The sequence below is a fragment of the Passer montanus genome, unplaced genomic scaffold (assembly GCF_014805655.1).
Source record: "Passer montanus isolate IOZ18808 unplaced genomic scaffold, ASM1480565v1 scaffold39, whole genome shotgun sequence".
NCBI lineage: Eukaryota > Metazoa > Chordata > Aves > Passeriformes > Passeridae > Passer > Passer montanus.
Window position 1 is genome coordinate 6,247,916 of NW_024368707.1, and position 144,179 is coordinate 6,392,094.

The 144,179-nt window shown below is 38.5% G+C and overlaps 1 protein-coding gene and 1 long non-coding RNA gene across 2 annotated transcripts; both read right to left on the reverse strand.

Moving 5' to 3' along the window:
• Window positions 1-2,192: 2,192 nt before the first annotated feature.
• Window positions 2,193-91,991, reverse strand: SPAG17 (sperm associated antigen 17). Its single transcript, XM_039717795.1, has 48 exons — window positions 91,899-91,991; window positions 83,427-83,567; window positions 82,585-82,644; window positions 71,078-71,209; window positions 67,150-67,324; window positions 64,837-65,031; window positions 62,294-62,475; window positions 59,257-59,412; window positions 58,584-58,665; window positions 57,495-57,613; window positions 56,264-56,401; window positions 56,061-56,180; window positions 54,471-54,621; window positions 52,565-52,795; window positions 50,533-50,624; window positions 49,758-49,874; window positions 48,047-48,201; window positions 43,337-43,416; window positions 41,610-41,692; window positions 40,086-40,322; window positions 38,719-38,830; window positions 38,057-38,182; window positions 35,962-36,075; window positions 33,429-33,646; window positions 30,679-30,799; window positions 28,526-28,854; window positions 26,063-26,201; window positions 24,606-24,799; window positions 24,170-24,314; window positions 22,859-23,013; window positions 22,269-22,445; window positions 21,348-21,469; window positions 21,043-21,173; window positions 19,337-19,464; window positions 18,777-18,956; window positions 16,581-16,694; window positions 15,120-15,165; window positions 13,386-13,482; window positions 12,888-12,935; window positions 11,477-11,579; window positions 10,748-10,844; window positions 9,778-9,873; window positions 9,497-9,648; window positions 8,865-9,031; window positions 7,619-7,679; window positions 6,269-6,413; window positions 5,002-5,139; window positions 2,193-2,335 (listed from the first exon to the last, which is right to left on the reverse strand). Exons 1-47 carry the CDS (start codon window positions 91,989-91,991, stop codon window positions 5,009-5,011), a joined length of 6,387 nt encoding a protein of 2,128 aa, XP_039573729.1. The 3' UTR covers window positions 2,193-2,335; window positions 5,002-5,008.
• Window positions 91,992-92,093: 102 nt separating this feature from the next.
• Window positions 92,094-100,598, reverse strand: LOC120506457. Its single transcript, XR_005628513.1, has 3 exons — window positions 100,411-100,598; window positions 98,663-98,703; window positions 92,094-92,804 (listed from the first exon to the last, which is right to left on the reverse strand). It is a non-coding gene; the product is annotated as an uncharacterized LOC120506457 (long non-coding RNA).
• Between the last annotated feature and the right edge of the window lie 43,581 nt (window positions 100,599-144,179).

The following is a 144,179-nucleotide window of genomic DNA, read 5'->3' on the forward strand; positions in this document are numbered from 1 at the left end:
GTTATTAATTTGTAGCACATGCTGTTTTTTTACCAGTGGTCAGTTCACTGGTTTGGGGGATGTGGTGGGGGCTGCTTCCAGATACTTTGCTGACTGTTGGGCTCACATGTCTGACTTAGGTACTCAAAGCTGACCTTCTAACTTGAGTTTCATATGGATTTTTAGGTGCATCCCAGTTGTGGCTGACTGCTGTCTTTGACTCAGGTTGTCTATTACTAGCAGTTATGCAAAAGGCCAGCAGTTCCCTTGGTCATTCTCTAGGCAGCACCTCAGGTGTAACAACCGTACCTCAGTTGTTCGTAAGTAACTTAGTCAGGGGATGATTGTTCACTTGCCTCTTCAGAGTCTGGGTAATCCACAGGAGCACATTGTGCTCCATTTCCTGGTGATTCTCGGACTACAGAAATGGCAACCTTCATACAGCTCTGCCAGTTGTTTCACTTGAATCACAAGTTTCATCCATATCTGGACAAATATAAAATTATAGAGGCACCTGGAAACAGCTGCATTCAAACATGACTGTCCTGACTTATGCTGTTCTATTTAATTTTATTCTGTTCTTTTCCTTTACTACTCACTAAATAGACCCTCCTAAGAGGGATTACTAGGAGGAAGAGGAGGCACTGTAGGATGATACATTTTGTTGGTAAAGTCAGTTGGCATCTGTTATCTACATTATCTGCTGCTGAAATGGGTCAGCCCACTGGAAAAACAAGTGCTAGAGGTGGAGAGCTGGCTTGTGACACCACAGTGCACCCTCAGCTGAGGTGACTGAGGAGAGAGATGCCAAAACCAGGCACCAAAAGTGGAAGGCTGACTGCCTCTGTTTACCTTAATGACAGGGAAATAGATGTTATGGATGCTGCATAATGAACTGCTGTATGATGGTCTCCTGGGAGGCCTGGAAGAAAAGAACATGGCCATGGGCAAATGAACTCAGGGACTGATGGGAAGGATGTAAATGGTGATACAGAAGAGTAGCTTGGGATGCAGAGTCATCTTATAATGACAGATATCCTCTGGTCTAAGTTGGAAGAGGTGGAATTCCCTCACTTTTGTTTCTGCTGTCACTGGTATTAGTGAAGAATCCTTGGAGAAAAGGTCTTTTAGGAGTACAAAAGTTGTCTCTCCCTAGCTGCTGACACAGGCTGCCCTCTTGAAGTTTCCCTCTGGTTCTCCAATTTGTATCACTTGTGACACGTCTGTACTAATGCAGTACTTGGGTGGCTACTGACAGAGCCTAGCATGTGCTTTAAATGGAAGAGGTCTGTCCTGTGCCAACAGTCCTCTGATAGGAATTTTAATATCCCTGGGGCATCAATTTGCCCTTTCTTGGGTGAAATTAGCTGGATTTACAAACCTGAGCAGGAAAGCACTTTCAAGTACAGGGCAAGCTTAAATCTGTATTGTTAGAATATGTATCTCGCCTAACAGTGTGGATGTGAGGGTTCAGAACTGGCATTCATATTTCACACTGGTGAAAGCTGCTGTTAATGGCCAGTCATGGGATTCTCAGTCACTGTGAAGTGTTGTGAGAACAAGTCATCTGCATGGATCAAGGAAAATTCCCCATCTCTCTCTTGGCATGTCACATGTTGGAAAAAGAATGAAGCACAGGAAGGGACCTTGTGAGAAATGAATTAATAAACCAGAAGCAGAGCTGCACTTGCACACACAAATATGGTGGCTCAAAAGTAGCCTGTGATCTTTAGTTATTGCTGTGTAGGTGGGAGCAAGGAGGGGCAAAAGACCATCCCTACGTGGCTCAGTCTTCCACTATGAAGAGAGATGAGCAGGTGAACATTTGAAGGTGCTCATGGTGACTGTGAACTAGAGGGTATAAGGATCCCTCTCTTGCCAAGTGTAACTTTGTGTACTTGCAACCCCCATCTGGTATGTTCAGTTTATTAAAGGTAGGTGAGCACACAGAACATAAAGCCTATGATTGAGAAAGCAAACAGAAACTTAGGAATTAAAAGACAAGAGCAGGTCAGCATTCCTGAAGAATCACAGTTGACTGTGTTGAAACCTGGTGCATTCCCAGTACTTGAAAAAGATTTCAGGTGCCTCAGCACAGGTTATCAGAAACCTAATCCCTTTTAAAAACAAACTGTGTGGAAACCATCTTTCCACTGTTTACATTTCAGACAGCCATGTCAGGAGATTGTGCAACTTTTGGACCACCCTTCCCATTAACGGAAACGGCAAAATATTTATTCTCATTTAATCTGATTAAATGAATGGAAAAACTACACTGAATGTTTCCATAAGGTTGAACTAAAATCTAGGTATTTCAGTGTTGCTGATCCTCATGTTGATCTTCTTGGGCTCTAACCTGTAGTGGAAGAAGACAGAAAATTAATATGAATGGAAGGAAGAAAAAACAAGAAGAAATCCCTGTTCCACCTTTGTACAGTCGTTGAACCAAACCTAATAATTATGTCCAGATTCTCTGCAAGTGCAAGTGTTGTGTGAGCGCTGTGATTGCTACAGACTGGCTTCAGATTTGGCCTTTTGCTGTTGGAAGGGAACAACAACATGAGATGGAGTTCTTACACAGGCTTCAGGTAGATTAGAGGTTTGGTTTTATTGCACAAATTGAATGGTACAAAAATCACAACCACACACTCAGGATGGACAGTCTGCTAAGGAATACTGAAGACTTTCATGGGCAGCTTCCTATGTGGTATTTAATGCTGAGTACGTTAAGAGAACCTTTTTTATATGATTTAAATATTGATGTGAAATAACTAAGGAAGTTAATGAGATAGGACTAAGTTTGGTCAGGTGATGCTTGATCATGATTTTTGCTTGTTGGTCTCTGCTAGGAGGTGTGGCAAATTTGTGATCAAGTTTAATATTGCAGGGAGGTTTCCAGGTCTCAGTAGGGAGAATCACTGGCTCTGGTGATAGCCACCTGGGAGAGGTGACAGAAACTTAGAAATTTCTCAGGGTGCCTCTGTAGCGAATTGACTTTTTCTGTTCTGGATGGCTGAACAAGACTATTTAACCAGTAAGAGGATTTAACCTAGCAGTGTTGGTGTTCCATGTTTTGTGAGACTAAACCAACCAATCCAGAGTTCCTTGGTATGTCTGAGATGGATATGGTTTTGGATATGGACATGAGTCCAGGAGACTTTGAGAGGAGGAATGTTCAAAGAGGCATTGGGTACAGTTGTTTGGGAAGCATGGGACAGCTGCAGCCAGCTTCAGTAGGAATTGTCAATCAATTCACTAAAGACACTGTCAGAAGAGAAGGGAGGTTTGGCTGTGGTGACAGCAGCTCTGATTAGGATTACACACGTGAGAGGAGAATACTGTGTAATTAATTTCTGTCCCTTTGTGCTTGTCATGGAAGATGGCCCTGATCAGAACTTCTCTTGGGACTGGGGGTGTCTCACTAAAATGTGAACTGAGTATTTCTCTTAGGTTTCAACATGGAGTGAGAAGTTTGTCTAAACTTCCTTCATTATGAGCTCCAGGTTGTAAATCTCTAAGGATTAAACCTGGCATTAAACCAGTTGTTTTTCTAGACTATAATTGTGTGTTACTTTGGGGGTAGAATTCCACACTGGAAAAGGTAAGAAGATATTTAAATAGGAAAAAAAAAAAGCTATACTTGATGTATACTGGGCAGTCCTAGAGCAGATGCAGCAGTCAGAGGCACATGTCTGTGAACTTTTTGAGAACTGACTGATGTGGTCACTTCTTTGTCTCCAGAGGAGAGGAAATGAGATACAGCTGGAATTCCTTTGCTGATTGGTTGAATAACATGGCAGGCTTACAGATGTTTAGGTTGAAAGAAAAAGATGATGTCAATGTTGCACATATGAAGCAAACAGGGACTGCTCAGCTGAGGAGAGACATCCACAGGGTTCCCTGTTTATGAACTGTCACCATCAATTGTGCTGTAGAGTGCCTGAGCTCAGGGGGACGAGGTGAACACCAGCCTAATGTTAAACACATTGACTGCTGGTTTGTGAGAAATTCCCAGTAAGCCTTTCTTGTCAGGGAAGACTTAACCATTTTAAGACACTCTTAGAAAGCATCCAAAGGAGAGCTACAAAGATGGTGCAAGGCCTTGAGGGGAAGTGTGAGAAGTGGCTGAGGTCACTTGGTCTGTTCAGCCTGGAAGAGACTGAGGGGAGACCTCACTGCAGTCTCCAACATCCTCACGAGGGGAAGAGGAAGGGCAGACACTGAGCTCCCTGCTGACCAGTGACAGGACCCAAGGCCTGAGGTTGGGTCAGGGAACAGTTAGGATATCAGGAAAAGGTTCTTCCCCCAGAGGGTGGCTGAGCACTGGAACAGGCTCCCCAGGGAAGTGGTCACAGCCCCAAGCCTGACAGAATTCAAGACGTGTTTGGACAATGCTCTCAGACACATGGTGTGATTCTCAGGATGTCCTGTGCAGAGTTGGGCCTGATCTTTGTGAGTCCCTTCCAACTCAGATATTCTGTGATTCTTCATGTAGACTGAATCTGTAAGGCTACAGAAATGTGCTGTATGAAACTGTGTGTGCAGAGGGCTGTGTGTATTTGAACTTGTCACATTGAGGCTGCCCTATCTGTAGGACTCCTGTCCCTTATTAGACTTGCTCTCAGTTGTCAATGGGACACTAGTAAGACTTGGTTTTAGAAAGTGAAAAGTGTTAAAGAGAGACTAATTTATTAGGACTTAACTGTAATAAATCCAGCTGCCAGGTTGTTCAAGGACTTGTTTAATGTGGAGACAGTAAGTGAAGATTTGGGACAGGACTGAGGAGGCTTTGCTGTGAATGCCTCTGATGAGCTGAGCAGTTGTAATAACCTGCAGTACTCTTGCAGTGAGTGCTTTGGTTAAAGTCATCCAGTGTTTCCCTCCTCTTGTCACAGTAACCAGGTCAGTGTGCTAGGTGCATTATTTGCATGAACTTTGTTCAGGATGCAGCTGATAAAGTGAAGAGTAGGTAAAACAAGTGTACTCTAATTTACAGCTGGTGTCACTGCATGCAGTACTTACACTAACTTCAAAGCTTTCGTGGGAGTGTGATCCGTAACCGTGGCTTGGGGCTTGGAGGAAGTTCCTGGACTGCTGCTGCCATCCCTCCCTGGGGGTATCCCTCTGGGCGGCACCTGTAAATGTCACTGGATAGCACAGGTGGAATACCATGTTAAGGATCTAACCATTTTGGTACATTTATTTAAGTAAAATAACCTGTCGAGGTAGGAATGAATTCTGAAAGTAAGGTTGTGAAACATGAATCTGGACTAGTGCCCTCAACTCAAAGATTAAAGGAACAGCTAAAATATGGGGGAAGGGCACATGTTTTGCAGGCTGGTCTGCAACTGTGTCTGAAGACTGGGTGACTGGGAACACAACAGCAGCTGGTTTTGCTGCTATGCAACTGGTTCTGTCTAGCTCAGTTCTGCAATTATAGGCATGAAAGGTTCCTTTGGGTCAAGGCAAGTATATCTGGGGAGTTTCAATGTCACATCCAGAGCATATTAAGCCCCAGAGGAATTGCTGTTACTCTGGTCAGGGTCAGAGTATCCTGAACTTCTCCTTTATTTGGTAAGGGTGGTCCGTACTCTGAATGAAGTTTCTGGCATGTTTGGCTGTAGCTTGCCTTGCTATTTCTTTTATAGGTTTCCAGAGGACCCCTTCTTCCAGACTTCTAAGTGTAAATTTGATTAAAAGTCAAACAGAACTTCACCTGGAGCACAAGGGAAATAGGAAATAATAGCTACTGACTTGGCTCTTTTCTTTTACTGTACTGCTGTCATCAGTTAAACAACTGAAAAGCCCACTGAACCCGTACAGGCTCATTTCTGGCAGCATTCATGCGCTTCTGTGCTTGCATCTTTGCTGCTTCAGGGATTGTCCCATTTGTCTGTTTAGTATCTGGATGATACATAATTTTGTTGCTCATGAGGTTGTACCACCAGATGCTACCACAGATTCAAAACAAAGTATTTTCATGAGAGGTGGTGGGAAAGAGTATCTGTTATTTTCATCTAGTTTTTAAAAGCAACATTTTTCTGAGTTACCATTCTTCTTTTCCCCACTTTTCAAACAAAGTTATTCTGACGTGAACTGCGTTTGGCATCTTAAGTTGTTCATTTGTTGTGCTTTTGAAAACACCAATTTGTGTATTTCTGAAAAGGAGAGTAAAGCTTGCTACTGCAACAGTCTGCACTGGAAACACTGCTTGAGGCTCCCAACAGGAAGGTGATCCCCAGGGTCGATGCTCTAAGGTGTGTGAGAGAAATAAGACAACAAAGGATATTTGCTTTCACAGGCAGGAGAAGAGTTTCAGTTTCTGTTATTATTTCAATATCATGGGAAACTTCTTCAAGGCCACCAGTGTCTTTCCCTTCAAATAGCATGGCAAAAATCTCTATCTCCAGTTCAACCTGCAAGCCTGCTGCCACCTAGGAGAGACAGAGAATGACTCACAGGTAAGGTGCAAGTTTCGTACATGGTCCCCTCCAGCAGCCCTCGGAGCTGGTGGATGATGCCCCAAGCCTGTCAGTGTTAGAGGCATTTGGACAGTGTCTTTAATACTATGCTTTAACTTTTGTCTAGTCCTGAAGTGGTCAGGCAGTTGAACTAGAGGGCCATTGTATGTCCCTTCCAAATGAAATAAAATACTTTATTCTGTTTTAAAAAAGAACATAAAGGTAGGGAGGTACAAAAGGGGCAGATGTGAGCAAAAAGAAAAGAACGGAAATTATTCCAGCCATCTAGATGGATTTCTGTAGAAAAAAGAACAGAAATTATTCCAGCCATCTAGATGGATTTCTGTAAGGCCTTTGACACAGTCCTCCACACCATCCTTCTCTCTCAAATTGGGGCCTTCAAAGATTCCTTCCAACCCACACTATGCTATGATTTCAAGTAGTGTGTTGTGGCTAAGGCTCTGGAGCAGGAGGTTTGACTTGCATTCTGGCACTACCTCTGCACAAGTCATTGCTTCTTGATTCCATGCATTGGCAAGATATTTCTAGGTATTATGTGGACGCTGTGGGGACAGCGGCCAGCACTATTCAGAGATAGCACGAAGGTAAAAAGAGAGACTGAACAAAAGCAGAAAGCATGAAAGCTTCCTACGTAGTGAGATAGTGTGCTATGGTGCTTTGCTAGATAAAAATCTTAAGGTGGAGAACAGCTGGAAGCAGGAGAAGAAAGGATTGAGGCAATAGTTTACTAGGTTTAAATCCTGAAGGTGTCAGGACAGGAAGTTAAGTCTAGGCATAAGACAGAGCAGATATAACAAACACCCTAAGCAGAAGGGAAAACTCAGGTATCTGAGTGGTAGAGTAATCCTGTTTGCTTTGAAAAAGCTCTCTATAACTTCACTGCTTGACCTGATGCTTTCCACTGAACTGAACATTTTTACCCCTCTGCATTCTGGCACAGGCTGAGACTCAAGTGCATGGAGTGCTTAGCTGAAGGTGGCAGAGGGACGGTGGAAAACAGCATCACTTCAAATAACTTTAAACAAAACTCTGTACCCTGGCAGCTCTATTTCCAGACAGCTGCTGTCCCAGAAAGGTGCTCTAGCTAGCCTAGAGCTTGCTAGAGTCTTCTAGCTGAGTCTAGAAAAAAAAACCAAAAGCTCTCCTGTGTAACCTACAGGTTGTGGTGTGTACATCACTCTCAGTCCTGTGCGTGGAGGTGGCTGCTTCACCCGAAACCTGTCAGAAAGAGAAGAGAGTCAGTTTGCCAGAAACTGTTTCAGGCAGGAGAAATCTCATCTAGGCTGCCTGCTCTTCCTCTGCTTCTTTAAATGACAGCAGAATTTCTTAGCTCATCCTTTCCATCATAATGTACAAGTTGGACTACAGCAATTCCTGGGCTTCTTTCCAAGGCTCAGGTTTCTAACAAAAAACCCCCAAAGGAGCAGATGAATGGGCCAAAGTAAGCTTTCAAAGAGCTTGTTAATACTGCCTGGTCCTTGTAACAGAATGTGAAACAGCAGCATTTTAAATCTGCACATTCAAAGGTAAATGAAGTACAAACAGCTTCTTGGCAAACACCCTGTGTGTTGCAGACCCAAAAATCCGTAACAATCTTTATTTAATGTCCTTTGATGTGATTCCATTGCAGAAAGCATGATACTGGTATGAATTTTGTGCAAATAATCTTAAATTAAAGGTACCAACTAAAGCACAAGTCTTGCTTCCTCATTTCTTACTGATTGTTTCACATCTGAGATTCAGTTCTTTTGTGAATGCAACTTCCTACTGTTCAGATTTTTAAAGATCATTAGATCAAATATGACCTTTACTTTTGCATTGCTCTGGAACTGATCCTGTGGATTTCATTCCCCTCTGAAGAACAGTTTGCCAGCGTGCCCTTGCACTAGCAGCTGCTAAAGGAAAGGCAGTAGAAGAGGCATTCCTAGGATATGGCTCCATCTTATGGAAAGCTCTGGCAGACATATGACGTGGCTGTCAGAACTCCTGTGCTTTCTCTGAGTGGTGGGTCCAGAGAAACTGTACTCAATTTTTGTCAGGATCCATTTGGAGAGATAAAAAACAGGGTACTAAGAATTCAAACTTGTGGATGTGACAGCCAGATAAGAGAGCGAGAAAACGGAATTCATTTTCTCACAGTGGACTTATGACACTTTCCAGGGAGTTGCAGAGAAATGATGATAAGTTGTTAGCATAAACAACGTGCAGGTGGTGTTTTCCTACTCTGTTTTTCTGTTCTTCTCAAGGACTGTTTGTGAGAAAGATGTTTTTGTTAATTAGCCAATCAAGCAGAATGTGTCAAACCTACCTATAAAAGAGAATTTTCATATTAAAGGAGTGTTCTGCAAATGAGCCTTCCGGTGAATTTGTGTCATTTCTTGCTCAACAGTGATACAAACTAACCTTGAGAAGTTCACACCAACATTCTTCATGATTACAGTGGTTGTATAGGTGCAGCCTTCCTCTAGCACTCCAAATGTCACCCTGGGTGGGATGAGATGGAAGTTGGTAAGATCCTGTCTTGTTGCAACAGAAGATGTGCTGACCTTTCCTGAGGCAGGATCTTCCATCTTTGCAAACAAAATAGAGGAGACAAAGAGAAAGTTGGTGGCCATTAAGGCAGGTAGAGAATTACTTAACCTATATTTGACCTCTGTCCACTCACCCTGAAGAATTACAAAAAGTAATCCTTATTTAAGTAAAAACCGCAGCAGCACTTTGAATACTGTCTGGAAATTTATACTGGTTTGAGTTTTCAGATGCATGAAGCCACTGAGGTATCTCAGGAAAAATGGGGAAGAGCTCTGCTCTTTTGGAAACAGAGCTTTCATGTAGGTGCCTGACGTGGAATGAGTATTTCCTATCAGTAGAGAGGAAAGGTATTTCTAGAGTTGCCAGTAAACATAAATAAATTTTGACAGCCATGTTACAGTAAATAGATTCAAAATACCTTCCAATATTGCTCCAGCGTGAAGATTTTATGGAAAAGAGATTACTCAGATAATATGAATATTGACAAGAAAGATATTTTTTACCTTTTTATTTGGTATAGTGTTTGGTTTTTTCCCCTGAAAGTATGATGGTAATACCACTTTCTCTTTTCTTCTCTGTCCTGTAACATCTACCATCCGACTTGGAACTTTATGTTGAAAGGCTGTCTCTTCTGCTCTTGCAGCCTTGTTTAGGTCTGGAAGGGAAAGATTTCTAAAAGCATGAAAAAGTAATGGATGGATTGAAATTTGTATTGCAAATATTGTGTCAGAAGTTGTAAAAAGATACCAAGTTGCTCCAACTACATTCTGGAAGGCAGATGTACCTTTTTTGCTTCTGGAACCATCATCTTGTTTGGAACAATCTTGTAGTAGACGGCCACATGAAAATGATGAATAATTTGTGGTATCAAGAAATTCAGCTTCTAAAGGGAAAATAATGGAATATTGAGTCAAGTGTTTTTTATGATCACCATCATTTTTATAAACATGTGAAAAACAACAGTCAGTCTTTGGCACTTTAATTTACACAATCTTGGAAAGCTGCTACATAACCATGAGAGGCTGGGAAAATTCTGCATGCAATGTTTTGCTCTACTGGGCCACAGGGATCTGAAAAATGCCTATTGTGTGATTAGTAATTTCTTGTCCTCTGGCTAACTGAACTATAAGCCATAGAGGACTAAAAGACAATCCAGCAGAGGTCTTATGGTGACTGAAAATGAGGAAATATGGGAATTAGTGGGGGTCTGATAAAGCCCCACAGAGGACTATTTTCCTGATATGAATCTTTGCTGTGTTTGACTTTTAATCTCACTGTATGATTTCAGTAACTTGTCAGGGCTGCTTTTTAAACAGAACTGAAGTATTCCTCTCAGATCTGAAAAGCTGAAGCCTAAGATAATGATTGCTTCTTTCCCTGCTTCCTGTCATGGAGTCACTGCTTTCCTCCTGTGTCCTCCAGTCTGTCTTTAGCCTGCATGTTTCCTATTCCACATTGCTTTTGCACCAGTTCCCTCTTACCACTGAGTTTCAGAAATAAATCTCCAATATTTTTCCTACAGCCATACTAGTTATTTTCAAAACTTGGCCTCCTTGGTTCTTGCTCATCCACCCCTAACTATTATTTATTCCATTCAAGATTTTCTTGAGCACTTTCCATCTATCCAGTTCTCATTCATAGCACAATTCTTCAGCTTAGCATCCAAAACTGATTGTTCTTCCACATTCAATGATGTCTGCAAGGGCTTCATCCTCCTGAAGAAGATACAAAACTGATGCCAGACACTCGATTACCTCTACTGGGTTCTTTTAGCAACCACAGAGGCCAAGTCCCACTTCTTCCTTTTTGAAGTGGAGGAAGTTCCTTAGACATTGTCTCCAAATCAGGAAACTGGAGAAAAGGAAGAAAGAGGCCTTAGGTTTTGCAACTAAATACCTAGGAAAACCAGCCAGCAGACACCCTCCTCCCCTTGCAAAAAAAAAAGAAAGGAAAACATTTTAAAAAAAGGAACACAAAGAAAACAAATAAGCAGAACCAAAGTGGTGACTATAAAAGACATATAAATAGTTACATCAGATGACAACCTAAATTTCTGAGTAGGCTTTATGCACTTACAGCATTTACCAGCAGAAAAGCCCCCAAGATCACCTCTAAATTAGGAGTGTTAGTTTTACTTATTAACTTTCTAATAATGAGGGGTAAGTCAAAAAAAACAACAAGAAACTGAGGTTGAGCTTTGCTCTGAATCAGGCTCTCTCCAGAGTTTATGCAAGGAATTTTCTAGAGTTTGTACTCAGTGAACATATACTATCTCCAGGATATGTTTCCTTTACAAGGGTGTATAATTTCTAGTTAATAAATTAATTTCTAATTAATTAATTTCTATTAATTCTGCCATGGTTGTCTTTTGTAATGGTTTGTTGGGATAAACAGAGGCTGAGATATAAACCCAAAATTGTCTTTGGGAGCATGGGAGATACTAGCTGGCCTAACAGACTTCATCCAGTTTTTAGCTGCCTTACCTTTTCTTGGTAAAAGTCTCTGGCAAATTCAGATTCAAAATATGGATCAAAAACTCTGTTTTTCATTGCTTCAAATAAAGCCTTCCGTTCATCTAGTTCTTTCCTAGGGATGTTTTTCACGTTGTTGGTAAGGAAAAGAAAGAAAAAATCATTATAACTGAGTTCATCCTATTTTTAGTATTGTGTATCAAGAAATGGATTTGGTAAAGACAAGTGGCATTTTCTTCCCATCATCACATGAAGTAATATTCTTGTAATTGGCAATTTTCTTGGAGGTGAATTAAGAGTTGACTGGGCAGAATGCACACAGACAGCGAGTTGCCTGCTCTGCGGAGCTCCTCCTCAGAACATACTCCATTTCTTTAAACCTCATGGAATATGTCTGGGACTGCCACTGGTGTCTTTCCAACCTTCCAACAAACACTTCAAGCTAAGAATTGGTATTCCAGATGCATTGCTGAAATTTTGAACATAAAACTCATCTAATTTCTTTATAACAGAAAGACTTGCTGGCTCTGTGGATACAGAAGAATCTATTCAAACTTCTAAAGGTAAGACTGACCAGAGTAAAGATCAGTCATGTTTTCAGCTTGATATAGCCCAGTTTTACACTATTAGAATTTCACTGACTTGCAGGGTCTCATATTAGCTACTAAATGATCAGTCTTAATCATATTGAGAGTTTTAACACTGGTTTTAGAGCCAGAATTGCACATGATGTTCTTTGGTGCTGACTGCTCAGATTTATATATTTAAATCATTTTTAATAGGATCCAAAACAGTGTGAAATGCTGTATTAAAATGTAACTCTTAAATTCTAAAAGGTTTTTTTATCTCACGCAAATCAGAACATAATTAAGAAGCAATATGGAAAGTCTCACATGGAGTGCTGTATCCACTTTTGACCTGTCTGGTGCACAAAAAGGCCACGAAGACGATTAAGGTTTGGAAGACCTTTCATATGAGTACAGGCTGAGAGAGCTAGGACAATTTTGCCTAGAGAAGCTTTGATGCACCAACATGTGAGACCTGTCTGGTGTTCTATTTGAAAAAATCAGCTTTTATTTACGGAATACCTGAATCTTAACCTAAAGCAGCAGCATTTGAAAATATTAATATACAGTACTTTCTACACTAGTGGCAGAACCAGAAAACACAACACAGGGCTTCTGACTTCAGCCTTGGTTTGCATAGTGTAAGTTAACAGTAATGCTGCTGGGTTTTGGAAAAAAAAAAGACAAAAGAAAGAGACTCAAACCATTTATTCAGCATTTCTGCTGAGCAGAAAATATCCCATTATTTGCAGGCAAGCCATTGCACCATCACCCAAGACCTGGTGAAATCAAGAACATTCTTTACAAAAGCAGATTAAGCTGGCTCATAAAGAACTTGACCCTACTAATATTATTACCTGTTCTGTTCCAGTTTGCTTTTCCACTTGGATGATACACCTTCTGGACTGAATCGCCCGGAAGACAAAAAGACAGAGTAGTAGGAATGAGAAAACTAGTAGTCTTCTATAAATACAAAAATATTTACATGATAACCCTGGAAAGAAAATGCTTTTTAGGACAGTATGTTATGTAAATACTTCAGATGGCTTCTAACTCAGACTTGTATGGTTTGCACAAAAGTGTTTGCTCATATCTGCATTTTTCTTAGATCATTCAATCCAAGAAACATCCAAAATCCTTCCCCAACAACATCTGAATTATCTTTCAGATATGGAAAGAGAGCCATAGAGGACAAAATAATCAGAGGACAAGACAGTAAAACACTGCCATATGTATCTTGGGATCTAGATCCCAGTCCTTAAAGACAGTCAGTAAAGCACAGTGCCTTTCCTGAGCGCTTGGCTTCGCCCTTTGTGTTATTTACATTTGCAGCAGTCCTTGCTGCTCTGTCCTACCTGTGCTGCTGGCTCACTCTTTGTGCAGTGCTTGTCTTCTCTGTGTCATCCTGGGCAGGAGGAGCCAGTGCCTGCTCATACAGCTGGCTCACATGGTCTGCAAGGTGAAGGGCATTGCTGAATGGGTGTGCTCTGCTATGCAGTGCTAGGTGTTACGAAAAAATAATCAAAGGATATGTTTTTTAAATGCATTTTTCTGCCACTTTATGGAAACCCAACAGAGTCTTTGTTACTGTGAGGGAAAAGGCAGAAAGAACTTCAATCCAAAATCAAGATCAGAACATTAACAAATAAGAAATTGAATTCAATATTGAAAGGACTAGAAGCAGACTAAGCTCACACTCCCACCCTGTATTTCCTGACACATCTTTAAGTTCTTTCAAGATAAAAATACCTGTGAATAGGAAAAGTTGCTGACATTCAGCCACTCTCTAACTGGGGTGCTCTGAGGTCTCTATCCACAGCTGAAGAAAATAACGTGGGCTTTCAGGGACCCTTATTACATTTAGCTTGCTTAAGCTTGCTTATGCTTAATTGAGGCTGTGAAGCAGCCATAATCAACATTCTCATGGAAGGAACTGCTAGTTCAATATGTATAATGGAGAAATGCCAGCCTTTCCACATTTAATATTGTGACCAGCTCTGAGGCTTTAGTAAAGAGTTGCCCTGTCCTCTGACATATTTTATAAAGTGTGTTGTTTACTTTATACCTTGAAGCTAAATCATGGGTCCAAAGAAATTTCCTTGGATGAAAACAATTTTCTGTGGCAAAATTTAGGAGATGTGAGTATTTGAGAGATATGATCCTATTAGACTATGACAATATCTCTTAGTGTTCTGGGAATTACCTGAGTTCAAACTTCAAAATGTAGGGTTTTTTGGTCAGCTTTTTCATCATAAATTATGATTTTATTTTTCAGCTTTTTCTATTTTTACCAATTTCAAAGAGCTGTTCTTTCCCACTATCTTCTTCATTAGTAATATTACATTAAAATTGCAGCTCCATTTAAGAGGAAACTGTTCAGCAAGCATTTGCTGCAGCAGTTTCTGTTTACTTTACACAGTATGAGGTTTTTTGACAAGTAGAAATACTCTTGACAAGGAAAATAACACTTTCAAGATGAGCATCACTATGGGATAAAATGTAATGAATTTTTCTACAGAAAAGGCTTATGGGTTTTTATAAAGAAACAGACATCTCAGCTTTTATTTGTACATATTGAAAATATTAATCAATGCTAACAAATATCTTGTGAAAACTTTAACTGAAATCCATAGTACATTGCTCCATCTTTTCCCTTAGGTAGGTGAATGTAACCTCAACACATGATGGTTTGAGATGAGATTTTGCAGTGTAATAAATAACCAGGATTTACTTAGTTGCTTTGAAAAACTTGTCTGAAAAATTGTTGCTTGTATAAAAATAGACAAGTACTGTCATAGTATAAAAGTAGACAAGTACTGTCATAGTTCTTACAACTACATTTCATTACATGTGAAAATGTGAGTAAAAATATCAAATACACATGCCTAAAACCAGAAATTATTTTTCAGTGGTACTGGATCATTGATGCTAAGAAGTTCTAAACACCTGTGAGAGTCACACAGAAGCATGTACATAGTACATAGATAAATTCACCTTTATATTGCCTCTTTAAAAATAACAGCACAATATTTTAAAACTTATTATGATATTTTCAATTTTAAAAATACAGGTATCCAATTTTTTATTACCTTTATCACTGAGTTTTTCAGTGGATTTCTCCCAGTCAGGAAAGGACTGCAATGAAGAAGGAATAACTGTGAGCATATAAGAACTAAAGTTCACAACAACAACATATTATTCAGAGGATTTATATTATAAACAAGTGCTATCTGTTATCCCCATTCTTGCAGTCACATTTTCAGGTATTTCAGGGTGTCAGAAAATATAAGCTGGGAAAAAAGGATATGAAGTACAATTTCCCTGTTCTAAAGAGGTATTTTTTTCCTTCTTGATGACCCACTGCATAGATAGCTTTGTATTTTATATGGTTACTTTTTATTAGATCAACTAAGCTAATTCCTAATCAAATTCAAATCCTTCTGCAAAAAAAATTGGAACTTTACTTACTTATATTGTATTAAGCTTAGATTCCCAACAAGTCAAATGGGAAATGTGTTCAGGAATTTGCAGGCTCTGTTACTGAGGAGATCTCATGTGGCTGGCTTACAGTAAAGTGAATGAGGGTTAAGAGGCTCTAAAGTGTTTCCTTTATTCTCATGCTGTCTCTGAGGCAGTTAACTGGAAACCAGAGCTCCTGACCAGCCAGTTAGGGTTGTAACAGAGCTATTGGAGACTTGGGAGCAATGTGACACTGATTCCTGGGTCACAGCAGGTGCACACTGAGACTGCTGCTCACAAAAGAGTGGTCCAATGTGAAATCTGTAACTGGAAATGAAGGTGCTGAAGGCAGCCAGGACAAGCAACAATAATTAGTCACCAGACAAGTTCACTGGGTCTGAGCAGCATGTGAGGTTCAGCACCTGGGCCTCACTGAAGTAAATAAATGTCTGCCTAGAGGACAGATGCAGATGGAATTACTGACAAATCATTTCTTTGTCCCTCTTTCCAGAAAAGCTGTGATCCTTTTCTATTTACCCACCTTTCCCATTACCTATTCTTCCTCTTTTTCTTTTTGTGCTCTAATTATCCATGAAAATTCACAGATTATATTTAAAAAAACAAAATACTGCTCAGCAGTAATAACAATATTCCTCCAGACTGTTTTTCTATTATCCCAAAAGCAGGGTTTAAATTCTTACTATGGAGGTGGCTGTGGTTGAAATAAAAGTCTCCCATGTGCAATGACAACAGACTGGAAACATTTTCATCCTGATTTGGGGGATATTAAAAAAAGTAAATTACTGGAAAGTAATTTTGGTCTGTGTGTTTGGGAACATATCATTCAGTAGAGCCAGACTCTTGAACTGTTTTGAGCATTGCTTCCCCAAATGGCAGCAGTGCCCAGCTGAATTCAGACCAGCTGAAGGCTGAGTGTGGCTCTGCTTTACCATTAATGCACACCAGAATTGGCACTGTGCTACTCTGACATTTGCTGGTTTATTAATGGATAATGTGTTTCAAGGCTCACACTTGCAATGCAATACAATGGTTTTGTTGAAAGAAATACTTAAAAATTTGATTTTCCTCACTGTAACCTGTTCAAGGAGACTTGCAGCATTCTCCTTTTCCTCTTCGGTTCTTGGTTCTTTCACATTCATCTCTTCCAGCTCATTTTCCTGCTTTAAGACATTGTCTATATATTCCTGGTGGAACAATGAAAAAAAAGAAAGATGCAGATGTAGGCTTAAAATAGATATTTACATTGACATAATCATACCAACTGCTACAGAAAAGAAGCACGGAACATTTCCCACATCTCTTTAAATTAGTTGGACAGAAAAAAATGGGCTTAAACACACCACTCTGCCAGAAAGCTACATGCACCAAACTTTACTAAAAGACAGGTTTGTAGGAACAATGGTTCCAGTGCCAGTACTTTCTCGCTCATTTATATCTCTTTAATCTTATAGGAGATGTAGAAAAGAAGAATATTTTCCTTAAATCTTCATTTTGCTCTGACAAAGGGAAGGTGTGGCTAAAGATTTAAGATACTTCATTCTGGAAAAAAAGAGAATTGATTAAATATTGCTTTATGAGTAACTAGGCTATTTTCATTGCAGATTTATGCAATTATTACAACTGTTTTTTCAGTGCTGATAATTGCAGTTCTTCATTCCCAATGTAATAAACAGCATTGATCTTTCTCTAATAATCAACAATAGATCTGGGCAATGGAGAGACTTTCAGTGCTAATAATTGCAGTTCTTCCTTCCCAATGTAATAAACAGCATTCATCTTTAAAAATCAACAATAGATCTGGGCAATGGAGAGACTTTCCTTGCCACTTTGGTGTGGAACTTTTCTTACAGGGTTGCCTTTGAAAGGTCAGTATGCAAATTAAAGAGTAATTTTCATATATTTATAGTCTGAAAATGGCAATATTTCATTCTGATAGACTTGTATATCCGAAACATATCTGGGCTGGGCAGCTGTCAGTGTTTTTCTATTGCAAGCATATTTTATTTGAAATGTAATGTAGGGGAAAAAATATAAATGGCTACTACCTTCACACATTTCACATGCTGTTAAGTTTCAAATTCGGTCTGCAATCCCATTATCAAAATAGGTTAAATTAATAAATGACAGAACACATACATTTTGTTATTCCCTAATTCTTAAGTAATAATGGGCTTTTGATTCTGAAATCTTTCATAATTGTCATATATTTATAGTCTGAAAATGGTAATATTTCATTCTGATAGACTTGCATATCCCAAACATGTCTGGGCTGGGAAGCTGTCAGTGTTTTTCTATTGCAAGCATGTTTTATTTGAAATGTAATGTGGGGGAAAAATATAAATGGCTACTACCTTCACACATTTCACATGCTGTTAAGTTTCAAATTCGGTCTGCAATCCCATTATCAAAATAGGTTAAATTAATAAATGACAGGACACATACATTTTGTTATTCTCTAATTCTTAAGTAATAATGGGCTTTTGATTCTGAAATCTTTTCTAAGAGCATCTTCACAATGCAAATTAAATAAAGGAGTGTTTTACCCCAACACTGAGAAGAGCAAAGCTGCTCACTTGTGGACACCATCTCAAAACACTGGCGTAGGAGGTCTAGCTTGCACCCTGCTATGAACAAGTCACTAATGAGGGATAACCACAAACCTTGTCAGAAGGCTACACAGCTATTTCCTAGACATGGATAGAGTAACAAACTCAGACTGAAACCTGGACATGTTCTACATTGATTTACAAAAACAAATACATAACCAAGACCAGAGTGCGTCTCAGTGACCAAGTTACTTGTAGAATTATGCTGAGCTAGAAATTCTTGTTCAGCTTTATAGATTTAAATTCTTAAGACTTTTTGAAGGAAAACAAACCCTAAGTAAAATAAAAGCGAAGTAACAGACATCAATATTGACAGCAAGGAAATTATATGTTAGAGTACTGTCTGTGATGTAAACTGGATTGGATCTCATGTATTTGCTCAGAAAACTAGGTTTCGTAAGAGGTAAATGAAACAATGGAACCTTTTCAGAAAAACACAGCACTTGTAGTTGCTCAGAAAACTAGGTTTCGTATGAGGTAAATGAAACAATGGAACCTTTTCAGAAAAACACTTACAGCACTTGTCTATGTATGAAATAATTGTTCTTCAAGCATAGTAGATTTTTCTCAGGCATGTATTACACATTTATCACACCCAATTAATCTACTTGTTTGTTCTCTATTGCTTACTGGAAGAACGAATAACTGTGGTTGAAGTACCTTGAGGGAAAGATGCAGTTTTTCTCTCAGCTCATCACAGAGTGGCTTATACTGGAACAGCTGTCGGATTTGCAGTTTTTTGGGACATTTTTGCACAGGGACTGGCAAGGACAAAGGTACTGCTCCAATGCTGAGACCCTTCCGGGCACTCCTTCTGACTGGGTTCCTTGTGATCTTCGCCTGAACAGAGAGGAGCAAACAAAAGAGCAAGAGGCTTCTTACATTACCCAAAAATGCAGCTGTTGGCAATGTGTCTCACTTTAAAAGTGTGTGCTCTCCTCATAGAATCATAGACCTGGACAATAAAGTCAGTAGATTCCTGGGAACAATTTATCTATCCTAAAGCATCTTCAACAGGTAAGATAAACTACCCTTAAAATTGCTATCTCCCCTCAATAAGTGTAAAAGAATGGGACCATACATTCCCTGACACAGCCTACCCTTTGCTCTGTCTGCTTAATAAACTGAATTTAACATTCACACTGTTTAGAGTTTCATTTCCCCACAGAGACAAACATCTATTGCTTAAACATGAAAAGACAGCTTTGAAACAATTATACCTCAGGAGGAGAAGATTCTGCCTGAATCACTGACTGAAGATATAGAGGAACAATACTCTCTGGTTTTTTCTTCATTACCCAGGGGGAGTCTTCAGCCATAGGGCGGAGGACAGTAATACTTACAACACCTGGTTTAAAGACACATTTTGCTAAGAATCAGTTCAAAGTTTTAAAAAAAAAAGTGTCTCAGATCTACAGAAAAAAACACCTATCTACAAAAAATCTTATTACTAACAGATAAAACTCCATGTATCCATGGCTACAGATAATATCAGATCAATGAGTTGATTATGGAATAGTGGTACAGGTTCAGATTACTCAGCCCATTTTTAACAATAAACTGCTTATGCTACTTGCTTTGATTCTTAGTTAACAGCTGAGTCGTATAGTGTGGGTAGTAGGCCAAACAAGGAAGAGCAGAGCATTGACCCATGTGTACAATACTAATCTCAGAAGTAGTACAACATATTCAGAACATGTATAATTCTTCACTGTATTTCATATTTCATACCCTGATCACTGGATGGATTCCATCAGATATGATTTATTTGTATAGTTTGCATAAATTTTAATGTTCTTCAAAATATTTTTTCCGGCCCAATACAAAAATTACTTAAGCTACTATGATCTATCCCACTGGTGACCTTTAAAATGGCTATCACCACTGAGGTACTTTGTCACAATGATACAAAATTGTGAAGCCCTGCTGTAAAGGCTAATACAGCCAGCATTGTGAAAGGTGGAGCAGGAAGTCTGGAAAATCAGATGCTCTACTATTACAAATGATTGCTGGTTGTAAGTAAATTTTCTTGACTCGGATTTTGACTGGGTATCTGTGCTCTCCATCTTTCTGATCTTTTCATCTTCTCCATTTTTCTGGCTACCTCCATGTCCCTTCATTTTTTTCTTTTTTACCATGGCAGAATGACTTCATTTGGTTTCTAAAATGGAAACCGGTCATTTGTGTGAATAAAAGTACATTAAAAAATATGCCACACTTTGTAAGAGTAGTAAGTGAGAAAACTGTTTTATGTCATATGCTTATGACATACATCTATGAGAAATATGTCCTAGGACTTTATGGCTTGAAGCAAACTTCCCTTATCATCTCCTCATATCCAGGGGAACCATACTTTCTTCTCTTTTAAAGGTATTTTTTTGTTAGCATCTACCTGTTACATCACAGTGTCTTTTATAGAAACACAGCATCTCCAACTACCTTTACAATGACAACCAACAATTCCAGGACATAATTTCTTGCATTCCTACTACAAGATGGTTGGTACCATGTAGCACTGGCTATTTCAGTCATGTTTTTCCAGCTTTTTAATATGTATCCTTTCCAACAGACAGCCTAAAGGTCAACACCAGGGCATCACTCTCCTCATTGCTACATCCTTAATGGATACAGTGATACATTCAAGTTTTAAAATTATAAACACAAGTAATATATTTATTTGGTAATCACTTTTATTTGTGTGACTGAGAGTGGATAATGATATGACATTTGTTAGTTGACTTATGCCTTAACTGTATCCTTCAGTTAATTCTCTGCTTCCCAGAGTTTTTCCCCAAACTCCTTTCTTTCTCTCCTAGAAGTGTGGATTCTTATTTACAAGGGTAAAAACATTTCCTGCCCAAATAAGAGTTTTGAAACTTTTCAATTCTTTCTGTTAGTAGTCTGTCAGAGAAGAAACATTTTCTACCTGGTTGTTCTTGTACAGGATCCTTCAAGACTGCAGTGGCAGGATCACTGCAGACCTCAGCCAGATACTTGTGTACATCCTTTGTTCGCAGGAGCTCCGTTCCAGAACCATCCTCAGAGATGATGAAAAACCTGCACAGCCAAACACACACATGGGGCTCTATCAAGAGAGCAGAACTCCAGTGTGATGGCATCCAATGTGCAAATACAGAGTACTGAACAAAGGGAGCACAAGTCCATGAACCCTGTAAAATACTGTGTAGTGAAGAAAAGAAAGTGTTAACCTATGAATGCAATGCAGTTTACCTGGGGACATGCTCATTATCACTGACAGGTTTGTTAACATCATCTGCTGCTGAGCTCCTGTCCTCCTTGCCATTAGAGCCACTGCTGGGAATGCACACATCTGTGCTGCCATCAGCCAGGACCTATAACAGAAATTATGTGAAATTATTTGAGTTTAAAAATCCTTTTAAAACAGTGACTTGCTGGTGAACTTTAATATAACCTAGCCCAGTGAAAGAGACAGAAAAAAACATTTCATACTGAGTGAATGGAAACTCACAGGAAAAAGAAATAAAGAGGAAAACTTAAAAGACAGTAAAACCCCCAAAACATTTCTCGAAATACATGCTGTATCATAAATACTAATATCACATGCTGATGCTTAATAAATTCCCAAAGACTGTCACACAAAAATACTCACTCACTGGTGAAGCCAGGTAACTGTATACTCAAGATGGACATTGATGTACACCTACTGAGTGAACTTCTACAGTATTTTCCTTCTTGAAAATACTATGTGCTTATTAACTAATGTGACATTAATATATTCAAACAAGATAACCAACAATGACCTAAAAAGGAATAATAATGCATTTTTCAAGATACAATTTAAATAAGGGTGATTCAAAGGACAGTCCATGAATTGAATCTGACACACCTAGTTTTTAATCCTCACTTGCAGAGCCGATTATTTGCTATAGTACAAATCAGGCTAATTAAAGGAACTTTACAGGTGAGCTAAATTGTACACCATGTGCTCTGTTTCAGTCTCTCTAAAGAGGGATAAATATAAAAAAAAAAGTATATCCATCACTTAATCAAGAGGACACCAGAGACCTGATTCTGGATACTTTAAATATTACAAGGTTGCAATTTGACTTTGAGAGAAGTTTATAAGATAAAATTAGAATGCAGAAACTTGTTTTCTTCTATGTATTTTACCTTGAAAATATTTCCTTCAGGATCCATCATCTCACAAATAGTGTTGGAAGTGTGTTTCATAATGTATCTCCCTGCTTGTTTCTCTTCTTCCTTGCTGCTGAAATCATAAACTTCATGGCTATAAACCGCTGAGCAATCTTCATCAAAGAAAAGAAAGCCTCCCTTGCTGGGTAAAACCTATGACAGCAAAAAGGGAAGAGATTCAATCCTCAAAGGTAAAGAAATTAATTTAAAGGTACTATGAAAATGAAGAACAGATACAAATCAAGAGAACAGCTTCCAGACATTCAATACTGAATCATTCACTTTAGAGGAATCAAAGGGGGAGAAAGAAGGAAGATGAGGTCCAAGAGGTAGGTTGATCTGAGTCTCTGAAATATTTAACTTCAGGAAATTTAAGACTATGATTTAAATATACTGTACATTTGTGAGTAAGTATCTAAACATTGGCAGAGTATGAAATAGATGGAATAATAGGAATTAGTGAAGACTATAGAGAAGGGAGGTAATGAAGGTGAGAGCTGCTAATGGCAGGGAACTTGGAACACAAAGATTAAACGTCACTGTCACAAACTAAAAATAATTCCCACCTGATATGTTCCCTGTGGCTTTGCTAGAATAGATGTCCCATCTCCAAAGATAGTACAACAGGTACCATCCTCACAATTTGTTAAAACAGTAGCAAACTCAGGATTCTCTACTCGTGTACCTTTAAGCTTCTTTGTGGTGACTTCTGAGGGTTCATCTAAGAATTAATACAGAACAATTAGACAGGAGCACAAAAATCATGGAAATGTCTTATGATTCAATTTGCTTTTTCTCTCATAGTGCTGGATCTTTATCTTTTCAGTGCAAGACCTTCAAAAACTTCATAGCATCCTTTATCACATATTTTTATGTTATGTAAACAATATGCAACCTTTTAAATTCTGGACTGTGAATTCAATATAGGAAAACCCAACAGCAAAAAATATCTGTAACATCTGGAGCTGGCCAGGAAACTCCACTCTAATGTACCAAGCACACTACTAACCATAATTATCTGGATATTTGTAATATACAAGTTGGATCACTTGAAATTCTTTGCATCTGTAATACAAACTCTAAAATGTGAAGAAATTCATATTCAGTAACACAAATCTTGGAAAACAAATGAAAACAGGCATGTTAATCTGGTTATTACCTTTCCATTGAAGAGATAGGTCAATTCAAGGGATTTTGACTTTTGAAATCCCACAGGGAGATGTCCCTGAACATTTTCAGCTAACTCAATAATGGTCTTTTCCTACACTGAATTTGAACAGTCCAGACACCCAATCAGTAAATGTCCTCTTCATTTTAATTAGGGAGGACAGGACTTGTCTTGCAAATGAAGCAGTCATACAGAATAAAACACCAGCCAGAAGAATCACAGATGACCTTTAGCCCCCCTTATTTCAGGCAAATACAAGTTTCACTTTTCTTGGCAGGACATTTTCCACAGCCATATTCAGATATTTAGTATCTCCAAGGTTGGTGAGTCAGTCCATGGCTTCACTGGGGAATATAAGGATGTCTTGGTCCTTTCATACCTCTTCAGTTCAAACTCAAAGCAGCTTCCTTGTTATTATTAGGGCAGGTGGAGACAGGGCAATGAACACATTAAAACTCTGGCCCTGTGGTCTCATGGTGATGGAGTACCATACAGGTATGAAAGAAAGAAATTTAATTACTTGCAACAGTACAATTTTTGTACTCAATATACTACTGAAAGAAAGCAAACAAACAAAGTCTAGACTGCACTAGTGGATCTGTTCTCTAGGCTACTGGCATAATTCACCTTTAGTATGTATTTTGACAACTTTCTGCTTCACAAAATATGTCAAGTTCAAGAAAAGTAAGTGCTCCCCTTTAGATGTTACCTGTTTCCACACTACCCTCTGGTACAGAAAGGTCTTCACATTTTTCATAAAAAGTTGTGATCCTGGTACCATCAGCATGGTCTACTACTCTGTTACCATCCGGATTCTCAACAATTATCACTTCATCTTCTCGTACAGTCATAATCTGAAAGAATGGTCTACTCATTTATATTGGTACTGTGATACTTGTGACAGCAACAACAACAATATAAAGGATCAGGACTGATGCTCTAAAGAAGCTTAACTACCACATTGTCATCTACTTGAGAGACAGAGGAACCACATTTTCTTCAAAATCTAAAGCTACTGCACTTCTAACAGTACAATAACACAACCTGTAGGATGTTTTTAAGGAATAAATCCTACAACTTATGTGATGGCAGCCCTGTCTCTTAGCTTATAGACAGTGCTAGAGTAACACAAAAGCAGTTAATACCGTTCCATCAGGAGGATTTGTAGCCTGATACATTAAAAGTGGCTTCAGATCCATTCTTGTGGCACCCTCTGTGCCCACTAGGATGCCTAATGGAGTTGTTGTTATCCAGGTTCCTGCCTTAGGTTGTGTAGAATTGGCCTTTTCAAACTCCTCAGACTTTTGTGAGTGTAGTGATGTCTTGTCACTGCCTTTTCCTGCAGAAACAGAAATTTCTGTATCAGACTTGATATTCTCTAAGGCAAAAGACAAAACCAGTAAAGTTCAGAGTTTGTGAACATTGCTTTTGACAGAATTGCAAAATGAACTATTTCACAGGCTAGAAGAAAGTTACAACTCCTGCTACTCAAAGACATTATTTTGAACTAGCCGTATCTAATTTGCTTCCCTACAGAAAAAGTAAATAACATGCTAATGCCATCTGTCCTATGGTGCAGCAGAAGAAAAGGATGAAGATCTCATTATGAATGACAATTGAAGAGAACTTAATAGTAATGTTATAGAGAACTCTTGTCTCCCATATTCAGGAAAAATAGACAAAGTGTATGCAAAAGACAGGAGCTGAAAGACTTAGAACAAATATCTAGCAAAAAAGCACCCCTGAAACAAAAATAAAGAGATTAAACCTTTTAATAAAAATGTGTTGAATAAGCAGAGGAGAAGAAAGGTGGGGACAGTGAAAAAGTGATCATAAATAAAGGACAAGAAATAAAGGACATACACTGGTCACAGATACTGAGAATTCATATTAGAAAATGGTTTGTCAGAGTTCTCATCTTTGCAGGTATCTAAAGGTATATCCTAAGAAAAAGGACTGGATTTGACTCAAAAAGTTTCTTTGGCAGCAATTTTTATTCACCCATTTCTAAAAAAAAATTATGTTAATACAACAGGTCAGAATTATTCTGTGTATTAAGTAATACTGACAGTGATCTTGGACTACATCCTGAGGTATGAAGTAAACATTATTAGGTTCTTTCTCAGTCAAACAAAATACAATAAGAATGGCTTATATTACGACCAAGCACATGTCCATAGAACCAATTGATAATGACCAATAGTAGGTGCCTTGGAATAGATGGAGTGAGAAAGAAAAACATATCCTCTGTGAGAGAAGCATTTCTTAATACAAAGACAAAAAACTGTCAGACAAAAGTAAGGATCTAACACTACTGTAGTTACAAGGATTTCTTTTAAAAGATTTCATGTTCACTCTGATACCAATGAAGTTCTTACACAACTTTTTACTTATTAGAGTCCTACCATGTTAGAAGAAAAATAAATTTGGAGTAGGAAAGAAATTATTTGCTATGAAGGTAACATAGCAGTGTGCAGCAGCTGAGTACAGATAAAATTGCATTTTCACACTGTCAGAATTTTCACACTAAAGAAATATGCTCTTTATTAAGTATCATCATCCCTACTAACTTTATATCTGTCCAAAACACAGGAAATATTACCTTTCTTAGTGCTGGTCTCAGATAAACCGTCTGATTCTGTTAAGGGAATTTTCCTCCATATTTCATCTGGAATTGTAGGTGGTGGTAGGACAGGACCAGAATCAGGGCTATTACTCACTGTGCCATCAGCAAACAGAATCTACAGAAATCAAGGACATACTAGAGGTTAAATAAATTACCACTAGAAAGTCTTAAAAGAATGTGTCACAAATGCAATAGTCACTAGAATACTGTGGGTGATGGAGAGGAAAAAAGTAAAATCTTTCAGAATGAATACAAGAAATAAAGAAGATATCTTGAAGAGAATTAATAGAACAGACTATTTCAGGTGGAAGGTGCCTACAATGGTCACCTGGTCCAACTGCCTGACCACTTCACGGCTGACCAAGTTAAGGCATCTTGTCAATGGCATTGATCAAATGTCTCTCACTGACAACCTTGGGGCATTAACCACCTTTCCAGCAAGACTGTTCCAGTGCCTGACCACTCTCCTGGTAAAGAAATGCTTCCCAATGTCCAGCCTGAACCTCCCTTAGTGCTCCTTTGAGCCATTCCCATGTGTCCTGTCAGTGGATCCCAGCGAGATCAGCACTTCTCTCTGCACTTCCCTGGTCAGGGAGCTGCAGAGAGCCAGGAGGTTGACCCTCAGTACCTGTTTCTCCAAAGCAGACAAGCACAGAGCCCACCTGCCAGCCCTTCCACCAGCTCTGCTCTTCTCTGGACTCACTGCAGGACCTTCCCACCCCTCTGAAGTGGTGGTGCCCAGAGCTGCCCCCAGCACTCCAGGTGAGGCCGCACCAGCGCTGAGCACTGGGGATGATCCCCCTCTGCCCGGCTGTGCTCTGTGTTTGATGCCCCCAGGACACGGTTCCTGCCCACTGGGCTCAGGGCACACCCTGCTGACTCTCACTGAGCTGCTGCTGCCCCCAGCACCCCCAGGGCCCTCCCTGCAGGGCACTCCCCAGACTCCTCTCCCAGTGTGTACTTGTGCCTGACATTACTCTGTCCCACATGTAGGATCCAACAGTTGGTTTTGTTAAATTTCATTCCATTTGTCACTATCAGAAGGAGTGCTATTTGCTGTAGTTTATGGATCTAATTAATGGGGCCTCTTATAATAATAAAAAGGCATTATAAAAATAAACAGTAAAGATTATTCTTTGACTAAATGGTCATAGGTTAATGACTTTTTTTGGTAGCAGTGACAATGAATCTGTATTCACATATTGATCTGTACTGAAATATTCCACATGTCTAGGACTGCTGTGAATTTTTTAGCCATTATGATAGTCAATAAAAAGAAGTCTAATGAATCTGTATTGACATATTGATCTGTACTGAAATATTCCACGTCTACGACTGCTGTGAATTTTTTAGCCATTATGATAGTCAATAAAAAGAAGTCTTGGTTATTTATTGAATTATATCTGGTTTCTGAGCTCCATTACATTCAACTTTTTATATGCATGTTCTCTGTGTGTCAGAATTACTCCAACCACCCCTAAATTAATTTATAAATACAGTACAATGTAGAAAAGAAATGGACAACATATAGAAACACATCTTGAAATTGTTACTGTAAGGAATTAAATATTTCTTCTTTTTTGAATGCTTAGCATATGCAATAAATTTCTGATTACTCATAGACATTAAGTTGATACAAAGAAGGATGCACTTATAATATATTTAAGCAAAGATTACTGTAAGATAATTTTAGGTACATAAGATCTACATTTTTCTATCAGGAAACAGTATGTTGTGAATATATAAACATACAGCAGCTATTTCTGAAATGGATACGTTTCTCAGGAATCCTGGCTAAATGTTTTAGCATCTAGTGTGATGGAAAAATGTAAAGAACTTACACTAAGCACTGTGGTCTACTCAGACAGGAAAAAGAAATTCAGGAAATAAGGAATTATTTTGATAGATTCTGAGTCAAATTAGATGATTCCTCTTTTAATTTGTTTCCTAACTACATGTAGAGAGTTAGAGTTTAAAAACAAAGTTGCTTGTAGATTGATTACAATATTTTCAAAGATAGCCTATATCACCTAAACTGTACCAAAATTCTATACAACAAAAATAAGTGTAAACAAAGTAGGTACTTAGAAATATACAGACATTTTTTCCTGAAAATTTAGGATATGTAAAGGTGTCTGCAGGACTGAAGAACAGTTCAGGTATTTTCTGGATCCCATATGAGTGTTTAAACTCAAAAAAATATAGAAATGCTTTCATATTGCCAAAAATACTTAAATCTCCCTAAGTTCTGACTCTGAACAAAGCCATGAGTACTTTAGTCTTGACATGGCTGCATAATTCAGTATTACTTAACTCCATCATCTACAAACTGGACACTTCTCGATCTCGGTAGACAAAAACAAGTTTAAGAGTAATCACCTTCCATTACAATGAACTGTACTAAATTGTACTGCTTGCAATGAATTCTACCAAATATACCTGGGTAGATCCATCCATCAGGTGCTTTATGACAGTTCCTTGACTAGTGATGACTCTTGACACCTCTTGTTCTCTTTGCCTTGCTGGAGGTGAATAAAGATGAGAGTTCTTTACCTTTTGGGGATAACTCTGTCTAACCAGAATTTCCAGAGTAGTCTGCTTAGCCTGTTCACTTTTGGTGTCTTCCTGCTTCACTGCACCTTCTGTAACCTGATGTTTCTCTTCTCTACTTGGCATAACCTCTTCCTTCTCTTCTTCATCTGCTTTGGCCTTACTTTCCTCTACCATCTTTTTCTTTGCTTCAGTGGCAGTGGCTTCACCCTTCAAATCTGAAAGCAAACCTTGAAATTACTTATTACTGCATAGCACACATTCAAACAGTGCTACACACCCAGCATCACGGTGTCAACAGAAGATGTGCAACTTTAGGTAAGACTAACCCTCTTTGGCTGAATCTGTAATGCACAGAGTAAAAGATCGACCCTGATTTCAGAGCAAAGTTCAAAACAGTCACCTGCTCAGAAACTCTGCATCCTCTTCTGAAGGTGGCTGTCTTTCCAAATGAAAACAAGGGGAATTTGAAGATGGATTTCTTATGGATGCCAAACTTTTGGAAGACTAACATCATGTGAGAGGAATTCCCTAACTGCCCATAAAGGTGAAAAAAAAACCCAACTGAGTTTCACCAAGTTTGAATTTGTATAGAAACCCAAGTAATGTATTCTGTCTGCTTGAGCAAGTAAATTTCTTAGATTAAATGATGGCAGTGTTTTGAGTATGCTAAGATGTATAATTATGATAATTTTATTGAGAAACTCCATGTAAGTGTCTGTAATTGCTCTGTTCACCTCAACTACTCAGCATTTCAATTTATGCTTCTTGCCAAACTATGTATGTTTGAGAACACTCTGCATGTTCTTTACTTCATACCAGATTAATCAGAGCACATTTACTGGGCTGTACAGATTTGTTGTACATAGGTATTAAATGACATCTGTACATGGCTGTTTTTAGAACTAACTAGATGATAACAAAATTCACATTTCTCTGCTTCAAAACCTAACAGCATGACTAAGAAAACCCCAGGATTTACTACATTTTGCAACATGCAAAGATGAACCTAACACTGATTTTCAAAAACACTGCAAAAAATAGTTATTGCAGGATATTTGTCAGACACAGAAGCTTTAAAGTATCCATATACCCTATCAGTCATCTAAAGGAAATGCAATTATAAGGGCAGAAAGGCTTATTCTGAATGTTTTCTCTGTATGTACTGGATGGCATAAACCAAAGGACTTCCATGAAATAATTCCTGTTTGAAACTGATTGCATCTTTTAGAAAAGCAACAAAAAAACCCCCTGATTCTAAAACAACCAGCATCAGAGACTCCATCACAGCCTTGGTTAGTTTTGTTAATAATTGTTACCATTTATGAGTGTAACATTCCTACCAAATGAGTATAACTTAAACCTAGTATAAAGTCCTAGCTTTCAGTTTCAAGGCCCTGAAAATTGTAATAACTTTGTATACTGTGTTTACAAACTATCACCAATATTCTGTTTTATTGTACTTCCAGGTTGGCACCAGTCACTCCCTTGACCTTGTCTTTGGTATTTAATGGAGTTGTCTGGTGAAATGAGCTCATTATATCTTCTGATGCCTTTATCATTCTTGTAATTCTTCCCTGAATCTTTCAAAATATTGATATTTTGTCTTGGGGGCTTAAGTACATATGCTTTCAAAGGAAGTGCAAACATGGTAATGTAACAATCTTCATACTATCACTCAAGGTTCCTCAATATATATGTATTTATTTATTGAATTTGCTTGTTTTTTCTTTAGTATTCCAATCTGTGTGCATATTCAAATGATTATCCAATGTCACTCCCAAGGGCTTTTTAGGGTCGCTACTTCATTCCCCTCAATTTTTTATGTTCAACAACTTGTGATTCTAGATTTCATATTTGTTTGAATAAAATAAGATTATTCATATTGCAAATACTATGAAATAGACATTATGACAGACTTAGCATTCTGACATGTTAAAAACATTAGAGTTACATCTAAACCCATCAATGAAGAAATAATTTTCTTCTGTAGTCTTAGCTTCTCTGAAATTCCTTTCTTTGCAGTGTCTCAGAAAACTAACCTTGAAACCTTTCACCGAGGAAAGTTAATACAAGTCCATTGGGACAGGAGACATTCAAACTTGGAAAAGCAGGAGCATCTGACATCTCTTGTGTTTGGGGAACTGGTTCTTGCATTTCCATCTACAGAATGAAAAATTAATTAAGTTCTAGTCCATATTTTAAAATAATAAAAAAAAATAGAGTACAATTTGATCTGTACAGATTCCATTTTAACAATATATTTTTTTAGCGCTGTCTACCACTCATATTTAACATTTTCAGAGTTTGTGGATTCAGAAGTGGAAACATTAGTTATTTTTTTTTGATTATGCTATCTTCTTTCATTCACCTTGAAGAACCGTCCCCTCAAAAACCTATGTAAAAATGGACTACACTATGCCAGTAGTCATAAGATGAAAAGTTTTGGGTTGCAGACATAGGTAACAGAGAGAACTCGTCCTGGTATTATCCCATATTCTTGCTTTTTAGGAATAGAAATACAGGGGGGAAATGGCAGATATTCTGCCACCTGTTTTTCAACATAAAAGATGCTGTATGTTTTACAGTTAATTTACATAATATTACTGGTAATTAAGGCTACTCTCAATACCCTAAGATTATAGTCACAGCATCATGAGGTAGAAGTCACAGAATAGGGGAGAAGTAACCCTCGGTTGTCATCTACTTCTCCCTGTCTAATGGTAAAAACAATAATTAAGTATAACTATACCACTAGCGAAAAATTCTAATGTAACATATTCCAGAAATTTCCAGGGCTGGAGGTTTCCTGGTAAATGATTCCAGGGTTTTACCTTGCTTAGCCCTACTGACATTTTCCCAAAGTGTGACTTGAATCACTACTGCAGAAAATTAGTTTACTTCTTAATACCTCTGATGATGATACAAGCTCACATAATAGATTATGGGTTTTTTTAGGTTTTTACAGAAGGCTATTCTGTCTCTCAACTGAAGATCAAAGAAACCCAAACTAATATTTTAAGTCTTTCCCACTTGTTAAGTTTTCAAGACCTGTAATCTTTCGTCATGCTTTCCTTAAAACTTTCAGTGTGGCCCATATTTTTCTTGTAGTGCAGTATCCACCACTGGACACAATACTCCAAATGAGACTCTACCAGCCCTAAAAGAAAAATAACTTCACATATTTAGCAGGCTACGCTCCTCTGTATTTACATCTCAGTGGTCTTTGCCCTTCTCACAGGAAGATGGCATTGTTGACTTACAAATAGCTTGTGATCCATGACAACTCTTAGACCTTTCTCTATAGAACTGTCACTGACACAATGTTATCCTTTCTGTAGATGTATACTGATTCTTTATATGTAACTGCAGAACTTACCTCTTATTCTTACTGAATTGCATCCTATTTTAAAGACAATGCCCATGTGAATTTGTCAAGTCCAATTTGGATTCTAATCCCATTCTCCGAAATACTTGCAGACTTACACAGACAGGTGTTGTATGCACTAATATGGATACTCTCTATCGAAAGTAATTCCAAACCAAGTAGTTAAAAGTCTTCGGTTTAGAAGTCGTCCTGACAAAATTTTTAATTATAGGGCTATTTTTCTATAGGGTTTTTTTGTGCCACAAAATTATTGTATGTTATGCTGAGTGCTGTTTGGCAGCTCCCTACACCACTTTTCATGCTGATATTAGGTAAGGAGCCCTTTTTGTGGATATGCACAGAATCTGTTTTGCAACAACAGCCACAGTGTTACTTCAACCACGAGGTACTAAAAACTACTTCAGAACAGAAATTCAGAATCTGCTTTCCAAAGATTCATTCATGCTTTCCAAAGACCTGTACTGTGATGGAAGTACTTCAGTTAAAGGCTAAAGTAACTTCCACAAGTTACTGGTCCCTACTTTATTACCAGCTGGAAAGACCAAATTACAGAGCAAGATACTGCAAAATTGTCTTCACTAGTTTGCTGGTTGGTTAGACTTTTGAATGGGTTTTGGGAAGCCCAAAACAATTCTACTTGGTTAAAGTAAAAATGTAGCAGTTCTTGTACCTGAGATATTAATAACCATTGAATGGTTCAGGTTGGAAGGGACCTTAAAGATTGTTGAGATCCAACCCCTTTCCATGGACAGGGATAGTTTCCACTAGACCAGGGTGCTCAAAGCTCCATTCAACCTGTGCTTGAACAATTCCAAGGATGGGGCATCCACAGCTTCTCTGGGCATCTGTTCCAGTGCCTCAACCACCTCCACAGTAAAGAGTTTCTCCCTAATATTTAATCATAATCTTTCAGTTTAAAGCCATTTCCCCTTGTCCTGTCACTACAAGCTCTGGTAAAAAGTCCCCCTCCAGCTCTCTTGTAGCCTCACTTAGGTACTGGAAGGCACGCTCTAAGGTCTTCCTGCAGTGGTCTCTTCTCCAGGCTGAACAACCCCAATGGTTTCAGTTTGTCTTTGCAGGGAAGGTGCTCCAGCCCCCTGATCACCTGCAGTGTAACACAGCTGTATCTGTAAAGCCAAAATTGACAAAAGAATGTGGGCCAAGGCAGACTCACTGCTCTACATCACGGAATCACAAAGACTAAGTTCATCAACAGCTGCCAACATGTACATAGGAGAACAACTGAAAGAGTAAGACATATCCTTAAAAGCACCACAAATTGTTAGGAGTTTGTAAAGGCACAGCTCAAAGCCCTCTGAGAAGAATATACGTTCCTTTTAAAGAAGTTCATGCATTTGAATTTTTGGTTTGTTTCTCTGGATTGGATATTATCTCTTCTCTCACCTTTTCTTCTTTCTGTACCAGGCTACTAGGTGATGAAGGGGCTAATTTGGCAACACCTTTGTTTCCTTTGGCAGAAGGTTTTCCTGATTTTCTTCTGTCAAACTTATCTTTTTTTCCTGGAGCTGATGTAATAGGAGAAACTGTTGTTGGAATTACCGTCGGAAGATGAACAGAAGGGATGTTCAGAATGCTTGCTAATGCAAGACTTGTTTCATCATCTAAGGAAGGGAAAAGAAAAATTTTCAATGTAATTAAGCTTCATAAATGTAGATGGCCACATTTTATTTTTTAGAAGCATTTTGTACACTGAATTTTACCTTAGAAATAATAACCCAGTGGGGCAGATTGTTATTTCAGATAGAGGGACTATATATAGAAGAGTATTTAGAAAATCTTTCCACAGACTCTCAGCTTAAAAGACATCTTGAAACTATTGCTTCCCACAAGTGATCATTTAGTTGTCACCTCAAAAATAAAAAAAATACAATTTTAGAATTCTTTTTTACTTCCAGAATACTAGCAGTGGAGACATTCTGAATCTAGTGTCTAATAAATGATCACTGTGTTCTGCTTCATCATGGATTGATCCAGCACAGATGGACTCTACAAATTTTGTACTACATATGTCTATTTTTCTATAAGTCTTCAGAAAGACTCTAATGATCTAGACTTGATAAGACTCTTGCAATTCTTCAAGCCAAGCATCAGGACAGCCTGATAGGTATGTCAACAAGAAGTAGTCATGTTGCCTTTCAAAGCAATTTCTTGAAAATGAAAGAAATATAAATTTACATTTTTCTGTAGTTATTTCAACAAACTGACACTTCACTTTCAAAGAAATTTCACCCATGCCTTTATTTTGGTTGCCCCCCAAAATAAGAACATGATGTCTGAGGGTAACAATGAAAAAGAGTGGATTGTCAAGACTGAGGTAAAGTGCCTTTAGAAATCTTGAGAGAGATGTAAAATTCCAGATACACACATTCACATGTCGAGGACTAGGAATTGTACTCTCATGATTTTGTCAAAATATAAAGAGCAATGCAGAGTTTCTATAGTATCCAGAATCAAAAGCCCTGCAGGTGCTCAAGCAGTCCCACATCCATAAAGAGACAAGGAGATTATTTCTAACACAAATGTAAAGTGATTGGAAATGTACCTTTGATAATGCTGGAGAAAACAAAGAATAATTCAAAACTTGAAGAAATATTAGCATTTGCCCTGCCTCCCCCTGCAAAAAGAAGTGGCATAAAGCTGAAAAACAACTTGAGGCCTTTCATCACCTTAGCTTCCCTAAAAGGAAGATGAAACAGATAAAGTATGAAAAACAGCAGGAAAGATGAGAATAAGAGAGTTTTCCAGAAAACTATTTCAGTACTGCACGGAAAAAGGGTAATTTGCACACAATTTAACTGATCAGTGGAGAGAAACTGCAGATTTCATGCTATACCTTTCTGCATTAGGGATGGATGGAATATGAGAATCATCTAAGAGAGTATTTCTGGTCAGAATTATTCTGAGCACTTACGATACAAAGACCCACAAGGATGTGGCATACGCAATGATCACAGAAAAACTGTAAGCAATCAAAGAATGCCAGTCAGCAGAGCTCAACATGACAAGGATTATTCTAATGCAGAATAGGATGATTATGGGTGAATGTGAATAAGCCTAAACATCACAGCTGACATGTAGGTGTTTAATCAGACGTGCATCTCTTTTATGCCAAAATCCAAATTTTTGCAGGCCACTATTTTGACCCAAGTCTCAACAGTCTACTTTAGTAATTAATTTGTAAAATATATTTGAACAATTAAAACTGAGTGTAGAGTTGAACGGTTTACCACAGTCCACACAAAGATGCATTCAATTAAATGTTTTCATATTTTAAGAGACGAAAAATGCTGGAATTATTTTCTGATCAGAGAAGGGTTTCACTTTTATCCATAAGATGGTTTCAGTGGCCTTTCAAACGTAATGGAAACAAAACGCTCTTGGTAAAAGCAGACGCTGTTTTCACTGTGGTTTTCTGAAGCAATTGCTTCCAGTTGGTGAATGTGTTTATTGAAAGGCTGAGAGAAATCCCTCATTATGTCTGCACAACTGTAACCTAAAGTCCAACTCCTAAAGTCAAATGAAAGTTCCATAATCGCCTATATAAGTTTACAAAAATATTATTTCTTGGAAAACCAAGAAGACTCCTCAGCAAATCACATTTTCTTTGGCTGAAATTAATTGGCTGATTTTGCTGGGCTACTTAACAACAATACTTGCACTGCTCTGTTTTTACAGTAAGCAGAAAAACTTGGAGACCTCCCTCCATTTTGAAAATTGAATCATAGAAAATTCTTGACAATGTAATCTCATTTTGAGCCTTGCTGAAAATTCTCTACCATGTAGTAACAGCTGCCGAGAAAGGCAGAATTGCATGCAACAAATTATTTGGTTAAGGAGTGTATGAAGGGAAAAAAAAAAAAAGGAAAAAAATTCCCCCTATGGTTCTCAAATATCCTCTTCTATTTGCTTACTTTACCTGCTGCCTCCCCTGTAGGTCCGTAATAGCTCAGAGACAGCTGGATTCCATTTTCCAAGGTGGCTGAAAAAGATCCAAACTTGCTCACAGCTTGCTTTTTATTTTCCAATTCTCCTAAAAAAATGAAAAAAGAAAAAAAAGAATCAATTTTAAGGACAGCAACACATATCAGAACCACCTGACCTGTAAATCAATGGCTGGTGTGAGAAGTGGAACCTCAGTGAGGATGACTAACTTAAATAGACTAAATAGAGCAGGGAAAACCAACATTCTATTCTTAGAGTACAATATAATAGTCAGTTTTGTGCAATACACCTGTGGTTTTTATCCAGAAATAGCATTCTAATTAGGTGTGTAAAAACAGGTTTAATAGCAACAACTAGCGTAAAGTCTTACGGAATTTAAGCAGCAAAAGAACCCAGTTCTGGAGTTATGGATCCTTGTTTCTTGGCTGACAGGAATGTTAAACTGCCCATTTCCATTGCACGTGGCCTATGCACTAATAAAAATGACTGTCCCTCACAGGTTGTCACAGGGACAGGAGCTGAACTTCAATTATGCCTGCGGGTCTCTTCCCTTCCCTCAGGATATTCTATGATTCTGTGTGTACTTTCAGGAGAAAGTAAAAGAAAGGACAAAAAAGTTGAGAGAAATTAGATCCAAAGACATGTCTGGGATTTGTAAAAGTGGATCAGGAATCAAACTCACATAGAGGGGCAGATCAAGGTATCATGTGATGAATATGTCATGGCGAAAACCACATAAACTAGGCAAGATACACCTCCCAGACACTGGGCCCTACCTTGCCTCTACTTCAGCTGCTGCTGCCTTAAAGAAAAGTTCTATTGGTAAGAGAAAAACTTGGGATTTCCCATATGGATAACATATGGGAAATATGTTAAAATGGCGAGGAGTAGCAGAGAAGACTACAAAAGCAGGTTAAGGCAGACCAAGCTATCTCCCAAACTCAACATGGGACACATCCTGAGACCTTGTCTGCTCCTATTTCTTGCCAGTCATTGCAATGCTTATTGCTGAATACAGCCTGTAGGATGATGGTTTGGAATTCTGACTATACACATTTACCATTGTACCATCCAGCCACTGTCAAGTATCAGAGTGGATTGATTCTTGTCTTCCCTACTGCCTTTCTATAAGGTGCTCCGTTTACATAGGAAGAAAGCCTTGCACTTGTGTCCAGTGAATACAACTTGTCTCAGATACTCACACACTGGTGATGCCAGTACTGTCTGGCAGACCCCAGAATGATACAGGTCAGCTGTCAGAAGTGCACACAAAAAAAATCTTGTCTGTGGAAGGGATGCAAATTTTGTATTAAGACAACATACAATTATATTGCTGGAAAGCCAAGGGGAGAAGCAAGAGCAGGATGTTTTCTAACACTGATGAAGAGGAAAAGAGCTAATATGTATAAGTTATCCTTTTCAATACCCTTCAGTTTGGTGACAGGAATTCCATAATGTTTTTGACAAACATATCACAAATTATTACTAACTGGCTTAGTTCTTGGAAACACTCTCACCTGGGTTCAGAAAGGATTTGGATTCAATGCTTTTTGAGTATGAACAATATGTCAACCAACAGCAGAAGTTGCTGGACTGCAGAAAGATCTGTTTTCAAAGCAAAGGTCTTGAGGAGGCAATAATGCTACGGTCATCTGATCCACAAAGGAGGTCTACAACAGAAGGTGAAATCCTCCCTTTCATTGTGACTTTGGTCACAATGTACAGGATTGAGCTTTCATCTTCTTGCGCTTTTTCAGGCCACTTTTGGATCCGAATGAGTCCTCCATTAAAGAAGAAAAGTATTTTCTTAAGGAATGGTGATTTCCTTGCTTTGGAAAAGAGACTGGTTTGCACATGTTGACCTGCACTGTGCTTCTACATCTTGCTAAGACCTCTCTACACAGTGCTTAAGTCAGACAACTGATTTTTACTTTATTTTATTGAACACTAACTTTTCTTACTCTCTGCCATTAGTAACAATATATTTTCTGTTAGTTGGTAAGTTTGCATCCAATTATTAAATACATCAAACTATTAATTCTTTATATCAGTGACATCAATCCACTGACCTGATCTAATTTGCAGTTCTTCATTAATTTCTTGCTCTTCAGCTTCTTCGAAGTTTTCATTGGGGTCAGTAATATGAATAAAGAAATTGTGCTTGTCTTTCATTACTTTCACCTTTATCAAAGTTTCTGTAAAGTGATGGAATACTATTAGTGCTTCCACCATGCTTCAGGACTTATTTGCAACCAAATAAATGGAGCACCTGCTACTTTGAAGCACTCAAAAAAAGAAAATTGCTCATAACTGGACTGAATCATGTAGTAGAAAAACAAGGCGACAAAATTAAGGTTATCTGAGTTTAGACTAAATATTTAAAAACTTCCTGATAATTAAATCTGAGAGTCTGCAGAAGACTCTGTGGCTTAGATATATTACATTTGACTGGAAAAATAATTTGAATATTCTGCAAATGTCATGCATCAGTTGCCATTGAACAAATAAATACGAACTGATTTTTCTGCATTTCTAGTTTTCTGGTACTTCATTTATCTATCATCTGCTAACATATTACAGGTAACTGTAAAGATAGTAGTGACAGAGCCTAATATGAATTTTTTTGAACTGAATTTTTAATGCTGAGACATAAAAAAGCATTTATGGGTTAAGAAATTATTTCATCAGTTAGCACTAAGTCAAAGCAAAGCATAAAGAAACAAAGAATCACTTTTTACAAACTGTATAGTCTCTACTTGAATCTGTCCTCCATCGGATGGGAAAAGATATTGATTGGTTCCTGATACTTGAATGATATCCTCCCCTGTATTGTAGCCATGAAACTGGAAAAAACAAGTTTTAAATTATCTGTAAATGAGAAAGGCAGTACACATGAAAGAGGTAAATGAAGGACAGACCATCAGGATCACACTGTACTGCTCAATATCTTTTGCTTAGCTATTGAACTAATATAAAAAACCCTTGAGCAAATATCTAGCATGCTACAGTCATATCCAAATAATTTCCCAGTTACTAACTGATGTAACTTGCTACATGTGAAAACCATCATGGAAACTAAAGAGCAGCAAGTAGACCGGTGGGTTAACACACGGTGTGAGAGAAAGAGAAGTTCTGATTGAGTCCAAAGAGACAAAGTACAATGTCATGGGATTACATAAAGGCAAATAAAGATTCAGTTTTCTACCCTCTAGGTTTTGGAATTCAGATACTGTAAATCTAATTAGATTACTATGCCTTCCAGAGTGCCACAAGATGGCAAAAATTATGTGACTGTATAAAGAAGTTCAGACTGAAATGCCATCTATTTCTGAGTCTGAAGTCTGTACTTAAGCAAATTTAGACTGAATTATATTGATGTGTGCAACTTTTGGATGCAAGACAGACTCTACAAACATAAGGTGGTGCAAACTGCTGAAAAACTGTTTGGACAAAACTAGTGAAGAGCTCCGTCTGTTAGTTCAACAGGCAGAAAAAGGAGAGCTGCTGTGCCCATTGAACTGTCTAGACATGAGTTCCCAGGGTTGCTAGGGACATGAAGCACAATCACAGTTTAGATTTCATGTGCCTTAATCTCCAAGAGTGAGCTGAGCTCTACATTTCTTGTTGCACACATGCCAATGAAGTTACTTTCTGAAATATGGGAAAAATACATATTTTAGATTAGAGCACTTCAAGAACATGAATTTTGAAAGAGGAAATATAAGAAATGCTGATTTCCAGTGTGGGCAGTCAAAATTTCAACTAGGTCTAGTAGTTCCTTACTATGGAAGATGGGACAGCTTCTTATGCTCCCCTTTCCCATCCTCTCCCACAAAAATCTCAACATGATCAATTTAGGTTTGTGTTCATGTCATATTACATGAAAAAAAACCAAAACTGTTGTAAAATAAACTTGAACACCAAGAACTGCTTTTAAAACTTTTAGAAAAGGATCTGCTGCTGAAACAACAGAGATAACAAGACCCAGTTAGGCTTAATTTGCCCTGAACTCAAATTTCACAAGAGATAATAGCTGTAATCTTGACTCTGTATATAGTTAGCACTTCTCTAATGTGGTATAATAATACAACTCCTTACCTTATAAACTTTCTCAGGACATGGTTCCGGAATGCTATGATCCTTCTCAAGTTCAGTGGCTTCTGCTGATTCATTTTGATACTTCTCTTCAGAAGGTCTTCTGTTTGATTGTTTACTTCCTTTACCTTTCTTATCCTGGCTTTTCCTTCCACTTTGCAAATTTTCTTCCTGTTCTTGTTCTTCTTCCTTTTCTTTTCTTTCTTCCTCTCGTAATCGATCCTGCTCAATCTTCCAAGCCTACATTCAACATTAGGAATTAAACAGACTGTGTTTATCTTTGTACTACAAGATATTTCATACGTGCAGGCTGAAAAGAATAGAAGCAAACAAAACCAAAGGAATCAAAGTTCTAAGCTAAGACACGTTTCCAAATGTGTCAAAAGTCTCACAGTATTATGTACCAAATTTTGGATAAAATTAGTGATTCATTCAATCTACAACAGCAGCCATTGTTGACCACAGGAGATGAATGAGGTGATTATTCATATCTTACACAATCAGCCACAGGAGAATGATTTTGTTGAATACTTTTCCACAATGTTTACCGCCAAACCACAATGCATCATTGGTATTGGTTTATTCCCCAAATGCAGTTGTGAGATAAAAATATTTAATTTTTTTTTTTTTTTACAGAAAGAGGAATGACATGTCAATGCCAAAATTATCAGCTTGCATCAGGAAGACATTTGAGATTTTCTGGAGTATTTAGGGTTTTGTAGCACTTTATAGTCTAAACATATGAAAGGAGAAGCATTTCTGGGGAAGAAATGGCAAGCATTGAGAGCCACAAGTGAGGGCATTAGCCTTGATTGAGCTGTGACAGTTAACTTCATTTCCTATCTACATTCCATATCAGGACTTGAATTGCACAGCATTATGCACTGTGAGGAAGATGTGACATATCTGTGAGGAGTCAAAAAAAAAGCAAGAGAATATAATACCAATAAAACTAGATTTGTGCAGGTTAATGAATAGTACCAATGCTAAGACCAAAACAATGGAGTGCTTAATCCCTACTTCAGCCAGAAATTCACTGTGTAAAGCTGGGCAAGTCAATTAATCTGTAGTGAATGGTCATAGATCCATCTATAAAATGGGATTCTCTGACATAAGGGAACTCTGAGGTACCATATTGACATTCCCTAATTTCAAAGAGCTGTAGACAGTGAAAGTACAGTTGGGTACAAGTATTTCCATGAATCTGGATCTTATATTTTCATACCTTTAAAATCAGAAAACTTCAGTAAATATTATTCATAACTTTCACTTCCTAGTATTGCAACTACAAATTACTATGGAATGCCTAGTCTAACTCCAAATAGTCTTCTCTTAAGAATACAACATAGCATGATTCACAATCATTAAGGAATAAATGAAAGAAAATAACATATACAAAAAATAACAAATAGCAGAAAAACTAAGGACTCAGTCAAGCCTCTAGCCTACATAAAGAACAAAGGCTCACCTTCCTAACAAAGCAGTGCTATCTAGTCCATTTCAGAAACATAAATATTTTTGCCTCACCTTTAGAGAATCTTCTCTGATAATGAGACTTTCTTCATTCTTGGACTGAGACTCTGTTACATTCTCAGGTTCGGTTGTGCTGCCTTTTAGAAGTATAAGAGAAAGAAAGGGAGAATAAGCGAGGTTATAAATATAGGAAAATAGAATAGTTATTTTAAATGGAGAAAAAAAATGATGTGCAAGTAAATAAAAATGTATATTTCAAAATAGGGAAAGTACAATAAATCAAACCTTAAATATATTTAGAAATAAAACAGAAAGTCTGTTCAGGTTAGAAGAAACTAGATTCTCATAACTGTGGACCAAATACACTAAATAATATACCAATGTGTGTAAAGACTGGCTCTCTGCTTCTTGCTATTGAAGGCTTTATTCTGGCAGTGTTTGTTTGTTTTTAAGTGAGCCAGAATAAGCTCAATACCAGAGTCATAGACATTGTAACCTTTCAGGACAAAAAAAATCCCAAATAAATGCTATTTGAATCTTCAAACCTTCACTAAAGAAACACTGGCCATATCCCTCAGTTACTATTACAGCTTGATAGCATCTACGACTCATGAAAAGAGTATCTTCTGTAAGTGTAGTTTTATACTATGCTTGGATACCCCATATTTACCTTCTAGAAAAGGTAATTTAAACTCCATTAAATGAACACTATCAGAAACTTCTAGTTAAATTACTTTGTATGCGAAAGTAGAAATTGCAGCGTCAGTGAAATTGAAAGCACCTAAGGACACGGTTGCCCATCTGCGTGTTCCAGCTAGGGGTGATTATGTCCTTTCAGCAAGTACTCTATGAATCATAACTGTCATGAAGCACCACATGGGCAAGATTCAGTCTAGCTCCTGTGACAGCTAGATATCTACAAATTATGATTTAGTAGTCATAACTGTACTTTTAGTTTCCAAACTATAATCAGAGGTGTTAACTGAGTTGACGAGTAATGTTTCTATTTTTGTAAATGCTAACTGCTAGTCCTGGGAGGCTTCAAAGTGCATTCTCAAGAAAGGTAAGAAAGCAAAGGTTAAGCACAAACAAATCATTGTTAATACCATTTAAATATACAAGTAGACAATTTTGACAGAAGTTCTTTTTTGTCAATAGGGGTTTTCAGATTCTGCTGCCTCCTGAACAGTTATAGTATGAACTGCTTACAATTTTCACTACCCAAAATGTTGCTTGTAATTCAAGTTTGCTCTGCAGTCTTGTCAATTCAAGTTTCCCGTTTTAGCTTCTAGCCCATAGCTTCTGACTTCCAGCTTTTATCCTGCCCTTTAAAAAGGAATTTTCCTGAACTCTGTTGCCAGCTTTAACTACTGCTCACCTCTTCATATGTTCAGTCATCTGAACAGATACATATTTGTATGTTATTCTTAATCTCATTAGCTAAGCACAGCTATTGAAAATGTATATTGATACTAAAGCTGCCAGTTTTCAGAACAGAGAAAGACGCAGAATATATAAATATATATATTTAATTAATTCAAAAACATATTTATGCTTATATAGATGTCAAAACAGTGTCATCCTATGAAAAAACATAGGCAATTCTGCTCTGAAAAAATTGTGTCTTAGAAAAATTAAGAAAAATTAATTTCCTAGAATACAGTAAAAAGATACCCACTTTTAGCTTTTTTAGTAAAGCCAGTTTTTTTGACAGCACTGGCAGAGTCTTAGAGGGCCTCCTTCTGTAGCTTTTTCTAGTTTAAAAGACTCTATTTCCTTACCCATCTTCTCTTTTTGGTATTTAGCTTCTTCCTCTTTCACCCAGTCTTCAATTAAGTTGGCCACCAACTCAAGATAGCTCCTGAAAAGCAGAATATCCCTCTATATAACATAATACAGTATTCACTAATATGATTTCAAGTCAAACAAGATCACTTGGCTTCTCAGTTTCTTATACAAGTATTATTCTATAATCCTTGAGACAAGACTTGTATTTGAAAGGAATTCTCTCAGTTTTTACAGGAACTAGTACTTTTGCTTGTTTGGTATTTGCTTAGTATATGTTACACTTGGAATTCTGGTTATCCCTTCTGCAAAGAAATGTAAGAAACTTGTCTACCAAAGACCACCTGCTAAAGAAAAATCCAGGAAATCAGAAAACTTCCAAGACATTCCGTTCCAAAATGTTCAGACTCATTGTTATCCTCACTGTTTTACCACTGAATAACTTATTTTCTTAGTTGTTTTTGATTTATGTTGATTTTTAAAATATGCTTTATTTGTTTATTCAGAAACTGAAGTACTATTGTATATAATGCAAGCTCTTTTTTATCAGGGTGACAAGAAAGGTTGTCATCCAAATCAAGATGAGAGAATCAGTGTACCATAACCTGCCACGAATTAAGAATATTCACAAGTCACAAGTTGAACTGAGAACTGAAAGACAAACTGATCCAGAGTTTGCTGCTGGCATCTGCAGTTGCATTGTCTCATCTTCCAAAGGAGTCTGAAATGACTGCTAAAATAGCTCACTGTAAACAACTGCTTTCAAGAAAGGAGGAAGCCTGGGAATCTTACATGCAGCTGTCATCCAACCCCTCATTTGCAGTTTTATCAAAATTCTTGAAAGTAAAATTCTTCATGTGTGCAAAATTGAAAGGAGCTTTTGAAGAATGCATCAGATTCAGTTGATGAGTATATATATTATAACTTAATGATATTTTATATTTACAGCTCAAGATGATTCAATTGTATTCAAAAACTCTATGTGGAGTAGAGGCTTTAGGAAATGAACATGCAGACAATACAATCAATTCTTGACCTCATATCAGTTTTAAAGTTCTTATTGCAGCAGTCTGAACAAGAGAATGAATCTGCAGGTCATGTACACAGGCTGGAATACACAGTTCAGGCACAGCTTCAAGATGTACAAGCTTCTGCAATGTAGGTGGAGTCTGGTCTGGGAAACTTGCATGGAGAAACTGTTGATCATATATGTACTCAGTAGGGAGAAGGTTATTCTCTTTGTATCTGAAGAAAAGTGCACAAGCTACAAAAACCTATGGTGTTGAAAACAAAAGCCAGAACTAGTCTGGAACATAGAGTTGCCAGTACTGGAATAACTTGAAGATGAATATATGTTATAAATAAAAAAGAGACTATTCGTGTGGAAAATATTTTAGGCCAATGAAACAGTCATTCAAATTCTAAAATACACATTCTATTAATATGTATTCTGATGTCACTACTGCCAATGTCTGACTCAGAAGCACTTCTCAGAAAGGATTATTCTTTTCCAGTAACTTGTGTAATGTGTTTACTATGAAACTATAAACAAATGTCATTAAGATTAACTTTGAGCAAAATAATGGTTTTGATAATTAATTTGAATTAATTTGGCTTCCTGATAGAGCGGCCACTTATTCTAACCAGAATTAAAATGTTTTATATACACACTTATCTTTGGAGATACATGTGTCCATGCTTTTGGATTCCCTTATTCAGTGACATCCATTAGATTTCACATGCAGACTCCTGCTGCCTACCCTTTAAACAGTATAATTTCTGAATTTTTGGATGTTCTACGTGAACTACAGGACCTGATATCCATAAAAAAGAAGGAAGGTAACTGGGATTTCCAGGAGCAAAAGCTAATGCAACATCAGAAATTTAATTTCCTCTTTGCATGAGAATTTGCTGTAACAGGACTCGCTGTAATCAAAATGAAATTATTCTGTGATTCCGTAACCAACTGATTAGCAGATAACAGATTTATATTCCAGACAGCAACTATGAGCTGTCACTCTACAAAGATGGTCTGTAGTCTGTAAGCTGTCACAATAAAGAAGTAACAAATGAACACAGATAGAGAACTCTTATGAAAGAAGTTGCCAAGCACTGCATCTACTGTGCATTTGTAACTCTTCTGTGTCGAAAATGTGATTCTTCAAGCTATACTGAAAATTAGAATGATAGCAATTTTAATAAAATCAAAATCAATAAATTGTTACTAAATTCATCAGGAGTCATTCATTTCATACAAAGGTAAAAACAAGCAATACTACTCTTAATTAATAAGAAGAGTTTGTGCCCATTTCTGGCAACTCAGCAGGATCTGGAAGCTAACTGCAGGCAATAGCTTGAAGCACTCCAGGTATTTAATGAGTGTCTTCCCCAGAAGTGTTATGTTGCTTGGAAACATACACTAGCAAATATTTATGATACTTTGTCTGGAAATCTGAAATGATCTTTAGAAGGCTGAATAAAGTCTGAAAATGTGCTGATTATTTTGCATAGTATAAAAATCTGAAATGATCTTTAGAAGTAAGGCTGAATAAAGTCTGAAAATGTGCTGATTATTTTGCATAGTATAGGCAGGTATCAATGACACAGAACCAAAAGAGGACCTATAGCTCTTCAAAAATTCTAAGTAGCATCTATAGCAGTGATGTTGAATATGTCTAGGAAACAAGAGCAAAGCTAAACCATCTTGTCAGCGTTCATGCAATTTTCTTTAGGATCTCCTTGCTGCTTTGAAACAGAACCTGGTGAAATGTCACTGAACAAAGCAGGCATGCCCTAAGAAGAAGTTATCTTTAATGTCTAAGCCTTGTTTCCAGGGGATGTGGAAGAATAAGAAGTAGAAAGCACACAGTTAATTTCATCCTCAAACGAATTACAGTACAGATTAAATGTATAATTTCTCCTTTTGATGCAAAATTAGCAGCTTTTCTTTTGCAGGTATTTAGAACCTTTCCTGTCTCCCAGTTGGTTTTGATCTATTTAAATGAATGTCCTCTCAAAGTGACCAGCCAATCTGAGGCTTTACAATCCCAGAGATGAACAGTATCTGGTTCAGGGGCAAATGCTTCCTGAGGAAGTCTGGTACCTCCATCTGCTTCTGCAGTGCCCATATGCTGTTGGGATGAGGCGTTACTCGGTGTACGCAAACACCTGGTGACACGTTAGATGTTCTGGGGTGTGTGACCTGCTCTCTGATGTTTGTCCCAAAAGTGTATGGGTTTCCTATGGGTCTTATGTCATATGTGTCAACTCTGCCCAGAAAACCCAAACACACCAGGCAGCTGAACACCAACTGTTTACGTTTGGGAAACTTGAATTAGGCAGCTAAATTGTGAAATACTTTGAAATACAATGAAATACTTTGTGTCCAGTGTCACAAAGAGGTCTAAGAACTGCTGGCAGAGTAAAGAGCTCCGGGTGCCAACAGATTGCTGAGTAACGGCCCTTGAGACCACTGACCCTATACTTGGGTCTGTCTGAATGCAAGACCCAGCTTTACCTGAACATACCCTCTTTCACTTATCTTTTTGGGTAAGATTTTAATTGACCAGACATTTAGTGGATCTGCCCAACACAACAGCCATCATCTTCTCCAAGGTACTTTGAATTTCTGCTTGTAAATATCTTCTGGCTCTGGTCCTATTCACTGCTAATCACAACAGCCTGTTTTCATTGCAAATAATTTAAGTCCAAATGCCAGGGAAGCTGAGATGGACCTACAGAGAGTTCCTTGACTGAGAGCAAAGATACAAAATACAATACAAAACACAGCTTCAGGAAGGCACATTTTCCCTATTTAGTATTTAAATCTGTTAAAATATATACAGGTGTCAACAAAAGTTTATTATAAAAATTTCCATAACATGATAAATGAGGCACTACACTCAGAAAAGGATACCCACAGACAAAGGGGGAGGAGGTGTTTTTATACTGGATAATTTGTTTGAAATTTTATTTGATAAATCTAATTAATCTATAGAGCACCAGAATGACATTGTTAAAGATACCTCAGCTGTCTCTTCATGGTATTTTAACATTTTTACATATCAGTACATGGACAATTATTCTATTTTCAGTCAATTATTTGGAACAGTAGTTGCATCTAGATCATCATTTATATCACTGCTTCAGTGCAAAAATGTGTTCCAAAATAAATAGGTCCACTAACAAAAGAGCTAATAGTGGACATACCAAGCACTTGCACACCTCCAACTGGTGAGCAGGTATTGATTAGGAATTAAGAAGCATGTGTTACTCTATGGAAAAAAAAACAAACTAATTTTAACAAAGGCATTTGAAATTTTCTCAAAAAACCATTCCCACTAAATCACTCAATTTATGTATATACTGTAGAAAAACCTGGTAAGTATATAAGAATATTTAAAAAAAATTCTTCACCTGAAATGTCCTACAAGTTTCTTGATGTGGCATTTCTAATATGATTTTGTATGTATGTGTGCATTATTTACATTTTTATACTTGATGATAAGGAGCTACTGTATTGTTCTCACTCAGAAGAGTTCAACAGAATTCCTTTGATACAGCACTGCTTTTGACCTGCATGACTTTCTTTCTCATAAATGTGTCACATAGCCATATCTTAATTTCAAAGCTTTGCCCTAAGCACACCCATGGAGGCTTTAATTAAAAATGACTGTGAATGAAACAGGGAAGACAAAATTCATTACCTGAATTGCACATTAGAGTGCAGAGCAACATCCCAAGTCTCTTGGCTCAGACGCTGTTGATTCATGGGATTGTGAAAAACCATTAGTAAAGTGTTATCTTGGGTATGATAAAAGGAATCAATACATCTGTATTCTTGGGATGCTGTGTGAAGAACCTGAAAGGGAAAGAAATAAAGGTACATCCTTCCTGCAGATGGTAGCATATGTGCAGAGGCTATATAGCACAGCTTTGAGCAGCAGGTGCTCCAGAACACTCTCCTACAAGATGTATCCAAAGCATTTGGATTCCAGCAACCTGAATTGTTCAGGTAGGTGGAAACTGAAACTTCATTGCTATTCATGTTTAGAAGAGACACCAACTACGCTCCACCTTCTGACTGACCATGAATGAAAAAGTTCAGCTTCACAAAACCCAAATAAATTAAAATATTAAACAAATACTTAAGCTCAAATAATAAAATACTTAAATAAATAGTAAATAAAACCAGAATTATCATATACCAGATTAAAAAAAACACCCTAATTTACTTTTTTTTAGTGTCAGTTGAGTTTTCGTGGTATTCAATTTGCTTTACCATGACTTGCACATCTCTGAGATTTGCTGTGATCTACGTTATTCCACCCTGCTCTGTACTGCCCCATAATTTTCAATATTTATATTGCCTGCAGGTTTAAACTTATTTTATAGTCAGAGGTAAATTATTATTTTTCAGAACTATTCAACTGGAGGTTCTAGAAGGATCTGTTCTATGATCTTCCCAGGAACAGAGGTAAGGCTGGTTAAGTTGGTAGATCCCAGGGTCCTCCTTTCTACCCTGTTTGAAGATGTGCAAGAAGTCTCTTTATCCAGTCATCTGGGACTTCACCTGACTGCCATGACTTTTCTTTCAGCTGCAATAAAATGCTATTTTTAATTTTCCATCACTATCTTTTTAGTAGACTCACTAATTATTGGTAATTGAAGTAGTATTAGCTATTTATGTTGCATATGAAGGGATTCCCCATGCATTGAAATACATAACCAGATTTTAAAATCCACCACTCACACCAGAGTGGTGCTGCAAAAGTCCAGGCAGCACTTCTTTCACCCATGTATAGCATGTGTCAGGATCAAATAAGTATTACAACCTATGAAGCTCAAGGCAGCACAGGAACTAAAAATCCACTCCTCCCAAGAGGATGCCTCCCAATACAAGCCACCTACCCTTGAACATATCTTTCAGATTTGTCATTCTGTCTTTCTGCAAGAAAATTTTCTAGTGTTTAGCTTGGAAGATTTCTATAAATGATGTTTTTAGCTCTTAAAGGGTGAAGTACTATAACGACCAAATGTTCTATTTGCCCATAAAACATACACTGCATAGGCATTCGCAAAGTATGTTTTCACATCCACTGCACTGAGTCCCAAAACTGCTACAGAGGATCACTCCTAAGGGCAAGGTGGCTTGTCTCCACCACACTTTCAGCTAAGAGACTTGCTGCCAAATAGGACAGTTCCAGTTTGGCCAAACCAGGAAATAAAAACCTGTTACAAACTAAATTTGTAACACAAAGAACTGAAAAGCTGCTAAAGCACAATGATTTTTAGTAAAAATGAAAGATAAAACTGAATCAATTATCGAGCAGAAAAATGCCCCGAACTCCATTACTACTACTTTATACAGTGTCCTGAGGGAGAACTGTATAGATGATATTGTCAGTTCAAAGATACCTGACAAAGAACATGTGGTTGAAAATGCTCTTCCAAACTCCAATCTGTCAAGCAACGCCTCTGTGTCTTTTTTATTTCTTCTAAACTTGGTCCTAGGCCATAATTTTCCAGACGTACCTTAAAATACAACAAACCAAAATAATGAATATCAACATTTCAGTGTCAGTATTAAATTGACTGTAATCTGGTTGGATTAATACACAGCACCCCATGTTGCATCACAGTTAACTGCATAATGATGCATATGTGCAGACCCATATGGCACTGTTTAATAAAAAATACAATTACTCCCAAGCAGCTCTGGTTTTGGACTTTTTATGACAAAATAATCTAAATACTTTTATTATTAGCTTATATGTTTTTGAGTTCTGTAAGCAATCATGAGTATTCAAACATGTTCTGTGATGTAATTTTAAAATTGCTATGTTTATTATAGCATGTATGGCAGACAGGTGATTCTGAAGATGCCAAACTACACAGTCTTCTAGTGTGACAGTTTGACAATTTCTTTTAAACTTTCACGTTTGTATTTGACCCCTGGTATTCAGCAAAACTAGCACAGAATAATCACGAACAGCTTCACCAGAACCTGTCACCTTGGAATTCAAAGAAAGTGATTTCACAATTCCTAAAAGTTATGTCAGCATTTTCCAAATTACAGAATTAACATTTGCATGCAGCATTGCAAAGGAATCCCCAGTAACATGGCCTGGCATTGGGCAGTATCTTCTGTTGCCTCACATAAAGCCTAGTTGACTCAATTTCTTACACTTGCCATATCAGAATAAAGATGATCCAAGTCTACGTTCAAAAGTGGAGAAACCAGATCTTCTTCTTCTTCTTCATCTTCGTCACTTGTTTCTGTCCCTGCAAATTGAAAGCAGAATTTAAAGAATTGTTCCAGAAATTTCAGCCCTACTAAGGTTGGAGCAGTGCAATTTCCTTAGTCTCCCTGGTGAGACTGACATCAAGTTGAAGATTCCTTTTTTCACACTTGTCCTATAATTACACGATCATTTCTGCTATGCTTCTTTATGAAGAGAGCGCTTTAAAATCCTGTGACAACAGGTGCCAGATAATTAAATAAAATTAAAAAAAAAAGAAGACTTCATAAAACCCACTCAAATCATCCTTTCTATCTGACCTATGCTGGCCCACTAAAAATACTCTCAGAAGTAGCCTCCAGATTCATAAAGAAGCATTTTCCTTCATACTTTAAAATGCATTCCTTTGCACAGACAGCATTAAAATAAAAGGCAAGACAAATTGTTCTTGTATTTTCACACATTTATGACAAATTCAAATTTTAAAGTTTAAATTAATGTGGTTTACAGATCTATAAGCTACTGACAGAATATTAGCTCTCCTGAGGATCTGACCAGTCATTCCATTGTTGCAATGAGCATCTGATATAAACAGCATCAAATGAGGACTTTAACTTCTATATTCTCTTAATTTAAAAAATAAAAAATCCTTTCAATAGAATTCTTTATTCCCGAAGTTAGGGCAGAGATCACTAATACTTGATCAAAATTCACATGTACAGGAAAATTACTCTTTCTAGTGGAAAACACACCACAAAGTATTTGTTTGTAAGTGTCTTATAAGCAGCTCAGCTTCCAGACATACATCTTTAGGCTCTGCTTCTTTTGGGTATTACTCCTGTTTACTGACTGCCTTTAGAAGATTGAAGAAACCTGAAAGCAAATGTTTTATTCCTGGTATTTGCTTCTGAGCTGCAGAAGTGCTGAAATGTAGTTATGCTTGTAACTGCAAAATTTAATATCATGACTAATACAAAAGCAAAATAAAGCAACACCCAAAAATGTTCCCTAGAGGCAGAAGAAAAGCAGATAAGCAGGATTCATTTTTGTCTGCTTCAGCCTTTTAAGGAAAGGATCCCATCTAAACTGCTTGCTTAGACATTTCTATTAGGAAAGTATGGACAAGATCACAAAATACTGCATCCAGTTCTGGGGTCCTCAGCACAGGGAACACATGGACCTGTTGAAGTTGGTCCAGAGTAGACCCAATGAAGGTGACTGCAAAGATGGAGAACCTTTCCTGTGAAGACAGGCTCAGAGAGTTCAGCCTGGAGAAGAGAAGGTTCTGAGGAGTTCTTATTATTGTGGCCTTCGAAGAGACTTTCTAGTAGGACCTGTAGTCATAGATTAAGGAGTAAATGTTTTAAAGGAAAGGAAGACAGATTCAGACTAGGTATAAGGAAGAATTTTTCATCATAAGGGTGGCGAAACACTGGAACAGGTATCCCAGAAAGGTGGTGGATGCTCCATCCCTGGAAGCACTGGAGGTCTGATCAGAGAAACCTGATCTAGTTGAAAATGTCTCTGCTTATTGCAGGGATGTCAGAACAGATGACCTTTAGAGGTCCCTCCCAACCTAAACAATGATTCTATGATTCTGTGATTCTGTGATCATGAACCTAAAGGTATAATTTCTACTTTTCTTGTGTCCTGAAAAAACAATCACTTGATTTTAATGTTGCTTTTTGCGTTGGCCAAAAAGTTGGGCATCTACTTTAACCAGGCCAACCACTTTTCATTATGCTAGAATCTGCAGGAGAAAATGCAGAACTTGAGAAAATTCATTTTGCATAATCTACAAAAATAACTTGTCTTTATTCTAGTATTCCCATAGAATTACTCAATGTGCAGCCTATACAGTATTTGAAAATTTGGTGACTTGTGAAAGGAAGAAAAATCACATCTCTGCAATAGCAAATGATATGGTAAGAAAAATAGTGGATTCAAATTCTTCAGGAGTAACATAAACAGAAAGCTTTTTACCAGAGCTTCTTGGAGATTTCTCATTAAATTTCTTTTTCATAAGGAAGAGTTGTCTCAGCTGTCTTGCAAACATGGCTGGATTATCCCAAGGGATATAAGACTCTTCAGAATCACCTCCAATCCTAGATCCAGAGCTCTCCAGGAAACCAGAGTCACTTAGCCCAGTCAACTTCAGGCTTTCAAAAGTAAACACTCTGAAGGCTCTTTCTACTTCAGCCCAACTCAGAAGTTCTAAAAAAGAATTACAATCATTAACTGAAAATGTCCTTACAGCTCAGCAGAAAATAAATACAAGACTATTTAAGTGTATTGTTCTTGGCAACTCTTCAAAAGCCAACAGCAATTTCCTTAATGGTACTGGATCAACTTATGTGGGCTACATTTTACACTGCATTCAAAGTTGAATGCTTCCAAATTGCAAAATGATATGCCTACCTATTAATCCATCTTAAATGAAGTGGTTCCTACATCTGAATACCTTCTGGCTCATTAACTTTATATAAATGATGTTGATTTTAAAATACAAAGTAGACTTTATCAGGCCAGTTAGCAACTAGTTATTTTCAGTTCATTAAATATTTCCATTATCTATAACTTCTCAAAAAGTATCAACTTTTTTTCTTCTTCAGAAAGAATTTTACACATAATTTAAACAGAAGTATGCAAGGTGCAAAGGTAACAATAAATCCTGTTCATGTTTGTATGCATCTGTGTCCATATAACAATGATAACGATACAAAGGACTGAAGTTTAAGACAGGTAGTACAATGCCCAAATCACACAAAGAATATCTTCAGTTTGAAATGTTTTCTCTTTAGGGTGGTTAAGTACCTAAGCACATCATGTATCTTGAGAATGTTGGATCTCTCATCTTCTATTCATATTGATCATCTCCTTTGATAAAAGCAAAGGCTTTGCTAGCTAAGTTACCAGTTAGAAGAGTCTGGCAGTACAGTATGGCCCAGTGAGGATCATCAAATTCAATACCCATCGGCTGGAAGACTGTAGCAACAGTGAATACTTTAATACCTTGCTGTCCAAAACGTACATACCAACAACTAGAAACAACACAGCGAAGTGTAAATTAATCCAACACAGGGAATTCAGGATGAAAGAGCTGGGAAAGTACCCTTAAATCCTGTGCCTTATATGATGACATGAATGCAACCAAAGGGATTTGGATGTTTATATTTCTTAATAACCTAGTGCAGATTTTTGATACTACCTAAGGGTATTTATGTAGTCTTTGGGATTGCTTCCCAGCATATGTCATGGCAGCAAGCACACTCCAAGAAAAGGTAACTGCAGAAGTGATTATGGTTGCAGAAGCGAATGTATTTTTGATTTGATAAAGGGACTGTTATAAAGTAGCTTCATTATTAACAACAACAGCTTAGACATGAATAACACAATACACAATGTATTTCAGAATACATTCTGAAAGCTGTGTATTGTTCCATAAAAACTGTCTACCTAAGATACATTGCTTTACCTCCAAAAGTGAGTTGATAAATCAACACAGTTTACACCAGTGCCTCTCAAAATGTATTCTACATTCTAGGAGCAAAATTGCAATTTTTTACCACTGTGTTTTTTCCACTCAGAATTAGTGTTTGTATGTTTGCAAATATAAATAAAAAAGTAGTTCCAAGGTAAGTTCCAGCTCTTAGTTATGCAATACTTGACACTCATACAGTCGTTCCCATTAACCATGAAACTGAGGTCCGAAGTTAGGGTTAACTTGTATAGTAGGCTATAATTATATATATCAGCAAGAATGTGAAAATGGGAAATTCAGCAAAGGTTTATTTGGCAGCTTAAAAATCTTGCCCCAAAATTTCTATTTGAGAGGATCATCAACCTGAAATAAAAAGAATGGAAATTATATCAATGAAAATAATTTTACCAGTAGTAAAATAATGCATGAGCTCATGAACTCTGGCCAAGCGTTTAGTGTTGTTTTCAGTTGAAGGAGGGGTGAAATGGATAAGTTCTGTAAGAGGCAGTTTATCCATCATTTCATGCTCAATCTTTTCTGGATTGAAGTTCTCCTGGACCTGGAACAAAAATCAAAGTACCAGAGTTAAAGTAAACTTTCACACTATTGACTTTCCAAAAATTATGTTTGAATAAAGAAGTCTTTCTACAGCAGAAGACATTAGCATGTGCTTAAGCCAGTTGGACATAAACTTATATTTGAATATGTGCCCACAGTGTGGTTTTGAATCATGGTGTCAGATACTGTAGGCAGAAAAATATTAGACACGTAAGAGAATGACTGACAGCATAATAACAGACATTTGTTAGAAGTTATTTGCCTGTGCTAGCTAGACTTAAAAATACAGAAATATGTACTGATCTGTTCAGACTGGCAGCAGGTACCTTCCATGTATCTTTCAGCTGTCTGTGCTACTTTTTATAGTAATGAAATCAATCAACTTATTGATCAGTCTGTGAAGAGAGGCATCCCTCTATATCCAAGGATGTATTTTTTCAGATGTAGTGGTATCTTTCAATTTCACTCTTTTTAGTATTACACACTTACAGTAACTTTTTCTTCAACTGCATATTCTAAATGTTTGTCCTCTACTCTTTCCTCAAACATTGTGCTATATCCTGAATTTCCTCTTCAGCAATACATCAAGCATATGTCTGCTAAGAGCACCTCTTACATTGATTACTCAGTCCTTCCTTCTGCTTGAATATATCCAATGCAACAAACTTGAGTAGTTTCTGAATAGTTTTAATCAATGGTTGTCAAAGTATTCCCCAGATCATTTGTAATCCACAAAGCCAGGCAAACACACCTTAGCTGTGAAATCTAGAACCGTTATTATCACTTTTATAAGCCTCAGTGAATTTTTGAAATTTAATGGTAAAACTACACCTTGCCTTTGGAAAAATTCAAGACATTCACAGTGGTTTTTTGATTCAGAAAGTCTGGGAATTGTTACTTTGCAATAATCCCAAATTATGCAGTCTCTGAACCTTTCTGCCTTTGTTAGAATCCGGCAGTATCTTGGTTACACACTATGCTGCAACTATTTAGCCAGCCTGAATACATTCATTGTGTTCATTACTAACTGCTATGTATTTTCTTCTACTTCTCAACATTTTAGTATTCAGTCTAAACTCCATGCTAGATCACCATTAACAAGTTAGCAACTAATTTTCCATTGTATCATCAGTGTTTAACAGCAAATCAACAGTTATGTAATATCTCTCATCTATTCCAAAGGCTAAACATTCTCATTAATAATGCAAATAGATCACTGAAATCAGTATGCTTGTGCTCCATGTTTCTGAGGTGCCCTCCATCAGTAACTCACTGCTTCTTAAATAAACTAAACGTGTTACTGTGTCCACCTCAGTAGAAAAAAGATCTAGGATATGCTGTCCTGTTGTGTAAAACCACCACTTTTCCCCTCCTAGTGCATGAAGCATTCATTGCCTGTGAACTTTGGAAATATTTATATATAAATAAGTTGCACTATACCTTCAACAGGTGCAACCTCTGAGCCAGGGCATCGTGGTAGTTAAATAGGAGAGGGTACTGGGGGGTGACAGTCTCTGTCTGTGGTTCACCGTATTTAGAAGAAAAGTAGTTATATAGATTCTGTTTAAAAAGAAAAGAAAGAGCTATTTAACCCCAATAATGAGATTTGTCATTTTAGGAAATGAACAAAACACAACACAAACCTTTTTTTCACTCAGAGGAAGTGAAAGAGAAGGAAGGACAGAGATTATATGATCTACAATGGCACGATGCAGCTCATCTGCCTGAGGCTGTGATGACACCAGACTCGGTGGTGGAAGGTCTTCTTCACTTGCAATTACCTGGCAAATACAATATGTTAGCTTCCATCACATTATGACTGCTGCTTAACTTTACCAGAAATACCAGGCAAATCCTGCTATAAGCTAAGCACACATCCAATAAATTCTGTGAGGGAAGAAAAACCTAATTTTTTTCTACAAGTAACAAAAATACAATTTTCCAAGTTAGCTGCTGCACAAAGCAAGGACTGCAGAAAACAGAATTAAATGTTTTCCCTATTAGTTGCTTTTGAAAGGATACGAAGAAAAATATTTCCAACTTGAAATGTTAAGGATTGCTAAGGAACACAGGTAATTACAAACTGATTGTCTATTAGGTGTTGGACTTTGAGTATTCTTAGTCTATTTTCAGGCTAAGTTACACAATGAAAAAACCCCAAAATTATGCTGAAATGTCACTCCTAAAAGAAATATTTCCAAATCATATTGTGTGTCTCTACTAAATCATAGATTGTGTCTGAACTCAACAGAAGTCAGATCTGTCTAGCACTAGCATTGAGGGTCTTATGTTAGGCTTGACATAAGACCTTTGGGCCGAGTAAACCAACAAAAGTTCAGTCAATAACACTGCTGAAGGATACGAAAACTTGTTATTGACTTGGATAAGAAATTGCACCTTTCCCATTTGATTATATTTGTAGTCTTCAAAAATTAATTATGGAGTAACACTATATATGTGTGTGTGTATATATATGTGTGTATATATATATATAGATGTATATATACAGGCTAAATATGTATATGTATATATACAGGCTAAATATGTATATGTATATATACAGGGTAAGTGAACAATATGAAAGAAAATCGAAGAATCGAAGATATATATGTGTGTATATATATATATAGAGATGTATATATACGGGCTAAATATGTATGTATATATACAGGGTAAGTGAACAATAAGAAAGAAAATCGAAGAATCGAAGTTTGGAGTTTTGATTCCTTTGTATTGAACATCCTTGCTCAGTGCCTCAATGCACATATTTTTGTGCATAATCCATTAAACAGATGGATTTATTGATCTTTGAAAATTCATTATATTAGCTCTAGGCCAAAATCGCCACAGAAATTAAAAAGAGAACACTCCCACCTGTTCCAACATGCAGCTCAGCATTAAGGGTACAGAAAAGAACTCCTCAGGAATTTGATTCAGCAAGTCATTGTAATACCTCATGTCCACAGAAGGGAACAGAATAGAAGTTTCTTCTGCTATATTAAGAGATAAAAAAATTAAGATATGTTTGTTTAGAAATGCCAATTTATAGTCCAAGTCAAATTTTCAAGTTTGCAGATAATGCAGAACTGGGAGGAGCTGTTGACTCTCCCAGAAGCAGGGAGGCCCTGAAGAGAGACTTGACAAACTAGAGGGCTGGGCAATTATCAATCTTAGGAAGCTTAAAAAGCAGAAGGGTTGGATTCTGTGCCTGGCATGAGGCAACCCTGGATGTACAGACAGACTGGGGAATAAGATTCTGCAGAGCAGCACCACAGAAATCAACCCAGGGGTCCTGTTTGAAGGAAAATTGAATGTGAGCCAGCCACGCCCCAGCAGCCAGGAGGGCCAGCTGTGTCCTGGGTGCATCAGGCACAGCATGGCCAGCCAGACAAGGGAGGGGATTGTCCTGCTCTGCTCTGCACTGGGGCAGCCTCACCTGGAGTCAGGGGAGTTTTAGGTTGGGTATTAGAAAAATTTTCACCCAGACGGAGTTTTAGGCTGGGTATTAGAGAAATTTTCACCCAGACAGTGGTTCCTTTCACAGGAAAGTGGTGAAAGCACCAAGCATGACAGCTCAAGAAGCATTTGGAAAATAGTTTCAGGCACATGCTGTGATGTCCTATGCAGGGCTAAGTTGGACTCAATGATCCTTGTGGGTGCCTTCCAACTCAGAATATTCTGTGATTCTGTGAACCTTCAGACAATATTTATTAAAAAGAGTCTAACAAAGTTAGAGATTGGAAAAAAAAATCACTGAGATTTTTTAAAATCTGGATTTGACTAGGAACAGATAGAAAATGTGATTTTCTAAAGAACTTGGTTATCACCACTCAGACACTCCCACAATGCGTTCACCAGGATACCCAACATCTTCAGCTAACTGCACAAATAATTTTGAGGATTTGTGCTGTCCGATGAATGAGGGATCAACTACAGATGGGTACTTTAAACCTTTAAACATACTCTCAGACAAAACTACTGTTGACAGAATTTCTTCTAGTTTCCCTTTTTTCTTTGTAGGTGACATCCGTGGTGCTGGTTGTTCCTAAGTGAACAAAAGTTAACATAAAAAAATCAGAAACCATAAAACAAACGGGTATTGCACAAACAGGTGGGAGAACTTAATCTCATTTAGCTTTGGTTATTCACCCTAGACTACATGCTAAACTTTTAATTGGAACAAAATAGTAAGAATGTAGCATATGTTCTAATAACCTACTTTCTTCTGCCTACTTAACCTTTTGCCTACTATAAATAAAATAAGGAAATAGATCTTGCATAGAACTAATAATCTTTTTTTTGATAGTTCACAGATCTGCAACATTGCATAGTAGCTCTGTGCAGGCATATTGATTTTTCAGACACAAGAATGTATCATCAGACGCTATTTAAGAAATTTCTACACCTATGATACATTATGCCTATAGGATCCTTCCAATTTCCTTTTGCTGTTACCCCAATGCTCAGTTATTTTTTTCCATTTTTTGGGTTTTAAATGCTGAATACAGAAATACAACTTTCGTTCACTGAAAATTTTTCAGAGTGATGGTCCAAGGTGAATTTTTGAGTCAAAATTAAAGACAGGAAATTTTACCCTATAATTAGTTATTCTCAACAAGAAGAGAAGGGTCCTTGCCTCAAATGAAGATGGTTGTGTTGATTTGCTCTCTGGTAACACAGGCACATTAATAAACTTGGTGTTTTCCAAGTAGTTGCAATGCTGTCTTCTCCAGTCCAGGCAGTCATACATCAAACAAGCAATGTGTTCAAACAGCACAGTACCAAATGCAAGCTATGAGAGAAAATTAGAGACAAAGGATGAAGAATATAAAATGTCATGTAACTTAGTGACAGCAGTCATTAGCTCTTTAACCAGTAGATCTACATCTGTTTAGAAATTTTCCAAAAGACGTTTTCCTCCACCAATTCAATATGTTTTACAGAGTTATTCTAAAACCTTCTTCATTTTATTTGCTTTAACACTGCCACAGCAGAGTATGGACTGTATATTGCCTAAGTTGCTTTAGTTGTTATAAAGTCTTACTTGTCTTAACAGTAACTGTTCAAGGTCTGGTATCTTGCAGATGGAACTTAAGGCGTTTTTTTTGGATGGGAAAGAATGGAAGAGGAAAAATTAAAGTATTTTGTAATGTATGTACATTTTTCCTAGTGATCAACCTGCAGCATATTTGCAAGGTAAATAATTTCCCTGCTATAGAAGGTTAAAAAAACCTCAAACCCTAACCAGGTAATTAATATTATCTCATATTATTTTATTTCTTTCTGTTGCCCTTTGAAAACAAAGAAAGCCTCAAGAATGGCATTCTGAAATCCACAGTTGTGAGTGAAGGAATGTCAGCATAGTGCCCAAATGTCCAATAGGAGAACGCTGTATCTGCAAAAATCTGACAAGGTAAGGGTCATGGTTCTTGAGGTCATGTAATGTGGTTTTCACCAAAGCTTGGGAGGAATAAAAAGAATAATAGCAACTGCTATTTTAAATATTAAATGTTCTTGTACAAATAACAATACCCTGTAGGAGACCAAGTCAAGCTTCAGCAGCTTTAATGGATGTATTCTTCCCCTGTACATCCTGAACTTTGTGGAAAGGATGGAATTATTATAACTTTTATAACTTCTGGATTATTTCTGTGAAAAGCCCTTTTCTGAGTGATTCTTTCACTTTTGTGAATTTAGGGCAAGTCTCTTGTACTAAGCAGTTTGCCTCTAAGATGTGACTAACAACAGTGAATATCTCCATTTTAAATTTCCTAAAATAGAACACAGTGAAGAAGCACAACTGACATTAGGCACTAAGAAAAATAACAAACCCTTAAGAATTATTAAACATCTGCTTTCCTCAACTCAGTGCCTCTTTATGACACTGGGAAACAGGCAATCCCAAATCACTGATAAGTTATGGAATATTTGATTCCATTTTCATAACATTTAAAGACTAGAAGGGGCACTTGGGAAAGAAATTCTATTTGTGAAAACAGAATGTTCATTAATATTCTTGTACTTTTGTTTTCCCAGTTCAATATTCTTCTGAAGAATGGGTTAGTATAACACCTTTTCATCCATATATTTGTATATGTAAGGTATCACTAGAGCCCATAAAAGTTTTATATAAAATATTGGAGTGTTTTCAATGCAGTCTTTTAAACAAAACAATATTTTTTACAAAGTCATAAGTAACAAAACCCTGTTACTGAATGGGATACAAGCAAAGTTTAGCATAACTGTAATTTTGTATTTCAATTTGCCTGATGTCTCCTCAGGACATAGATTTTTATCAAAAGTTTTTTAAGTCTAACCGTTAGTGACTCTTCAACAAAGCAAATATTTTTGAAAGTCTTTTCCATTCTAAAGATCCCAAGTCTTAGAGCAGGGACTACTTGCAGTATGCAATACTCTGTAATTTTTATATTAATGTCTAAGAATGTCTTACCCCAAGAATTTTCCTCCTGTGTGTCTTGCACTTCAAAGATGCAGCAAGCTTGGACTCAGAGATTCTCCAGAAAGTCCACAAGAACAAGCTTACTTTATCAACCTATGATTTCAAAATTTATATGCTCCCCACCTGTTTCTTAAAAAACTTACAAACTTTCGTACTTCTGTAGGGCTCATGAAATTGTAACTCTAATCTGTTGAGATCTGTTTCAGTGACAGATGGTCTTTCTTTTGTTTCAAATATAATATAGGCTCTTGCAAGATATTTAAAAGTAGAAACCCTGTAAGATGTGATTACAGGGAAGATAAAAACTGTTTTCCCAAAAGAGGCTTGGCACTTTAAGATTATATAAAGAGTATAATGATAAGTAATATTATAAGTAGCAAGCCTACATGATTCCACAATTAAGGCAATTTCAGTGAATGCTTTGGAAACCACTGTGAGTTGTTTGTATACAGAATCTACCATACTATAAATAAGGGTTAGAAGAATGTGGTTTAACCCTAGAATGTCCTTTAATCCTAATAATACAGACTACAAATACAGTAGGTTAAATTATAGCATGTTGCCTTATTTTTTTTAGCAGTTTGTATTTTTTACTGCTGACACTGTAGACTGAGAAATACTGGACTCTTTTACCTCACTATACATGAGAATCTGGGATGGAAAACATTTCTAATGATTCACTTTCTCCTTCAGTGCCTGGTAAGAGTCCTGATTCAGCAGGCTATAATGAGTATTAAGTTAGAGCCATGTTTTGGATGAAAAGAAGCAGCACTTTGTATGATAAAGCAACATCATATATCAAAAGGTATTCTTGTATTCAGTTAATTTTTTCTCATGTGACTATTCTGAAGTGCAGTTAGTAGGCCTGATGTTATCAGGACAAAAATATAGCTTCTGTGTTATTTCATACACATATATGATTCTTGAATGAGATGCAAACATGCTAAATAACTTTAAAACCTCAAACTATATTATTGCTGTGGCCTACAATATTAAGAAACTCCAATCAGGCATTTTTATTCAAAGGGTTCCTTGTAAACAGACGCTGGATGAAGTTGTTGGATACATAGGAAATAATTTTTGTTTAAGATTACAAATGTACTAACTACTGTGGTTGTGTTTCAGAGAAGACTTGAGATTAAATTCCTAAGTGTTCTTGAGAGTTACAAACACTAAAGCATGGCATGCACTGTAAAAAACAGAATGTACTGACCAGCATTTCACTGTCTGACCAATGAAGGGGAAAGTCACTTTCCTTAACTAGGTAATGAAGCCTGGCAACATCAAAGAGACTTGATCCATTCTTTCCACTGTTCAGAACGGGCTCCAGGAATTTCCAAAATGTTTCCAGGTCTTTCTTAGCTTCATCTTCCTTTCTTTTCTCTGCTTCTACATCTAAAATATAGGAGTATTTCACAAATCATGGTACAACGTAACCCTTTAACATAAAGCACAAATAATGTATCAATCTACTCTAAGTATTGTTAAAGTATTTCCATCCTCGGGGTCTCAGCAAATATCTGACACCTAACTTGGGGATTAAAAAATACGCCCACTTATATCTTGCCATCATCTTCTATTCCAAGTACACTCATTGATCCTGAAAGGAACCTGAGAGGCTCATCTGGTAAAACTCATCTGCACAAGCAGGGTAACCAAGAGCAGACTGCCCAGGACCACTTCCAGATGGCTTTTGACTACCTTCAAGAATGAAGACTCCATGACCTCTCTGGGCAATCTGTGACAGCATTCAGTCACCCTCACAGTAAACAAGTGTTTCTTTGTCTTCAGGTAACAACCCCTGTTTCAGTTTTGCCATTGCCTCTTGTCCTGCCACTGAACACCACTGAAAAGGGCCTGGCTTCCTTGTCTTTGCACATTCCTTTCAGGCATTTATACACATTGATGAGTTCTCTCCAGGCTCTTTCTTCTCCAGGGTAAACATTCCCAGCTCTCTTAGCCTCTCCTCATACGAGAGACGCTCCAGTCCTTTGAATGTACTTGTGGTCGTTTGATGGACTCTCTGGTAGCTCCATATCTCTCCTTTACTGAGGAGTCCAGAACTGGACACAGAACTCTAAGTGTGGCCTCACCAGTGCTGAGTGCAAAAGAAAATTCAAATCCCTTGACCTGATGCAGCCTTGGATACCACTAGCCTTGTTTGCTACAAAGGCACAGGACAGGCTCATGTTCAGCTTAGGGCTACTACCCCTACATCCTTCTCTGCAGAGCTGCTTTCCAGCCAGTCAGCCCCCACCATGAACTGGTGCAGGATTTAGCCCTTGCTGAATTTTATGAGGTCCTGCCAGACCATTTCTCCATCCTGTTGAGGTGCCTCTGAAAACCAGCACAGTTCTGTGGTGTTTCAGCCATTCCACTCAGTTTTGTATCATACGAGTACTTGCTGACGGAACTCTCCTGATCACTAACAAAGATGTTCAGCTGGATTCATACCACAAATCCCCTCTGATACCCTCTAGGCCAGGACGTTCAGCCAGTTTTCAATCCAACTCAGTTTTTGCTTACCCAGCTTCTTTATGAGAAGACAGTGCCAAAGGTCTTACTGAGTCAGGGCAGACAATATTCACTGCTTCCTCCTCCTCTACCAAGACAGTCAATTTGTCATAGAAGGTTATCAGGTTGGTTAAGAATGACTTCTATTGGCAAATCCATGCCAAATGACCAGCTCCTTGTTCTTCATATGCCTGGAAATGTTTCCAAGATTACCTGTCCTATGATATTCCCAGAGATTGAGAAGAGTCTGAGTGGCCTTTAGATTCCTGAGTCATTCCTACCATTTCTGCAGATAGGAGTGATGCTTTCCTCCAAGCTTCAGGCACGTTTTACAATTGCCATGTTTTTTCAAAACTAATTAACAGTGGCCTTGCTGTGACATCACAGCCAGCCCCTCAGTATGCCTGAGTGCATCCCATAAGGTCCCCTGGACTTATGTGTGTCCAGTTTGTTTAAGTAATCCTTAACTCAAACCTTTTCCACCAAGAGACTTTCTCCAGACTTTCACCTTGTTTCTGGGGCCTGAAAGTTCCAAAGGCCATTTATGATCACAACCATGTTTTCTTCTTTCAAGATCCTTTAGCCAGTTCTTACAGGGAGGCTCTTTGCTGGATTCAATAGAGTTTATTGGTATCTTTTTTGCAGTGCAGAGTCCATAATTCTATTCTCATGACAGCCAAGTAGCAGGCAATAACTGCCTCCCTTGGTCTGCTGGCTATGTCACTACAGCTCAGGATAGGCAGCCATCACTGATGACACATATTTAGCTTGCTGCTTACCAGGATACCAGTTCAAGAGGTGTCAACAGCCTTGGGACAGCTCAGTATAATTACAGAGCATTATTCTGTGGCATATTCTCCTGTGGCTGGGGCCACAGACCCAAAGCAGCCAACTGTTCACTTCCATTGAAATTACCAAATGAGCCAAGTTTTCTTACTAGTACACTTCCTAACAATTCACAGAAGTATGCATTTGATAAAACATTCTTTGGTGACCACTGCGGCTGCAAACTCTGCCTGCTTAGTCAGTCCCTCTTTCTGCCCAGTTTTTGCACTGGCAAACCATTTGGTTTGGTGGCCAACCAATGGCAATACTACCGTGGCACTGGCAAACACAGCTGCTCACAGGTAGCAAGCACAAACACAAGGCATGGAGGGGGAGAAAAACACAGCCAGAACAGTTATTCCCTGGATATAAAATTATCTCCCTTTTACATATATATATTTTTAATGACCAGATTACCTTCAGGTAAAATTGAAGATTGTCTTTCAAGTTTTGTTGCTTTTAAGTATATCTGCAATGGCTTGTAATTTTCAGAAGAAATCTGAATTACACTTGAAATGTTAATTCCAAGGTCAGTTAAGATAGGCAACAACTGAAGATTGGGGAAACCCAGAATGATAAAGTAATAATGAGCACCATCATCTGGTTCATCATCTGTTCAAAACAGAACAAAACCAAACTGGAGTAAGAACATTCATCAACTAAACAAAATAAATTTTTTACTTGACTATATGGGGTTATGCAAATGAAAGTCAGAGAAACAGTTTTTTTATACTCTCATTGGGAAAATTACATATAAATCCAAAAATTATGTGCAAAAGATTCAGGTCTTCTGCACCAAACCACTTAGAACACAGCAGGAAGAATGTAAGTCAGAAGTAATAATTGTTTGGAGAAGGACCAGGAGAAAAACTGCAGAAGCTGATTATAATCAGAATGTTGTAGCAGCACTTCTGTAATTGCTCCTCTCAAAGGAGTTTAGTGTCAGGACATATGCACATGCTTTAATGGTAGTTTAAACTATTTAATCATGCAGAAAGCTGGACATGGAGCATACAAAGAGTAAGTTACTCCATCTTAGATGGAAGATTACCCAAATCCTCCTTACCCAGCAGGTTCACGTTCACTAGATGTACTTCTTGGCAAAATCCTCATCAGCTGGTAATACCTGCTCACACTAGTCCTTTAAGGTGGCAGGGGCATATCCAAATTCATATTAAAATGCAGATTAGGAGTTTCATTGAGTGCCTATTCTATTTGGGCTTATCAGTTATGTAGAAATACACATAGCAACATTTCAGTACCAAAGCAAAAGGTTAAGCATGATGTAAGTAGAAATGAACTCTCTAGAAGCTCTAGAGTTGTGTAGTTTCCTTTTATGCCTTATGGAGAAATACAGGTAGTAACACAGGTAACAGGTGATTTAATTCATCCAGTACAGTCATTTATCCTAAGTTAACAGAAACTGTCTGCTGGAGGTCCTGCATCTCTCCATCAATGCTGAAACACAGAGAGGTAGTGCAGAAAAATGTACACTAAAAGCAAATCACAGCTTTATACTCTATTTAGCATTAAGATCCTTTCCTATGCTTACTAACACATCACATGTCCAAGTGCTTTACTGACTCCTCAGCTTGTGGGACTCATTTATCCAAGGAAGGAAAAAAGGTAGCCTGGCACTGACATCTGCCTGTGCTCAGATATATGGCCAGGGCTGTGCAAATGCTGTTACCACCTGGAGCAGCAGGCTCTCTGTTGGTCATAATATTAGCTCAACATAAAATAACACAGAAATTTAGAGAGAGATTGACTGAGGAAGCAGCCACCATAGTCCAGCACATATATTGCATAAAGCAAAAATCATAACCAGAAGAAAACTAGCTTATTATTTCACTCCTAGTACTGAAAATGAAGTACATAAATTTATGTCTCAGTAACCATGAGAACAAAAAGTATGAACACATACAATTACTGAACATTAATTATTTTTAACAAAAAAGACAGGTGTCTGCACACTTACAGAGATCCAAAAATTCCAATGCATACAAGCTGAAGACTGCCTGTCATTTTAAAATTATAATTATGATTATGCTAATAATCATGACAAGTGCATAACAATCAGTCAGTTCTAATTATCAGTGACTAGTCCATATGCAAAAGAGGAAAGACATCAATGCAAGTAATCTCAATATTACTCAAAAGCAGAAATATTTAATTTCAGAAAGGTGATAATGTATTAGGGATGAATGATAAAATGACTGCTAGCTACCAGAAACAGATACAGACTGTCTTTGAATTTAAGGCATGCTCTTCTTTTTTTTCTTTCTTTTTTATACAGCTTTATTAGAACAAATATAAAGAGGTGAAGCTTAGATTGGATGTAATGAAAAATTTCTTCACTGACAGGGTTGACAACTCTGTCAGCCGTGTTTTTAACTATAGCATAGGGAGAAAGCCACCTTTGGATACTGAGACATTTAATTATTCAGAAATTTTTCTCTAGGATAAGTTTCCTGTAGGATTTGTTTGGCTACTTTATTGTAGTCTTACATATGCCCAAATATTTTGATGTTGACATGCCACATATAACTAATCTGTATTTTACTTCTTGGACTGCACAATCCATCCTAACACTTATCAGAACACGGTGCCGTCTTCAAATGCAAAGTGGCAAAATTTTGATACTGCCAAATAGATCTGGACTTTTCATCATGGAACAAAACAAAGTATTCCAAAGTTTTATCAGGAGTATATCATCATATTTTAACATACCAATGTATTTGTCTTTCACTTCCACTTCTCCCCGTTGTTTGAATTTGGTCTCCTTTCTAACAGGGGATGATGCCACTGACTTTTTTGCTTTACTATCTTTTCCACTTGTCTTATCAGGAGGGTCAGCTTTTTCTTTTTCTCTTGCTTTCTCTTTTTCTTTTTGCTGCTGTTCTGCCTGACAAGATGAATAAATGAAGTTCTCGTTAAAGCCTTTGGGCAGAACAAAGGTCAGACTGTTGTAAAACTTTAGGTGTTCAGTTTTTTTTATTTTCACACTTTTCCCTCTCAGCTGCTATAATATTCATTTGGTGGAGCTGTCTTGAACACCCTGCTTTTTCCTACTCAAACACATATTAAATTATTTATATGTTCCTACTCAGTCATAATGCTAAGACTTCACATTAAAAAGGAACTGCAAAAGGTAGGCAGACATTATAACTACCAAACTAACAAAATGCATATGGGTAGAAAGATGAGTAAAAAACCCTGTGCTTTAGTTACTTCCACTACAGCACTTGCATCAGCCAGAAACCTTCCTTGGACTGAAGGGAAATATGGCAAAAATTCAATACCTGTTAATATCTTTAACATCTCTGTTAACACTCTTGACTATGGTGTAAAATGGTACCAGCACTATTTTTCTTTGATGTAAATATCTGTCTAATGCAAACTAGAACCAAGAGTCGTGCATTCATTTCACACAGGATATTACTCAGCCATTCTCATTATCTTCAAACAAATACACCTACATAAAGCTCTTCCTAGTAATTTAAGAGTACAGGACAAAAAAAAATATTTTAAGTGACCCAAAGTCTCACACTATATATCCAAAAAAAAAATTGAGAGTTGGTCTGAAATGAAAAGAAACAAAAAAAAAATTATGGTAAAGTAGGTTCTGTAGAGCAATAAAGTGTCCACCTTATTTTTGCCCAGCAGAAATACTACATTCAAACTATGTAAAAATTACATTTCAGGATTATAAAGCTAAATAAAATAAAATAAAAATATTAACTTAACTTACAGTTACAATTCTGCTGATGTCACTTTAAAGGCTAATAAAGCAATTAGGAAAGCCCTTAATGCAAATGAGAGAGGGCAGTTAACTCTATATAGTTGCTTTCCCTAGATCCAGATGAAAAGCAGAGTTTCCAGCTGCGGAAGTTGTATTAAGTTCAAATTCAAAATCAAAACAGAAGATCTTTTCCTGCTTTTCCCTTCCTTCTTGAATTTCTTTTCTGTAAAATTTAGAAATGTCTTTGACAGAATCTTGAAACTATTTCCACTGTGTAATGAAGGATTTGGAGGCTTTCATTATTTTCTTTCAAATTTGTTCTACCTTTGACATTTCAAATTAGAAATATTGATAGTACTTCTTTGAATTCTAAGCTGATGAACACATCAAACAGACAATACAATCATCATGTCACAAAGTTCACAATCAACTTGATCTATTGCCTCTGCATAATTTTAAGTAATTCTTAAATAAGCAGAGACATTTCTGGACTTGCCAAGATTCTAACAAAGAACATTACTTGACCTAAATACTTTAGAAAGTAAAAGCCTCTCCTTTCTTGGACTCTTCCCTTTTCCTTTCAATGTCATATTTCTCCTTCCCTACAAGGTGAAGCTTTCTGTGGAGTTTCTAATAATCCATTACCTCCTGCAATTTTGTTATTTTAAGCTACACATTTCAATATTTTACTATCTCAAACAGTTTTATAATTCAGAGACACTTCTTCCCTTCGGCATAATATTTATGCCTATCAATTTATGACAAGGTCCTGCTCCTAATGAAATACGGGATGCCTTATTTTTGGTTATTTACATGTTGTATTAGTTCTGCTGATCCATTCTATTAACTATTATATCTATTTAAGAAATAATGTATCTATTTAAGAAAAAGATCCATGGACAGATATGTTTGCTTTCTGAGAACTGATTTGCGAGTAAAATCCTGTTTTCAACACCCAGATTGTTGGCAACAGAACTTGTATTGTACAAGCTAGTTGGAAAGGATTAAAAATTCTATGGCAGCCAATTTAGAGATAGAACTCTAAATTAGAAGTCAGTTTCTGCCCACTCTGTACTGCAGAGCATTCTCATATCCAAGAGCCTTCCCATTCTTGACTCTGTCCTTCAACTGCTCCACTTGTGTTTGCCTGTCACACATTGATATAGATACAATTCAAAGGAGGTGACAACTTTTGCAGACGGTTTGGCTAAAACAGAGAACTGTAAGTGCCAGAGACTCTTCAACCTTCAACATTGATCATCCTCCTATTAACCAGGGAAATAAAATTACAGTTACAAGACTAATTTTGCCAAATCAAAGCTCTAAAGACTCCATTTTAATTCTGAATTGCCCTTAAACTTCAAAGTTTTGTTTGACAGTTTACTTACAAGAACTGACTGCTATCTAAGAAAAAAGGTGTTTTTTCTCAATTCACTGTTAACAATCTATTCTACAGCTTCAGCCTCTCGATTTCTTTTCAGATTGAAAACACATTATTCGTCTCATATTCTTAATATATTTATGTGGTTTAAATTATAATTTCCTAATAAATTGACTTCTGTGGGAACAGGACACAATTTTAATCGAATCACCTAGCATTTAATGTTCTTGTGATTGTGTGCTACACTTCATCCACCAACTACTCCCACAAATAAAACTATTGATAAAGAAATTTACAGACTTTTCAGCTACACAAAATCCATTAAACTATTTTCTCTTTGCATCTTTTACATGCACAGACTGCTTAGGTCTCCATATCAGCACACTCCACATTACAGATTTTGATAAATTAACAGGGTAAACTTACTGCAGCAATTGTATGACTTTCTGATAATTAACTGACTTTCTTCAGTTTCATGAATGTTTGTTGGAAAAGGACTATACCAAAACCAACCGTTCAGTAAGTTGTTGAAATGTACCACTGACAGCTCCAAAAGATGTTAGAAATTAATTAGAGGTCTGATCTGTGATTCTGTGCAAGCTTGGTGAAATTTCTCCTAGAACAAATAAGCAATCTGTCCGAGACAATCTTGGAGGTAGTAGTGACGACCTTGGACATAAATGGAAGCAAGTTTTGGGAACACTGCAAAATGTAGTACCTGGTTCTGAGAAGTGGACTTCAAAATATGTACTGTTTTGAAAGAGTTCAGAGGAGAGGAACATGCATAATCAAAACCAAACAACCATGGCACCTATTTGGGTTTGTTTAGTTAAATATGTAATAGATTTCTGTAGAATGGAGTGCAATGTTGTCCCCATACACTCGGAGAACTCAAACAGATTTAAATGGGAGTACGGTTGGTAGGATCAGAAACCTTTCTCAAATGGGCGCGTTGCAGAGATGGTTCAGAAATAATACTGGTTGCCATGGAAAAGCAAAGACACAGCACTGGAAAGTTTTAAGAAAAAGTTCAACAAACATCTGCCAGGAATAGTTTATGCAAACATTATCCTGCCTTAGTGCTGGAGGATGGAAGAGATAACTTCTCCAAATTCCTTCCAGAGAGGAGATTCATAACAAGAACTCCATCATAGTCTGCTCTGAGACTATCCTTGATACCTTTCAGTAACAACCTCTCCTACCTTTACTTCAGCAGGTATACATTCAGCAGAATCCTGTTCCTAGCTCTGTTTTCTATTGGTCCTAACACTCAGCGAAGCCATTACTAGCTCTCACTCTAGGAAAGACTTCTTCCATAGTGTTTTTTTTTTCCCCTCATGCTCTCATTGGCATTTGAGTAATTGAGAACTTCATGCACAAAATCTAATCAACTTTAAAAAATATTTCTAATTGCATTACTATTTAATTACAGTTTTAGAAAGCCAAAGATGAGAAGAAATCTGGATTTATGGAAGCAACATCATAGAATAGAAGTGTCTTCAAAAATGTAATGTTCCTAGGGCATACTATAGTACCTTCTTTTCCTCTTCTCTTCTCTGGAGAGCCTTCTGTTTGAGACAAAGCAATTGAAATTTCAACAGCTTTCCAGTTAGTGTTACAGGAATTTTTTCACCCTGGTCCAGAAAGGCTTTGGCTAATTCCAACACCTGCAAAGGAAAAAAAAAATCACAAGAAAACTACTACTTGCATAGCTTTAATACTGCACTTGACTCATATTTATTTGCATGCTGAAAAGAGCAAGTGCTATCTCACATTGTAGCATGTGTGAGTCAAAATGGCCACATTTCCAGAAGAAACAATGTATCAGTAAGATACACCATTATTCTTTGGCTCCCAAGACCTCAAATAAAGTTGTATCAGCTGTAGTGCGTGATAAAACTAGAATGGAGAAAACCTTCTATGATTTATGAGAAAGTCAACAGACACGGAGTTCTCACAGGAAAATGTAATTCTCTTTAGGTTTTAAACAAAGAAACAACACTAAGCAACTACATATTATAAAGCAATAAATTAAAAAACACCTAACAGATAGCAAATCAAGGGGAATAGTTTGCAGTACTGTTTACAAAGTGACCAGTGTCTGAGGGACTAGCCCTAAATGAAAGATAAAAACTTCTTGAAGGGAATTTGAGAGGGTCTGTCTTGGTGAAAACACACCCCCTCCCTGTGTAATTCTGATTCTGTTGGTATGCAGCCTAATTGGGGTGAAATAAGGCTATTGAGTTTTCTTAGGGTGATGACAGCAGCAGGAACATACAGCTGCATTGTCCAGATGTGTGGCATTGACAGGCTGTTTTATGACTATGTTTTTTACAGCTTGTTTCCACTAAATTTCATACAACTCAATAACATCTGGGCCGTTTTCCTTGGAGCCTCATAACCACTTTATTTACTGCGAAAAAAATAAAACAACATAAAAATACTGTTAAAAAGTTGTTATATGTTTCTTTTCACTTGTGTTGTCTCTGTAATAAAGTTCACCTATGTAGGAAGCGCTGCTGAGGAATAATATAACCATAATATTTTCTTACTTTTGTTTTTAAGCAACCATCAGCTTTATTTATAACCATGGGCTGAATTAGGTGTTACTCAAATGTTCTGACATGTTTCTCTTTTCTCCTCATGGAGCAATTACAGTTGGGCACATATGGTGTCAATTTTGCTTGCTAACACTGAGACAATGAAGGTGCACACTGTATCTCACTGAACTGTGTCTTGTCTAATGCAAACACCACCATTAGCTTTGAGCTTCCATAGGTTCTAGCCTAGTTTAGAAATTTTCACTTCTCACCTAAATGTAGCCACTAAAATTCTTCTCTGAATAAAGCAAAGCCAAACCAGAATCCAGACCATTATATGCCAAATCATTGTTTCATGCAAATGAAAGCAAGGAGCAGAAAAAGAAATGTCTTAAAATTCAGATATTTTCCAAGTTGCATAAGAGGGAGACAAACCAAAACATATGCATTTAAAAACCTTTCCAAAACAATCCTACTCCTGCAACACAAATAAATCTAATTATCTTAACATACACAAAGGAAGATACATCATGATTACGACGAGTTTTGCTTTGCATGTTTTGTACTCAAAATAAGACTGGTCACTAGCTCAACACAAGCCAATCATAGAAGGCTTCTGGAAAGACCCACTGACATCAGAGCCACAGCAGAAAATCAAGGACATGTTAAGAAAAAGACTTAAAAATCACCACACACTTGTGGGCACACTGGAAGCTACTAGTTATTCTAACAAAAAATAGTCACCCAGAGCTAAACACATAAATCGGTGCTCTGAAAGAAAAAGATATTTGTAGAAATACTGTATCAGTAATTTCCCTCAGAGAGAAAAATTATCATAAAGTTTTTTGGTATTTTTTTCCAGAATTGATGTTAACAACCTATGGAAAGTGATGCTTCTCACTGGCCTAATGTAGATGAGTTGCACATTTCTTGAAACACAGTACAGGGGAAATTGAGGGATTCTGGAAGGATTATTGAAAAGTGTATATACAGTAACTCACTTCAATGACAGTTGCTGATTTATTGTTCATGGAAGAAGAAAAAAGTGCTTAGATTCTTAAACCCCATTCTTCCTGAGAATTTTAAAGCATTTTACCAGTCAAAAGCAATGCATAATAATTATTCCTATTTTGTAGATAAAAAATACAGGAATGAAGAGACTTGATAATGTAGAGTGGGTAGGAAGGACAAATTTTCTTATGTGAGCCATGAGAAGCATAACCAAAACTATTTAACAGGAAGCCATTCCATGACTGTGGAATACAAATAAAACAAAGACAGAATGAGTGCACTACATTTTGCAATACAAAGAAAGCAAACATCTTTTAATGCAGAAATGTAAAATATGCTTTATACAGGAGGAAATTAAAACCAATCCTGAAGACAGAACATAGATCAATCCATGCACAGTAGATAAAAAGAAATTAAATTTATTACACCATCCATATTTACTTCATCTGTGGTTCTGTGAGTTATGCAGGCACCTGGCATGAACAGTGAAAAATCTACAGAGTCTCAAGTGAAAAAAATACCAAACAAAAACCTCAAGAAAAAAACTGGGTAGGAATACAGAAGGAAGTTTTTCAGCTACTATGAAGTGGATTTGTTACAGATTGGCTATACTTCATCCCATCTTTTTCTTATGTGAGAAACCATGGAAACTTGGATGGACAAACTTAGTTAGGTAGGGCCTCTTTTCCTCTAAAGCAAGAGGAAACTTAGCATTCCTCACACAGCAGGGGTCACACTGGTGAAGTGCAGAAAGGCTTTGGTGATGCAGTATTTGATCTCATACGGTGGCAGTATGAAACATGCAGAGATTTAGCTGTCTGGTGCAAAGGGCATGTATTTGGAGCCACCCAAACACTGCATGAGTGCTTGTAAGTGACCCTACACTACTGACAGATGTCAGAGCCATTGAGATAGGAGATAGGTCTTACAAGTTAGGGAAACATTTCAAGCCAGAGTCTTTGTGCTATATTTCTTTGAAATGCCTCTTTTTCAAGATACAGGACAATTGTGGCTGCCAAATTATAATCAGAAAACCTTACAAAAATATAAATTGGATTATTAACTTTCACTACCTGGATTTATTACTACCTGGCAGCAGTAGCATTGCTTGCTATGAACAGTGGTCAGCCCACTTCACCTTATAGTTCTACCATACCCAGAGTGAGCTTTCTAAAGCCCTGTCTTCCCTCTTGTTCTTGAAATTGTAAGAAATCCAGACCATCACATATGCCTTAGACTCATATAACACTTCCTAAAAGACACATAATAGTTCCTAGAAGAACCAAATAAGTAAAATCCCTTAGTTGCTGACACAGTTCAAGTTAATTTGAAGCAGGATAGTCATCAGTCAAGGGGCTCTACGCATTACACAACCAAGCTGGTAATTACTACTCAGATGCATTTTCCTGAGCAAAATAATAAAAGTACAGGAAAAAAGTGATATTGACTTATTACAATCTGCTGTCAGTCTTATGAGTCCTTAACAAGCAAGTTTTAAGACAGACTAGGGGACAAAAGCTGCAGGTATCATACTGATAATTTGTTTTTAAAAAAAGGCTTATTTACATATACTATTAAATATTTCTGACTCTGCCAATGTAATTTCATTGACTAAAGCATACTACAAGCAATCATTTTGAAAGAATACCAGGAAGGACCTGAGCTAACTGAAATAACTTTTTTTTCAGATGACACCTCCAGTGTGTTAAAAGAATCCAGTTTCTCATATTAGGCCATTCACCTAACTTCATTTTAACTCAGAACCTCTTCCCACCCACATATGACGTCAAAAGACCACTTGTTTAATCATTATCTTTCACTACTAAATTAATGACTCACAGTTCAAAGAGAGCTTAAGGACTCACATAAATCAAGAAATCAATTGCATATCTGAGCAGAGCTCCATATAACACTTAAGTATCCACAAGTTAGACTGTAAAACCTAAGACAAGCCAAATGAGTCATCCTTGTTACTCAGTGAAGATGTATTCCAGAGAATGAAAATAATTAAAGTGGGTTTGATGATTCCTTGTACCCCATGGAGTCCTTTTCAACTAAACCTACTAAAATGAAGCAATACTGAGCAAATATGAATACTGTTCATGTGCTAAATATCTTCCTTTATATTGTGAGAACATTTCTCAAAGCAGAAGCAAATGGCTGCTTGTACTCTAGAAAAATAACTTGTCACTCATCTGAGCGAGTCTGTTTTTTGCCAAAACACAACACAGCTTGATCTGGTTAGCAGAAATCTATTAGAATTATCCATTGTAAGAAAGTCTGTTCTCTAAACCTCTCTCTACAGAAAATCTTCAACCTGAGGGGATATTTTAACTGATTTAATCTCAGGGATGCTCTGTGAGAATTTTCTAACACACATGTACAGCGTTATGTCAAGTACATATACAGTGTTTTAAGAAAAACAGAAATGGTGAATAACCTAATTTCAGTAAAAATGAGAAAATACATTACAAAAAAATAAGGAGAGTTTCATTAGAGAGCTCATACAGGAGCTCTCACCATCTTGGATGTGTACCTCCTCTGGCTCCCTGACCATTAGCTGCTATGAAAACCCAACTGCTTTAAGGGATACAAATATCCAGTGACTGGAAAGATCAGGCATTAGCATCGCTCTCTCAGGAAGGAGTTCTATGCACAGGGAGGGTTTTCTCACATGACCTTTCATATATCCATTTTCCTTTAACATTGACTGGGGACCAATAGTTGAAACAGCATTTAAGTGATTTCAGAAGAACCCCTACAGAACCCAGGCCCTTTTAGAAAAAGAGGACAGGCCAGTCTGTTGTGATTTGTGCTTAGATGAAGGGATATACTGCTATGATCAAACACTGAAATGTTTACATTTCAGTGGGATGAATCTGCCCAGCAAATCTTTCCATTATGGCACAGAATATTTTAAGCTTCTGAGAAGTAAATTGTCTCCAGCAATTTCAGCCAACTGAATCCACACAATGAACATCACAAAGCTAAAAGCTTTAGTCACACTTCTCTAATACTGCATCTGGCTAGGAAGAGAACCCAATCAGAGGTGGAAGAAAAAGATCAAGAAACAAAATTGTCTCATCAAACCTTATGCTGGCAGAAGCCATCCAACTACATCTTGACAGAATTTTCTAAGCCACGTCAGAGTATTTGGGCCAGGTAGTTCCAACGGCCTTGTAGACAGGGCACCAGAAAACTGGGAAGGGTCTTTCCACCTTGGTTGGTCCAGCTTTGCAACAGGGCTTTGAGCTTTTTTTTCTTTTTTTAATTTGGAGACAAAGGATTCTAGGATTAGTTGCTGTACTTGAGAAAAATGTCATATACTTTATTGTCCTTAATGAACCTATTACAGTCCCCCAAAAACTTTGAACACAAAAACCCAGAAGCCAGCATTGCCCTTGGCTTCTTCAGAGAGTCCCTCTAACATAACAAGGATGACATTCTCACAGACATAATTGCTTTTTCCTCTAGCTACACAGACATCTCAACAAAACCTGCACAGAAAACCAGAAATTTGATACCAATTTGCATGTAGGCAGGAACTCTTGTAATCTGTGAAGGAAACCCAAAGTCTCACCAGTGTTCTAAAGCAGATTTTAAATATGTAGATGAATTTCAAAAGGTTATCAATTGTCTTCCTTAGAAAATAAATTGCTAACAATTTTAGTATTACAAATGTCCTCAGATCAAATAATTACAACAGACAGTAATAAAATAATAATGCATGTTTCTAAAATCCTAGGTTTAGGACTATGAAGACTCACTATTCTGAAATGAAACTATAAGATGTGAATGCCAATTGCCTCATGTAAATAATAGAACCTGACTGCTCCGCTCAGATCTTAGGAAGCAAAATTAGAAAACACAGGTAGTTTTCCTGCTCAAGCTCAAGACTTTTTCCTCCAATTTTAACATTTAGAAATGCTGGTACTTCTTAACATGACACATTGTTCCTGGAAAGGGATACTGAACTGGAGACACCCAAACTGACAATGAACAGCTACAATTTATGGAACTGCCTGGTTCATAGCAACAATGGTTTCGTCTCATGGAATAATTAAATCCGAATGGAAGCCATACAATTGGATAACTTAAAGGACTACATAGGGCACTTGATCATGAAGTGGCATCAGATGCTCTGACAATGGCAAAAGCTGATGCAAAGACACGCTAAACCAAAATTAATAAATTCTTTCCCTAACATCCTTTTAAGTAGATTGACCTAAATACCAGGAAAAAGCAGGCAGAGTAGATAAACCCTCCTCAGAAGAAAAGACACTAAATAACTCAGGTAAATACACTCCCTCATTTATAAATTTATAAAACATCCTAAATTCTGTACTATAAAATGGTAGGAGCTTGGTAACAGATAGAAAAGAGCTGAAAACAGATGAACAGATAATGCCCACATCAGCATTTAAAGTCTCTTAATCTTCCCTGAAGCCAGTACCTCCCTAAAAGGCATATTCATTTAACAATTCCCAAGTGGACATATTAAGCCTCTGTGTATCCACACAGTGTAAGGGCTAAGTCCTTCTGCAGTAAAATTCTCTTCACTTGCATCCACACAATACCACTTGACAAAGGCTGACTGGAGAACTGCTCCATTTTATTATGACATTTAAGAGTGCAGTATGAAATTTATTTTGTATTGGAATGAAAAATAAAATTAAGTCTATCCTTTTAACCATTCAGCATGGCTGCCAAGGCTGTTTCTAGTGTCAAACTCTCTCATGAAAACAATGACACCAGATAAGTTTTGGCACCTAAGTTGTTCCATTTTACACCACTTTCTAAAATTATTTTTGTTCATTGGAATGAAAACAAAATCTTTCAAACTTGCATTAAGAATAGAATTCTATTGACATGCATATATAGAGTGAAGTTTGATTTTGATAGGGCTATCTTTACTTTTGAGAAAGCCTAATCTTGACCACAACCTTCGTTATGGTGTTGAGCCAAAATCTATACACTTACACAAAAATAGGAAAGCTTTGATTATATGTTTCCACAAGAAATAAAAAGGCTTTCTTAAAAACACTCCTGACTAACATTATGTTTGAAACCGTTTTCTTAAGTGTCCCATATCCTAGCTACTACTGGATTTGCTCTTCTGCCAGTGGCAGACAACTCTTTTGAGCTTGTAATTGGGTGAAAATATTCCTTCCCTTAAGTGTTATGTCTCTGACATTAAAAGTCTCCTTTCATCAAGCTAAACCCAACATTTTTGATTTTTTTACCCTGGGAATTTATTATCATGAACACAAATAAATGCATACTCCATATCCCTAGTGCTACCCTCCTTATTCCTTTTTCTGAAGATATTGTTTGACACAATGATGAGAGTCTAAAAAAGGGGCATAGACAATAGAATGATATAAGGTAATAGAAAGGTATAAGGTATATAAGACCTACTGAAGAGAGGATATTTAGAAAGAGAACATCTATTCTTAACTTTTTTAAAAATTAAATTCAGGACATTGGGATGAATAATAGAAGGTAGTTTTGAATAATTATACACATGCATACACATTAAAAAACATTTTAAATATATCTATTACCTAACTATAATTACGTATAAAATAATATAATTATACATATTACAATATCAAATATATGTAACATTTAATTATATAGTAGGAGCACCTATCGCAGGAAACACACACAGTTCCAATCTAAAATGGACCTTCTCTCTATATCATAATGTGATCAGTGCTTCAAATAATCTTACCAGCAGCAACCTTTACTTCATAAGTCTACACTCCACACATTCCTAACAAAGCATAAATTCACAGGAATGCTTGAAAACTGCTTTACATCCACTGATTCCTGGCTAAATTTATTTCACTTTTTTTGACTTGGGCTTGTTAATTGTTATGTTTTATGATCCTACAGAATGTCTTAATATCTTGATTATATATTTTGTTTTGGAGGCGACAGAAGAGGAATCTGTTTCATGTACACCCAGAAAACTCAAGGATTCTTCTGTATCTGCTACACTCTACTGCCTATTAAGACAAGAAGTAGCAGATACAGAAGAATCCTGTGAACATTATGCAATTCCTCAAGAATTATAGCATCACAATCTTAGGGGGAAAAACAACAATAACAACAAGCCCAAAGAAAAAAACACCAAACATGTACAATATAAATAATTTTAAAACAGTAAGATTCTACTTCTAACCAATTACCTTTTAGTCCTTTAAATGAGCTGTACAAAACATGAGCTAATTAAGATTTAAATACAAGCACTCAACTGAACTGGATTTTAATAGCAAAACTATGCATATTATGCTTGGCAAAAGAAGAGAAGGATCTAGTTTGGGGATCTCTTTGGTTTGTTTATTGAAACTGCACAACTAGTTGATATCTCAGTATGCCTAGTGATATGGGTTGGCTGTTATGCATCTTGACAGTAAGCCTGGAGCTTCTCCTGCTTTTATTCATCCAAGGGTTTGAAGTTTCTGAGCTGACACTGCTTCCCTGTCAGCAGGGAGGTAAAATAAAGTGAGGTTTTGTATGAAAACAATCTGTCATGTATATCTGGAACAGGAGAATCAAACAGGTCTTGTGTTCACCCAGTGATGACAAAAAGTAGAAGTATTTGTAGTCAAAATTTTGTATTATCTTCTGTTTAAATATTTAAAGTTCCAGCATGGGATTTGAAATCTTATGTTTGCTTGCTCATCACAAGTGAATATCAGAGATAATTCACATAAACCAGATGGGATTACAAGATCCTGGGTACTGTAATTTAAAAGTCCTCACTATTTCAAATTCAATGAAGAAAGGAAAAAAATAAGAGACAACAGATGACAGCAGATATAAGGATGAGTTTATTTTTTTAACTGTATCAGACAAAAAAATCATTAACATGACATTGGTCTGGTATTAAATCAGAACACTGATCCCAGAAACCCACTGACTCAAAAGAAGAGAAAGACTGAGCAGGAAGACTAACCAGCGTTAGAGGGGAGTTATAATTTAAGCAATAGCATAAGAGAACTATGTAGCCAACAAGCATTAATTCCTTTGTTTGCTAAAATATGGAGATAATAAAAAGCTTTGAATGACCTTGGGACCTCCCACCACCAAAGAGCCCAGAGCAAAGAAGCGGAGATAATGAAAAGTTTTGAATGACCTTGGGACCTCCCACCACCAAAGAGCCCAGAGCAAAGAAGGACTAACAGGATGCTGCTGGATCCATGGGTGGTGTTATTTTCTACTTGAACTCTCTCTCTCTCCCTGCTCTCTCTTCTATTTCTAATTAATTGTTAAATAAAATCTGTAACATTGACTTTAGCATATGGTCTTGTTTGCACCTTAATTTGGGCAGAGGCTTCTCTCAATAATCAGATCTTAACAGCACTATCGTATTTAATAGTGGCAAAATATCTTAATTACATTATGTTATTAACCTTAGTAGAAAACTGACCCAACAAACAGGTGCGTAAACAATAAAAAATACACACCTTAATGATAAAATACACATATTTTTAGTTGTAGGTCTTGTTAGAAAAATTGTACATGATAAATTATGAAATCTGTTGATATATTACAGGAAGCATAACATTTTCCCTTTCATTTATAACAGAAAAAATTAATTCCTCAGCATCTTTATGAGAGAATCAGCCTATCATCATTCAATTAAGTGGATTTCCTGGATTTGGAAATCTTTTAGCTACATATTTATAAACCCTGCCCTGAGCCTTTTCACTTTATGAAAGACAAGTATACAATAAGAGTTATATGAGATACAAAACAATAAAATGATAGAAAGCCTGAAGGGGAATAACTTAGAGCAGACAGCAGGAATTATTTTAGTATGATATAATTTGCTTGCAATGTATCATGAGCCATTTGTTAAAGGTTCTTGACCTCTAGGCACTGCAGACTGCTGCACTGAAATTTATTAAAACCCCTGCATTTCAGTGGATGCAAAGTGTAAGACCAATGGCATGGGTAACCATATTACTACTAATACCAACAATAACAACATTACTATGCATGTTATTAGTCCCAAACTCACACACATTACATGTCAGATGTTCAAAGACCATTGAAAGTCACGAAACTCACAATACCTCTAAAAATGAATATGGAAACTTGTGGAAATGGCAGCATGTTGAATCCTGCCACAGAGAACTGCATGTGGCAATGATAGAAATGCTCCTCTCAGAAGAACTTTTCACAACCCTGTGCTTTGTGCCAACCTTGTATTGGTTTATCTTTGCTAGTGAAAGCAGTGAAAGCTTTGACTGCTCAAACTGCACATGGAATGTATGTGAATATTCAGGAACAAAGTCTACCCAGAGAGGTGGGATCTTAATGCTGTGGCAACATGATCGATCTTTTAATTTGCTACAGCCTGAACGGAAACGGAGTCCAAGCAAAAGGTCAGAACAGGCATTTTATATTCTGTGTTAAAGGAGGAGAGGAAAAAAATGTCTTTGAGGAGTAAAGTAAGTAGCTAATGAGACACAGCACTGACAGCTGGAATTTAATAAGTGTCCACTTCACAAGTAAAATTGCTCTTACTAATTAAATACAGGTATCATACAAAGCTTCTGCTTAGAGCTATACTTCAAAATCCTTCTGTCAAGTAGGACTGAAGAAGTTTTACATAACAGGTAATATAAGGGCAAGTTTGCCTGGGAGGCTAGTCCTAAATGAAGAGGGTTAATTGAATAAAATTCACAGTCCTTTCAGTGGTAAATAATTCCAAAGGGACTTGTTCAGATAGTAGCCTGGCATTACTGAAAAACAGACCGCAGCTAAAGAGTACTGTTAAAAGTCCACCAAAACCTGAGACACATAAAAAGTTTATTAGTCATTGCAGAAATAAAACACAAACAAAGTCTTTTTAGAGGGATCCAAAATTTTTACGCTCAAGGTCTGTAAGGACCATAAAACTCTACGCGAGAAAATTTTAAACAATCTTCTAATTAATCACAGGATTTTATCGCCTCTCACAAGCTGTAAGTAAAACATTAACAGGGTAGGAGGAAGTACTCTTTGTACTAAGCATGACTCCAAAACCTGCTGGCATAGTCCACTAGATGAATCAGGTTACATCAAACTGAGATTATCATGGGTACTAGCACACAGAATAGTGTTTCATATAGGGCACGGCATGCCCATAAATGAATGTATAAGTTTCTAAATTATTGGGAGGGTCTGAGACAGAAGAGTCTGAAAGGTTTTCTGTAATTTGAGACATCACCATCAAAACATGACCACATAACAGATCCTTCAATAACAAAACTTTTATCCCTGAAAACAGATTTTGATCATCACTTAATCAGCAGTCCGACAGAATATTGCTGGTATCACAAAAACAAAGCAGTTTAAGTATCTGGATGGTTGAATGTTTTTACCAGCTAGAGCAAACAAATTTGCATTTACTCAAGAATGTATAACAAAACCACACAGCTCTACACACTTCAGTGTAAAAGAGTACTGACTCTGCAATACCTGTTTTAACCTACCTCATAGTACATAGGCAAATCCTTAGCCTTTCTTCCCTTTTGACGCCCAGATTCTGCGATCTGCAAGTAAATAAAGCATTCATTACCCAAAGTATTTTACTCATTCTTCCCTTTTGCAAACACTACACTCACACTCCAAAACAGTAGGGAATCATCTTATGGCAACCCTGTACCTTAGGGAGGGAGTTTTTTGATCAGCACCTTGAAGAAAAGTCTGTAACAAAGCTTCATTTACAGGGAGCAGAGCAGCTTATATCATATATTTTTCTTTTTCCATTTTAACTCCTATGAATTAGAGCAATGAAATTGGTAAGAAGAGAGTAAGTCCTATGAGGAGTGGATGAGGGAGCTGGGGCTATTTCGTCTGGAGAAATCCACTTCTCAGGGGCGACCTTATCACTTACTACAACTCCCTGAAAGGAGGTTGTAGCAAGGTGGGGATCAACCTCATCTCCCAGGCAACAAGTAACAGGACAAGACGAAATGGCCTCAAGCTATGCCAGGACAGGTTTACGTTGGAAACTGGGAAGAATTTTTTCTTGGAAAGGGTTGTCAAGCACTAGAATGGGCTGCCCAGCGAGGTGGTAGAGTCACCATGCCTGGAAGTGTTCAAGAAATCACTAGATGGGTCACTTAGTGCTGTCCTTTAGTTGATAAGGTGGTGTTGAAAGATTGCACTAGATGATCTTAAAGATGTTTTCCAACCTTAATGTTTCTATGAATTAATGTAATTTTTGAAACTTCCACAGAGTAGTTTATCATTACCACAGACCAAAGAAGGCAGGATCTAGAAGTGACATCTACAGTTTGGTTCATTGTTAAAAGTTACTTTCTTGAAATACCTGTTTATAAATGTCTTCATGTGTTACCACACTGAAGAGTCTTCTCAGTGGCACCTGCACAGCAAGAGCCAGGGCCTGGGTGTGGATTTCATCCTCAATTTTGGCCCCAACAACGAAAGTGATGCTAGGCTTCCAGTCATCCTACATCCCAAAATACAATATTTAAGGTATTAAAACTCATAGTAACAAAAGTCCTCTGCAGTTTCAGAGTAATCTTGTACAGACGGCTTTATGTCACTTTAAGACATATTAAACATCACTGCGTTGATCACTGAAATTGCATGCAACTCGAAAAAGCCCCTATTACTTTGTCCCAATTCTTTCTGCCATCAGATGGCAGCATTATGCTACGGAAAACACAAAAGCCTACAAACAGCCTTAAACTTTTTCACATGCAAATGATGCATTAGCATCTCACAAAGATGTACCAGCTTTTAAATGACATTTGCAGATTTGACAGTTTAGGTAACAATCAAGAAGTGAATTTTGAATATATGTATTATTGTGATTATTTGATGTAGAAAAAAATTAGCAATTTTCAGTTCCCTCATCCTGAGAATTAGATAATGCCCAGATACTATTTTCTGTACATCGTAGCATTATTTTTATGATGTTTTATGAAAGTATATTTATGCATAGTGTGGCTCTTGCATGGTTTTACTAAATATTCTGAATCAAGAAAAATTACTTACCAATGGCAAGTTGTACACTTTAATATTGATAAGTTAAAAGCACTAGCAGTTTTCAAACATTTTCAGTAGCATGCACGTTATTGTAATGTAAAAAAATGTTTTCAGCGCTGAAAAAAAGCAGAACAAAAGAAGACTGGAAGACTTTCTTTAGTGATGTACATCCACAAAAGCTTAAAAAATATGTAACTTAAGCAACTTTTACTGGTTAGTGTCTTTCACATTCCTATTGGAATCCCTTTCAGAGTCGCTATCTCCAGCAATTCTACATCTCAGTCTTGAGTATTCTTTATCAGCATTAGTGGTGGCTGAACTAGGACCATTTGTAATGGTTGTGATGTACAGGAATCACCAATTTTTTTTTTTCAATGCATGTCTGCATGTGTAAACTGCAAGGTTACCAGTGTAGCTGCATAAAGGTAAACATTGAAAGGGATTCAGTCAGATCAGGCAGTACCAGGCCACTCACATTAATCAGAGCAGAGTCCCAGTCCAGTGTGCATCATAGCAAGGAAAGATTTTAATAGATTTAAGATAGGGTGGTAACTTTAGTACATTGAATATCTTAATATCTTTATATTACGTACAAAGTCCTTGTAGAATAGGAACAAAACCTGAGCTATGGCAAAGTGAAGAAACGGACCATTCTAAAAAAAAAAAAGACTCAGTAAGAGAAGCATCTTCCAGTTTTATAATACCCTTCTTCATTTGTTCCTTTTCTTAGCTGGTAAAAAGCCTACCCAAATGTCTGCAATTTGAATAACTGATGGCTTGGGATGGGAGGAAGCCACAGCTGACTTAAGTTTCAAAACAGTGCATGTTTGTATGGCAGGAAATAGTTTGTTAAACACTCAAGGTAACAAAGGGTAACATCACATAAGTATGCCCCATTTTTCTAACAGAATATTCAGAAAAACAAAAACGATGTAAAGATCACCTGGGTCATTAAGTGAAACTGCAAGTAGCTACAGATCTGATAACTAATCCAAAAGGGTGCCTACAACTCCACACATTATGAACTTCCTTGATGGTTTATTGCAACACAAAACAAACCTCAAGTTTTTAAAATTATGAAGTGCTAGAGAGATCAAGCATATCACTGATGCCCTAGGAGTGTGCAAACATGGTGGAATTTATGAGTGTCCAGCTGCACTGGGGAAGCAGACACTGCTCATCGGAGAAGTGGCAGCAGGAGTGGGGACCGCATCAAGTACACTGAATTTCATTTTGCTCTTTGAAGTCTTCCTGCCTAAAGCTGCAAGATAGCTGCTGGTGCACGGCACTGTGAAAGAGCTCTAGGTATTCCAATACTGTCAACATGCACAGGAGTTGCAGCTAATCTTTAATCTGGATTAAAGCTATCACTGTATACCTGACAAGAGCTGGACAGTAAAACTTCAGCATTCTTTGAACAGGAAGTACTTAGATGCCCATGCTTGTGTGGAAATGCATAATTTTCTAGACTCTCAGAACTGAGATTGAAATGCTCTCATGTGGCAGTATCCTGGTGTTCCCAGTGCTGACCAGCAGACACGGAATCTTTAGAACAACCATCTACCTGTGGCATGATCTAACGGAGCAGCTGTTATCACTACACTGCCCACTTCAGTGAGGACCACCAAGAGAGGAAAACAAGGTCCAGTAAGTCTCACAGAGAGATGCTGAAAGCTCAAGAGCAGCAAGAACCAGGAATGTCAGGCTCTACTCAGGATCCTATGGTAAGCATGGTCCAGCAGCAATACAGAGCTTGCTCCCACAACTTCCTGCAGTTCTTCACATATATAAAAAATATATATCAGAGAGTTCTAAAGTCCTGCCTATGCCTTCTTTAGTTCCTCCTTAAAACATACTGATAGCTTGCTGCCCACAAATTAAACCTGCTTAGCACTGATAACACTGCAACAGCAATGTCTGTGGAACCTGTCTTCCCTATTGTTTAGCTTGCTGCCTACAAATTAAACCTGCTTAGCACTGATAATAACACTGCAACAGCAATGTCTGTGGAACCTGTCTTCCCTATTGTCCTCTCTGTTCTTATTTTTCCACCCCTTGGTCACAACTGTGCCTAGTTAATTTCTCCTTCCTTTTCCACTCTTTGTTCCTGAGTTATACCACTTGTCTTATTGTTCCCCCCGCTGTGACTTGCTCCCCACCTCTTGTCCTCTGTCTCCTTGTTCAGCTAGTCTCCAGTTTCATTATCTGATCCCACTTCAAGCTTTCTCCATCCTCAGATTCCTTCTCCAAATTCTTATTCTCTAGCCTATATAATTCCCAGGCATTTTCAGAGTTATGGTTGAGCAATGAGACCCTCCTTCACAAAAGTACTATAAACCTTTCTAAGAGAATTTTCCTTGTTTCCATTGTGGTGCCCTCCTTCTCAGCAGCCTGTGATAAAGCACCAAAGCAAAACATCAGGGTAGGTCCTGTTTGTGAAAAATGAGTATTTAAAAAAACACAACAGGACTTATGCAAACAAAATGATCCAACTCCAGATTTTTGTTATCCAAGAAGAAATTATCATCAGTGGGCCACATCTTCCACTGAAAACCATCTGCTTCAAAGAAACAAGGTGATAAAGCTGCTCCGTGGAATAACTATACTATGTATGGAATATTTATACTACAGGCAAACCAGCAAACCATTGGCTAATACATTAAAATATAATACATGGAAAGAGCCTCTACAAGATAACTGAACTGGCAGTGAAAGTTATAACCTTACTTAATTCTACAGAAGTATATGCAGATCAATACAAGGTCTTTTGCACAAAAATTTAAGTATTATTAGAGACAGCCTATACCTCCCTAGTGCTAAATGAAGAAAAGAAACTGCTTTCCTTTAAAAAGTGCAACACCTGGGAATGGGAGCTGGAAGTAGCTCATAAATATCCAAAGTAGCTACACACATCTTCACAGCTAATAATGATCCAGACTTCCCGGAGTCATTAATAGTATGTCATCTATTTCTAGACTGACTGGTTCTGAAGCCCTTAAAGATAATTTTTCAGAAAAGCTGCACACTGAGAACATGAATTGAAGTCAACAGTCAATGTGCAGCATAAATACACAGCTTAAGGTGTTTAATTGATTAGACTATTTTCTGAGGTTAAAAATCTAATATTTTTGCAATACTGCCTTTATATTATCGATCCTGTAACAGTATCCTTAATGTTCAAGGCACTGAAAGGACAGAGAAGAAACAGACCCTGCTTCCACAGCTCACCACCTAAAATCACAACATAAAAATGTGAAGGAAAAGTAGTAAAATGTATATGGTTACTCTGAAAATATTTTCTCCCTCAATATACAACTGGTCCTCTACTTAGTTTTATTCTTTCAAATGTTATTGTAGTATGAAGGCTTGAGAAAGGATCTGAAAGAGGATAGATTAGTGACCCTATGGCTACCTCAAATGACATTCCCAGCTTAATGAACAAGATAGAAAAAAACATAAAAATAACTACTGGAAAATCATGGAAACAGTCTAGGGAGGTTGCCACCGAGAATTTAACATGAGCACTACAAACTGCACAAAGAAGACCAAAATGCAGGGAGCAGATATCCCACAGAATCAACAATGCTGGTTCAAATGTGAATTTAAAAAAATCTGAAGCTGGAAATGTGGCATCCGCAACTGAATATTGCTTAAGCAATCTGAAATAAACTCCAATTAAGGGCAGGTCAGATCACTTTCACTGGAAAACATCCAGTGACAACCATTGCTACAAATGACACTGTCCCGGTTTTAAAACTCCTGGCCATGTTAAGAGTTGAAATTCACCAAAGTCTCTTGGTGTTAGAAATAACCATCTGTGTGGGAAACTTCTATGCCCCTCAGTTGGAGAGGGTCCAAATCCACAAGATCAACCTAATTCTGGAAGCTCCATGTAAGCAGCAAATGGCTGTCCAAAATCCCTGCTTTCACAAAACACAGAAGATGCCTCATCTTCTCACGATTTTGCTCTCAAGGCTCCATTGTGTTCCTCTGTAATGTGATTTTCCCAGCTCTTAAAAGCCAGAACACATAGCCTGTATATCTTCATCACAGCAGTACTGGAATAGCATAGGTACATTAAGAAAATATCTAACTTTAATTCACATTGAAAAAAAAAAGCAGATGTAGCACACCATTTTTTTCCCTCCTTTTTATACGTATCTTGTTTTCTCTGCTTCATTTCCTAGACACAAAAGGCCAGCTGTTCTAGGGAAGACAGTTGAACAAGTCAGGTATATTGTTTATTTTTCCAGTACCAGTTTCTAGATCTCTTTGGCCAAGAAAAGCATCAAGCAGCCATCTTACCCTCCTCCTATTTCCAGACAATTTGGGTATATGTAATTTTATTTTTCTGGTACTTACTTTGTGGGGTTTATTGGTTTTTTGTTTGGTTGCTTTTTTGGTTGTTTGTTTGGGTTTTTTTTTTCTCTTAGGACAGCAACTAGTAAATTCATTTCATTACAGCAGAATTTCAAATTTACCCCTAAGGGTGAGAAGAAACATTCGAAAACTCAAAACATCTGAGCATCAAACATATTAGTAATTTATGAACAATTAGAGTAGTAACAACTCTAGCACTCTTTACTTTCAACAATGAATGAGCTTGTAAACCAGTAAATACAACAGGCATTACTCTGAAAAGTTGCTTATCAGAAGTTTTGTAGCCTTAAGATCACTGCTTGGAAATCTTCAGACCCATTTTCACTGCTGATGACACACCCACATATTTACTAATGCCTTTTGTTCTTAAGAGCCTGAGCTTTTGCTATTCAACATGGGCAAGTGAGAGAATATCAAAGCTCAAGAGAGCATTAATTTTTCTCTGAAGAGGAAGCAGTATGAATAGCAACCAAAAGCGGAGCCATCCTATTCAGAACATTTTTAGAGGTTTCACAAGATTTTAAGTTCAATTTTCAGGCCCTAAAATGCTAATGAAATGAGAGAAATCATACAGATGGAAAGTCAGCACAGAACATGCTTCCTGCTGCTATGCTTAGTTATATAGGTTAATAAGAACAAATAATAAATGACAGTTATTTCAATTAAGGGCTCTATTTGCTCAGAATTCACCATTCATTTCGCAAATATTGCCCTTTAGCTACTTAACACATGTAAAGTTTAAAACTACTTAAGAATCTTAATTTATATTTTGCAATTTAATTCTGTAGTGAGCCCAACCAAAATAGATGATAAATATCTGAAGGCAAATACAGTTTGCAACTCCATGTTCTTCTGCATAGCACATTACAAACAAGAAAGATATACATAAACTATAATGTGAGGCTCTGGAAAATCCATATTTTCTCTGTATGTATTTTTAAGTTGTGTGCTTGCCAGTTTTCACAGTGCCTTTAGTAAAAGCTATTATTTGGTTAGTAAATACCATTTAAATCATATTTTAGTTAGTATACCTGTTCATAAAAATCTTAACAGCACTGGTAAAATGCTTTTCATAGATTGAACTAATAAAATAGTGTAAGTCATAAACACATTAAAATATGAAATTTCACCACTCAGTCTATCTGGTACAATTTAAAACCAGTTATAGTAAATTCCCTTTGCCTTCAATAAAGGGAAAGAATATTTTTCAAATTGATACAAGCAGATCTAAAAATTCTTTACATATGAATTATGAGGAGAGACATTTATTTATTTGACAGGAGTTCCTGTCATCTCCCAAATAATTTCCAATTCATATGGTATTTCATATACAATACTAAAGACGAGTAAGAAATAAGTTTTTTGCACTATGTCTGGTGAGATCTAAAATTCAAGCTGTTCAACACTCTCTTTTACAGACTGTTTTCAGATCCTGAGCTTTATATATCTGAGTTTAAACTTTGTATGTTGCATAATTACTGGGGTAGGGTGGGTGGGGGAGGGAAAGTGTGGTTAGACTATTTGCAGAATGAGATTTGATTTTTAAAAATCATGTTTATCCTTTAATAAAAACCCCTATGTGATTAAGTAGTTAAGATATTCAATGCTCTCTGTGTTCAAGAGGAAGGAATTAAATTTGGCAGCAGAGCCGTACTTGTGTCAAAGATTTGCTTTTACAGAGCATGTTTATTTACATTATGTACACCCACATTTGGCCACACTTGATGAATCTTGATTCACACATGCTCAGAAGAGATTTGCTGGCATTTGACAGTTTTGCACTGAGTGTGCTCTTGCCCATGACTCTAAGAGCTGAATAAGAACACTCCTGCAGTAAGAAATTTCAGTGGCTGCCCAGCAGCTCAGAAGCCTGAGTTCAAGGTGACCGCAGCAAGGGGACAGTTTTTCCTAACTTCCCAAGGAACAGTATGGCAGAGAAAGTGAAATTAGCTTCACTGGAATAGAAAGCAGTCAAACAGTACCAGAATTATGGAAACAGGGAATCTCAAGTCAGCCCCCACGGGTACAGGAATTACGATAATCTTTAATTAGTTGATCACATACCTTTCCCTACAGAATTCTTGCCCCATTCAGTGAACATTCAACTTTTTTTTTTTTATCTGCCTCAATGAGTGGTCCAGAATAATACCAACTTTGACATTTACTAACTTTTGAGCATTTTATTTCCTACCTTTAAAAATACTTCAATATAATGGTTTGCATTTAAGAAATGTAATAAACTACATTAGAGGCAGTAGAGCATACAAAGCACCTTGTTCAGTGAATTCACTGCACAATATCCACAGCCACAATAAACACCACCATAAAAAAACCTAATCACTAATTGGCACCTTGCTAGTAAGCACTGGAAGAAGACCAGGAACAGAGAAGGTGATGGAGACTGAACCTTCACTCCATTCTTATGCTTCAGGGACGTTTCCCAAGCGTAGGAACAAGATTCACAAGTAAGAAAGGGCTCAAGCATCTTAGAAGTCTACTGAAAAATCTGTGTTCTAGGGAAAAATGGGAAACAACAGCCTAAGCAATTCAAAAAGTGATCTTGTTTGGCTAATTGTATTATATCGTTACTACCAAATAAAAGTAAAAGCAAGTAAATATTTAAGAGATTTTTGGACATCTGTGGCCTTTTCAGGAAAAGCAATTAGCCAGTTTAAAAGCCTCCTCCTGAATTAAAAGTTCCTCATATTTAACCAATGTTGCTGGCATATTAAAAGAAAAAAAAAACAAAACCAACAAAACACAAACCCACATCAGCTAAAACAAAAAAAAAAAACAGGAATCCAGAAAACAAGGAAACCACGGAAGCAATTTGTCTCACTTGCAGAAGCCGTGCTAGATAAACACACGTGAGATAAATATTATTGTTTGCTAAACTACCACCCTATTTTGAAACTAAATTCTCTCTAGCAAGTCAAGATTTATGAGAATTACATTGCTTACACAGAACCTGGAAATCTAAATATGCCTTTAGATCCTCACACTGTTAAAAAAAAAAAAAAAAAAAGGAGGAGGGAAAAAAGTGCCTTTTAGCTGCACACACTCGGGCAGGAAAATTACAGCCTCACATTTTCAACGCTACAGTTAATGCTGTGTCAGCACCTCCATCAAACCTCGTTGTTCAGCAGTTTATAAAAAGTTCACTCCGAGCCGAAACTTGGCACCCAGCGCCCAGAAAGGAAAGTGCCGAGGCGAGGAGGAGCAAAGGAACCCGCAAGGCCACGCTCGGTGCCGGGGGGCAAAGGGGCAGGGGGGCTCCGCCGCACATCGGGACCATTCACGGCCCTGCCCGGGCCCTCCTGGAGCCCCCGGCAGCCGCGACCCCCGGGCCGCCTGCAGCCCGCTCCCCGCTTCCCCCGCGCCGCCGGCTCTGCCCCTCGGCTGCCTTCACCTCCTCGAGGCGGGCGGACACCAGCGCGGGCTCCCAGCTCGGCAGCCCGGACACCGCCGTCTCCCGGCCGGACTTGGGTTGCTTGGGGCCCATGGCGGTGCGGCGGCCGCGGCGGCCTCAGGCGTCGCCCCGGAGACGGCGGCCGCGCGCGGAGCCGGCCCGCCCGGGGAGCGCTGGGCCCGGCCGGGGGAGCTGGGGCTGCTCGGCCTCGGGAAGGACAGCACCAGTGTCTGTAAATATCTAGAGGGGGTGTCAGAGCATGGAGCCGGGCTCTGCTCGGTGATGCCAAGCCGCAGGACAAGAGGCAGCGGGCAGAAAGTGATGCCCAGGAAGTTGCACCTGAATGTGAGTGCGAACTTTGCTGTGCGGGCGGCAGGTTGCCTGGAGAGGTTGTGGAGTCTCACTCACTGGAGAGAAGCAAGAACCATCGGGATGTAACTCTGTGCCATGGGAGGTCGGACCAGATGATCCACTGTGGTTCCTTCTAACCCAATGGATTCTGTGCACTCTCTTGGGGCTTTTGGGTACTTCCATCGTCATTTTTGAGACAATGAGTGGCCCCCATCACGGCCACCTGAAGGAGAAGCCTCATCAAGGTTGCGTGGGGAGTTCTGGGGTGACACACGCTCACAGGGACACCAAGTGACACATCTCATCCCCAGGGCACCAAGTGACACATGTCATCCCCAGAGCCACATGGCAGCACCCGGCGTGCCCCTGAGGAGGGTGAAGGAGCAAGCTCAGGCCCAAGTGTTGGAGCGTGACCTGAGTGGCGAGGCAGGGGGCACGCAGGTGTGGGCAGCCAGGCCAGCTCCCAGGCCCAAGTGGCTCTCCAAATACTACCATATGTTACGGCACTGGGACCAGAAGGGGAGAGGGAGGCACTGTTGGGAGAAAACAGGAGAGCTGCCAAGATAAAGAATTCATTACAGAGGAGTCATGTCGTGATCTCACACTGGAGACGAGTGAAATATTCTGTGTGATTTAACATTTGGTGAAAATACCCCAAACCACATGCTGCCCTTCCCCCACCCCCATATACCGACCGGGGTTGCTCAGAGCCTCCAAATCTTTATTTTATTTTCGTCAGAGCTTAAAACCCTGCTGTGCAGTGTGTTACTGCCTTAGTCAGGATTTCATTCTGGGATGATACTGACCTAGTGTGTGTGCTGTATAAAACACCTTTCATTACACAGCTTTAGTGAAGGAATAGGAATTTAGCTTCGTAGGGGATGTAACAGGCAAATCTCTCATCTTTTTAATTTGCAGAAAGGTATCTTCCCAGAATTTCTAAATAGTGATACAGTTAATAACATGGGAAAGCTGCACAGTAGATTTGCCAACATCCATTAACATTTCTCCCCAACCCATCTCTTGGCTGGTATCCATTTTTCTTTTTTTGAGTTTTCCTTTTATCGCCCACAAAAAAAACCCAACCCAAACCAACAACAACAAAAATCAGGCTTCAGTTGTTCAAAGAAACAGGCTGTATGACATTCCCACCATATCCTTATTCTTCACTAAAGTATTGGATACACAGCCCATGCCCACAGAGGTGCACTGACAAGAGTATGGAAAAGAGAAATGGGACAGGATCAGCTGATGTAGCAGAGCAGTAGAGAGGTTTGGGGTTGAATGCACAGATAATGTTTCTAAATATCCTAAATATGAACCACCCTTTAGATTTTTCATGGCTCAGTTTTCAGGAATAAATATAAATTTCAGGAGGAGTGACAGGAAAGGGTTGTGCACCCAGATCTTGATGGTGTGGGTGGAATGTGCATTTCCAGGAATTTGGTGGGAAATGATAACTGTTTCATTATGCCCATACCTGGATCTGTATGCTCAGATCATTGGAAGGTTAAAAACCAGAGAGGCTGATGTTAGCCAGCCAACAGCTCTGAGAACATAAACAGTAGCTGTGAGAACCATGAGCTGGCCTTTTTATATCTACTGTGGGTTTGCCTGATGCATAAGAACTATTTGAAGGAAATGGTTTTGTTCTGCTGACCACCATAGAAAATTCATCTTGATAACTTGTTTATTGTTGGCTGCTGTGGCAGATAGCAAGTCCAGCTGAAGTAGGACTGCTGATCACTAGGACTTTATACCAGTTCATTTAAAATTACCTCCACCACTCTCACAAACAAAGGAGAGGAAGAAATTGTATTTATGCTCTATTACAAAAGGTTGTAATGTATAAAATGGGTTATCCATCAGTGAAGTCAGCTGAAGACATGTCCTGTTTGGCTGCTTGTCCCTGTCCATTTTGTTGTGCTGCCAAAGATGCTTGTAGGCCAAGCTGTGAACCAGATCACTGAAGCCCCCTGGGTTAAATTGTGAAACAGACAGACAAATCAGAAATATGGGAAACTACAGCCTTTGTTTCCTCCAAATGGTCTGCACAACACCCAGCTGCATGTTTTGCAGCTGAACCATCTGAAAAACTTCAGCTTCCTTCTGATAACTAAAATATGAAGCTGCTGCAATCTCAAAACTTGTATTAGCAAACCTGAATGTAATTCAGCTATACTGATAAGCCTCAGGTTAGAGGAATAGGCAAATTTCAGATTCAGAGAGACAGTATGCAGCTTGGGGTACCTTCACAGAAAACAGGAATGTGCAGATGTAAACTGGACATTTCCAAGAAGTGAAATTTGGTCTAATGCAAGAGTTAAAGGGACTATCTGTGATAACTCTGTGTGTGACAGGAATATTTATGGTGAGATTTTTTTAGGGAGAGTGGCAACATAAAAATGCCAAGATCAGCCTTTAATTTTTTGGCTTATTAAAAAACACCACTTATGAATACATGTGTGGAGTAAATACATGTGTGGAAGGCATGAATTTACAGTACACTTGCAATTCTAAATAATACTCTATGTAAATAAAGCATAGCTCACCTTTCCCTGGGAGACAGGTTAACAAGCCTGTGTGTTGTGAGTTTATACAGCAGGGTAAGAAAGCATGCATGGTTAATGCTGGAGTATTATTATTACATTACAGTTCTGTAGTGTACTGTGGAGTAGCTAGACACAATAGCATGTCTGCATGCCTACACTTTTCATAGTAGTATAGGAGTGTTTAAAAATTAGGTATACTCTACCTCCTTCAGGAAGAGAAGGAACATTGGTTGCCTTTTCTTTTAGGGCAACTTAAAGAACATTTGCACTTCCTTGTTCTACAGTGAAGTGGGGGAGTGGAAAGGTATTACTAGTTTTACATGTCAGGTTTTCTTTCTACTTGATATTTTCTGAAATACTATGGCTGTCTAAAGAACCAGTAAAGGTTTTGACTCTTATTAATTAAAGCCTTATTAACTGAGAGGGGAATTTAATTTTAATCCTGCTTGTTTTGTTTTAAAAATGTGCTTATTTTAAATTCTTGAAAATTATTTGGAAAAAATTATCTTTTCAGTAAGAACCATCACCTTCTCAGCTTTAGTTGGGAAGTAAACAGAATCTCTTTGCTTGAGTCCTTAAGAAAACACTTAATTGCTTTATACTGCTTTCATAAGATTTAAATGTTGCTGAAACAGGGAGGCTTCCTGAATTATGGCTTCAGAAAGCTGTTTCTGTTTTCTAAAACTGGCCAGAAAAGTTGTCTTGAACAGCTAACATGGCCCTCAGCACTGCTAAGGAAACAGCCTTTCATCCTCCTTATATTTCTAAAAGAAGAAGAAAGGTATTAAGAAAAAAGAAAAAAGCACACTTCCTCCCCCTTAACCCCCCCACCCCCCCAAGAGAACATTGTTCAGCCCTTTTTCCCCTCAGAAAGGAAGAAAGGGAGGAACATAAAACTCATTTTGCTTTCCTTTCCAGTTTCATAGCACGGCAGCATCTGGGCTGGGAACAGCTTTTGCTTGAAGTTTGCAACCCCCAGGACACAAGTGTCTCACAAGTTACACAGATTTGACAGCTATAGCATGTGTTACCAAAGCCTCCCTGAACTCTCACATACCAAGCTGGATGTAGGAGGTCTTTGCCTACAGTTGCTGCTCTGGCCACCAAATGATTCTTTATAATTTATTTCTTAGTCTCTAAATTTGTTTATGTAATTTGCATAAAGCTTCCCACATGGGCTGAATTGGCCCTGTGGATCTGGACCAAGTATCTGTTTTGGCTTTAGGATCTAGAAAGGTTATTTCTACATCAGTAAATTGTAAGTGCATGTGCCCTGAAAGGGGTAAAGGTTAAGCCAAGTGTAAATATATTAACACATTCCCCTTCTGAATATGACATGATGCTCTTATTATTCTAGTGCCAAAGTAACTTCTTCATTAGACTGAGTTCTAATTATGAGACAATTAAACAACCTCTCCTCAGACTGCAATGGGCCTTCTGGGTTGCTAGATGTTTGCTGAGCTATGAGGGCTTGCAGGGATGGCTAGAGGGAAAGGGAACAGCTGGATTGTAAAGACAATGCAATTCAGACAAGTCCATCTACCACCTGGCAGGGCCTGCCCTCCAGTGCTTGGCCACTCTCTGCACACTCTGGGCCTTACCTATTTAAGCTGGTCCATCTAATAACATGGCCAAAAGCAAAGCAAGTTATAGATATTCCCTTCTCCCTGCAGCTCTTGCATTTAGTGGGTGTCTGGCCAGTCAGTGGTCTTTTCACTCAAATGTTCCCAGCCACACTGAGTTATAAGTGTTTGTAGCCTCTGTTGTTTATCACAAGTATAACATACAGAACATATCAAACTTTCTGTATATAAATGCGTTTACATTTAAGAGTCTCCACCAACTTTGTTTTACCACAAAAAAAATCTCAAAACTTGCAAGGCCCTGTATTTAATTTTGGAAAAGATGCTTTCTTAGTATGCTCTCCCACGTGCATGCATATGCAAGGAGAATGTTTTTTTCCTTTCTGTAGCAAATGGCATAAGGATTCCTGGCAAAGCTCAAAATGAAATCCATTATCATCTGTCAGTAAAATTACTTCCAAATTCCAGCTGGATGCTGTGCAACAGTCTCTTTAAAGAAAGATTCCTGCATTTGGATTGTAGTTCTACTGTCTCTAGGTAACTGAATTTTGGAAGTAGACCACTGCTATCAGCCAGCAAAAAAAAATCGAAATTCAGGTATCTCAGGTTTTATTCCTGATCATTTCCAAAACAGATCACAAGTTTTTCTATTTCTCCTTAAAGGAAGAAATCCAAAGACATTCTCCCAGTCTTCCAGAAAGCTAAACTCCCCTTCTCCACTCAATTCTCTAGCATTTTCAGATCCTGCATCATTGTATCTTTCTTCTGGCACAAAAGGACTAGTTTCCCTAAGGTTATAAAATCTTCCATGGAGATCTGCTTCTGTAGCAGTCCTTACTTCTACCACCATCCAGAAAGAGTGACTTGCACAGTAGTGCTGAGCACTAACTGCTAACATTTCTCAACAGCCAAACAAAGCAAGGTCTAAATAAGTAGGATTTGAAATATTATGCCATTACTAGTGAAAAAAAAAGTTTCTAATCCATTAAAAACAAACATTAGCACCATAGAGGGTAAACAGACTTGAGCTTGTATGCCAGAGTTTGCAATGAAAATATTGATGAAAAGAGGTGGAAAGACATGGTGTGTTTATTTTTTTTAAAAACAAGATATTATTTTTAAAAATAAGTGTAAGCTGCACTAGAATTGGAGTAATTTAATGGCTAGGGCTATACTTCTTTGGCCTTGGTAGTCTTATTCAGTGAACTTTTAGTTTTTAGCTGGATTTTCTTTAGGTGATGTCTAATGGCAGAATAACTAAATTGCCACATTATAGACTGTACTGAAACTGTTGCTTTGACTTTATTTCCCCCTCATTTCTTTCTCAACCTTTTTATTGAGCATATTCACCCCCCAATAGATCTGGTTCAGTAAGCACATTTTGGAAAGAAGTACATGGAGTAACGACTATTTCCTGCTCCATTTTGGCTCTCAGTCATGGTAGTGCCTGAAATCTGCTTTATAGAACAGCCATGACTAAACTTCCCAGTCCTAGGGCTATATCACAGAACACTATCATGCCTTATGGTGTCACCCACTAAATCCTTTACTCTTTCATAACCCTGAAGTGCAGCTACTCTCTCCTTACTGCAGGCTAGAAGAGAGCATCCTGTGCTTCTCTCTTCCCCACCTGCATCATTCCTACTTCACCAGCTTTTCTTATCCTGCATCTCCAGAATCCAAACTGGACCCCACACTGTGGCACCATAAAGAATCAAATACAGCTTTGCTCAGCAGGAGCTCGTCTTTCACCAGCACTTCTCTTCTGCCAGTCCTTGCTTCTAGACACAGCTGGTCCATGTGATCTGAGCTACACCTGCCAAGAACCCCATCCTGTGAACTCCAAGCACAGTGCTGCAATTAACATATTTGTGCGGGTGTGGTCTTCTTCCTCATCAGCTGTGCTGGAATGCCTCCTCTCTTGTTCTTTATTGGGCACCCCACTACCACCATTTCCCAGGCAATTAAATGGAATAAAAGAGTAAGGAAAGGCTGGCTTCTGTGATAGCTGGTGAGTTCAAAGCCTAAAATTTGTGAGCCCTCCTATAGAAAGTCCAGATAACTCCAGAATTTACTTACTCCTAAGGGCACCAGGATCTAGGCCTGAACCTGTGTAATGTCCCCTACAACTGTTGTAGCCCCTGTTACTAGGAAAAGGGTGGTGAGAACCAGGTGATGGAGATGAGAGGCTATTGGCAGTCTCTGCCTGCCAGGGCCTCATCTTGCACCGTGCTACCAAGACAGAGAGAGCTGGAAAGTACTATGAAATGTAGCTTACCTTTATGGAATTATCTGTAAGGGAGTAGCATTCTTCAGCTTCTTTGGAAGGACATTATGCAATTATGTAAAATGACCCCAAAAAAAGACAATTTTATGCCCCATCAAAGTCCACATATGTATCCTTTGTGCAAGATTTTAGCAAGTATTAACAATATGGGAAGTTGAAATAATTTGTGTGTCTTTTTTTCTGCAAATGGCAGCAAAACCAAGGCTATCTCTGAGTGATTTCATTCTGAGAACTATTTATTTAAAGATCAAATTAAATAATTTTAGGAAAGATAAACAATATTTTCATCTCTATGAGATGCTAACACTTGCTTTAATGTAAAAGCTCCACTTATTACTGACAGATGCTGTATAATAAATAAAAGTTAGACAGAAGATTTTGTAATGCTTTATCATCAACATTGGATAGCTTTTGCCATGACCAGCCATTCATATGGATTCAGTAAGATTTAAGAAAATAAAATGTGGCAAGTTTTTATATTATATCATTGCAGAGATTGAGTTCAAAAGCATTTCTAATTAACACTTTTCTTAGTTAACAAACTGTGTTAGCACTAATTCCCATCAGTCAAATTCCTTAACTCACATTAAGATTAGTCAAAATGAAAAAGCAGGCCTTTTTCCATCTCTCTCCATCTCATTACTTCAGACAAAGCAAAACATTTACTGTGGCAGGGCTGCAAGATGTGGAGGGCCATTAATGGGAAAGGTACAGTGCATAACTAAAATCTGGCCATGCTCCACTTGCATTGACTTGCTTGTGCCAGTGCTTTCAGATCATGCTTTTCTTGTATCACTTTTGTATCCAGTGATTTTTAAGAGAGGTGGTAGTCAGCATTTGAAAATAATGTGGAGAGATTTGAGATAAACAGTTGAGCTCAGCAGTTTGGCCCAATGTACCAGCTATGGTGTCTAAACTCTAATTCTCAACTGCACACTTAGGCTTGGAGTATGTAAATGTTGTAATGTCATTGTGTTAGTCATTGGGTATGTCAAATTAGGACTGTGAGCAAAATGAAAGAAAGCAGACTTCTTAGTTTTCTTTAAAATACAAGTTACATGCCAATAGAAGGCTTTTTTTGGTGAAAACATATTTTTTCACTTGCCTTGAATTATCTTTGCTTTTCTTCGTCATCCCACAAAATTCTCTGATGACTAAACAATAATAATTTAAAGAAAACACTGACAAATTAGTTATTTTTACTGCAAACTTTCACCAGTAAACCTTGAGTGCCATTACTACCAGTGTGGATCAATGAGCTGCAACATGTCTGGTTTCCATTTAGACAAACAGCTAACATTTGCAAGATTTAATTGGTCTTTCAATTTTATTTTTTTTTTTATTTTGTAACAGCAAATATTGTCTTCCAGAACAGAAGGTTAATTAACTGAAATAGAAAATCTTCTAGTGTAATGTTGTTTAGACAACACTACAAAGAAAGAGCTTTGCCACCAAAAAGTGTGAGAGTTTGGATAGAATAAAAGACTGCTCTGAAAATGAATCACTCCTAGAATGGTTTTCATTTCAGAAGTGATGGAATCATATTTTGGAGATCATAACAGCTTTTGCACAAAAGGTTAAATCAGCACTTTATGTTCCTTTCTGGAGCTAGGTACTTTAGATTCCAAGCTGGAGCAAATATATCTCTGTTGGTTGTTTTGGGGCAGTAAGTAAGCTGTGGGAAAAGCTGATCAGTTCTGAAGTAAAGAAATTATTGACTACTAAAGCTCAACACTTACCTCATTCAGACCTTGCCATCAGAGTTCGAGTAATTCTAGATGCTTTGAACAAGAGGCTGAAGCCCAAATCTGTAGGCACTGAGCTCCCCGGACACCTTGAGTGACCTGAGCTTTTGTACCTGCCTTGCTCATCTTCACCTACATGCCCTGGATCACTAGAGGTATCCTTGCTTCTGATCAGAGTGCTGACTGATAGGGAAAGAACAGGGCAGACTGGGGTAGATCACCCTTTTCTGCCAGCATGAGTAGATTAGCAACAGGTGCTAATCTAATAGCTAATTAGCTATAGGTATTAGCATTAGCTAATAGGTATGATTGGCAGCACTTCTCATCCAGTGGCTCTAATGGATTTCAAGGAAATGCTAGACAATTGATTCACTACATTTACTGGGATCCTTTTCAAATCAGAGATTTGGAGATCTTTCCTGCCAAGAACAGTGGAGTGCCCTGTAGAAAGCACTGTCCTCTTTGCTTTCAGAACATGGCAAAATGATGGAAGGCTTCACAGTGCCATAAACCATTTTTTTTCCCCAGGTGTTCATGATAGAAGACTATTGATGATGCAGCTTGGCCTTTGGGAGGCATTCCTCAAGGCTTCATTTATTCCATCATTCATATTTCATCAACTAGCCAGGAACAGAGTGATCTTCTGAAAGAGTGAGTACATTCCTGATCCTGATTTTACCAATAGAAGTAATACGAAAATGAATGGAGAAAACAAAGGAGTGACAGAGCTCAGAACCCTGGGAGCCACTGCATCACTGCTCCAACACACAAACAAAGCAGTCTGTACAGCTCAAAGTGTGATGAAGGGTGACAATGCACTAAAGGCAGGCATTTGAGGCTGGAAGAAAATAATTCCAATTCTCTTAATGCAAATACACTACAAGTGAGGCATGGCAATATTACCATTTGAGACTGTGCTATGTGTTCAATGTCCTTTTAAACTGAGATGTCTTGACCTGCCTTAACCCATTCACTTGCCCATCCTCCCATACCGGTATCTAAACCTTCACTTATGTATTTGGAATTTAAAAAATTGTTGAAAGGAAGAAACATTATGCACACACTAATTAATCCATTATTTTCCTCAAGACAGTGGGGAAATAGAATATTTTAATCACATTTTAAAAGGCTCTTAGATGGGAGGCCCTGGAACTCACTTGCATCAGACTTTTTAAAAGACCAGCTTATCAGCCTGATAAAGATCAAACTGGGGATATTTTGCTCAGCTGCTTTTTGAGTTACGTATGGGAATCTGAGGTAGTGTTTTTTGAGTGTTTTTTTCTAAGTGCATAAGACACTTTTGTACAGTAGTACGTCTAAAACATAAATTTAAGAAAGAAAGAACAAGACAAAGCAAAGCTGGTTGTAATATTAAATATTCATATTTTCAGTGTTTTTCAGTATGCATTTGTAAAGCTGGAGCTGCAAAAATCAGGTGAGATTCTTGACAGCAGTGGAAGAGCAAGACTGTTCTCTAAGTTAACAGATGCTTAGTACTTTGTATCTATGAAAAGTACAAGCATAGGAAAGCAAACATCAGTAGGGATTCCATCCTTCAGGAACATGTAAATGTGTTACGGAGTTAACCTCTGCACTTCACCTGGAGCAGAGAGAGTGGGATGTGTGTACATGCTGAATCATGAAACCATAGTGTTTCTTATCTTACTATTTGGTTGTTTCAAACTTACACTCATGACCTAGACCTCTGGAAAATACTCCAAATTATGAAAATATTCTGACAAATCTGGTGAAGGTAGACTTGTTACCTGAGATAAAGTTTATGGTAGAGACCTGGATTATTGGCTAGATGGCAGTAGAGTTTATTTATGTTTTGATGTACATGTACACTGTGTATCATACCACTTTGAAATTCAGCTTACTGTACTAGTGGAAAAGTTTCTAATATCACAGATCTACTCATCCCTGTGGTAATACTACTGTATTCTGTTACACTGAGCAAAAACCAATTTTCATAAGCACAGTTCACTGTTTGTCTCCATACTTCCTTCATATTAATAGAATGCAAAACCAAGCACTTGTCCCTTTTCAAGAATAGATTTCAAATTAACATTATAGAAATCAGCTAGATGCCTACTGCTGCAGGGCAGTGAAAGCTGTTTTCTCTCAGCTTCTCGGTGGACTCCCAGTTTATGTGTTTCCAATTGTCCCTCTGTTTGGTTTGTACAATAGAGGGTTTGGGCAGGATATGGGCTTTGGTTTGCTAATGTAGGCATGTGGTCTATGATAATTAATCCTCTTCATGGTGGGGACAGGAGAAGCTGTGTGAGTGCCAGGACTTTTGTGTCCACTCAGGGAATGTCATTCAGGATGCTGGTTTAACTCCTCCAGCAGAGGGATCCTGTTGGTGTGGGAGTCTCTGTGTCTCCACAGAGTCTCCACAGGCAGGGTGGCTGCAGCTGGGGAGATCTGAAGTTTAGGCAACACAGCATGTAGGGGAAGCTCTGGCAGCCAATCCCTGTGATTCCCAGGAATGCTAAGAAAACCAGTGGTTTGCAGACCACATAAAATACACTATGGCAGAATCCCTGGAGACTGAACTTGTACAAGCCCTGTGGTGCAGTACCAGTCACCAGCCCACCAGATGCTGGCAGGGCAGGGGAAGCACAGACCAGCCTGGCCCAAATATCTTTCAGAGAATCGGGCAACATGCTGATGCCACCATTAAGTCACAGACCACCAGGATGATTTAGGTTTGGTCCCCTAAAGAGGTGTTGATGCAGCTTGATGACATTATGCAACCCCTGTCTTTCAGAGAAGGAAACTGCCCTGCAAGGGAGCTTTTCACAGTGTCCTTGGCCTCACTCTGTAGCTGACTGGGACAGGTTTTCTGGGGCCTCAGGGAATGGACACACTGAGATTCAGGCTTGGATCTGAAAAACCTGAGGCCCAGAGGAGCTGTTTTACATCCTCACCTCCTCTTTGATCCGCTGTTCACAGCATCCTGTGGAGTCCTCTGTTGCAGCTGAAGCTGGTGCCCCTCTGCAGCAGCAACTGCCTTCGGCCCTGCTGCTCTGCCCTTGCCTTACCACCTGTTGGGGGATGCGCTCTCCCAGGCAGCCTCAAGCCCGAGGAGATTAGACCCATGCATATCTGAAATGACAGGGGGGTGCGAAATTTTAAAATGGCTTGTTCTCCTTAGTGCTGCTCCCCCACAGAACCCTGTCCCCCCGAGCAGCTGCCCCCTCCCACCCACAAAGCCCCTTGGAGCAGCTGCTGTCCGTCTGGCTGCCTTGGTCTCCTTGTCAGCTGTTTGATGTCACCCATCAATCTTCCATCTTTCCTGCAAATCTCTGATGATCAAGTTTCACGTATCCAGGACTCTGGCCGTAAAGCCCCTTTCACTGGTATAATTAGTAATTAGAGGAATAATGTTAGCAAACTCCTCTTGGCATAAACAGACACTCAATCCCCATCTGTCAGGTCAGGAAATTCACGTTAGGGTGAAGGCCCAATACAGATTTTTCTATCTGAGGTGAGTGACCGCACACGCTCTGTACTACTTAATTAAGCTAGCCACATCAAGTGGGAGCTATTTATAAGTGACCACATCAATTATAAACAATTTTCAGTGTTTTGAAAGTCATCGTGTCTTTCCTGCTACGAATCCCCACAGGCTTTGAAAGGAATGGTCTCTCTCAGCAATGCTCTGTAAGGAGCCAGGGGGGTCTTTGATGACTGGTGTTGTTAAAGTCCATGGTTTTTTTGGAGCTGCACTGCTGAGATGACACCATTCAGTGGAGTTATCCTGTCGTTCAGGTGTGGCAGGTAAGGCAAACTGAGGACCAGATCTCTTCACTGTAGACCTCTTCACTGCAGCTAACAAGCGCCTGATATTCTGCAGTGGGTAAAACTCAAGACGGGCTGGTTCAGACTGGGAACAAGGCAGCATGTATTTAATGTGGAACAGGCAAAATGGAATCTTTTATTATCCTGTAATAGACACTATAACTCAAAGATAAGATAATTTAAGGAAGCCCTTTGCTTTATGTTATGCAGGAGCATATGATCACAATGGCTTCTTGTGGCCTTATCATCTGTATTGTTTGGCTCCTCATAAGAACTACTGTTTTCCCTGGCTGAAGGGAGGGTTCATATATGACTGAGGATCGAGCTTCTGGTCCTTCCACAATTATATGAGGGAAAGCCAGAAGTTGTACAGCTGGGCAAAGGCTCAGCAGCGGTTAAGATCAAAAATCCTTTTCTGGTTTTTTTGTTTCATTTATAGGTGTTGGTGCAACCAAAACAAAGATGAAAAAGCCAAGTGTATGGCTGTGTTCCATGCCTGTAGCTGGGCAGACTGTAAATACAAAACGACAGCCCCATAACCAAGGCAATTCTTATGTGCCCATAGGTTTGGGTTGTTCTGTAACCCAGTTCTGCCTGGTCTCTCCAGGAGGAAAGCAATCTCTTTTAAGGTTTATGAGCTAAACAAGACATAACAGCACAGAAGCTTGAGTCACACTCAGATGAGGACCCATTGCTAAATGGAAATGTGAAAATACAATCTGATTTTGCAAGCGGTATTTAAATTACCAAGGCCACTCCTTAGCTTGAACGGACCTACCTCTAGGAGCTTGAGAGGGACAGGGTGAACCACAGCTGCTGGAGTAGGAAAGGAGGACTTTCTAAAGAAAGAGAAGATCTCTGAAAGTTATATGTTTCCTGTCATAGTAATTTTCTTTGCAGGATGTGTAGCTGAAGAAGGATGCAGACAATTATTTTTTTGTTGGAACCATTTTCAGGTATTTTAAACACTGTATCTCAGCGTACTAAAAATCAAGCTGGAGATTGAGTTCACTGTTCGATACAAAATAGAAATTAATACAGCATGACAGGACAAACTGTACAAAAAACAGGGTTAAATTCATACAGTGGCATAACCTCATATTTTTGACCTGATACATACCTCAAAATGCTGTGCTTATTTTAAACAACTTAAAAGTCTTTGACCTTAACAGTTCAATAGTACTGTGTTAAAATATTTTTCTGAATTATGTTCCTAGGCCTCAAAGAGGAAAGGTGAGCTTAAGGAAAAATAAACCAGTTATGTAGGATCACATTGACATCCTTAACAACTGATAACTTAAGGTCACTTTCTGAAGCCCCTGTCACTTGAGCTAACTGAAACAACAGCAGAGGTTTGCTATGTGATGGTGAAGGAGCATGAAAAAGAGATGAGGTCATACAATTTGTACTAACCCAAACTATTGGGTTTTGGAGAGAATGTATGGCAGGAGAGGAGTGGTGAGATGCAAACTTTGTTCCATGGGGACTGTGATCACAGTGGATTCCTTCTGCCAGCTCCAAACAAGCTGTGATCCTTGTGTTACATCTCTCTTCTGTGAACTTTGCTGCAGTTCTTCCTTTTTCCTGTTCAGAGGTATATATTGAAGTTCAATCCCTTCTCCCCTGTGCCTGCCCCAGGTTCTTGGTTCAGCTTGTCTCTGACTCCCTTCTCTGATTTGTGTCACTAGCATTGACTAGTTCATTGATCAGTGTTTCCCTTCAACGCTGAGTTTACAGTAATTTCTCCCTACCTGTATTTCTCACTATTTCTGTTGCTCTGTCCCACTCGAGCTTCTCAGAATCTTCAATCCCCCTTGGTGTTCACCCTTTTTTCTGTCTTCTGTGTGCTCTGCTCCTTCTCCAGCCTCGGGCTCTATGTAGACCAAGTTTTTTACCTTGTACACAACTCTTACTAGGATTAATTTCTCTCCTGCCACACCTCTTCAACTGACAGGTTTCCAAATAGCTGGTGACTCCATCCTTTTCCCCAAGCTGAGTCTTTCCTTTTCAGGTGCCTCCTCCACTATTCTTCTGAATATGGCCTTCCCTTTTACTCAGATTCCTTCCTTAGCATTCCAGTCAATTTCCTGCTCCGTATCAATTGTTTTTTATTCCTTCCCTTTTCCCTTTCCCCTCCACATCTGCTTCCATTCAGTAGGTCTTCTCCACCATTTTCTCTGATTGCCAGTAGCAGATTATCACAATCCTGAGGGGAGTCTGTCCTACCACTATTAACTACAGGAGCAGTAACTATAAGAAGCAACCTACTTGACTTCTTATGCATGCAGGGAATGCACAAAATCCTCAGTGGCTTCACATGTACAGCTCTGACCTGCGCATATCAAAATGTGACCTTTGAACTTGGCCAAGCTTTGATAGTTTTCACAATGAGAAAATGAGGAACAGTCCTGACTCAAAAGCCATTCTTTCTGATAGGACTACATTTTCCTTTGAACATTAATGCTACTACTACTTTAAAAAAATTAATTTCAGAATATGATCAATATGAGAAAAAAGTCTATACATTATTTTTTTAAGTTAATTTTTCTAAACAAGTGTATTACCATGAATATGACCATGACCAGGCAGGGAAGGCTAGGAACAGAGAGGGAGAGGAGAAGGAAAAGTGAGAGGAGACCTGAAAAGGAAAAAAAAAAAGTACCCCAAATGTGTCTATGACTTCATTTCTTTAGCAGCAGTTTCATTAATCTTTAACAGCATATGGTTATTATGGTCCTCTTTTTACTCCTCTGTCTGTGTTGTCTCCTACTTCATTCAATCCTTTCTCTAATTCCCTGTCCCCAACATTTTTATTCTTCAGTTCTGTACCTGTTTCGTCTCCTGCTGTATCTCCTTATGCTCACTTTGCACCTAATTTTGTTTTTCTTTCTTACTTTGCCTTTTAATTATCCCCTAAATCTCTTCTATTGGCTCCTCTCTCATATCATAATAATCTTTCCCCCCTCAGTCTACTTAATGGAATAATTCTGTCTATGAAAAAAAATGAAAAAGCCAAGAACAATAGCTATAAGGCCAGATGTCTGGACATCAGCATTCACTTGTGCTCTTACTTTTGGTCATACACAAAATGTGCCCAGCTGTTGCACTAAGCCCTTTAAACAATCAACAAATCCCTGCTCTGCCTGCCTGAATACATTAATGCACAGAACTCCATCTGGAATTGCTTGTCTTTTCTCAGGTCCTCTTAAACTACCTTGTACTTCTGGGTCTGATTGAAAAAGGATTTTATAAAGAATATTTGGAGAAAAAATTAGCAAATCTTGTCAGTTGGAAATCTCTTCATCTGACACTGTTTTCCACTGTGAAAGCAGTATGTGTTTCCCCTTCATCAGTCTCTGTCCTCTGTTTGTCCTTCAGTTGCTTCATCTCCATTCCTCCACACATCAATGCTGTGCTGCAAATTGGCTGGAGAATGTGTCTGGTTTGACTATGTTTGAAAGCCCCCGGCTGCTTAGTGATAACACCTGTCCAACCAGTTAGAGAGGGTACAGATCTAATGGGGACTGGGAAGGGAGGCAGAGGCAGCTCTCTCCATTCAGCATGACACTGAGGGTTAATAGAAGGAAAATATTGATGTTTTATTGAATTACTCCTATAGGTCAGATCATATGACATGCCCAAGATCTAAACAATGATCCTGTTCTGGAGGAATGTGTGGTTCAGACTGATGAGATAAACCGTTTGCTGGAATATCTCTCTGAGTTCACTAAATTGCTTCCCTTATTTAATTACAAATTAATTGAAAACACTCCTTGCCCAGTGGAACAATACTTAAATTCTGATTTGTTGATAGTATCCTAATCCTGCTTCATATTCTGTAGACTCTCCCACAATTATGTCATCAGTTTTGCACGTTTTTAGACTTTGGCAAAACCTTTTATGCAGGACTCATTAACATAAATAAAAGAAAAAGCTGCAGCCCTGTGGCACACAAAGCCTCATTAGTCCCAGCCAGGGTGATGCTGACATAAATAATAAAGTGGCACACTTGTGTCTGATGTAAATTTGCTAGCAGAGGCGCTGTAAGAGCTCAGAATGGAAAGATGTAGCTCTGTTAGCAGAACAAGGAGATGAGTATTCAGACAGAAAGCAAATTAAATCTTCCTTGCTAATGAAATCTTGCAGGAAGAGGCTGAGTTATGGAATCAGTTGAATTTGGAGCATCTAAAGGGTCACATGCCCTCTGCCTGTTGCATTCTAATCTTTAACCAGTACAAGATTATGCACCTTGCTGCACTTTTCAGTGCTTAGCACAATCTTTCTCTTGATATCTGAAGGGAGGCAGAAACTACCTTAAAGCAGACAGCTCCACAGTGTGGTAGAAAAACCTGGATGTCAAAGAGAAAAATCAGAGTTAACTTTCAGTGGACAGGAAGCAGGTTGCTAATTTTTCAGTCAAGTCATTGGCCTCTCTGTTTGGGATGATACAGCATAGATAAGGTACTTATCAAATTCTTACAAAACATCTGTCAGTCAGCATCACAAAGTATTCTTACTCAGTTAACTCAACACTATAAATTCAAATCACTCTCCACTTTCCTTCACACAGATAAAAGCTCATTCTTTGCCTTCTATTCTATAGCTGATGCTTTTCCTGAAACACTGATCATATAAACAATTTATACAGTGTACCAAAGATCTGGGGAATTTTGGACACCACAAAGAAGAAAAGATTGATATGATATGATATGATATGATATGATTGATATGGAGATTCTGGGTCTGGATTTAATCTGGGGAATTTTGGACATCACAAAGAAGAAAAGATATGACATGATTGGTATGATATGATATGATATGATATGATATGATATGATATGATATGATTGATATGGAGATTCTGGGTCTGGATTTATCAGCCATCCCTAGCTTCAGTGAGGCCAGGATCCTGGGAAGAGGGGATGTTTTATGCATATTGGCTCTACCTATTTTGGGTCAAAAAGAGAAAGTTAGAGCCTAATAGGCATGTGGTACAAATCCTAGGGCTGTGGGGACACATTATCTCAGGAAGATGCTCCTTTAGAAGGCAAATAATACTTCCCACTCCCATCTCTATGGAATTTACTTCAAGTATCAGCCCCTCCCTGGTACATAACAGTGATCTGCTTGTGAAGTAATGAAAGCATGAATTGTAATGGCACAGTGGCTGAGTCCCCACAAAAGTCACATCCTTAGGGGTGCAGGTGGAAAGGCTGAGAGTTACTACCATCACATGAATGCCAAACAGCTACAGAAGACTTTTAGTTAGCTCACAGATGGGCATAGTTCAGAAGCTTCTCTGAATTATGCCCATCTGTGTTGTAGATCTGGAAGGATGAGATTGCATGTGCTGTTTTCCAAATACTTGGGTCTCTTATCATAGAGGAACCAGAAGGTCTGAAGCCCTGCGTTTAGTTGGGCTATTTAGCAAGGATCCTGGGAAAATAAGTTGGTAAATACAGTCTGGGGTGCTGTATAAGCAAGCAGTTCCACTTTTACTCAGCTAGAGCTTATTTCAAGCTGGCATTACCCATCCTAGATACAGTTGCATGTTCTGGTAGTGGCTCCAGGACCCACCTGGACATCTGAATCTTCATGAGCAAAACAGGTACAGAGTTTCTGCTAGTTTCAGTCTTCCAGGGGGGTAGGGAGACAATCTTCCTCTCTCATGGGGGTGGGGGAGATGGATATGTCCAGTCCCTGTGTGATGGGCACTCTCAGCTAGCTCTTTTATAATTCCCAATATGTAATGTCCCCATCCATTCCCAATATTGTATCATCAGTCAGAGAAATTTTAATAGTGCCTTTTCCTGAGGAATACTGTTCAGTGCAAATATTCTCAGTTCAGTTCTCCAAAATAACCCTGAAATAAAAATCACAATGTACCCGAGAAATGGGGATCATGAATCTGGGATTGCAAAAAATGCCCAGGCTTGTTTGGGTAATCAAGTAACAGAAGTATTAATGTATTGATGGATATAGTGAACAAAAGGCTGTATCAATGAATATAGATAATGGACTATATATATGTGGACATATATATCACATATATATGTCTTGCTAGTGTGGGATATCTCAAAAGAAAAACATTTTCAAGTTATACAGTTTTTTTGTGTTTGCAGTGTCCTTGGAGTTTTCAAGATAACGAAAATCTAGCAGAGGTTCCAATGAGTACAGGACTTTTAAAGGATCATCTGAGGACTTTTTAAGGTCATCTAAAGCTACATGCAAAGACTAGGTACTGTATCCCCGTCTATGTTTTTCTAAAAGCCAATTCACAGCATTTCTAACTTCACTTTTTCTAAGGCTAAAACAATCCCCGTTGTACTATTTTGACATGGTTGAAGTCAATTTAACAAAAACCAGGAAGATTAGTTTCTCTTTAAATACAATGGGAAGTGGGAATGGAAGAGAGCAAGAGACGCAAAAGTCATGGACTGCTTAGGGCAGAGAGGAAAATGTTCACAAACTGCTGACAAGATTAATATGGAGTTGATGGGAAACGCTTTCACACCAGGGTGCCAACAAATAAACACAATTCAAAAATATCGTCCCTGCTGCACTGGGTAAGGGCGGATTCCCAGCAACAGAGAGGGAGGGAGAGCGGGAGGGGGAGACCTTTAGAGAAGGCGGGAGACCTGTTTGCTCTGTGAAGCTTCATGCCCAAAATTCCTCTGTTGGAATCTGATAGCGGGGGGCTAGCTGGGCCAAAGGGTTACTGCTTTCTGCATTAAAAAAAAAAAAAAAGAAGCAAGTAGGGGAAAGCTTGGGCAGGGGAGGTTGAGGACTGTGTGTGAAAACCTGAAGATCAAGTCTGTGCACAGCTGCTGTGGGGCTGGGAGCTTCCACCTGCTGTGAGGGCTGAGCTGACTTCATGAGTGCTGCAGGATTTGCAGAACCTGGAGATGAACAAAAGGGTAGAGTCCTCTCCGTGCTTGCACATAGTAGGAGGCTGTGCCTGGTTTAAGTACCACATCTATATGTCTTGCTAGTGTGGGCTACCTCAAAAGAAAAAAAAATCAAAACACACTTGTGGGGAGGTAAGCTGGAAGAGCACCTCCACAAGCTGAAAAATGTGCTGAGACTAACAGTTTACAATCACTTTACTAAATTAAAAAAAGGAAAATCTGATTATTTTCCTTTTACCTTTGACCTTTTCTGTCTTCGTTCTCTTCTTCCTCTGCCTTCTCTCATCTCCCTTACATGCTGCCATATTCTACTATTGAGGGAAATGCTGCCATTTCACTGCCAATCACCTGTTTAAAAATGCAATTTAGATAATATTTCAGTTAAGCTGGGTTGAAATTGCCAGGCTTGAAAATTGAACAGCGCTGGATTATGTGTCTATATATATCAGCAGAGGAGATTTAATGAAATTGTTCACTAATGAAATCTTAGCTTTAAGACTTCACATCCCTTCAGGGAAATGTGACATTAAGAGCCCTCTGCCTCTATGACAGCCAAGAACTTTAACTGAGATTTTACTCAGTAAAACTTTACAATGGATTTACAGGAGTCTACAGTAGATTTTACTGTAAACAAATAATATAAAACATTGCTGAAGTCAATGTGAAGGCTACCAGTTACATAAAAATGTGTTAATCTCCTTGTGGTTGAAAACACAAACATCTTAGTCCTATCTTGCAAATGTACACTCTTGCAGTCCTAAAACCTCTATCCCATGCTGCTTATTTTCCCCATCCCTTTCCACTCCTGCCATTTCCCCTGGGCAAATCTACTTCCCGCCCTCTTCCAGCCTCCAGCCATTCAATGTCTAGTGCAGGCTTTGCACACAACAAACCACACAATGTTTTAGTGATGTGCAAAAATGGGGACTATGAAAGGCAATAAGCAGAGTCCCTCTCCTTGCCTGTTTGAAAGGGAATGTTTAAATCTAGGATTCCATAGGAAAAAGGCACTGGAGGAACTCTGTCACACCACTCCACCTGCACCTGTGTAGGATGAGGAAGGACAGTTTTGCTTTTGGGGCTGGTCCAATTGGTCTTGTAACCTTTGGGTTCCCACAGGAGCATGACAGCTCTGTCTGTGTAGCAGCTAATGCCTTGCAGTTGACCTCCAGGGTCAAGGACATTGTGCTGATCTGATGACAATAATAGTTCTGTTGACAGATGCATTTCAGCAGCTGTACTGCCACTTGGTGGGACTTCAAGTTAACTCTTCCTGTGCCACCTGACACCAGTGGCTCAATTGTAACTTGCATGAGGCAGATCATCTACAGCCCCTTTGCCCTCCACACAGTATAAACCTCTCCAAAATAAACTGCCTCATCACTTTAAGGAAGAAATATGCAGATTCTAAATACCAAGCTCTCCCTACAGCCTCTCCTTCTCCTTGACTTAGTCTGTCCAGCTTTATGCCTCTTCCCTCTTCTCTCTATTTGCTTCCTCTCAAATCCCTGCTTGATTGTTAAAATGCTCATTTAGACCTTGTGATCTTTTTATGGTTCTACTCCCTGCCACTGAGACCAAAGTCTTCCCCTGATGAAAAGCCTGACTCAGCTGCTGCACTGAGGATCCTGGATGACTATTTTTGATGAATCTCCTTCTTGCTCTGTCTCCAGTCTCTCTAATTTCTTTCTCTGAATTTTTAATCTGTCTACCTCTTTCTCCTTCATTGATGCCCAGTCCTTATTTTGAATGACATCCCTGGTTTCACTGGTGATGTTTTGAACTTAGATTTCTTTTCTCTTTCATCCTCTTCAATGCCGGTCCAATATTCTTATGCACCCACTCAGATGTTCTTACAGCACATTTTCTGTGGCACCCTGTCTTCTGATAGGTCTCTAAGTGTCTTCCTCTTTATTTTGTTTCATCCTCACTTCTCTCTCAGCCCTTTCAGAATCTTCGTGGGGTCTGCTTCCCTAACAACATCTCTAGCATCTGTGCTTATACCTACTCTGCTTCATTTATCTTTGACATGTTTTTTGCCTTGTTTTCCTGTTGACTTCTTTGTTGCCCCAAATAAGTGCGTTTTCAGCCCTGTTATCTGAGTTTCCCTTAGGACTTGTATAGGTGATTTAGGAAAGCAAAGCTATTCCCAGCTTTCCTTACCCATGAAGCTGCAGCAGCAGCTGTTATTCCTGCAGTGACTTCGCTGAGAAGCACCACAAACATTGCAGGATGCTGCCTGGAGGCCAGATCAGGCCCAGCTCCATCCCTCAGCTTCTTGGAATACTCCTGAAATTTCATGACAGCTACACCTGAGCCCAGACCTAATTACCCCATGTACAACTGGTTTGTGTATGTGGACAGCAAGATGAGAGAGCATCCCAAAAGGGCTGCAGCCTTTGGATCTACAAGTCTGACAGTCCCAAGCTGCAATCCCGTAAGATGGAAGCATGTCCTTTGTGTTTCAGGACTGGCCTATAAAAATAGAAATAGATGGTTATCCTGCATCTGGAAAATAACAGTCTGGTGCTTTCTGGCCTCTTACTCCAAGATCTTTTTTTCCCTTCCCCTCCCTCTCCCATATTTTAAAGACTAAATATTCTGATACAATTGAAAGCTCCTTCTTGGGTAATAAAAATGGCTTTGGAATCCATTTCTATAAAGGTGAAAAAATACACAACTGAGGAAAGAGAAAGAAATGTAAAATGTGTAAGATTTTTAAGAACTTTTGCAATACACACAGAATTAGAAATGTCAAAATGCTTTTTTTTTTTTTTTTCCCTTTTTCTTCTGCTTTTGACATCATGGTACCATTTTAGATACACATTTATTTTAATTTTTACTTGTTTCCGTTACTGGACTGTTTTTTCTTATGCTTAATTTTCCACTGACTTTACTGAAATTCTTTGAAGACTTGGGAGCTTTTATGGAGCAAACTGGCACATCTTTGTCCATATCCTAGCAAATACAAATTGGTCATGTGCCTAAAATCACCCACACAGCTTCCTCTGGCACACACTGCTCTTCCTGTCCTAATCGTAAGAACAATCTACAACTTAATTTCCCAGTAAGACTACAACATTGCTTAACACCCATTTTTGATAGAGTATTTGGGAAGGGTTTGAACTACCAGAATGATATGGATCAGTACAAGCACCCTCCTGCTGCCTCTCAATTTTATTAGATTAAGGAAAATTGATCTATCTCCAAAGTTACTCTCTAGGCTTACTATTGCATATGGCTTTTTCCTGCTCTGGATTTAAAGAAATAGTGCACGTTTCTCCATTGTCATCTCTTAGCCACAGTAATTTTGTCAAGTTTGGAAAAAGAAATAGTCAAAAAGAAAAGAAAAATTTTGAGAGGCTTGTATTTCTGTGTTTCAAATATATTGGATACATATTTTTTAATGGACAGCAGTGAAGTGGTAATTTTCTTCTAAATGTGATATTATATAATTCTGCTAATCACCATGATGCTTGTACATCCCTTGTTATCATGACTGTAGTGAGTAAGTGATAAAAACATTATTCTCTCCCTTTCCTACAGAAAAATGTTAAGTTTGGCTTGATTTTCTAAATGAATGTACCACAAAAAGTATTATTACTTAAAAACAGCAACAAAAACAAACACCCCCTCCCCCCAAATAAACAACCAAAACCAAGCCATTCTAAATATATAGGTATTGCATTTGTTTCTAAAAGTGGCAAAACTGAACATTCACTTACTTTTCACCAGACAGAAAAATTCTGCAGCCTGACCTGGGTCCTGGCCAGGCTCCTGCTTCCCGTGGTCAGAAGCCTCCCTCTATCGACCAATAATCTCACTGTTCAGGAGGAGGGAGCTTTGGCCAGAAGCAGGAACAAGACCTGATCTGCCAGGTATCTGGGACCTCTTGGAAATGGTCTTCAAATCTGCCAACAAAATAAAAAAGTAATGATTTTATCTGCACAGTTTTGAATAGTCTCTACACTGACTTCTTTTTGTTGATTAAATGTGTGCTTATACTGTTGAATGAGTTGGTCCAGCAGGACTAGGAAAATTAATTTTTTCTATTGATACAGAATAAAATTCTCTTTCTGCTGTTGTGTCTCTGTTCCTAATGACAGCGAAAAAAGGAAAAACTTTGGCCTACATGTTTCTTACCTGAAGGGCCTTCAAACAAGAACTGTGGAGAATGGAATCAAGAACTGGTTCTAGCATTCAGGGGTGACTGCACCACCTTGGCTGTATTAACACAGTTATCATTTGAAGCTACTCACAAAAACTAGAAAAAATTTGCTGAACCTGTTCTTCCATACTTCTTTGGGACAAGCACTCAGAATGCATTGTTATGTATATAAAGTAATTTTCCTGGCTCCAGTAATATTTTTTTTTTAATACATTAGAGTCAATAAATATATGCTCTGGTTTTTGGTTGTTTATTCAAATGAGATTATCGTGAGAAGATACAAATTTGCAGAATTGTACTTACTAACAAATCCCAGTGCACCAAACAACAGAGAACCATACTCAGGCAGGCAAGTAAGCAGTACCCTTTCTAAAATGTGCCTTGCCCTGAGTCATGGTGATGATGGAGCAGATCCTCACACTTTGTAAACCAACATTGTGCCCTTAATGCAGTGGCATGCTGGTGAAGTACCACTGGATGCCTAAATTGTCTGAGAGAAACTGACATGGTTCTGGGCTTTGTCACATGTACTGACATGCTGATTTTTTATTAAAGTTTAGGGGTGCACAAGAGAACTGGACAATGTACACTGTGCTGCTCTTTTGAGTTTCTTAGGAAGGCTGCAATGTGCACCCAGAGATTTTAACAGGGCTGCTCAGAAGGTGCAATTGGGAGCGTGAATTAAGAAAATGGAGAGAGTGAGAAGGCTCAGGGAAAGAGGAGAGTTTGAACATATTTTTAGACTTGCAAGACTACAGCTGTGGGAATAATTTAAAAAGCACATTTTTTGGATAATTTATTTTTGAAACTCTGCAAAATTTGTCAAATCATTTATTTGATGAGCATTATTTGACCAGCTGTACAGAGAGCCACACTGGAGTGCTGTAATGAGTGCTTTGGAATGCGACCAGCGTTAATGTGCCTGTGATAGCTGGATAATTCTTTTACCCTGCTCATTTCTGTGGTTTGCCTGTAACTATGGCCCCACTTGATTGCTGTTACGATGTGAGCTTTGAATTCTCTCTCTCCTTTGGCCTTTTCCTTTTGGCAGTTCCTGCCGAGCTGAGCCCTGATTAGAACCACAGCAGGTCATTTGATCTTCAGATGGCTATAAAAGGTCTGTGCAAGTGACCATCTCGCTCCTGTCCCAAATGGATGATCACGCATAGCGCACATTGCCGCACTCCTGGCAGGACTTCAGCAAAACTGGCGAGTTTTCCCTTCTAGAGCTAAAGCATAACCCACGGTACAAGGAGCAATTCTATTAAATGTCCCTTTAAACTGTCAAATTTAGCAGGAACTTTAAAACAGATCAGACTTTAAAGTGATGAGGGAGAAGTACTGTTCCCCTGCTTGAAACTGCAGCTGGGTTTGTTACCATCAGGTGTGATATGAAGTCAACATTTTCCTTGATGACTTTTTCCTTTGCCATTGTTGCAATCTGGCACTGGAGATCAGTGCCTCATTCCAGGTTTTTAAAGGGAGCTATAACTTTCCTGAAAGATTTTATTCCTTGTCTCCTTCTAAATGGATTTCGTTATTTTGTAATTTCTCAAAAATGAGTGAGTTTGATAAAATCCAGATATTTGGAATCAAGGTGGAGAGTTCAGATAATAACAGTTTTACTGCAGAAAAAATAGAGGTTTAAATACTCATGCTATTAAGTAAAGTTTATAGTAATGTGCTGTTCTCTTTCATTCATGGGGTTCTTCAGAATACTGATGCCCTTTCTTGAGAATCTTGCGCTGTTCAAGTGCTGGTGGCATTTCCAGGTGAAACAGCATCTAGGTTATCTTCCCACCTTGGTGGGAAACACTCAGGAGAGGAATCTCTATATCTCAGTATCTGCATGTACCTTGCTTTGTTCAAAGACACATTCTCTGGAGCACAGGCCTCTGAGTGCTGGACACAATTCCTTCTTTAGGAATCTCAGCCTCTAATGAGTGTTTTGAGAGTTCACTTCAGTCAGTCATTGAAACAAAGAGGGAATTTTTCCAGTGCTGTCCTTAGACACAGATGATATCAAAGGCTGAAATTCATAATACGGAAGATCTTCATATAATTGAAATTATCCCTTTTTTTTTTTTTTTGCTAATTGCAAGTATTGTCTGGGATGCCTGGTACAGGAACAACACCAATTTTGCTAGAAGATCTTCATATAATTGAAATTATCCTTTTTTTTTTTTTTTTTTGCTAATTCCAAGTATTGTCTGGGATGCCTGGTACAGGAACAACACCAATTTTGCTTTCATTATTTGTTTCTGTTATTTCAGTAATATTCAAATGGTGGACTTACAGAAGTCTGAAGTTTCAGTCCCAGCTTGAAGGTCAGCTCATTGACACTACTTTGGGCACATCTTGCCACAGCTAAAGGTCCCAGTAGGAAAGAAACATAATTTTGCTGTTCTGTCAAACTGTCCTTTAAGATCTCTCAATACACTCTACAGTTCTCACAGGACTGATCTTAGATTTGAAAATATTAGTAGGAAATGGCTTATGAGATTGAAGTAGCCCATTTTAGTTTTTTTCCCCAAAAAAGTTATCCTTATGAATACTTTTAAAAATTACAATTCTTAAAAATATAATGGAAAGAAATTATAAAATATAAAGCTTTTTGGAACATATGATCTCATTTCTGGTTTTGGTCATTTTGACTGATCAGCTGATATGTGAGTGTTCAAATCAAGGATTTTTTTTTACTTTCTTTGTAAAAAATCACAGTAAAATATATTGAGAAGAATGATCAGCTAAGGAAAAGAAATATTGTTTACAAGGTGGCCTATAGAAAAACTGAAATAAACTCTGACTGTTCAGTTAATCTTATATGCAGATAATTAACATTACCATTAACAGTGCCACTTCAGCATGTCATGATAGCTTATAAATATAAAGAGGATATTCTTATTGTCAGGGAATTAATTTAAAAAATTTCAGGTATATTTTGTTTTCACATTGGAAGTATTTTAGCTCATTCCAAACATTGGTGCAGAAATTAAAAGCTAAATACTGGAATGCCAACACAAACTCAAACCTAAATTCCTCTTTTATTAGTGTTCAATCGCACTTACATTACACAAAGTTATATCACAGAGTTCTGCCAGATGTCAGGGAACAAAAACTCACACACTACCAGGTGAGGAGAGGGCGAAGAAATCTATGTTGCAAAACCAAAGGCCAACCACAGAAATATTTTGGCAATAGCTTTCATGTGAGGGGCTCATATGTGTCTCCTGGAATGCAAGTTCAGCAGTACAGCAAGCACAAGAACTTCATGTGCTGAGATGGCCAAAGGTGCCACTTTGCCCTGGCTTTTCTGCTTTGGTCCTTTTCTGGAGGCATCACCTCTTTTAGGAGAAGTGTAAGCATAGGAAGTGCATGTGTGCTTAGATGCTGCAGCTCACACACTGGCATTTCAGTTTGGTCCAAAAGCTACAAAGCTGCTTTGTGATGGGTGGTAGGAACAGACATAATGTCTGTCCTCCCATTTCAGGAAAATTAAGCAGAGCTTCTCCTTACTAGTGAACAGTTCCCGTCAGAAGGAACTGTAACAGGACACCATTTATTTACATTGCATGACATTCTGAGAAATTCTAATATTTCAACATTTATTTCTCTTCCCAAATCAAAACACAAATCGTAGGATTACAGAATATCCTCAGTTGGAAGAGACCTGCAAGGATTGTTGAGTCCAACTTCTGGCCCTGCACAGGAGATTCCAAGAGTCACACCATGGTGCCTGAGAGCATTGTCCAAACACTGCTTGAACTCTGTCAGGCTGGGTGCTGTGACCACTTTCCTGGGGAGCCTCTTCTAGTGCCAACCACCCTCTGGGTGAAAGAACCTTTTCCTAATATCCAATCTAAACTGACACAACTCAGGCCATTTCCTCAGGTCTTGTCACTGGTCACCACAAAGAGATCAGTGCATGCCTCTCCTTTTCTCCTCTCAAGGAAGTTGCAGACTGCAATGAGCTCTCCCCTCAGTCTCCTTCAGGCTGAATAGACCAAGTGACCTCAGCTGCTTTTCACAAGGCTTCCCTTCAAGGCCCTTCTCCACCCTTGTGGCCCTCCTTTGGATGTTCTCTTAAAAAAACTCCAAACAACAACAACAACAACAAACCCTAAAATTTACCTTTTAAAAAAATATTCAGAAATAGTGAATATTTATATATTTATTTAATATCTTGCCCAAGATAAACTCCTGAAACTGATGATGTTGCTTTGATCTGAGATGGTTCATCCTGTGATCCTGTGAAACATCAATCCATGATACACTGAATTCTCCCCACTAAAGCCAATGCTCTCTGGGGAGTTCCTTGCCTGATGCCCCTTTGTCACAGCTCTGAATATAGCTTAGTAGCTGGATTGCAACCTGCACCAATGATCAGTTTTTGGTTAGAAAGGAAGCACCATGACATGAAGACGAAGGTAACTTACAGGGAACCACAGGGAACTTGTCTAACAGAGCAGAACTTCAAAGAAGCAAACAGAACACACAATTCAAAGAGTTCAAAGAAGCAATGGTCTGATAGGGAAATACAATTCAAGAATGTACTGAACTGAGGTGCCTAAAGTTGTAGATAACAAAGCCTCGAAGGAACAATCATCCTTACATCATCTTTTACTAAAACAGAGGCTCCCAAACTTCTCCCATTGCTTGTCTAGGAACATGTGAAGTAACAGGAATGGCACAGTAGATTTCATTCTATATATATCACTGTCATAATTGCACTTATAACCTCAGAGGCCTTTGTGAAGGAATGAAGATCTCTCCATACTAAATGTGATACAAAGAACACAAAATAATCCCCTTCCAAATAAAATTATGATGGAGACGAAGAGAGGAGGCAGAAGAAGGATCATAACTGATACAAGTTGCATGTACTCTCCCATTTATTGTAGCATCAGCCATACTCACTGCATATGCAGCTCCTTGCACCTTGTTCAGATAGGACCTGTAATTGCCTGAAAAATTGAAATGAAGATACCATCTTTTCTTACACAGGAGGAATGTGGATCCAAGGAGGCATACCACAGACAGTACTAGAGATGGCTCAGAGGATGCATGGGTGAAGGAACTGATCCTGAACAGTGGAGGCAGAAGTGGAAGAAGCTGCTGCTGGAAGACAAATGGTTGCTTCATTGGGAAAAACCCCGTGATTGTAAATTTTTATTATTTTAAAATATAAAAAGAATATTCTGCTACATGTCTCTGTTAGAGTGTATCTAAAAGCATGGTGGGCATGCGGAGGAGCAGATGGTAAAGATGTTTATCCTGGTTTCCTATATCCTTACTCACATTTTGCACATCTTTGGAGTACACACCCTGAACACAGGGGAAATCAGACATCATGCCTCACCAACCTGTATGGATGAAATGATAGCCTGTTCCCAGAATCCCCTATAGGTTAAAGTCTTCTTCACGACATCTGTGACCTTGGTGTAGCTTATCCTTATGATGATGAGGACAGAAGACACAGCCAAGGCATTCTCTGCTAGGATAGGCTCCCAGCTGCCCATTAGTAAAGAGAAGTGTCACTTGAAACTGTTTTTGGAGGTGGCTGAAGAGGGAGTGTTCTGCAGGCTGGAATAATTTTTCTGTTAGCTTTTTCTTTGCTCTCACCTTTTCCAAGTCCCCACAGCCCTTCCTTCCATCAACTGACAGGGAGGATATGAGCACATGACTGAATGTTATTCCCCATTATGCCACTGCATATGTACCCCTCACATGATGTGGGGTGGTGGCATTTTTGGCACATGGCCTTTGTGCATCTGATCATATGTCAGGAAAGGAGAAAACAGAGAGCAGCTCTCCCATATGAGGCTGCGTAGCTGGCCCCACACTTCCCCTATTTAAAACTTTGCCTTGGTTATCTGATAGGGAATGGAGAGTGGAATTTTGTGAACCAAGGTAGTAAGGAAGTCTCCTGAAGGGGATGAAACATCCTCCAGGAGAAAAAGTCAAGAGGCTGTTTAATTTATTCAGTTTTTAAAAACCTATTAACCCAAACCTCCAATATAAATACAGAAAGCACAAACTGGAACCCAGTGAGCTTTTTCCAGTTTCTTCTAAATCAGAGGTTCATCATCAGAAGATGCAAGAGAGAGATGGCGGTCCTGTTATCAGGACCTGACAACAAAATCAATTCCAGTGGTACTTTCAATGTTCTCACTACGAACAGAAAATTTGTTTGATATGGTAGGCCTTACTGAAACTATTTCCACTACAGTTTACAGGAGGCATCATTTCACCAGTCTGCCATCTAAAGAAAGGAACAGTCTTCAGCTCACAGAGACCAGATTTCTATTTCAATTACCTGTGTCACAGGATCTGATTTACTGCTGGACAGAGGCTTAATTGAGATCAGCACAGATCAGTTTAGCATCATTCTGGAGAACTCCCTCCCTTCCCCCATCCTTATGCAACCCTTCTGGACAAGTGTGACCTGCTTAGCATGACAGTGAGTCATCAGGTTGGCTCAAATTGTCTCCCCCATACCTTTGAGGTGGATGATTAAGATCCAATTGCAGGCCAATTGAAAACTTAACTAACTTCAGCAGTGCCAGTGGTTAAAGCTGAAATGAATTAATCAGTGAAGCATCCAAGGCTTCTATCAGGGGTCATATACAAGTGATCATTGCTGTATCAATTTCCTACCCAGACACATTTATTTAAGTTGTGACTACCTGTCAGAAGGAAATAGTGGCAATATTTCCTAAGGCATCCTCTGCTAAGGTTTTGGCTGTTCTGAAGTAATGTGCCTTTCATCACAGAAGAGTCCTAAATGGAGCTGTATGCCTGTTTGTTTTTGCAGAAGGCCGGGTATCAGGAGTACAATACTAATGAGAAGGCATCAGCATCCAATGTTCAGAATCAGGAGGTGGGAGAAAGGCTACAGGGCATTTATGCTTTTCTCTAAGTTGGTATGAAGGGTGTAAAGAAAATTATGTTCCAGAGTGTACCTGTCCATGGAAGTAACAAATAGTGCCTCTTTATTATGTATTAGTTATTTTGTTAGTCCCCACCCTACCACTCTATCTACATCACTGCTTCCTAACATGATGGGTGTCCCACTGCAGCCCTTCCTTCTCAGCATGCAGGATAATTCTGATTTCACTTGTGTAACTGTGTATGTCACCATCATATTTTCTGGAAAAATCCCTTGCCCAGGACTTCTCTCCTGGCAAGTTGAGAAGCCTCAGAGAAAAAGGAAAACAATAATTATCTGATTTGCTTCTCCTATGTTTTGCTGCTTTGGAATGTGTTTGGACATTGTTTACCAACAAGTGATTGTTTCATTGGTTTCTGCTGTGAATTGTTTTGACTTATTGGCCAGTCAGGGGCCAAACTGTGTTGGACTCTTGAGAGAGAGAGGCATGAGTTGCAAGTAGTATTGTTTAGCCTTCTGTCTGTATCCTTTCTGTATTCTTTAGTATAGTTTAGTATGGTATTCTTTAATATAAAATAGATCATAAAGTAATAAATCAGCCTTCTAAGAACATGGAGTCAGATTCATAATTTCCTTCCTTTGTCTGAAAACCCCACAAATACAAGATGTATACACAAGAAATATGAAAATACTGACTTTGTCCTTTTCACAGAAATGTCAGAATTTCTCACTTGAGGTCAACTTACAACATGGGATTACAATTAATTGCATTATTTGCTTGGAAAAAATAAAATAGGACTCTCTCCAACTATTTCTGATGAGACTAGAAATATGGAGGAAATATATGAAGATGAAAAACTAGCAGCATGAAATGATCTTAAGAAAACAGAGGGTTTTTATTCAGGCTCTCCTTTGAAAGTTTGGTCATGAGGTGAGAAAAAAAATCTGATATTTTACTGGGCAGACTACTCAAATTACTTTTCTGTAGCCTAAAGTTTCATGGTATCTGCAGTACCAGCTGGAAGACCAGGTATTTGTCATTTGAATAGTGATATGCAAACATGAACAACTATAATTTACCTTTTGCACATATTGTGAACACTGGTAAGAGACAGTTCTAGGACAGGCAAATATAACTGAGCATCTGGATAAAGCCCAGATTGGCAATGACAGACCAAGTAGGTCTCATATGTCTGGAAGCTTCCTCAGAATTTAACTAAATCTAAACTTAAACTGCAATACAGTGAAGCTATTCCTCAAGCTTCCTGTGAGGTGAAGGATTTAGACCTGTTATTGAATCAGGGAACTGACTTTGTGGGTCCAAGAACATCTGAAATGCACGAAAGAAAGATCATAACACTGAGATAGTTCCTACAGCTGGATGGTGAAACTTGTTTAAATTGCTCTGTGGTATAATGGGGAAGTTTTCTTTGGCCATCACTGATGCTCCAGGAGTTTCTTGAAGGGCTTCTTTATAGGAACATCTGGGTTGACTGCAGCAATTTCATCATTGGCTCTCTAGCAGTATTTGCAAAGCTGGTTGTCTCCGTGGTTCCAGGATGAGTCATGTAAAAGAGTGCTGAGCTTTTCCTGTGTCAGAACCTCCCATGTGTGACTGATCCCTCTCTGCTAGCTCACACACCAGACTCCATTTCATGGCTTTTCCTCATCTTTCATGGTTTAGTCACATCACAATATTCCTTTACTTGCATGGCAAAAATAACATCTGCAGCAGCTTTCCAATGTCCTGTGATTGAAACTAAGATACAGCAGGGTTTCTGTGTGGGTCTAACATGCATGTGAGGATAACACAAAAGAGTGCCTTCTCACAGCTTTCCCAGCAGGTCATTTTGATTGACATATTTGTAGAGGCTTCAGGGTGGATTGTAGATTCAGCTGGCATGTCAAACCAGATGGGAGAATTCCACCAAATGCACAATGAAATGAGAAGTGCTGTTGTATGGCTTTCTCTGCTTCTAACAGATGGATGGGAAAATAAAATACCTCTTCATAATCTCCTTTTCATTCTAGGGCCACCTCTCTTCCTCTCATCACCTTCCCCTCTTCTCCTTCCCCTGTGTTTTCCTTCTCATTTTGTATATCACTTCACCTTCTCCTGTCTTTGCACTTTCCCCCATAACCATTCTTTTCTCTTTCTTTCCCTCCCCCAAGTGTTCTTTGTTGCTCTTATTTTTCTATAACCAGAGGTGTTCCCAGCAGAGAAAGAGCAGACAATACACAACAATTTGTGCAGCTCCGGGAGGGGTTAGTGAAATTTTCTATCCCAGTGTGGAATGAAAAACACCAGATCAGATCAGGGAATGAATGAACCTTGTGGTGTTAGAGGTTTGGCAGAATTTTCTTGCTATTTTGGGAGCTCATTGAACTAGATGGAGTCAATAAGTCTTTTTCTCTTGTAATTTTATTCCCCTTTTTTTTTTCATTTCTTTTGGTGATTCAGCTAAGGAACCCAAAAATGTTTTCCTAGCCCAAAGGAATCTTTTGTATATGTCAGGGACAAAAGAAATACTCCATTTGCTGGGCTGGTACAAGTAGTTACCCTATATTATAGCTTTCAAAACAACAGAAGCTATCATCAAGGTTATGTCTGGACTTTTATTATGATCTCCCATTTCAGTGCGTGGTCTTAGCTCTGGAGGTAAAATGTTTTAGAAAGTTTGACCACAATCTCATTGTATGTTTCTTAGTTATGCTAGGGAAAAAGGTTTCCCATCACATGATGAGTTTAGCTGCTTTTTAACTAAGGAATACTAAAATATATATATATATTATAATAAAATGAAGGTACTTTGAAATATAAAGTTAATCATAAATCACACTAAAACAATTCTCTGCAGAAAAAGCAATTATCGTGTTTTAAAACTTAGCCTTCTACCAACTGGATGCTCTTCTGTCCTCCACTTGCCTATAACTGTCTATATAAAGAAGGTAGCTGAAGAAAGCAGTAAAAGCATCCTTCCCCTTTCACAGAGCTGTACACATTGTCTACAGAGGCACCTACACTGCTGCAGGGCTGTCAGTTTACCCAGCACATTTTGCTTTCAAGCTCAGACTCCCCTAAATGTAGCATTGCAGTCCTGCAAGGCATGCCCAGGAGTTTGACCTGTAGAAGTGAGGCTGTGCACAAATAGAGGAGAACACACCATCCACCAGCCATTAAATGCAGCACAAGTGAAAGAAAAAGAAAGGTGTTCAAACAGTCCTTATCATCAGGGCCACAGTTGTTCAAAACAGGGATTTCTTTGGATACAGACTAAACAGAAGGACCTTGTTTACGTTATTTTTGGCAGGGTGGGAAGTGTATGGTAGAGCTGAGTGCAAGTCCTCTGGGAGAAAAGTAATGCACAGAGGTCTCCTTTGCCTCTGGAGAGCCTCAGTGGTCAGCTGTGGGGCAGGAAGGATTTAGAGAAAATGGTTCCTTTGGGCTGCTGAAATGCACATGCTACAGGTCGTGAACTATCCTCAACTGAGCACCCCTTGGGGCTTCCCACAGTCATGTCCTGCCTTACTTCTAGCCGTGGCTATTTCAAAAGCTTCTCCCCTCAACCACAATCCAGTCCTTTGTGGCCATTCCATGTTTCTTCTGAAAAAATGACCAAGGCGCTTCTTGCCACAGGGACAACACGAGTCTCTTGGCAGTGCCAGAAGGAGGGCTTTGGTGTGTGATGGGCACCATGTGGGCTGTGCTGGAGCAGGTTCTGCACACGCATTGAGATACCTGAGAATCTTGTAAGTATGAAAACCTGAGCTGTCTCTAAAGCTGTCTTCATCCAGTTTTCATCCACAGAGTCTTTCATCAGTGCCCTCTTTTCTCTTCATATCTGTTAAACAAGACAGTATTTGTGAATGTCCAAGCAGTTGTTGTAAGCATGAACACAAGGCAGAAGTTCCCCTACAAGCCACCAATGCCCGCAGCTGCCCCTGTCCCCACACCTCTCATGACACAAAAGTGCAAAGAGTGTGAGATCAGGCATGTGGTGACAACATCACAGGCATCATTATTTGTTTTGAAAATGGTTTATTGCAGTGACACACAGTCACCTCGCTGTAGCTGTCCACTGATTTGGCAACAACTGAATCTTTTTTTCTTACCCACTGACTCCAACTGTCTGCCTGCGTCTTTTTAGGGATTTGTGCCTCCTAAGCTAATGGCTGTCCCAAATGTTGTTTAATAGTTTCTACTTCCCCTGCAGAGCAGTCTCAAATTCTGATAAGGTTTTGCAGAGTTCATAAGCTCCACAGGAGGGAGTCTTTACCTATACTTAAATACCACACCTAGCTACTGAAGGTATTTGCTACCTACAGTGATGATTGGTAAAGGCTGATTTGTGCTTTTTCTGCAAAAGGGTCATGGATCAAATGGGGTGCACTCTCTTTGGTCAACATGGCCCATGTCTTGGGATTTGAGTCTGGCAAACTTTGGAAAGTCCATGAAAAATACTTCACATGCACATTGTAGCGTCACTGTTTTCCAGTGAAGTGTCAAGCTTGGTTTTCTTCTAGAAATTGTAAAATGATTGCTTTCCCTTTCCCCTGCCATGACTTTATGAAAGTAATTTAACTTTGCCAAGTGTTATGTAAAGGAGAATAAGAAGACCCGAGGTCTGGTAAAAGACTCCTGGAAATTTAAGCAAAAACAAAAACCAACAGGGAAATAAAAAGCAGAGCTCCTAAGTATAGACAGTCCAGAATATTTTGAAGAAGACAACAAGATAGGAAAGCACATAACTCAGGAGGGTAGAATGCATTTGCTGTTTGCAACATTTGACAGCATGGCACTGCCCTGACCTGTGAGGCTGAGTTGTGCCAACCACTTCACGTGTTGCAAGTCTACACACAGTGACAGACAGCTCTAGTGGAAGGATGGACAGCTTCTTCATCCACCCATAGGTCAGAGTTTATCAAACAGAATCTTTTCTGATTCATGAATGAGACAGAATTAAGACCAGAGTTATGAAGGTGGAAATAAAGCTCATAGACTTACTGAGGAAAAAGAGGAGGCAAAAGGTGCAAGGGTTTAGCTCGAGAAGGGTACTGCAAACAAAGGACATGGAGTGCAGGAACAGCTGCAGCCTGCAGTGCAGCTTGGGAAGGGAATAAGTGGTAGCTTTGAAGGACTCCTAAGGCACCCAACACAGACTGAGAACCTCCAGATAGGCCTGGCTGGGTAACGGGTACAAAGCAAACAAGGACTTTATGGAACATTCCTGTCTGCCACATTTGAAGTTTAAAGATCCTGGTGGAGAATGTTTTGGTACTGCTGCCTTGATACTACTGATTTGAGAAAGGGAATAAACTTACTTGTTTTAAGGGCAAAATTCAAGTAGTCAAATTTTATCTGAGTTTCCTTTGCCTTTACTGAGACAATAGTAGTGGAAATAAAATTCAAGTAGTTTGAAATTTTATCTGAGTTTCCTGTTTTATCTAACAAATTTTATCTGAGTTTCCTTTGCCTTTACTGAGACAATAGTAGTGGAAAACTCATTTGCATTCACATTCTTGCTGTGAATCAGAGAAGAACAGGAGTAATCTCAGTGATTCATAAGCTTATTAATCAAGACGTGCAAAGGAGATTTTCTATTTCTACTTCCTCTGTGTTTTGGATAAACAAGTGGCTTGCTTTCTAGATGATCAGAAGCTCCTTTTCTACTTGCAGCTTGGCAATATGTGTGTTGTATAAAAACACTCTATTCCTATTTTGTGTGCCATAAACAACAGTTTTCCATATAGGGAAATTATGGGTGCTTGGCAGTACAAAATAGGTTTCTTAGAAGGTTTCTTAGACAAAGCCTGGAACAGAATAAGACAAGAATCCCAGATGCACAGTCTGGTGGTCCCTGCAAGAATAGTTCCTATCTTTTCTGCTTACTCTGACAGCCAAGATTTTTCTTCCTCAGGCATCCTATTGTATGTATCCTATGTATTGCTCTGATAACTAAGCAGAACAGAAGTGGTATTTCTCTCCCTAAAAGGCCTCCCCTCCTTCTGTCTCATTTCTCCACCTGCAGCTACTCTTCTGATAGGCGCTTCTCCTTAAGCAGAGTGCTTTCTATCAGATCAGGTTTTGCTGGATGCCCCTGAGAGCAGTGTAACCCCTGCCCTGTGCTGATGGATTGAATAAAGCCACTAATCGTTAAGTGAAAGTCACACCAGACTTTGTATGGAGTGAAAGCAGGGGGCACAGGCTTCAGCCTCTAGGGCTTGGCAGGTTTCACAACAAAACAGCTGGCTGTGAGACATGGGTGCTGATGGAATACATTAATTACTGTCATCAAGGTTTTAGACACACTTGTGTGTTGCTGGTAATACCAGCATGCAGGATTATCAGAGGAATCACTTGTGAAAAAGGGTGGAAAAGGGAAGAAAGGAACTCAGAAGGAAGGTTGTCTGACAAAGGTCCACTCTGCATTTGCATGGGCAAGACAGACTTGTCGACTTTGACCAGTGCATTCCATGGTATCCACAGCAGATGCATAGAATTTCTCTGAACATAGTGATGCAGCTCAGCTCTGTTATGACCTGTGATGGGTTTCGCAAATCAGACCTGTTTGAGGGCCACATTCTGGAGCTTTTTAGCCAAGCTCAATTGCAGTTTGTCCAGTAGCGATAGCAGGCTCTAGGCTTCCTCCTGCAGTGTGGTAGAACTTTGTATTTTCATCCCATTTCTACTGTGGTCTTGAAACAATGGAGGAAATGTTTTCACTTTCAGTCTACACGGAAGCAAGTGGAGGCAAGGCTATATTTGCAAAGCAATTGAATCAACCAGTGGAAGAACCAGGACGAGATGTCACAGGTTGCTAGACAGGATGATTTATCTTTGAGTTCAGAGGTGAGTGATGAGTCTCACTGCTTTCCAGCACCTGGTGAGGCTGAAAGGAGCTCTTAGCTTTGTGGTTCAGGGCAGGGGTACCTCTGCTGCCCTGTGGACTTGTTCATAACTAAGATGAGCTGCCAGTTTTTAAGCCCCACCTGCCACTTCACGTGCAGTGGGGTAGAGGTCAGGCCACAAAAGTCCAACTAGTCATTAAGAGAAAAAGTAATTGACCTTTTCTTGCTTGCATTAACTTTGCTGATCTTCAGCCCTGAAGTGTTTATTTTGCAAAAGATTCCATCACTGCTACTGCACCGAGGAGACAGAATAATGCCATTAATATAGTTTGTTTTGGTTGGAGGAAAAACACTCTGAGCCTCTAATAAATATCCTCTTGTTAGCAATTGGAAACGTATAATTAGGACAGACTCTCCTGTTACTTTAACGAGATTTCAGTTCCTCCCCTTGCTGTTGCTCTCTTTCCCATTTTTAATGAGATACCAATTTCCTCCCTTCTCATTTGCAGATGCCTTTCTAATAAAACAGACAGCTTTGATTTTCATCTTAGTGTGCATTCTTAGCCTTAATTCATTCCTCTACATAAGTTGCCCACCACACTCTCCATGTGCTAAACGGCTGTTAATCGCTGAAAAATTAACAAGGTGTTTAACACCAAAAAAAAAAAAAAAGGCTAAAAAAATCCTTTTCTGTTTAGTGGAAAGACTTGTATTTTTGTCACCTGCCAAAGCTCAACTAATTCTAGGCACAGAGGGCAACATGGGACATCTTTTTGCAAATCCACCCAATCTCTCTTCTGCTACACTGCTTCTACTCTGTATCTGCTACTCTGTCTTTTCCCAAACCTCTAATCCAGTCTTCTTTCCTGTAGGCTATAAAGAAATCCTCCACTTTCCTTTTGTGAAATTGACTGTAGGCCAGTATATTTTAGTTGCAGAAATGCTGTCAGCTTGTGGGCAGCCCAGGAGGCCCTGGAAGATTTGTAGGTGTTGAAGGCATGAAGAGAGGGACTTTTCTCAGCGTAGCTGATTCAGTACAGCCAATTCTTCCCCTGAGGTTTGGGGAGATGCAGCCTTGGCAAGTTTGGTCAATAAACTATTTATTTATGAAAATTTATTTTTATTTCACTTAAATAGCTCTTTAAGACCTGCAGAAATCCTGAAACAGCACAGAGTAGACATCACCTTGCAGCAAAGAATCTGGGCTTTGTTTTAGTCAGCCCAGCTACCAGATGAGATTTTCTGTAGGTCTTATATGTTGTTTCTGTTGTGTTATATGTACCATCATGGAATGCTAACTCATTAATTCTTATCTCTGTAGAGCTGAAGTGGTTCCTTGTTTGGATTTTGCCTCATGTCCAAGGGAGATGGCAGCTGCTGCAGTCAGTAGCTGGCAGTGTGCTGTACACAGCTCCTGATACTACCTGATGCTGGAGGTGTTGCACTACAGAAAACGGCCCTGCTGACCCATGCTGAAGCATTTTCCCTCTCTTGCTCAGTTAGAAATGAAAAAGTGGCTTGTGCTCACTGTTTCATCTCAGTTTTAGTCAGATATCATACTACTGTAGTATCAGAAAACCTTTTGCTCCCTTTGCAAGTAATCTTTTGCAAGACCTTTCTTGGCTGATATGTGTTAGTCACACCAGAGTCACTGAGTAGCATTGCCAAGGGCAGCAAGGTCATACAATGAAATCTAACAAAATTCTCTGTAGGAGATGGGGGAGCTCAAAATGGCTTCATTGCTTTCTGGCCTGAATTCAGTGATTTTGCACTGATGTTCTCATGACTTTATCTTAAAACAGCGGTTGAATCAGCCTAGGAGGTGAGGTACAAGCAATCTCTGTACTTTGGCCAATTCCCTTTGTGAATAGTGGATTTACTATGCAATCCCCTTACTCAGAGATGATTGTCCCGTTGCTTTAGTTAAGTATTGCATCCAGTCTCTCTCTTGTATCCACCCTCTCCTGTGGAAGGTAGAGTGCTAATAGTTGGACAGGATGGGTGGAGGAGGTGACTCTGCCACTGCATGGCCATTAATGCACAGACTGCAGGTGGTGCTCTGGACAGTCACCTGTGGTGAGTGAATCCACACCTCTTTCCATTGGCATAGCTTAGTTCTTTACTAGAAGAAGATAATCTATACCAAGATAAGCACGAAGTGTGACTGTATCAACAGCTGAGGCAATAACTCAAAGGTAAAAATAAAGTCAAGCCTCAGTTTATGCTGGTACAGAAATGTATATCCAACAAGGCCAAATGTATAAACCACAGTGAAAGGTTATTATTATTATTTCTATTGTCAAAGTTTTTTGGGTGCTTATGATAAATTCCCTTCTGTTCGGCCTGTGAAAAGGCTTTTGGGAGGAATCCTTAAAAGCCAGGATCCTATTTACTCAGAGTTGGTGTTTCTCTGAAAAAGGCATAGGTAAGTTTATATAAAAAAAATTTGACTTATTAACAATAGTATTCTGGGGAAAAGGGTTGCCCTCTCCTCCTTTCTGAACTGGTACATAAATTCATCAGACCCTTACCTTCCAGCTTCCTCTCTTCATGAAAATGTACTATGCATCTAATTGTTCTCTTTGAGACAGATCATTTGGATCTTCTGAATGAAAGGTGTCACAAAGATAGACAGAATAGAAACATTGGTAGTGATTACTCATTCAAAATTAATTTTCTTTCTTTTGGCCATTTTGATGGAAAGATGGGAGGCTGGGAAGACAGCAGGCACAAAAACTGATCTTTTAAGGCATGGGGACAAGATCCCAGTAAGTCATGAGTGACATTTGCTGGGTAGTTCTGAGTAATCTGGAGATCTCTGTTTCTCTAACAACTGCAACATCATAGTCAAACAGCATAAAACTCACAATTGGTATAAGCTAAATGAAAACTAATGTGCTACTCAAGCAGAGTTGAAAATAGAGAATTCTTTAACGGCAAAAGTTTTAGCAAGTGTTGGTGACTCAGCGTTCAAGTCACTAAAACTCAGAATGAAAATGGCAGCCGTAAGAATAATGATCTGTTGTAGCGCTTTACGCAGGGACATCATAAATTCTTTGCCACTTGAAGTCTCTTAATGGGGACTCATTGTCTTTTTAAAAGTTATGCTTTGATTCTGCCAAAAATTAATGGCTGAGATGGAGCAATTGCTTGACTTTTTTTTTTCTATGTTATATAGAAGTCAAACTAAATCATCACAGAGTTCCCTTCTAGACTATAAATCTGTGTGAGCGATCCACATGTAATTCCAGCATCAAACACCAAAGAGGGTAAAGTATTACGGTTTGACTAATGAGATAAGAATGAAGAAACCTAAACATAGGTGGTCTACTAAGGGGAAAAAAAAAATCAGTGACATTTATTAGCTGTGGAACTCCATCTACAAGAGATGGTGAAAGCCAGTTCTTGAGTCATTTGAAACAGTGATGCATTTGAAAGTAGTATAGAATTGCTGAATATAGCAAAAGGAGTATGCCTTCTTTAATAGTCTAACAGACTATTAAAACTATGGACTTTTCGACTTCTATTCCCATGATTATTCCACAGTATGGAAAATTTGGAGAATATTAATAAAGAGCTAGCTCATGGGAAAATTACTGCTGGTGACTGAACAACCATGGGCATGTTTGTCTTATGCCTGTAGTGAACCTTTGTCATCAGCATAGAAGTTAATATCACCACTGGTTTCTTTTCCTTCCTCATTTCTTTTGCCACAGTAGATCAGTGAATGCTGCTGGTCACTTGATTGCTGTGGAAAGACAGAGAAATTGATCTCTCAGTCTCTCAGCAGGTCAGTACCTGAGACTGGCAGGCATAACCTTTGTAACTGAGGGCCTCACCACATCTAACCATTGCTTGGTATCTAGAAATTAACTGGCTGAGTTGAGGCCATCCCTCAAGGCAATGTTAAAAGGGATTCAGATGGTAGACTTCAAGTGACTTCCGCACTTTACAATGTATTTTACAGGAGAAGATAATTTCTAGGTTTGAAAACTGTAAGCATGGCTAACTGTAAGCATTGATGTGGAGAGAGGGGAACAGCAGGGTAGGATAAGAGGGTAATTTGCAATGGTCGGCTAAATTTGTACCTTACATCTCATATTTTGGAGGCTTCTTGGGCACACCAGAATCACTAAAAGGAGGAGAAGTATAATTTATGCAAAGGTGGCTTCAAGCTTACTTTTTTTCCCAAGAGTGACCCTCAACTGGTTGTGTTACTTTAAGTTGTTCTGTGCTAGTATTGGAAAGGCCCAAGCTTTTCATTAACACTTAATTAAGCCACAGTGGCCCTTCCTTCCCACCAGGGGCTTCCCTCATTTGTAGATTTAGTTAAAGGGGTTCTGTCAAGTTGGTTAGGCTTATAATATGACTGACCTTTCCAGCTGCATAGTCCAGCAGGAAATGCTCTGAATGCACCCCTAGGGCTCTGTCTGTCTCTAAACTAAAGCCCATCCTTCAAAAGGCAGAGAACTACCATTTTGTCAAGTGGCATTTTATAGCCCTGGCTGTGAGTCAGGATGTGATGGATGCAAGCAGGCTGCACCCTTGTGCTCTGAGTGCAAGCACTAGCCAGTATTTACACATGTATGATAGGCAGACCAAGCCTATGCTTGCCTTTCTTATAAAGTACAGAGAAATACTGAGACTTGAATGGCATCTTGACTTGAATGACTTGAATCTGAAAAGTAATCCTGCAGATGTGTGCAGGAGACACAATAGACACAATTTTATTACTGAGTGGATTTTCAGGCATGCAGCCACATGCAAGTTTGGTTCAGGCTGGGCTGAGAGGGACAGAGGTTCAGGAGCTGTGTCACCTGAGTGGGTTATTCACTGATGTGCTGGCCACAGTTGGAGCTGCAGGCAGGGAGCACATCTCTCCCCTTCTGCTGATGGTTAATGCTGGCAGGAGAAGTGGCCCATGGCTACCTCTTTTGCAGAAGTTCATACTTGATATGTCTCTGTATGCCCATTGCTTAAAAATATTAAAAGAGTAAAAATTCTGAGGAGTTATGTATTTAAATGTTAAGAAATCATGGGATTAAAGTTGCCTGCCCAAGCTTAGCTCAGCCTTTTTTCGAAATGTGTTGCAATGTTAACTTTGTTAATTTAATTGTGAATTTGCTTTTTTTTTCTTCTTTCATGCACAAAAAAAGGGTGCTCAGGGACTGGATCAGCGTGAGGTTATTAAGGAGGTAGAGCTGCTTGGGGCTCCCTTCTTAGAGATGGTGGAAGGTGGACAACAGATTTCATAGTCTGCCAGGTCAGGCATAAATGGGGAAAGCAGGTGTGGGTAGGCAAGGAAGCACTGCACTAGTAAAACCAGGAATTTACCTCAAGGTTTGGGCAAGGATTGACAACTTTGTTGTTATCTGAGTTTCTGATAAGTGGTTTGGGCTTCCTCCATTGTGCTCATAGAAGTTTCTGTCTTACTTATTCTGTGCATCACAACCAGAAAAAAAAAAAATTCAATCAATAGCCCTAAATCTGAGCAACCCCTTACAATTTTAAATCATGAGCAGTTTCAAATCATGTGCAATTTGGAGTTTGTAATTCATCAGGCCATTCTCTGCCAACACTTTCCACATGACAGAATGGAAGATTGACTGCTGGTGGTTCTGTGAGCACATTGTGGAAAAGGGGGATTCCTGGGAAGGCAAGAGTTCATGGACACACACTGCCTTTGGTAACAGCCCGTTAACAATGTCATTCTCCTGTGGTGGTGAAGATAATCACATCCACTGGAATCCACCACACAAGAAGCACCATGCAGTCAAATATGTGAGTGGCAGTACTGGCTGCCAACAGCACATCCTCCTGCTACTCTGTCAAATCTCCCTGCCATTTTTAGGCTACCTTCTTGTCACCACCATAACCTAAGCATTTGTTTAATTTGCGTCTTTTGTGAGGACTGATAATTTCTTTAAGAATCACTCATGCATCACTAAGTTTCAAACTCAAGTTTGCTACAAATCCATCTGATGTCATCAGTTATCCTAACCCCAAGCAATCTGGGAGCATAGCATGTTGTTTTCCTGGCAGCATGTCAGCAGATTAGCTCAGAATGACCAGAAAAAATATTTAATAACATAACAGTGGCCAATGTGCAGTACTGGACATTCCTCTTTTAGTCTATAAATCAAACAAATTACTTATTAGCCATCCTGGACTTAGTGGGTTTTTTTGGTTGGGTTTTTTTTTTTTTACATATAGGTAGCATGTACTTATAGAAAAGCTTCTAAGAAGCTTACAATTGCTCTGATGATTTGTATGAAGTAATGGCTGTAGGACATCTGTGCTATCATATGACAATGTGACAAGCTTGAAAGAATTTTTCCCCACAATGAAAGAGCTGTACTTCATACAGCTTACTTCATAAAACATTTGTGAATGCTATTTCAAGAGAGAGAAGTGAACTTGCTACAGTCAATACAGTGGGTCACAGAAAAGAAATAAAACAACCCCCTGCACTCCCTTCCTTCAGAGGTGTTGCAATGGGTAGGGTGTTGTCATAGAGGGTGACATGTCTCAGCTATTCCTGTAGAATAGCTGTAGTTTGAGATACACCCTAGTAAGTGTTCTTTCCTCAACTGTAAGAAATCCTGGCCCATGCAGTTCCTGAAAAGTGTAGGTATTTCACTATAAATGTTAACATCTCGCTGTAAGTGGGAGCAGGTCGTGTTCACAACTGGTTTCTGTGTGGGACTTAGTCTTAACTGACATGTACCAGAAACCTTCACGTAGATCAATACCAGTTAGAGCTGAGAAACCCAGTAACATCTTGTGATTTTTGTCAGATGTGATATAAGAACCTCAGAAGGTCATACAAAGCAGAACTAATCCTTAACATCAGGACTCCTGGGCTGACATAATGGAGTTGGATGAAGGCCATCCTTGCATTGGTAACCTCATACTGGCGTGTGCCTTCTCCTCTTTCCTACCCCAAAGTGCCCTCCTCACCCTCAGAGGGTGACCTGGCACAGCTGTTTAAAGGAATTGGCAAGGACAGGCCTTTCTAAAATTGTATTCTTTAGTGCTAATTGCAAAAAAAAAAAATAAAAAAAAAAATCTTTCTTCTTTTCAATGTGAAAATCATATTCAAATGATTCAATATTTTGGACTTGAATGTAATTTCCTCCTTTGGGCCAAATGACTTACCACATCATCAGCACGTTTGTTCTCTGTACAAATGGTATTTTGAGATGGAAGCATATCTAAGGAACTGTTATCTATTAGAAGCTGAATCCTCTTTTTCCTGGCTTGTTCAACAGCCTACTTTTAGGGGATTTAAATTCCTCTCATCCTTATGTTCCTGTCACTGTTTGGAAAAAATATGTAGGAAATTATGAGTGACAGGTAAAAGTTAGTAAAGAACAGATCTCAAGGCCAGTGGCATCTTTGGCACTGGCTATTGATTACTCCATAAAGAGTCCTGCATGAATGCTGGGACAGCCTGATAGTTTTGGTTCATGGACATTAAAATGAAATAATCAATGATGTAACCATTGGAGCACAATTCTCCCATGACTTCACCGTCTTCATTGACTCCTGACTTCAACAAATTAGTACCATCTAATGATTCACTGAAAGTTCACTTGCAGGCTGACATGACATCTGTATTTTCTTCCCAGGTTTACTAGAATTTATTATTTTAAACAGAATTATTCTGCTTTGCTATCTGTGCACATTTACTTTCCTGGCTGATCTCAGTGGTGTTTTTTGAACTAAGACTGTAAGTCAGACACAGTGAGTGTATCTCAGTATATACCTATTCCAAATGATCGTTCTCTAACAATCAGGATGGTTTCTAAAACATTTCTTTCCTGAATTAGCCTAATTAATGAAAAATAAATCAGTTAGATTTGCCTATAAAGGTTTCTCTCAAACTTTCTAATTAGAGAAACACGTCACTTAAGGGAATGATTGCTGATTAAATATGTGCAAATAAGATTTATATATGTTGCTTCATTTTTAATTTTTTAAAATATTTCAATGGACAGACTGTCTTATACAAACATGAATGTTATAAATAAGCACCCTGTAGCTTGCTTGGAGAGAGCTGCTGTGAGTCTGAAAAAGGATTTTTTTATTATTGAGGCAAAAAGAGATGAGGCATTCTGAAGTGAAAAATTTTTTCTTGGTTACTGTTTTATTTTCTCCTCTTTATTCTGGAAAAAATTACTGTTTCACAGAATTTTATATTTTTTGAGTTTCTTTAAGTCAGTGCAAAGATAATTTGACAGTAGCAGAGACTATGCAATGTGTAATCACACAAAACCTCACATTTGTGTTTGCCTGTTTCTTGAATTTGTATTGCATATGAGTCACGTATGTGACTATTCAACAATTTCTCTATATGTTTCTTATTTGCAAAAAGGCTTATTCCCACTTTTGACAAAACAATCTCCTGTATTTATTCTAAGCTGTGCATCCACACATCTCTAAAGCAGAATCAATAATTTTTAAATGGGAACAATTCCTCAAAAATGTAATGTAAAAATATCTAAGTTCAATATATGTTTGTGCAATTTTCATGTTATTATTAGTTCCTTTCACTTTTAGCATTAATTATAACATCCTTTGTCTCTTTTTTGTAAGATTACTGACCAACACTTTATGTTAAATCAAGTTAAGAATAAGGTGTTTTCTTCTAGTAAACATTTTAAGAAATATCACAGCCTGAATCCTCTGAGTGACTATGTTTGTGATTTGAAAATTAGTACAGATGCTCTGATTATTCAAAGGGACTACAGACAAGGACCCAAGAAGAAAAACAGAAGCAGTTCAAATGATTTTGTTCTGAGGTGGTGATGAAACCTCTGTGTAGGTTACTCCAAAGGTTACTTCTTACTCGGTGCTGGGCTTGATTTTGGTTTTGGTTCACAAAATAATGTTGGAATATTGAAGGAGGTATGAAAAACAGAAATAAAGAATTCTGGAAAACATGCCTTAAAATGAGAGATTAAAAGAGCTTACTTTTTTTAGCCCATAATAGGGAACATTAAAAGGTAAATAAATCATCGTCTGTAGAAGTCTACAAAAGGCAGAGATGTATGTCATTTTGAGACTCTTTAATCTAGCTGATGGTGGTATAGTAAAATGTGGCATCTGGAAACAGGTTAGAAAGATGCAAATTTGGATAAAGCATACAGCTTCTCAACCTTCAGTATAATTAATCAGCTTATCAATCAAGCTTTCAAAAAGCTGAATTTGTAATGTATTGGAAACTTCAAATTAAGAATGAACGTCTATTTTAAAGCTGCTTTCCAGACCAGTCCCAGGTTGCTGAGCAATTTATCATGAAAGCCTTCTCCAGGTCATGGAAATGAGAATTTTTCACCCATTTCAATAGAGGATATTACATAAGAAAGGAAACAAATGTTTGAGTGAGGATGTGATTTGCATTACATCAGATTCAGCGGTAACAGTCCTCTGGTGTTAACATCTATGAAGTATCACAATAAACAAATTGACAGATACATATTTAATTTTGCCCAAGTTTAAGTTTTTCCAGTTCCATTTACGTAACAGTTCAGACATAACCCTTTGCATAGGCCATGTTTTGGAAGAAAGTACCAACCGTTTAGAGGAGCGGAGAATAAAGAATGTTCCCACTTTTGGACTATTCTTGCAAATTTTCATCACTTTTGGAGCACTCACCTGATTCTGAGATATGATGTGAAGAAAATAACTAATGTGGTTTTCAATGCTACAGTGAAATTCTGTTTTGGCTGATCCACTAAACCATCTTCAAAAGAAATTTGTCATCATGGCAGTGCATCACATCCAGATGCCATGTGCTATGTGTGGGTCTGGTCTATCAGTGTTTAATGTCCAATCCCCCACCAAAGCCAGTGCAAACTGATTTCTATATTTACTGATGAGCACCTACTCCTGTAGGCTTCCTTCCTACTGAATTGCCTTGGCTAATGACATAGGGAAAGGCATGAGGATGCAAGAATGTTGGACTAAAATTCTGGTTCTTCCATTCATTTATTTCATAAGCAACTACAAGAGATGTCCCCTGTGTGGTTTTGGTTCCTTCAATGGCCATGCCACTTGTTCAAGATGCTTTTGATTCACAAAAGCTGAGAAAGAATGTATTCTCTATTTCCTCATCCTGCTCTCATGGTCTTATACTATTGTGTAGACAACATCTGAGTCTCTTCATGGGCTTCTTAAAATACAAAAACATCATTGCAACACAACTTAAACGAAGTATGTAAAAAAAAAGTAAAATCTTATGCTCCCCAAATTCTAGTTTATGTATAGCTCAGTCTACAATGTTTATAAAGTAGTAGCATGTTCAGCTGAAGATGTCTTGTCAGAGAGATTTGGGGGTTTTATTGCTTTATTTTAATACTTAGGAATATCATACATAAAAGTTCTTTTTTCTCATGCTTGCTAAAATTCCTTGCTGGAAATACCCAGAGATGCTGATTCAAAATTCTTAAAAGTGAAGATTTGTTGAATTATTTTCTTTGAGCTGATAAAAAGAGCACTTCAACAAGGTGGCTGCAGAAAAAAATCAAATAAAAACTAATGTTCTATAACTTAAGTAGAAACTACTTGTCCTTTCACCCTTTATGCCCAAGTATTCTAAGTGCTCCCTTTGCTAGGCAGATGTCTTATGTCAAGCCCCAGAGCCACTTCATGGGACATGAGGGTCTACTGTCATCTCTTCCGCTGTGCCCCGCTGGCTGTAGGACAAATAATTGACCCATTACCCCTAGCTGGAAAGGCCCCTGAACAATGGGCTTACAGCTCCTCATTCTAGCACCAAGCTGTGACACTGGGAGAGTTACAAGACACCTGTGTTGGACGAGCACCCCTGCTGTCCCTAAAGCCCTGCGCAAATGGGGGGAAATCTGCTGCTACCACTGTTTTAAGCAGCATGTCAATTAGACTTGTTCCAAGCAGGGTTCAATGACATGGTACATAAATTGGCAGTAGCAGCTGGTGACACAGCTATCCCAGGTCTCCACCTCAGCAGTGAAGCAGGACAGATGTTTGCAAGCAGTGGTCCAACCTAGTGTTCAGGGAATGATTTCTTTCCCTGATTCGCCTACTGCCACACTGTCATCAGAAAAAGACCCAAGGCAAATATGCATAGTGTGAAAAAGGAGCTGCTGGTCCAGTCTTTAGGGGATGTGAGGAAAGTCCACACCCAGAAACATGGAAGATAAACATTTCTGTCCAGACAGTTGTTGTCCCTCTCTATTCGTACCTTGTTCATAGTTAATCGCAGTTTGCAGATATCATTTGTTTTTGTTTGAATCTTTGTTCCCACCCCAGCAGGAAAGGTTCTGTTGAAGAGGCTTGAGTGTCTTTCTCAGCTCAGCACAAGGTGAACATCCTTCTCTATTGCTCTCACAAAGTGTTAATCCTTCCTACTGCTCTGTGCTGACTAATCTGTCAGCTGCTCCTGCTGTGCTGGTGACCACCTCCAAATCTCTCCTGCTGTGCTGCAGGATTTTTCTTAGAGGTGAATGAGTGACAAGCAGAGTCCTGATGCAACAGAGCCACAGCAAAGGTGGTGCAATAGAAACTAAGGGAGGAGGCCTTCTCCTGTGAGTTTTCTCTCTGCAGGACTCCTCAAGGGTCAAACCTCACCACTTAAAGCCCATTTCCTTTCCTCTGCTCCTCACTACTACCTATTGCCACCCCTTTGATTAGCAGGACCAATGAATGGATACAAAAAGGTCAAAAATGGGGTGTCAAGTCTCATAATTTCTCACAGGAGGATGCTCTCTGTGGTGAAGGAGGAGGAAACAAATCTCCTAATTTTTACCATAACAGGGAACTGCCTGATGGGGCCTGGGAAAAGGAAACCCAGGTAAGAACTTAAAAATCTTTTACCTGGTGCTCCCTCGTACTGTCATGGCAGCCTATCTGTTCTGTTTTACCATGAGAACACATTCAAATTCCTCATGGCATCCCACAGAAGCCCAAGTGTCCCTCTGGGATCCCCAGCTGCAGGGCAGGCTGAATGCCTGTGGAGACCCATGATCCAAGGAGCTCTGACGGGTGTGCACTTTAATTGCACGGATATTTCCCCATTTCAAACAAATTGGAAACAGCTTTAATGGGCATTTCCTGGTACCTGCCTTCTCCCAGTTTTTCATGTCTCTTGTCTTTGCTGCAAACCTATGAATCCAAGTCAATCATATTTCTCTATGACACCTTTATTTTATTCATTCTGTTGCCAAAAATATGCAAGGCCCCTTACTCTGCTGAAGCTGTGTCTGTCCTCAGCAGAGACATGCAGACAGATTCCAGCTCCCTTCCCCATACTGCAGCATACCCAGGGCTTATGGAGCACACATTGCAGAAAAATATCCATTTTGTTGAGGGAACAAGAATACATAAATGCTTCCTTCTTTGTCCTTCCTTTTGTCTAACTGCCCTCCAGATGTTTCAGATTCTGTGGTTCACACATAGCCAAGTAATGCTCTTGTTTTTGCACAGCAGGAAAGAAAGGGATTTCGAAAATGGACACATAGCTGTTCCTTAGGTCTGCTGCTTATCAAATATTTCCTGGCAACTCTCTGTAATCCCTGATCCCTCTTTCAGATTTTCTCTCTGAAGCAATTGAAGCCTTCTGTTTTACAGTCAGCTTCCCTTCCATTTGATAAAGTTCTAAATGGCCTTTAGTGGAAATCATTTCACTTGGTAAAACCAGCTCTAGGGTGGCACCCTGCAAAAAACATCTAACCCTACAGTCAAGTCTGTGATATAAATGAACTTCCTACTTTATTCACTATTAAACATCTTGTCCTCATCCAATTTCATATTTTTTTCTGGTGGGATTTGTCAGTGTGCATTTTTTTTCTTTATGAAAATGTCTTACAGGAAAGGCACTATAACTACATTTCTTTTATTTTTCAGATTACTACAGGGTCAGATTACCTACTAGCAATCTTTATTCCCTGTTGTTCACCTTCTTCAACTGTGGCAGCTTTGTACTATTTCAGTCTGAAGCTGAGGCCTTGATGAACTGGAGAAGTTTGTGCTAGTAAGCTGTCAACTTTACCTAGCTACTGGTCTGATTTTGCAGATTTTATTCCTTTTGAAACATTCCAAATGTTTGGTGATAGAACCATACACATGCTATAGTTTAGAACTTTACAGTTTATGGGACATGGCTTAGAGTTTTGCTGTTTTCTTCCTTATCTTGCTTTAAGCCTGACAGTAAAGAATAAACTGATTTTATCCGTGACACTTGCCTGAGAAGCATTGCGTGTCCTTACAATCCCAGGCAAGTTTGAGACCGTAAAAGTGATAGATTTAACATTATAGAATCATAGAAGGGTTTTAGTTAAAAGGAACCTTAAAGATCATTTAGTCCAACCCCCAAGGATCATTCCTCTTCAAAGTCTCATCTACTGTCTAGCAGCAGCTCACAGACACACCTGATTTTTATAATTTAAACCCTCATTTTTTACCACTGAATTATATCGGGGGACAAATGTTTGTTCAATTACCAAAATAGGATTTTATGTTTTCTCTGCTGGACATGAAATGCTGAATTAGAATCCCATTCTCAGATGTCTATTTTTGCAGAAGCCCTGTAAACTTTAGGCCTTCTTAAATCTCCAGTGTCTGCTTTATCCAGCAACTCCAGTGTCATTCTTTGTCCTCTCAAAGTATTTGACTGGCATTATCTACACTTCTGCTATGTGTTTTGATTCAGCATGATATCATGATAAAATACTGCAGTATTTAGGTTTTAGTCAGTCATGCCCACATAACACTCAAACACTCAGTACTGTCATCTAGCATTAGAATGCAATTTTTATATAAATAGTCCTGCTACAGATCATGTTTGGGTGGGGTTTTCTTGGTTTTGTATTTTTTTTTCTTTTGTGTGTTTTGTTTTTTTTTTAGCAAAATTACTTGGAATAAAATAAAACACAAAGATGCTCATCTGTTCACATATATAACACTGATTTTGTGTGTTTTGGGTTTTTTTTGGCAAAATTACTTGGAATAAAATAAAACACAAAGATGCTCATCTGTTCACATATATAACACTGGGTAATAGTCCCACAAAACCTATTTTGGCTGACATACAGAAAAGAAGTGGCAAAATTTCTCTCATGTTGTGCTGACAAATGCAATGGGCTTTTTTTCTTCTGCTCTTGTTTTATTGTGTGCTTGAGTTTCTCTGCTTCCAGGAAAAAATGCCATTCACTCTTATATTTCTGAAAAAAATGTTGTCTGTTTGACACCTGGGATTTTTTTTTCCCAGGATGAAATTTCTCCCAAGAGAACAGTTCAATCTGGGATGCTTTTTTGTTCAGATATTGCACCTCTGGGACATTTATTTTCTTTGGAATAGCTTAGTGAGTAATTTCTGCAACTTTGAAAGAATTTTAGCAATTTTAACAGTGTCCGCATTTGATTTGGTGGAGATAATAATTTTCATGGATAATTTCTGAAAAAAAATGAAAGTATTTTGCTTTTTGGGTATGCCATGCCTGCTGAAATACCTCTTTGCTTAGTCTCTGATTGCTACTGTCGTAATGTCTGACAGTCCATTTAGCTGCCAGAAACCTATATAGCCATTAACAAATAGCAAAGTAGTTTGCATGGATTCCTATGGGGGAAAAATAAAAACAGCAGCACATAGAACATTTCTTCTTTACTACAGTACTCAGAATGATACTGTGTGTTTCCTTTTATTTCTTCTTTTTTCTTTCTGCATGAATTCCATGTTTGTACTCTGACCACAGCTCTTCAATGTGTCTCTGGTGCTTGTATTCTTATTTGGTCACTGCATGGCATGTGAGACCAACTTGTTTCTGTTCCTGAGTTATGTGCTCCCAGCCTGACTGTTCTTTTTCTTTCAAGAACTGTCTGCTCTGTGTGCACCTTAAATTTTTAGATGTGGTCACAACACAGTGACATCTCCTGGAGATCCACTATCACTCTATCATTGCTGCTTTATTTCTGTGGAGACTCTTCCACTGTCACTGAAGACTGAATTATCAACCAGCACATGGAAATACTGCATTACATGGGATTCTAGTTTTGTTTAATCTCACTAGATCTTAATTTTAATAACGTATTAGTAATTTGTCTCACCTTTAATTGCTGCAATCCCCAGTTTGTTGTGTAGATAAATACCTCAGTATTCTTG

What these genes read in the sequence shown, in the direction of transcription:
- SPAG17 (XM_039717795.1), bottom strand. Translation starts at nt 91,991, where the DNA reads ATGGGCCCCAAGCAACCCAAGTCCGGCCGGGAGACGGCGGTGTCCGGG. An exon ending in GTCCTGAGAAAGTTTATAAG is followed by an intron (nt 38,831 to 40,085) that starts GTAAGGAGTTGT and finishes TGTTTTTTCCAG; the next exon opens with TTTCATGGCTACAATACAGG. An exon ending in TGATGGATGGATCTACCCAG is followed by an intron (nt 26,202 to 28,525) that starts GTATATTTGGTA and finishes TGATTTCTGTAG; the next exon opens with ATTCTGTTTGCTGATGGCAC.